At 38.3% G+C, this 143,973-nt stretch overlaps 1 protein-coding gene across 9 annotated transcripts; it reads left to right on the top strand.

The window, feature by feature from the left end:
• Positions 1–37,011: 37,011 nt before the first annotated feature.
• Positions 37,012–140,052, top strand: ENPP2 (ectonucleotide pyrophosphatase/phosphodiesterase 2). 9 transcript variants are annotated; one of them, XM_063080160.1, is made up of 27 exons: positions 37,012–37,152; positions 66,017–66,119; positions 75,555–75,710; positions 79,923–80,048; positions 82,086–82,146; positions 83,964–84,061; positions 84,288–84,367; positions 85,140–85,259; positions 92,944–92,999; positions 97,643–97,708; positions 98,357–98,429; positions 102,882–103,037; positions 105,060–105,168; positions 108,422–108,547; positions 111,758–111,789; positions 112,492–112,619; positions 115,510–115,597; positions 115,760–115,847; positions 116,962–117,146; positions 119,597–119,648; positions 126,228–126,302; positions 127,619–127,755; positions 128,910–129,045; positions 129,600–129,677; positions 132,926–133,058; positions 134,729–134,885; positions 139,457–140,052. In XM_063080160.1, exons 1-27 carry the CDS (start codon positions 37,132–37,134, stop codon positions 139,625–139,627), a joined length of 2,811 nt encoding a protein of 936 aa, XP_062936230.1. In that variant the 5' UTR covers positions 37,012–37,131; the 3' UTR covers positions 139,628–140,052. The 9 variants fall into 9 exon arrangements, with proteins under 9 accessions (XP_062936230.1, XP_062936234.1, XP_062936238.1 ...); XM_063080162.1 differs by lacking the exon at positions 37,012–37,152 and adding an exon at positions 65,711–65,793 and having other exon boundaries at positions 116,962–117,134; XM_063080159.1 differs by lacking the exon at positions 37,012–37,152 and adding an exon at positions 65,712–65,793.
• The last annotated feature ends 3,921 nt before the right edge of the window (positions 140,053–143,973 follow it).

Raw genomic sequence — 143,973 nt, 5'->3', positions numbered from 1 at the left:
TAACAATAATAGCAAAAAAGGAAGAAGAGGAAACAGATATGTATAGGATAATATTTCTATATGTCACTGAAATTAAGTTAGTATAAATCTAATCTAGATTTTGATAACTCGTAAAATATAGTGAAAAATTATTAAAGGAATTAAAGTGTGACACCAGAAAATATACATTTAATATAAAAGAAAACAGTAAAGGGAATAAAGAAAGAAAAAACACATGAGAAATATAGAAAACACAAAGTGAAATTGCAGATACAAAGGGTACTTCAAGAAGTTCATGGAAAGATCTGTATTATCTTTTAATTATATTTTTTTCATGAACTTTTTGAAGTACACTCATATATACAACTATATCAATAATAAAATTAAACATGAATGGATTAAACAATTCAATCAATAGGCAGAGATGTCAGACAGTATTAAAAAAAAAAGAACCAGCTATATGCTATCTACAGGAGACACAGTTTGGATTCAAAGATACAAATACAAGAACTAGTAGATTGAAAGTCAAAAGATGGAGAAAGATATAGGGTGCAAATAGCAATGATAAGAAAGCTGGAGTGGCTATACTAATTTAGGTAAAGATATTTAACATATATGTACCTAACAATAAACCTCCAAAATACATGAAGCAAAAATTGGCAGAATTGAAGAGACAATTCAGCAGTAACAGTTGGAGATATAAATAACCCACTTTCAATAATGGATAGACCCACTAGCCAGAAGATCAGTAAGTAAATAAAAGACTTGAACAACACTACAAACCATCTAGAGCTAAGAGACATTTTTAGAACACTCTACCCAACAAAAGCAGAATACGTATTCTTCTCAAGTGCACATGGAACATACTCCAGGACAGACCATATGTTAGATGGTAAAACAGGCTCACTGAACTTATGAGGACTGAAATCATACAAAGTTTGTTTTCTGAACACAATGAAGTAAAGTAGAATTCAATAACAGGACAAAATTTGGAAAATTCACTAATAGGTAGAAATTAAATAATATACACATAAATAACCAAAGGGTCAAAGAAGAAAGCACAAGAAAACATGAGAAGAAATAATGGTTGGAAACATCCCAAATTTTATGCAAATCAATACACATCCCAGAAGCTCAATTAGAAAATGCTATGAAATGAATAAAACTGAAGACTCACATACCAAAACTTATGAGATACAGCTAAACATTGCTTAGAGGAAAATTTGTATCTGTAAGTGTCTACATAAAAAAGAAGATCACAGATCATTAACCTAACCTTCCATCTAAGACACTGAAGAAAGAAGAGCAAACTAAATCCAAATCAAGCACAAGAAAGAAAATAATAAAGATTAGAGAAGAAATTAATGAAATGGAAAACAGAAAAACAATAGAAAAAAAAATCAACAAAATCAAAGGGTGGTTCTTTGAAATGATTAACAGAATTCTTAAACCTTAGGCTAGACTGACCAAGAAAAAGAAGTAAAGACTCAAATTATTAAAATAAAAAATGAGGACTTCTGGTCAAGATGGTGGGATAGACAGTCCCCAGTTTCACTCTCTCCCACAAATCAACAAATTTACAACTATAAAAATGTAATATCAGCCAAGCTGGGGCCGCTGGACCTCAGGTGAAGAGGAGAGACCTATGGAACTCATGAAGGTGGGAGAAACCATCAAGAGAGGAAGAAAAAACTGCTCTCAGCATTTTGGGCTGCAGCCACTTTAATGCTAGAGCACATGGAGCAGGAGCCAGCAGAAGCTGTACCTGTGCCCTTTTGATGGAATTACTTGGAGGTGGAAGGGGAGAAGAGGACTTTGATGGCCCCCAGGTAAGCAAGACCACTAACAGGGTTCCCATGGACCCACACAGGAGTGAGGAGCCAGAACAGCTGAAAAAGGGGAGCCATTCAGAGGCCAGTGAGTCAACTCAAAGGACCAGTGCAGGGCCCATCACATGGGAAGTGTTTGGAGCACAGGTGGTGGAGGAGACGGGCCCACCAGGAGAACACTGGGACACAGCAAGGACAGCCGATCCACCCACCAATCAGCTCAGGACCACTCAGAGGAGACTGGTCAGGAATGCAGAATTGCATGGGGTGCAGTTTGATGAAAAAACTCAGGCCCAGATCAGAGTTTCTACACAACCCAGGTGCACTGAGTATCTGGAGAGCTGGAAGTACCTATAAGGTCAACCATGAAACCCTAAGTTGCACAAAAATTCTTCCCAAGGGAAACAGCAGCAAAGCAGCAATTTAGCTCAACCACACAGCTCATGTACTGGTTCCCACAGGAAGTTCGCCCATGTTAGAAGTAAGCAAAGGACAAAAAATTAGTTCCGGCCCAGGCACACCATGAATGCCTTGGGGCCCACCAGGGGTCATGAGGTATAGAGCCAGGGGCAGAACCTCTACCCACAACCACTCACACCATCAGCACCTTCAGACCCCACCTAGGAACCCAAGGATTGGAGCCAAGGACCAGACCCCACTCCCACGTACATGTACCCCACCAATGCCTAGGGGCCCACCCAGGGACCCGGGACTAGCAGCCAGGGACTGGACCCCCTTCCCACAACAAAGTATACCACACCAGCATCTCAGGGCCTACCTGGGGACCCAAGGCATGGAGAAGGGACTGGAACCCCCTCCCACAACCAGGCACACTGTGCCAGTGCCTCAGGGACTGCCCAGAGACCCAAGGCATGGAGAATGGGACCAGACCCCCCTCCCACAACCTGGCTCACCACGCCAGCACCTTGGGGCCTGCCCAGGGACCCAGGATAAGGAGTTGGGACTGGACCCACCCTCCCACAATGAGGCATGCCAGAACAGCACATCAGGGACCACCCAGGGGCCCAAAGCATGGAGAAGGGGACCAAACCTCCCTCTCACAACCAGGCACACCTAGCCAGTGCCTTGGGTCCCGACCGGGGACCAGGGAATGTAGAAAGGAACTGGACTCCCCCCCACAACCAGGCACAATGCACCAGTGCCTTGGGTCCTGCACTGGGACCTGGGGCACGGAGAAGGGGACCGAACCCCCCTCCTGCAGCCAGGCACACTGTGCCAGCACTCTGGTGCCTGCCCTGGGAACCGGGTCATGGAGAAGGGGACCAGATCCCCTTCCTACCACCAGGCACACTGCACCAGTGCCTTGGGGCCTGCTGTGAACACAAGGCATGGAGAAGGGGACTAGACCCACCTCCCATAACTAGGCATCCCATACCAGTGCCTTGGGGCCCGCCCAGGGACCCGAGGCATGGAGAAGGGGGCCGGACCCTCCTCCCACAACCAGGCTTACCGTGCCAGCATCTCTGGCCTGCCCTGGGACCCTGGGCATGGAGGAGAGGACCAGATCCCCCTCCTACCATCAGGAACACCACACCAGTGCCTTGGGGCCTGCTGTGGACCTGAGGCTTGGAGAAGGGAACCAAAACCCCCTCCCACAACCAGGTATACTGCACCAGCGCCTCAGGCCCTGCCTAGGGACCCAGGGTAAGGAGCTGGGGACTGGATCCCCCTCCCACAACCAGGCATACCATGCCAGCACCTCGGGACCCACTCAGGAACCCGGGGCATGGAACCGGGGATCGGACACTCTCCACAACCAGGCACACTGCCAGCACCACAGAGCAGGCCAAAAACATTTCCTCCATGTGGGTGGCCCACCACAGCCACCGCAATAACCATGGATGCCGTGAAGGCAACTACATGCCACAACCACCATGCAGATGGTCCACCAGCCACTGGAGTGAGTTGACACAAGGAGAGTCACCAGCAGAGATAAAGAAAGGAGGAAGATGTCTGTCTCCACAAAACCCATTTCATAGTGATGGAAGAGACATCTGCTCTATGACAGTATTGGGGGACCTGATCACACCTCTCAGCATTGGACAGATCATTTGGGCAGCAAATCAACAGAGTAACCATTATTCTTTCAGAGGGAGAGAAGAAATCTAGGGTGATTAGAGGGGGGAGGGGGAGAAGAAAGGGGACAGGGTGGTATTGGACAAAGGGCATAGGGAATAATTACAATTTGTAACAATATATATGCTAGTAATATTGATTTGATCAACATATCTCAATGTTGAACCCTAAAAATATGTATTATCAATTTTGATTCAATAAAATAGAAAAATAAAATAAATAAAAAATAAAATAAATAAAATCAGAAATGAAAGAGGAGACATTACTACCAACATTACAGAAATAAAAAGGATTGTAAACATTATAAACAACTGTATGCCACCAAATTAGATAACCTAGAAGAAATGGAGAAATCCCTCAAAAGACACAAACTAGCAGGACTGACTCAAAAGAAAAAGACTATAAGTAAAGAGATTGAATTTGCAATCAAAACAATACACAGACACAGACACAGACCCACACACACACTCACAGCCCAAGCCCAGGTGAATTTTAGCAACATTTAAAGAGGAATTAATACCAATCTTCAAAAATTCTTCCGAAAAATAGAAAAGGAGGATATACTTCACAGTTTATTCTATGAGGCCAATATTTTCCTAACACACAAAGATATCACAAAACTACCAACCAATATCTCTTATAAATTGAGATGCAAAAACACTAGCAAACTGAATCCAACAACATTTAAAATGTATTCTACATCAAGACCAAGTGGGATTTATCTGAGAAATGCAAGGTTTGTTTAACATCTGAAGATCAGGGGTGGCCAGTTAGCTCAGTTAGAGTGCAGCCTTATAACACCAAGGTCATGTATTCAGATCCTTGCACTGGACAGCCACCAAAAAGAAAAAAAAAATCTGGAGATCAATTAATGTAACACACCACATGAACAGAATAAAGGACAAAAACCACATGGTCATCTTAATAGACATAGATAAAGCATTTGACAAAGTTTAACACCTCTTCATGATAAGACACTCAAGAAACCAGGAATAGAAGGGAATTGGTTGATCTTATAAAGTGTGTCTATGAAAATCCAATAGCTAACATCATACATAATGGTAAACACTAAAAGCTTTCTCCCATAAGATCCAGAAAAAGAAAAAAATGTCTACTTTCTCAACTTCTATTCAACATTTTGGTGGAAGTTCTATCCAGGATCATTAGGCAAGAAAATGAAATAAAAGACATATATTTTCAAAAGAAAGAAGTAAAGTGATCTCTGTTTGCAGAAGACATGATCTTTTATATAAGAAATCCAAATTCACTAAATAATACTGGAATTAGTAAACAGTATTGTATGATATAAGATCACATACAAAACTCAATTTTATTTGTATATGCATGCAAGGAACAATTGATATTATATTAAGAAAGTAATTCCATTTATAATATCATAAAAAATAAAATACTTAGGAATAAATTTCATAAAGTAAGTATAAAACTTATATCCTAAAAACTGTAATATATTGTTGAATGAAATTAAGTTGAAGATAGTATTGTTAAGATGGCAATATTCTCCAAATTGATCTACAGATTCAGTACAATTCCTATTAAAATTTCAGCTGACATCTTTGAAGAAATTGACAAACAGATTCAAAATTCATATTGAAATTCAGGGCTTTCAGAATATACAAAAATATATTGAAAAAGAAAAACAAAATTGGAGGACTCATACTTTCCAATTTCAAATCATACTACACAGCTATAATAAGGCGATGTGGTACTAGCATAAGAATAGACATATAGTTCAGTGGAATAGAATCAAAAGTCCAGAAATAAATCCTCACATTTACAAGCAATTAATTTTCAGCAGGGGTGGAAAGACAATTCAATGAGAAAATAATAGTCTTTTCAACACACGATTCTGGGATAACTGGATAACCACATGCAAAGCAATGACGTTGGACCCCTGCCTCCTCCCATATACAAAAATTAACTCAAACTGGATCAAAGGCTTAGATGTAAGAGCTACAACTATAAAACTGTTGAAAGAAAAAGTAAGGTTATATCTTCATGATCTTGGATTTGACAATGAAACAACAACAAAAGCACAGGAAACAAAAGGAAAAAATAAACTTGAATTGGTCAAAATTAAAAACTTGTGTTCTTCAAAGAACACCACCGAGAAAATGAAAAGACAACCTACAGAATGGGAGAAAATTTTTGCAAAAGAGATTGTATCTAGAATGTATAGAGAATCCTTATAACTCCATAATAGAAAGACAAATAATCCAAATATAACATGGAGAAAGGATCTGAATAGTTATTTCCATAGAGAAGATATACAATGGCCAATAAGCCCATGAAAAGATGCTCAACCCCATGAACCATCAGGAAATATAAATCATAACCACAATGAGACAGCACTTCCCAACCCCTAAGATGGCTAAAATTAAAAAACCCCAGAAAATAACAAGTGTAGACGAGGATGTGGAGAAATCAGAACCCTCATACACGGCTGATGGAAATGTAAAATGGTGCAGCCACTTTGGAAAACAGTTTGTCACTTCATCAAAAGATTGAACATAGACTGACCATATGACCCAACAATTACAATCCTCCATAATATATCTAAGAGAAATGAAAATCTATTACTCAAAAATGTGTACAAAAATGTGCATAACAGCTTTATTTATAACAAGCAAAAGGTGGACACAATCCAAATGTTTAACAACTGATGAATGGATAAATGCAATGTGGTATATATCAATATAGTGGAATATTATTCGAGAATAGAAATAAAATACTGATAGGTGCTACAACATGGATAAACTTTGAAAATATTATGCCAAGAGAAAGAGGCCATTTACAAAAGACCACAGATTGTGTGATTCCATTTAAGTTAAATGTCCAGAAGAGGCAAATATAGATATAACGTTGATTAGTGGTTACCTAGGGCTGTGTGGAAAAGGGGGTTGGAGATAAAGAGTCACTGCTAGTGGGTACAAGGCTTATTTCTGGGGTAATGTAAATTTTCAAAATAGATTGTGAGGGTTGCACAATTCTGTGAATATATGCACTTTAAATGATTGAATTGTATGGTATGTGAATATATCTCAATGAAGCCATTATTAAAAGAGAGGGTGCTAAGAGACACGTGCTGGTCAGATGGCAGAGGCAGTTATGGGGAAGAGCTAGGGAAGCCTTCATCAAGAGGTGGGATCCTAATCTAGGGATGGAAGAAGTTTAGTAATATGGAGGGTGGGAAGGATTTGTTAGAGAAGCAATAGGATTAGGAATTTCATAAATATCCAAAGAGAGTTGAGTGATGACGGGGGAATGATGGATGTTAGGGATCTGAGGAAATGCAAAATATCTGCATACAATGCTTGCAAATATTCACCTGCTTGCAATGATTTTAATTGCGGGTTTTCCTCTTTGCAAAGTGGAAAATTTCATATTTGATTTAATATCTGCTTGTGTCCTGGAAGACAGACATTTTTTGGACACTGAAATACGGCCAGTTGGAATCATTGGCTGCTTAGGATTTGTGATTGCACCAGACCTTGCTTTTCACCTCAAGGAGAGAAATGACTGGAAATTTGCTGACCTCAAACCATTTTTATACAAAAATGAAACAGATTTTAAGAGTCCTTTCATGCAACATAACAAAATTTCACAACTATAAATCAAGTTTGTCCGTTAAAATATGTTCCTGTAACTTGACCTTTCTTGAGATTTATTTAAAATTAATGGCATTGGGTAATGCTGAACATGCTAATAAAATCGATTTGATCATCACATACTGTACTGTACACAAACACTGACAGTAAACTCTTTATCCCATAAATATGTATAATCATGTTTCAATTTAAAAAATAAATAAAATGTAAAATAAAATAAAATTAATGGCATTAGTCTGCTATTTAAGGATGGTTTTGACTTAGAAACCTTTCAGAAATTCCACTTTGGGAATTTTATTCTAGTTTAGTCAGCTGAACAGTGCTCTTGCTATTTATCACTTTAGTTTTGTAGTTTCCACTTCTAAGGAGACTTGATCTATTTGACTGATATATTCCAAGGAAAATGGAAGAGTAATTTAGATCCTCTACCACAAGGGGTTGATAAAAAGTTGTGGGTGTGTATTTGCAGCACTAGATTTAATATACTCATTATTATACACCCAGCATTGAGGTAAGTACTGGAGACATGAAGGTGTGTAGTTAAGACAAGGAAGGTGTTCTGTGGCTGAAAAGATTTCATGAATCAATCCTAGTATTCTTCTATGCTTTGTCAAGGTGCAGTCTCAGAATCCTTCTCAACATATTATTCCATCCATCTACTAAAAATTGACCAGAATTGGCACGTTGGATAAATATTTGCTATTCCTCATGTAAGCCCAAACTTGGTATCATATCACATAGCCATCAGTTAATTTCGATGTCTCTCACTGTGACTTTACTAGCTTCTACTTTACACCTAGCCTTGATTTCATGGCTATATAATTTTTAGCCATGTAAAGATTATAGATGGTCAAGCTAAAGAAATATTTATAGAGTGTTAAGGGGTTGAAAATTCAAATGCCTTCAGAGGAAAAGCAGGCAGCAGGCAAAGAGTAGAGCCTAAGGTGCCTAAAGAGCCTAAAGGGCACATGGATGGATGAGCAGGAATGTGGATGTTCCAACTAAAGGCATTCAAGTTCAAACTTAAAAAAAGAAATCTGGTAAACAATTACAGTAACTCAAAGAAACAAAAACATTCCACAATGCCTATGGGCTTTTCTGACCTTCCAAAATCTCAAACTGTTCTAACACACCATTTTACAGATGAGTTTCATCGAGTGTCATGACTTAGGAGGCTGTCCAGTTTGGGAATATACAGGTTGGATTTTAGAGTCAGACTGACCTGGTTTGTATCCTAGGACCACCCTTGGCTAGATGTATGATTTTGGAAATAATGACTTCTGTAAACTCTCCATTACCTCATATACACATCTATAGGGAGCACTTGGCCCAGGGCCTGGTACATTAAGCGCTGCTTCTGAGCAGGGCCATATACAAATTGTTGGTTACAAATTTGGAAGATTCCCCATCAACTTGTGATTTTTACGTTGAGGAACTCTACCACCTGACTTCTGGTCACTGTGTGTACAGCACCCAGGTGCTGCTTCTAAGCTACAAAGAAGAGGATCGGAAAAAGAGGAGACATGATCAAGGAGATGTTTTAAATTTTGGGATGGTTTGTAGCACAGCACAAGGCTCCCTTTAGCCTGATGTTGTTTCTCAGGAGCATCTGTTTTGCCTTAAGCATGGGGTTCCTTTAGGGAATGTTTTTAAAGGAAGTTGACCTTTTCCTCAGGTTTCCCCCAACTCTGCCACGTGGTTCAGCAGAGGCCAGTGGCATTCAGAGCTTGTGCACAAGCAATTCTGCCTCCTGGGAGCACAAATTTACCAAGAACGAGCATGGACTGATGAATGGCTGTCAGGAGGGAACAATTTTCCATCAACTCAAATCTAGAACAGATTTGAACTAATGCCCTGGAATTAAAAAGCCATACTGTCTCTGGGTGAATAGCGAATGCAGTTTGCAAATGCAGTATTAAGCATATTGCCTGGATAGGTTTTATGTTACAGCATACACTTATCTAGAGTGTTAAACATTTTATGAATGTTTGTTGGCTGTTTGGGTACAATATGGCTTTTATTAAATTATATTCACAAGTCTGGGGAAATGTTGTCCCTGATATATTTATATAGTGTGGGCTTTCAGTACCATGCTTTTATAGAGCATCCACTCAATCAATTCAGGGTGGTGATACTTACAATTAATCACTTATAATTAAATAATTTTTAATGTGTTTAATGGAGAGAGGCAGTGTGCTATAATGGTAAGAGTACAGACATTGAAATCAGAGGGACAAATTTCAGCTGTTTGCCAGTTGTGTGACTTCCACAAGTCACTTAAATCTCTCTTTCTTTATCTGTTAAATGGTCATAATGACATTTCCCAGGGCAGGACTGTTAGGAGGTTTAAACTGCATAATGAGTGTTGAGGACCTAGCTCGGTGTCTGGACTCAGTAGGTGTTCTGAACACCATATCATCATCCTCTACTCTCTAATGCCTGGATGAACAAAAATACTGAATTGCACTTGTACAGTCAGGAACAGCAATGCATGCATTCGGTATCTTCAGTTCAGAGGAGCAATCTTCATCAGTTTTCCTATAACATTGCAAGTGCTGGGAAGCACAACCAACAGAGAACTGAGGAAATCATGTTTTTAACTTTCCAGGGCTTTCCAATGATCTGTGATATTGTGCACTGGAAAAGTGCAAAATTAAAAACAAAAATTATTTTTAAAATCTTCAAAGGGATTCAGTAACTGGTGATGACGAACACATCAGATTTGATTCACAACACGTAGTTAGAAATGCCAAAGGGCCAGGTGTGATGGCTTCCTTGGGGTAACTGGGACCCAGACTGCCCAGAAGGATCATTAGCCCTCAGATCCACTGAGAGACCCCGGTATGGGCTTTCCGTGTTCATCTATTCTGCTGAACGGGGCTGTGTCTGCAGTGATTTGAGAGCAGATGCCTTCCTAACTACTGAGCTCAGCCCCAAATTGTCTCCCTCCCTTACCTGCTGAAATACTCATAATTGCCTTGAGTTCCATCTTCCCTTTATGTGAAGGTATTTTTCTAACCCAGCTACAACTTTCTCTTTCCCTCATTAAAACAAAACATTTCTGAGAGAAAAGATTTCTAGTATTACCTCCTTTGCTATGTCAGATTTTTGGTTTCCAGTGAGACAGCTCGCTGAAGGTATGAGAACATGGGGCCGGTGAGTTCTGGAAGAGCAGGTGTCTGGTGCTGGACATACTATTCTGAGAATTCTTTCAATAAGTATGGTCTGAACACCTACATCAAAATCCCACCTAGATCACTTATTACAGATTCAAATTTCTGTGGTGGCCAAAACAAAAAATTGAAATTTGTGCGTATCACCTGTTTCCCTAATCAATCTCTCAGGGGCAAGATCTGGGAATGTGCATGTTTAATGAGCTCTCTGGGTGATCTGATCACAGGAACATTTGAGAGTCCCTACTGGTGGAGGGACCCTGGGGGTGAACCACGTGTAATTTTAGCAGCCAAATATGTGATACATTTGCTTACATGGTTGCCCTGAAGACAAAATCGATCGATCGTACTTTTTACCATTTTGCTAGAGACATCCTGGTACAACTTGTCTCCAGCATGTAAGGAGTTTCTGCACCAACTGACTGACATGGAAAAGCCAGACCAGAAGGGAGGATGCCCTTACTCATTCCCTCTACACCTGCTTCTTATTTGGCCTTAACAAAAGCATTAATTACTCCCAGGTAAAAATACACACGTCCTTTAATCCCAATTGTGTTCATAGAGTGCCACTGTGAAAAAACTGGATCATTTTGCTTGGAGATTCAAAGAGGAGAGAAAAGGCATTTAGCAGCTTCTCACAAGGTCGTCAGTACAGGGCAAAGAGATCTCCAGCAACATTGACTCAATTTGCTGTAGCTCAGAAACTCACTAAATCCCTTTCCAGTTTTGTGGGAATGGTTTGTGTATTCTGTAAGTTCTGTGGCGACCTTCTGTTTTGTTTTGTTTTGTTCTGTTTTGGCAGGGCTGAAGGAAAACTACAATGGGGGTAATTTTCCATACTTTTACCATAAATTTTTAATTACCCACCAGGAAAGAAAAAGAGAAGTAAATTGAATGTTCTGCCCTGAAGAGAGACACATGCAGAGAGGAAGGAAATTCACAAGGCCCTTAATGACATCATTGACAAAAAAAGTCCTTAGAAACCATCAGCGCTGCCAATCAGACTCAACAGGAGTAGGTATGTGAAGGAAATTAATTGATTCCTGTTTTTGTATGAGAGTGGAAAGGGGATTAGAAATAATGAATAGCTGCTTTTACCTTGACACACGTCCTCAAACTTGCAAACAGAAGTGCCCCGAAGTATTTTCTGAGAGAATTAGTTTAACTAAGTGATGAAGGGGCATCTCTGGTGGTTTTTGTTTTTAATTGGAAGGGAAGGGTTTTTGTATTTTTATTTTATTTTTTAGAAAAGTGGTAATATGTGAATGCTGAAGTTTGAATGATGTAACTGTATCCTAAGAATCTATATGACGCCTTTTATATGTTGTGACTTTTCTTACAATTTTTACCTCTACTTTTCATGTTAGTCAAATCAAGATTGTATCAAAAGTTGTGCATTTAATTTCATAATAGTGTAAATGTACTGAGCATTACTTTGTGGCAGGCCTTGTACTAACAAGTCTGATCTTATAAGAGATCAAAAGAGGTAGGTATTCTCATTTTTATTTTACAGATCAAGAAACTGAGGTTTGAAGATACGCAGAGTGGAAAAAAAAAAGGTTCCGTGGAATATTTGTGATTTGAACCCAGACCATCTGATTCCAAAGTCTGTGGAGTTAACACAACCCCAAACATGTAATATCCTTTGGAACAAAATACCGCTTTACTTTATTTTACAGGGACTAAGTTCAAGAGAGTGAGGCTGTTAGAGGAAGAAAACAAAAATACCAAAAAGATGTTGGCACTTGAAAAAATGAGTCAGGACCGTTGGCCTTCTGATACCTATTTTCAAATCATTTTAACTTTGCATTTTAGTTTTGTTCTTTCACTAATTCCATGACAATGTCCCTGACTTTGGATTTTCTCACCTGTAAAAGATGGAGTTGGATCAAATGACCCTTGAATTCCTTCAGTTTCTAACATTCTATAAATACACGTGGTTCCTGCCTTCAAGAAGCTTACCATTTCTAAGCAGGTATAAAGATACTAGCAATGAACAATGAAAATAGGAGTTCAAGTGAATAACTGAAGTATCTCTTAAGGTGGTCTTAGAGTCATTGCTAAACGAATGGTAAAAACTGTAAGGAAGGCGGAGAGAAGACATAACACTAGTGTCATCAGAAAAGATTTCCCCAAGGGGATAAACTTAACCTGGACTTTTTAAAAATTCAGCACAAGCGGACTTAAAAAAATTTACAAGATAGATACATACCCTCTGTAGTAAGTCAAATACCATAAGCGTGTATGAAATTGAAGGATACCCAGGATGGGGAGGGAAAAGATGGGAACAAAGTTTTGTGGCGAAAGCCTTTCCCTAGTACAGGATGGTTTTTCATTTTGCTGTGTTCCCATGAATATTTCACACATATTGTATCTGACGTATCTCCATACTTGGCACAGTGCCTGCACTGATGATGCATTTAATAAATATTTGGCTGAACAAACTTTGGCACAATTTTGAGGTATTTCTTCATTCATTAAAAAAAAAAAGACAACTTTATTGAGTACTTTGTGAGTTAAGTACTAAATGCAAAGATTAAAGTGATATCAGTCCTGCCTCTGTAGTCCTGTTCATAAATGTCTGAAATATAACGTAAGAAGGGAAGAATGTCACTAGAGACATTTTGTAATTGAGACTTTGTCCATTTGGATGGACGAGAATGAGGAGTAAAGATGAGGCAGAATGAGAAAAGACAACTCCAGATAACTAGGGTTTTTTTTTCCCTAATCTATTCCTCAGTTCTGAAGGTAGATCAGTTTCCTTAGGGCTTGCATGTTGATTCTTAAATTTCCTTCACTATTCCAGGATCTTGTAAAGCTGTATACAAGAGACTAAGATCACTTCCTGTCTTTTGGGTAGAGTTGTACCTAATTCTAGAAGAATGCAGAATATGTATGAAAGCAATGTGGTTATGAGCATTGGTTCACATCATAGACTGACTGAACAAGAACGTGGATGCAAATGCTGATCTGAGATTGAGGGAAAAAAGGAGAGAGAAGGCTGAAAGGAAATGGGGTGGTCTTTTTATTTCCGTTTATCACTTCATAAATAATTAAGCATAGGAAGTTTAGATGAGTGATGGTACCATTTTTAAATTAATCCCTTCACTTTTTTGAACAAACACAAATGGAGTGCTTACAGTGTCCAAGACACTGTGCTAAGCTCTAGACACTCCAGAGACTCACCATTTGTGTAAACCTTGAGACAGAATATGCAGTGTATAAATTTGCTAGTGCCGCCATAACAAAGTATTACAAGCTGGGCGGCTTAGACAACAGCAATTTATTTTCTCACAATTCTAAAGGCTAGAAGTTTGAGATCAAGAAGTTGGTAGGATTGGTTTCTTCTGGAACCGCTGTCTTTGGCTAGTATATGCCTGCTGTTTTCTGTCTTCACATACATTTACAGACAGTGTGCTTATCTCCTCTTTTTTTTTTTTTGTCTTTTTTTTTTTGTGTGACCGGTAAGGGGATCGCAACCCTTGGCTTGGTGTTGTCTGCACCACGCTCAGCCAGTGAGTGCACCGGCCATTCCTATATAGGATCCGAACCCACGGCGGGAGCGCCGCTGCGTTCCCAGCACCGCATTCTCCCGAGTGAGCCACGGGTCGGCCCTATCTCCTCTTCTTATAAGGATACCAGTCATCTCGGATTAGGGCCCACCCATATGATCTCATTTAACCTTAATTACCTCTTTAAAGTCTTTATTTCTAAATACAGTTACATTTTGAGGTACTGGGGATTAGGGCTTCAATATATGAATTTGGGGGGGGGGCTACAATTCAGCCCATAAAACAAAGCTTCAAGCTTCTAGCCTCGATTCCAGAAAGGGAGGAGTATGGAGGTGTTTATTTCATTCAATATATTTTTTCTAGCTTTAACAGGTAAGTAAATATACGTTCTCCTGACAAATTAGAAAGCAGCTCCCAAAATCCAAATCATTAAAATTTTCCATTCACTCAGGATGTTGTTATTTGATAACAATAGTGATTTTTCAATTTCATGGCACTAAGCTACATTAACTAGCCTTGACTGCTTTGTTTACTAAGTCCTTAGTTACAGCCTGGACTTGATGTAGAGTGCCTTGCTCTGGAAATGTGTACACATTGTACAAGCTCTAAAAGAGGAAAAAACACAATACTTTGCTGGCTTTAGGCTGAAATTTACTCTAAAGGAAGATTTTAACTGTTAAAAAGGGGAACAGGTGATGCTGAACAATTTTCTTCCAATGGACATAGATGAAATGTTTGGACATGGATAAGAGGAAATGTTCTGATTTGGCATTGAGAGGAACGAAGTGACATTAGGGTTGTTAGTTATGTTTATCAACAGGAACCTACATGCTTGTTACAGGCACTTCTGGACATTTTCATCTTTGACCTCAGTAATGACCTGTAGAGCCTGTGTGAAATGATGAAAGATTATGCAAAATTTCATTTCTGTGCCAATTTTGGTATTATAACAGAGTGGTAATTTTAATAAAAAACCATCTGTAATTTGTTCATGGAACACTAGATTGGAGTTATTTTAAATGGTACAACCTTTATATTTTAAATCTAATAGTGCTATTAACTTGATTTTTCCATCAGGAAAAAATGATTTTGCATAAAACATTCATAGGATAGTAGAAATCTATGAGATAGTGTAAGGCATAGTTTAACTCCCTTGTCTTACAGGTGAAAAACAGGCTAGCATATTTTCATCTCTCTCTCGAGGTAATCCTGTGAATTTGTGGAAGAACCAGATTCAGCCTGTCTTAGTTAGCTCAAGTTGCTATAACAAAAATACCATAAACTGGGTGACTTAAATAACAAAACTTTATTTCTCAAAGTTCTGGAGGCAGGAAGTCTAAGATCAGGGTGTCAGTATGATTAGATTCTGGTGAGGACTCTCTCCCTGGTTTGCAGATGGCCGTCTCCTTGCTGTGTCATCACATGTGGAGGAGCAGAGAGAGAAGAAACAAGATCTCTCCTGTCTCTTCTTATAAGGCACTAATCCCATAATGGGGTTCCCCCCTCATGAGCTAATTATCTCACAAAGGACCCATTTCCAAATACCATCACATTGGGGAATACGGTTTCAACATATTTTGGGGGGACATGAACATTCAGTCTTTAGCAGAACCCCAAGGTTTCCTCACTCCCTGTTTAGGGTTTACTCCAGCCATAGATTCACAGAGCATTTGTGCTAAACAAGACCTTGAAAGCCATGGAATTCAATCCTCTTGTTATAATTAATTAATTAATTGCTATTAATTAAGGACCTTGAGGGCCAGGAAGGTGAGAAAATCTGTTTGGGGTTACAGGGAATGAAGACAGAACTAGGAACTCGTGCCTGAGAATCCGCCTCCAGGATTTCTTACAGGTTGTCCTGAGTTCACATTGTGCCCAGAGCTAGTGGAAGAGGCTCCTGTGGTCTTTCTCTCACAGGGTAAGGGAGCATGGGGCTTGGGGTTCCTCTTCTTGGAATCTTTACCTTCCTTTCACACAAAGGGAAGAAGATAGGGCAGGGCTTAGAGATTCTACTGAGAAAGTAGCTAAGGTTGCAGTTTTAATTAAGTGCGATGGATCAATTGAGTAAGTGATCAATTGGTCAACTATTGAATACCTGCTGGTCAGACAGGATAAAAAGCAAACAAACAAACAAACAAACAAACAAACAAAAAAACACAGAAAAATTAACATCGTTTCTATGTTTTCTCTCTGTGACTATCAGGAAGATAGGTATAAACACTCCAAAACATACGTAGAACTTTTCAAAATGGCTAGTTAGGTGAGAGCACAGTGTTATAACATCTAGGTCAAGGGTTCAGGCCTACATGCTGGCCAGCTGCCAAAATAATAATAATAATAATAATACAATTAAAAAAACATACATAGAACTTTTCTACTCACATACCAGGTATTCACTTCACTGTAGTCTCATGGGTAGCCTCCACCTTCCCCCTTCTAAATTGAAACCTCCTTGCAGCAAGACTGTGTCTTAGTCATTCTCTCTGAAGTACTTAGCATGCCTAATACCAGTTCTTAATGAACTCACATTCAACAATAATACAAGATGTCATAATACACAAGATGCTATAAGGCTTCTATAAGTAGACACAAATGTGGGAAACAGGAAATAAAAGCAGTAGCTTAAACCAGTGGAAATGTATTTCTACCCCACATTTAAGAGGTTCATAAGCAATAGTTAGTGCTCCATGGGGCAAGGGGCTAGACACCTTCTTTCTCATTGCACCGCAGAGTATGGCTTCTATCCCAGAACGGCTGCTGGAGCTACAGCACTTACATGTAAACCCTAGCCAGCAGGAAGGAGGATGCGATGAAGAAATTGCATACATCACTTCTGCTTGCATCAGATTTGCTGAGATTTAGCCATGGGAAATGTTATCTTTTTTTTTTTTTTCTTTTTCAGGGAACCACAGGCCCACCTAAATATCAGCTGTTCAATGACTGATGAACAGGACAGAACAGGAAGAAAACTGGCAGGTTGACATCACAAGCTCCTGAAAGAAATGTTTCACTGTTGGTATTTCAGTATGTATTTTTTAATTAGAAGGAAGGTCACCAGTCTCTAGTGTTACTATTACAACTGTAGATTTTATAGTAAGTGTACCTGATTATACCCTGGCACTGCTGATTACTCTGTGTGTGAGTTTGTGTGAGTTTGGTTAAGGCACTTAACACACAGGACTGTTGGAAAAATTAAGCCACAGTCTCTGGCACATGTGCAGCCTGCAATAAGTGGTGAAGTTTATTGTTATTTTATTCTTACTAATTTTTCTGCTGAGAAACTGTGTACTCCAAAAGATGTCTGGTAAGAGATATACCATTCAATCAGCTGGAGGATGCATGCCTTACAACCTGCAGTCACTATGGTACCAAAACAAGGAGTTATACTTTGCTTTTCATCAGGTTGGTTTGGGGATCCATTGCTGTGAATATTCTGTATGTATGGATCTGGTCCTGTGGCCCAATGGGAAAGCCCACTCCTCACAGGATTCTCTGTGAAGGAGGGCTAGGTGTCCGTAATAGAAATAGCATGGAGGAATTCCAAAATCTTTAAATATCTTCCCACTGTAAGTTTGTCGATAAAACATATCTTTTCCCCCTATTCAGGAAAAATATAAAGTTTCTGGTACCCTTTTCCACCAATATCACTAGTTGATTGATTTTGAACCAGTTAAGCTATGAAATTGAGTGCCAGTTTTGTACCCCCTGCCTTGGCCTGTTTTTAGGCTCTTTTTTAGAGAGGCAAATTGATATCAATCCATCTGTGGTGACCTCAGCCTGGAAAAAACAGCTCAGTAGAACAAACAATCGCTGAGCACCCGCTATGTGGTGCTTTCATTGTATTGTATGGTATTGTATTGTATAGGCGTCATACTGAGCACTGAACATCACTGATGTCTTGTGGGAGAGACAGAATCATGACAAGTAATCCAAGAGATGACATGAAAACCTCAGAAAGAGTAATTATAGTGTTATTAGTCAGGTCAAGAAAGTCTGTATATTCATATCTCTACAATACAGTTGGAGATGAACAAGCGGAACGCAGTATGGAGAAATTTCTATTAAAGAATGTGCAGGAAAAGCATAAACAGATTTGTGTCGTTGCCCTTCTTTTGCCACTAGTTTTGTGACCTCTGTTCGTTTAGTTACCATTTATTGAGTACTTACCACTGCTGAGAATGAAGCCAGTGCAGTCTGGTTGATTCACAGGAGGGAGGCTGGTAAGCTGACATTACACCAACAGAGTCCTAGATGCAGTTCTTACCTGTTGCACAATGGCCAGAATTTGTAAAAGGAATCCAACAACAGTTTTCTAATAAGAGTCCCTAGGACACTGTGGTCTGAAAACATTACATGTTTTAGGCTATAGGCATTTATCAATTTAATACAATCTGACTTGAAAGTTAACATAGTGGGGATAGGATGATGCTTGGACTCCAGGACAGGTTTTCCCCCTTAGCTTCTGAGTGATCATGTGAGGGTTACTTAATAACTGTTAGCCCCTGTTTCCTCTTCTGGGAGATTTTTCTGAAAATGAAGTGGAATGATATATGCAAAACACTAGTATATTGCCTGGTATACTTGCTTAATATTAGTCATCTTTCTCTCCACTCTCCTTCCTTCCTCCCCAAATTGCTCTCATCAGTTGCCAAATTCAGTGGACAACTTTTAGTGCTTGTTTCATAACCCTTTCAACATTTGATCTTCCTGACTATAAATTTTTCCGGGTACTCTCTCTCCTATTGCCTTTCACAATGCTACTATCTCAGTGTTTTCTTCACCCCTTTACAATTCTATCCTTAGTGATCTCACTTTTCCCCACCAGTTCTTTAAAGACTGGGGTTCTTTAGGTTCTGTCTTTACCCTTCTCTTACTTTATATTGTTTCTCTCAGCAAATTAACCTATTTCATGGCTCCAGCCACCACAAGTTTCAATCTATCTGTGACTTCTAAATCCATACCTATTTCTCTGACTTTCCTGAATCCCAGTTCCAGATTTCTAACAGCCTGCTCTTCTTCCAAATGTCAACATATCTCAACCTGTTAACAAATGAATTCTCTCCCTCCCTTGTATTTCCTGTCTCAGTCAATGCATGGCCATATATCAAGCTACCCCTTCTTTTCCACTTACTTTAAACTTCCCTTTTAATCAGTCACAAAGTCCTGTCATTCTCCTGCAGAATATTCCCCAGACTTTTCTTCCTCCCATTTCTGCTACCACCACCTAGCCCAGTTTTGCTTCACTTCTGTTTCATTTTTGATGACTACAGTCGCCTCCTAATTGATCTCTTTTCCTCCATTCTATTCCCCCTCCAGTCTTTCTGTCAATAATCATTATTAAATTTATATCAATACATCCTCTCTTGCTTAACTATCTCAAATGGAGAAATGGTGGTTAATAACACGGAAGTAAAGCCATTTCTACCTCAACTCTATCTTCTGAAACCAACTGAAAAAAGAAAAGAAAATTTCATCTTCAAAGAACTTATAAAATATCTACAATCTCCAAACTCTGAAGAATAATCGCTAAACACAGTAAAATTAGGATCTAACTGGGGCAAGACACTTATAGTAAATCTGCATTTCCACAGACATCTCCAAAAAGTGTCAGCACATGGCTGAAGAGCCCATTATACCTAAAACAGCAATGTGTGGGGTTGTGGGTAGACCAGGAGGGCACCCATGTCCCTGTTCCATACTGCAGGGTGTCATGGGAAGTGGAGCCAAAAGAGAATCCTGCAACATGCCATCTCTACAGGTATTCTCAGATACTCTTGCAGAGGGTCAACTGATAAACACAGGCAGATGCATGCACACCAGACACTTGCAACATAAGAGGCTTCACTCATCTGTGTGCCAGAAAGAGTTCTTGTTTTTCTGTCAAATAATTCTCCATAAAGGAAAAAAACAATGTAGATAAATCAAAGAAGATGAAAACAGACCATGTGTCAAAAATTGGAAAACAGAGGAAACATTAAAAAGAAGAAAACATAAATAAAAGAAGAGAACTAAGAGCAAAAATATCTATCATAACAATAAATTTAAGTGGGGGCAAAATCACCTATTAAAAGAAAGACATAAAGAATGAATAATAAAATAAAATCCAGATCTCATATTCTGTAGCAAAATAAACTCTTGATTTGACAAAAACATCTACATGAAATAGGAAGTCATAAAAGTATGAAAGAGAACATGGATGGATTCTAAAATAACATTGGTGTGGAAAAGAACTTTCTAAGCTTTGGATAGAGCCCAGAAGCCATAAATGAAATAGTGGTCGATTTGCCTACTTTCTTAATATATAAAGAACTCTTGTAAATCAGCAAGAAAAGATCACAGACTTATAGAAAAATTGGCAAGGAAAATTAAAAAACTGTTTTCAGAGAAAGAAGTACAAATCGTTTATAAGCATATGAGCAATTGCTCATCTTCACTCTGTTAAGGAAATGTAAGTCAAAACAAGGAAATAAAAACTATTACTCATCAGATTGGGCAAGATTTAAAAGTTTGATAGATAGCACAGTGATATAAAGGGTATGTGGAAATAGATACAGTCGTATTCTAGTGGTGAGAGTATGAATAGTTACCCTTTTTAAAAATGGTCTAGTTAAAAACAACTCTCAGATTTTAAAAGCAAATACCCTTTGATCCAACAATTCTGCTTTTAGTAGTTTTTTTTTCTTCTTTCTACTTGATTAATACTCTCACATATTTGCAAAGCCATAAATACAAGGATGGCTTGAAGCCTTGTTTGTAATAAGTCACTGGGAACAACCTAAAAATCTACCAACCAGGGACTGCTAAAATAAAAGATGATGCAACAATCTGGGTGGAATACCATTCAAGTATTTAAAATAATAAAGTGAAATTATATATGGCAAAATGGAAATATCTCTATGATACATTGTAAAGTGGGAAAGAAACAAATGCAGTACAGGATATAAATATTCATTCACTGAAAGACTTATAAGAGTATTTTTACATGGACGTTTTCTCAATATTGGTATATTATTAGTAACTAAAACCTATTCTTTATACAGATGTGCTTAATTTTTTTTTGTTTTTTTTTTGTTTGTTTGTCTTTTTCGTGACCGGCACTCAGCCAGTGAGTGCACCGGCCATTCCCATATAGGATCCGAACCCGTGGTGGGAGCGTCACCGCGCTCCCAGCACTGCACTCTCCCAAGTGCGCCACGGGCTCGGCCCTACATGGACGTTTTCTGAAAGGAGAGAGAATAAAGATTTGACACTGGTTACTTCTGAGCAGTAGACTCTGTAGTCTGGGATAAAGTCAGGGATTAATTTTTTTGTTATATCGTTTTACAGTGTTTGAATATTTTCTTTTATTATGTGTATGGTTTTCATAATGAGGATAGAAAATGCTAAACGTAAAATACAAAAGAATGCAAAAGAGAGATGTTCAAATTTACTTAATGAGGCTGCTTTGTTTATAGGATTAAGTCTAGAAGCTCTGACTGAGCAAGCTCCTAGTAAACTAGCCGAGTAAACCTGGCCAGCCCCATCTCCCAGCTTCTCTCTCATTTGCCTCTTCTCTCACCACACTTAACCAGTTATTGTTTCTTGAGCTCGCCATGGTCTCATCTACCCATTTTGCTTGAAATGTCTCTTATTTCCTCCCAGAAAATGTTACTCATTCATTAAGGCCCAGTTCAAATGATGCCTCATCTGTGAGTTCTGACCTGACTATTCCAGAATATTTCATCCTCCTCTTGTAGAGGAGGACAAATTTTTTCTCATCTCACCCAGTCTGAGTCCAAGAAGAACTAGATGAACCTATGTCCTCTAGAGAGTACCCTGTCAGGCCACCAGTTGCTGGGCAAATTGGACCCACTTTCTTGGGACTTCTGTGAGTGGCGCCTGTGTTTGTTGACAGTTTGGGCTCCCAACATGTCCAGGCAAGTCATTTTACAGAAGGAATAGGGGGCAAGAAGGGTCCAAACACATGTTAACATCACATTCACGTATGTGTTTTATGTAAATTATCTCATTCGGTCTTCATAACATCTCTTCAAAGTAGGTCTTATCCTTGTTTTGCAAGTGAAGAAACCTCAAAGAGGTTAAGTGAATTACTCAGAGTTAATGGTGGAATTTGGTTTCAAATTTGGGACTTTCTGGCTCCAAAGCCTGTGCCTGTTCCATTCTCCAGAATTTGTGGTCTGCAGAGGGAGGGAGGGTGAGAATGAGGCAACAGTGCTCCCATGTGAGACACCACATTCCCAAACTCCCTCTTCTCTTCTGATATGGAGGTGAGTATGGGCTGGGCTGAGGGTGGGGGCATGGGCTGAGAGTGCAGTAGGGGAAGATGAATCTGTTAATTCTCTGTCTATGGAAGTCCTCGATTTGTTGGATACCCTCCTGACTTAGGCCCTGTCCTTCCACAGGCCAGCTGGGGTGATTCTGCTTTCTGGAGTATCTTAGGGCAGATGATGACTAATATTTGGCAAGCTTTGCAATAGGAAATGCGAAACACGTGCCTGTTTGGGGTTCCTTCACATGTTTCTAATCAACCAACCAGATTTTACTTGAATCTTTTATGGCTTCTCTGAAATTTGTAGTGAAATTGGAACCCAAAAGTAACTCTGGACCAATTTGTGGTTGCTATAATAACTATCCCTTTTCCTGGACTTTTTCAACCACTTAGTGAAAATTATTATTGCAATAAAATGTCTTAGTCATACTTTCCAGGGGGGTGAAATTTCTTAGCTTGTCATATAAATAAATATTATATTATGTTATATTAGAGAAATATGGTTGGATGGATCTTTGTGTAGAATTTTACAAAGGACACACCACCAGTCCCCACTACCCAGCAGAAGGCAGGAGCATACATGGGGTCCTAGGCAGGAGCTAAGGGCAGCCACCACCACCCAGCAGAAGGAAGGAGCATCTACAGAGTCCTAGGAAACAGCCAAGAGCAGCCCTCACCAACCACATGAAGCAAGAACACACACAGGGTCCTAGGCAGAGCCCTCCCTACTTGGCAGAAGGCAGGAGCATGCCAAAAATCCAACAGCCATGTGTGTGGCCTACCACAGCCATTGCCACAACCATGGCTGCCATAAGAGTGGCTAACTGCCATAGTTCAGCCACAGCCACCATGCAGGCAGTTCACCAGCCTCTCAACTGCACTGACACAAAAAGAGTCACCAGCAGAGACTGCAAAAAGAAGAGGAAGTCTCTCTCCTCAAGGCCCACTCCAAAGTAAGAGAAGAAGCAACTGCTCTACCAGATAACCAGACATCAATGTAGAGATACTAGAAATATGAAAATACAAGAAAATATGACTTCACCAAAAAAATACAGTAATTCTCAAATACCCGACCCTATAGAGCAGGAAACCCTTGAAATGACTGAGAAGGAGTTCCAAGAAACAATCTTAAGGCACTTGATGAAATATGAGAAGACTTAGACAATATAATGAAATGAGAAAAAAATGTAGGATATGAAGGAGGAAATTTACAAAAGGACTAATACCTTAAAAAAGAATGTAGCAGAACTCATGGAACTGAAGGAGTCATTCAACAAAGTAAAAAACACAACTGAGAGCTTAAGTAGCAGGCTAGAACAAGCAGAAGAAAGAATTTCTGATGTTGAAGATAGTCTTTTTGAAATAACCCAGGCAGACAAAAAAAGTAAAAAAGAATTTTAAAAAATTAAGGAAATCTAAGAGAGCTAGCTGACAATCTTAAGTGCACAAACATTCGAATCAAGGGTATTATAGAAGGGGAGGAAAAAGAAAAAGTCATTGAAAAACTATTAAGTGAAATAATAATGGAAAACTTCCCAGGTATATAGAGAGACATGGGCCTTTAGATCAAGGGGGCTTAAAGATCCCCAAACAGATTCAATTCAAAAAGATCTTTTCTTAGACACATTATAGTCAAACTGGCAAAGCTCAAAGACAAAGAGAGAATCCTAAAAGCAGCAAGAGAAAAGTATCATCACCTATAAGAGAGCCCCTATCAGACTAAGAGCAGAATTCCCAGCAGAAACTCTACAGGCCAGAAAAAAATGGGATAATATATTCAAAATACTAAAAGAAAAAAACTACCCACCAAGAATACTATACCCAGCAAGGCTATCCTTCAGAAATGAGGGAGAATTAGTGTATTTTCCAGACAAACAAAAGGCGTGGGAGTTCACCACCAAAAGCCCAGCCCCGCAAGAAAACCTCAAGGGAGTCCTGCATCTGAAATCTGAAAAATGACAATCAGTACCATAAATACACAAGAAAGAACAGAACCCACTGGAAAAACAAAAATGCAAATGAGAAAGATAAAGAAACTAATCTTACCACCTCACAAAATCAACAAACATCAAAGACAAACAATAAAAGGGGAAGAAAAGAACAAAAGATTTTTAAAACACCCGAATGAAAATTGATAAAACACCAGAAGACAATACCTTTCAGTAACAACCCATAATGGAAATGGGTTAAACTCCCTGCTCAAAAGTCATATGCTGACCCATTGTATTAAAAAGCCAGACCCAATGATATGCTGCCTTCAAGAGACTCACCTCACCTGTGAAGACACACACAGACTAATAGTGAAGGGATGGAAAGAGATATACCACACAAATGGAAGCCAAAAATGAAGAGTAGCTATTCTTGTATTGGATAAAACAGACTTTAAACCAAAATCCATCAAAAGAGACAAAGAAGGCCATTATATAGTAATAAAGGGGTCCATCCAGCAAGAAGATATAATGATAACAAATAGATATGCACCCAACATTGGACCACCCAGATATACAAAGCAAACATTATTAGGCCTAAAGAAAGAGATATACCCCAATATGATAATCATAGGGGACTTGAATACCCTACTCTTAGCACTAGACAGATCATCTAAGCAACAAATCAGCAGAGAAACACAGGATTTAAAATATACTTTAGACCTACTGTACTTGGCAGATATCTACAGAACATTTCATCCAACAACTATAGAATATACATTCTGTATAGAATAGAATAGACCATATGTTAGGTCACAAACCAAGTCTCAACAAATTTGAAAAAACTGAAATCATTTCAAGCATTTTTTAAGACCATAACAGATTAAAACTAGAAATCAATAACAAGTGAAATTCTGGAAACTATACCAACACATGGAAATTAAATAACAAGTTCCTGAATGACCTATGGGTCCAACAAGAAATTAAACAGAAAATCAAAAAAATTTCATGAAACTAATGAAAACAAAGACAAATTATACCAAAATCCCATGGGATACTGCAAAAACAGTACTAAGAGGGAAATTTATTACAATAATGCTCACATCAAAAAAATAAAAAGATTTCAAATTAATGACCTATGCTACACCTCAAAGAACTAGAAAAACAAGAGCAATCCAATCCAAATATTAGTAAGGTAAAGAAATAACTAAGATCAGAGCAGAACTAAATGAAATAGTGACCCAAGAAATGCTACAAAACATCAGTGAAACAAAAAGCTGTTTTTTTGTTTTAATGAGAGAAGCAAAATGGACAAGCCATTAGCTAGGCTAACTAAAAAAAGAAGAGAGAAGACCCAAAAAACAAAATTAGAACTGAAAAAGGAGACATTATGACCAATACAACACAAATACAAAGAATCATTACAGAGTATTATAAAAATCTATATACCAACAAATTCGAAAACCTGGAGGAAGTGGATAGTTTTTTGTACACCTACAAACTACCAAGACTGAACCAAGAAAAAATAGAAAATCTGAACAGAACAATATCAAACGAGATTGAAGCAGTAATGAGCAGTCTCCCAACAAAGAAAAGCCCAGGACTGGATGGCTTTACCCTGAATTCTGTCAGACATTTAAAGAGGAATTAATACCAATTCTCTTCAAACTATTCCCAAAAATTGAAACAGAAGCCATTATCCCAAACTTATTCTATGAGGCCAGCATCACCCTGATAACAAAACCACACAAAGATACAACAACAACAAAAAACTATAGGTCAATCTTTGATGAACATAGATGCAAAAACCCTCAACAAAATGTTAGTAAATAGAATACAGCAACACATCCAAAAAAAGTTATACACCGTGATCAAGTGGGATTCATCCTAGGGATGCAAGGATGGTTCAACATATTCAAGTCAATAAATGTGATACATCACATCAATAAAATCAAAGACAAAACCATATGATTATCTCAATAGATGCAGAAAAAGCATTTGACAAAATTCAACATCCTTTCCTGATGAAGACTCTAAGCAAATTAAGTATAGAAGGAAATTATCTCAACACAATAAAAGCTATATATGACAAACCTATCCTCAATACCATCCTGAATGGGGAAAAGCTAAGGACTTTCACTTAAGATCAGGGAAAAGACAAGGATGCCCACTCTCACCACTCCTATTTAACATAGTATTGGAAGTACTAGCCAGAGCAATCAGGCAAAAGAAAGAAATAAAGGGTATCCAGATTGGAAAAGTTGAAGTCAAACTGTTTCTGTTTGCAGATGACATGATCCTATATATAGAAAAGCCTAAAGACTCTACCAAAAAACTCTTAACAGTTGATAAATGATTTCAGTAAAGTTGCAGGATACAGAATCAACACACAAAAATCAATAGCTTTTTTATACTCCAATAACAAACTATCAGAAAAAGAAATCAAAAAAGCAAGCCCATTTAAGATAGTCACCAAACACATAAAATACCTAGGAATAAATTTAACCAAAGAGGTGAAAGATCTCCACAATCACAACAATAAATCACTGCTGAAAGAAATTAAGGAAGACACAAAGAGATGGAAAGACATTTCATGCTCTGGGATTGGAAGAATTAACATTTGAAAATGTCCATACTGCCCAAAGTGGTCTACAGATTCAATGCAATCTCCATCAAAATACCAATGACATTCTTCACAGACCAGAAAAAAAACAATCCTAACATTCATATGGAACGACAGAAGATCCCAAATAGCCAAAGTAATGCTGAGCAAAAAAAAATAAAGCTGGAGGCATTACACTACCTGACTTCAAATTATACAAAATGCTATAGTAACCAAAACAGCGTGGTACTGGCATAAAAACAGACACTCAGACCAATGGAACAGAATAGAGAACCCGGAAATCAACCCACATACTTATAGCCAACTAATATTTGACAAAGGCGCCAAGAGCATACATTTGCAAAAGGACAGCCTCATTGATAAGTGGTGCTAAAAAAATTGGACATCCATATGTAGAAAAATGAAACTAGACCCATACCTCTCACCATATATCAAAATCAACTCAAAATGGGTTAAAGACTTATATATAAGACCTGAAACTATAAAACTACTAAGAGAAAAAATAGGGGAAACACTTCAGGAAGTAGGACTGGGCAAAGGTTTTATGAACAAGACCCTAAAAGCACAGGCAACAAAAGAATAAATAAGCAGATGGGATTATATCAAACTAAAAAGCTTCTGCACAGCAAAAGAAACAATTAACAGAATGAAAAGACAATCTAGAGAATGGGAGAAAATAGTTACAAACTGTACATCTGACAAGGGATTAATATCCAGAATATACAAGGAACGCAAGCAACTTAACAGTGAAAAAACAAGAAACCCAATGAAGGAATGGGCATAGGAGCTGAATAGGCATTTCTCAAAGGAAGACATACAAATGGCCAAGGGACACAGGAAAAAATGCTCAGCATCACTCAGCATCAGGGAAATGCAAACTCAAATCACATCGTGATGTCATCTCATGCCAGTAAGACTGGCTATTATCAAAAAGACAGAGTATAACAAATGCTGGCAAGGATGTGGAGAAAGAGGAACCCTCCTGCACTGTTGGTGGGACTGTAAATTACTACAGCTTTTATGAAATACAGTATGGAGGTTCCTCAAACAACTACGGATAGAATTGACATACAATCCAGCAATCCCACTGCTGGGTATATACCCAAAGGAATGGAAATCATCTTGTTGAAGGGATACCTGCACTCCCATATTTATTGCAGCCCTACTTCCAATAGTCAAGAGATGGAACTAACCTAAACGTCCATCAATGGATGACTGGATCAGGAAAATGTGGTATATATACAGAATGAAATACTACTCTGCCATAAAAAATGAGATTCTGCCATTCGCAGCAGCATGGATGAACTTGGAGAGTGTTATGGTAAGTGAAATAAGCCAGGTACAGAAAGAGAAATACTGTATGTCCTCACTCATAAGCGGGACTGAAAGAAAAAAGAAAGAAAGAACAATCACAATAATTCCTTGAACCTTCAAAAGGACAGAATGGAACTGAGGTTACCAGAGGTGGAAAAGGGGGAGGGAGAGGGGGGTAGGAAGAAATTGGTAAAGGGCCACAAAGATGTTTACGTCGTGTAATGATTAAAAAAAAAAGATAAATAAAAAATAAAAATTCCTCCATTTGTTCTGAAAAAAAAAAAAAAGACACACCACTAACAGTGAAAATTAGAGAGACATCTATAACTGAGATGTATGGCACCTTCAGTTCAATTCAAGAAACATTTGAGCACTTACTATGCACAAGGCATGCTGAAGCTGTGTATACAGATGTGGTTACTCCCTTCATTTCTTATGACAGTCCACAATTTAAACTGAACACATCTTCAGGTGAGCTTGCTGTCTTTTCTATGGTCCTGAGCTCAGATGATAGCACCACCAGGGAACTAGAAACTCTGGAATCATCTCTGATTCTTCTCCCTCCATTACATCCATATTTAATCAAGTCCAGGAGACTTTTACCTCTTTAATGGTTCTTGATTCTTCCTTTTCATCTTCACTGATGACCCTATCTCTGGTCCAGGACTTTATTATCTCTTGCCTGGACTGTTCCAGTGTCTTTCTGATTTCCTTGGCCTCAGGCTCTCATATACCCTGCCAGAGAGATTACTCAAAACATAAATATGAACATGTTGCTCCCCTGTCTGAAATCCTTCATGGGTTCCCTATCACCCACGGGATGAATACTAAACACTAAAATCCAGCTAGACATTCAAAGCCTTCCACTGTGTTGCCTTGGGTGCCATGTTGGAGAGGATGGGTGGACTCATGAGTGAAGGCACCTTAGAAAGACCAGGATCTTTTCATTGGGAAACATCAAGACTTAAAGGAAAGGAGCTTGATATATTTCATCCAGAAAACTGAAAGCCATGGTTTTGGATAAGCTAAGATGAATTCCCAATTCCTAGAACTCCACCGCATCAAGTGCATTCTGTGAAGACAAGGAAAAAAAAAAAAAAAAACCCACTTAAGACGAATTCAGGACAGTATGCAATAAGAAGCATGAGTTCAACATTTTTAACATATTAATGCATCCATCCATTTATTCATTCATTTCTTTGATCAATAGTTATCTATCGAATATCTAGACAAAGTAATGTGATACAATACCTGCTTTCAAGCGGAGACAGATAAATAGGTAATTATAAGACTCTAGGATGAGAGCTCAGTTATGAAAAACACACGGTGCTTTGGGAGCACATGTTGGGGGCACCTAACCCTGTCCAACAGGATCAGGGAAGGGGATGTTTAAGTGGAGAGCAGGAAGAAGAACGTGACTCACCCAGGCGAAGAGAGGAAGGAAGAGACGTTCAAGCAAAGAGAACATGGGCAAAGGGTGGAAGGAACAGAGAGGAATTTTGAGAAGCTAATATGGTGGCATTTAACGCTGAGGTTAGGATGGAAGCTGGTGTAGGGGTGATTAGCTATAAGTGCATTGTGCAAAGGCAGGGGGAAAAAACATGTAAATACAGGACAGCAGGTAATAAGAAACATAAGCTCAACATTTTGCACCAAGTAATAGACCCTCCAGAGGACACCACTAGCCCTCCCTGGGTCTTAGGCAAAAGTGGGCCATTGCCAGGGTTCAAGGCTTGGCATGTGGAATACAAACTGGGTTCCAGCCTCACTTAACCCCTTAGCTAGAGGCTCTTGTCTATATGCAGCAGACTTGTTGCTAACCTGTTATTAAAGAGCTGATGCTTTATCTTCAGGACAATGGAAAATCTGCAGGGTATTAAGCAGAAGCATTTGGTGGTCAGATTAGTATTTTAGGATGATCTCTCTGGCTGTAGCATAAAAGGTTTGTTAGAAGAATTCAGATTGGAGTCAAGGAGAATGGTTAGGAGACCTACTCAGTGGTCCACATGAGAGATGATGCTGGCCTGACCTAACTTAGCGGCATTTTTGGAGTTAGTGCCATCATGACTAATCAAGAGAAACAGCAGCAGCCTTCAAGGAGCGAGGCAGGAATTACAGTCTTGCTCTTTCTCACCACAAGTCTGCCTTGGTGAGAGACACCCAACACTGGATTTGCTAGACCATGATCTTGACTCAATGAGAAAATAAACCTTTTATAAAAAACAAAACAAAACAGCTTTATTGAGTTCTAGTTTATATACAAAAAAACTGCAAATATTTAATGTATACAATTTGATGTATTTGGACATATGCAAATACCCACAAAACCATCACTTATCATTACAATGAAGAACATATCCATCACCTCCAAAAGGGAACTTGATTCTTACCAATAGAAATTCCACAGAAGAGTAAGAAGAGAAATAGAAGATTCTGTCTGTCCCCCCAGGCTGGCCCAAATGAGTGTCACCCACTTCCATCAGTTGTGTAATAACCTCACCTGGCCTGATGAAGACACTTAAGTTTGTGACAACTTGTTCTTTTTTTCCTCCCACTGGAAACATTTCCATGAGGCTATTGAAGAATCTCATTCATTACTTCAAAAAGCAATTTGAACTCCCCAGATTGTGCAATCTCACCAAGTTAAATTTTTACAGGCTCCTGCTTGGCCTGGAGTGAATGAGCCGTGGGCAGCAGGGTGGGGGTGTGAGACAGGCAGAGAGTCAGACAGGAGCAGAATTAGCCATATCGGGAAATTGTACTGGTCTGTGTGAATATCCTCAACCACCAGCCTGGGGGTGCTTTGAGGCCTAGTCCTTGGGTTGGAAAAACCATTAACAAACAAAATAATCATTCAGATTTTCTCTAGTTTTTGAACTGAGCAAAAAAAAAAAAAAAAAAAACCAATCTGTTATTTTACTCCTGCCCTGGTCTATCCCCAGAGTTTTCTCTACCCAGGCATTGGGATACTTGATAAGACACTACCTTCTCTGAGCCCTTCTTCTTCCTCTCAAAATTCCTTTCAGAGTTAAAATTCCATGCTTCTAGGAAATGTTTGCATTTTTGAAGTGTCAGCACACAGTAAGTCCTCAGTAAATATCTGTCACATGGAAGGATGAGCATTTTTATGTTAGACTCACGGCTAGAATGAGAGACACAAAGACAGTTGGAAAAAGTCCTTACTTTTCAGCTCTTCACAGTGTGGCAGTGGAGACGGTCATAGACAAAGGTGATAACCGGACAACTCACTGGGCTCTCTCCCAGCTGCAGTATCACAGAGGAGAGGAAGGCGAGAGGGACGGCGAAACTAAATCTGAACAGAGGTTTGCCAGATGTGCAGGAAAGACCATTTATAGCAGTAGAAACCAGACGAAGGTCCACTAATTACCCTCCATAATTCAAAATAGACACATGATGTTTACATGCAAGAACAGCTCTTCTGGAGCTTGCATGATCAGTGTCTGACCAGTTGGTGGCAAAATTGGTATATCCAGCGGCCACTTGCTAGTGTCTGATGCAGACAAATGGTTGTGTCTGACCACTGGATTGAGGGTCAGCCACTCCCAAATGCTGATTTCAGGTGTATTTAAGAGACACACCAGAAGGGCTTAGTAGAGGATGCCACATTCAGGTCTGGCACATAAGAACAGTACAAGGAAACTGAAGTTGCAGGGGAGGAGTGCAGGTAAACAGGCATGACCCAAGATTAATGAAGCCAACACCGTACACATGCTGGTGGCACTGATGATCATTTGGTGGGAAGAACTAGGTTCTTTCCATCAACTTGTTATCCTAGGAATAGATCTAACCCACCTCCCCTCTCACTTTCTATTAACAATTATTCTTCAGCTTCAGCTAAATCTTGCCACTGTCCTGGCTTTCAGCAATTAGAATGCAGACGACCATCTGGCAGTAGATACCTGCGTGGTGTGCGAGGTTTTCTTAGAATAATGGTTTGCAATATTTTTTAAAAGCACCAGACCCCTTTTTCATATTCAATTTAACTTATAAAAACAATGTACAAACAGCTTGGTCAAACAGCAACAAGAAGCATAAACAGGCACCAGGCATTTACAACATGCCAGAAGCTGTGCTATGTACTGTATACCCACCCTTGTTTGATCTTCATGACAGTTCTAGGATGTGGTGCCTATGAGGTAGGAATTATTTTAATATTCTCTTTAGGGATGAGGAGGGGAGCATGAAGAGTCACAGCTAGTATGTAGCAGAGCTAGAGTTTGACCCAGGAAGTTTGTCCTCACTCAATGTGGGGTCCTGATAGTGTGGGAGGTCCTGCCCAAAGGGCCCAGCTAGGACAGGGCAGGTGAGGCAGAGCTGAGCCATCTTGAATCCATCTCCTCCTTCCCTTCCTGCTGTGGTAACAGGTGTAGCTAAGCTTCTCCATCCTCCTTCCCCCTTATCCTCTCTCTCACTTTGGAGCTCAGGAATTTGGATAATTTACCAGGCTGCTGTGTGATATGGTCTAAGAAATACTGCCTTGGTTTGTTCTCCAAGATCTCTACCAGAGTCCATATTCTGTCATATACACTCAACATAAAAAGGCTGCTTATGGCCAAATGGGTCTTCAAAAGTGGACATAGATGACAATCTCAAGAGATGAGGTACTGTGTGATTTCATTTGTATGAAATGACCAGAATAAGCAAATCTATAGAGACAGGATCTAGATTAGTGGTTACATAGGATTGGGAGGCTGGGCGGACATGAGGAATGACTATTAATGGGCATGGGACTTCTTTTTGGAGTGATGAAATGTTCCAAAATTGATTGTAGTGATGATCATATGCCTCTGTGAATATCCTAAAAACCACTGGGTTGCAAACTTTAAATTGGTGAATTGTACATTATGTGTCTATGTCTCATTAAAGCTGTTAAATAAACAACAACAACAAAGTAGAGCCTCTCTTTAAAAATTTGTTCAGCCACTCCTTTAACTTATTAATTCATTGCACAGTATCTGTGGAATGCCCTCGCAAGATATGCAGTCTGCTACACATGGGGATACAGAGAGAAAAGAGCCCTTGATCAAGAACAATCCTGACGCAGAAGTAAGAAGCAGCCATGACTGCTCTAATAGAATGACATGTGCAAGCAGAAGAGAGGCCCAGAGCTTGGCAAAGGAGAGTATGCTGAGCCCAAACCCAGATTTTACTGGGAGTCCGGCAAGAAAAACTTTTAGGTAGCAAAGATGGGGTGTGGGCATTTTTGGTAGAGCTAGCAGTATGTGAAACCTTGGAGCAATGAGAGGGAAGGACTTGTTTGGGAGATTTGCATGCCTAGATAATGGATCTTGTGTCCAAGGACCAAGGAGAAGAGGAATGAAAAAGAAGCAGGAGCTAAATGGCTCCATTCCTTGAATCATTTATTCATCCATTCATTCACTTATTGAGCATTGCCTGAGTGCCACACAGAGGGCAGGTCAGTGGTTCTCAAGCTTTGCTTTTGGAGCTACCTGGCTCTTACCCCAGAAAGAACTGGTCTGAGTGTGCTTTGGGCATCAGGATTTTTCAAAGCTCTTTGGAAGATTCTAAACTGTATTCAGTGTTGAAAACCAGAAGGCTGTATGATGGAGATGAAGAAAACAAAACAAAACAAAACCCTCCCCCCCCAAAAAAAGAGATTAAGGCAGATGATCCTGGCTCTTGGGAATGTACAATCAGCAAATGTTTTCTAAGAGCCTACGAGGTACATCCTGGGTACCAGAGATACAGCACTGAATAAAAGACAAGAGTCCCAGCCCTCACGAAGATTCAGACTAGTGGAAGCAACAAAAAATAAGAAAATAAGCAGTTAGAGGAGCTTCTCCTTACAATGTAGGATAAGTGATGTGAAGGAAACAAAGAAGGTTAATAGATAGCTAGCAATGAAGGAGGAGGGGACGGCTCCCTAGAGTGGCTGGTCAGGGAAAGTCTCTTTGAGAAAGTGGCATTAGGCCAGGACCTAAGACATGAGTAGGAACCAACCTTGGAAAATCCATGGGAAGAATGTTCCTGGCAGTGGGCACATGTGGGGTGTGTATGTGTGTGTGTGTGTTGCTGTTGCTGTTGTTGCAAGGAACAGACACATATTCAGGTGACAATAGGAAAAATGAAGTTCACTGTCATGAGAGAGACTCTAATGTACTTATAGGCTGTAGTGTTTTATTTATCCTTGTATGCCAGGAATCAAGGATGCTGACTGGCAATATAATAGTTGTTTTATAAATGCCTAATGGATAAGTGAACTAATAAAAGCAGTGGAGAAGAGATGGAAAGGAACAGGATGGTTGACAAAAGAATGTTCCAGAGGAAATGAGAAAAGAGAGAATCCAAGGCACATAGAACATAGGCACCTCTGAGGTGGGAGGGAAAGAGCTGAGAATAGAGATAAATTTTCTGGTACCGGAAATAGATTTCCCTCCTGATAGCTGTGTTCTTTGTTTGGGGAGAGGAGGCTGTTTGCTGAAAGAAAGCCAGGTGGGACTAGGATCAGAGTTCTAAAGAGGTGTGAATAGTGACTTTGCATCATCAGAGAGGTGGGCTGGCTGGGGACACTGTAAGGATTGCAGTGCTGCTGAGCACCTCGCCGAGGCTGCAGACCACACATCATGGACTGGTTGTGGGAAGACGTCCACCTCTGGCAGATAACCACTTCTCGGGTGGAGCTTTTGCAGATGGCTATGACAGTGTAGGACAAGGAAATGGACAAACTGAGGTGGAAGGAGAGAAGGATTGAAATTGATGTTACATTGCACACTGGGACATAAAGGAAGTAATGTCAAGAAGGAGCTGAAAGAAAAGAAGTGGAAGGAAAAAGGGACAAACCTCTAATGAGTCTAAAGCCAGAAGAATGATGGGAAGACAGGAGTGAGGGGACTGGAAAAGGGAGCTCCTTGTTACTCCATGGTAGGCACTGCACACGGTAAAGTACACGAAAATGTGACAGCAGCTCCTTTTCGTTGCTCATGACTATGGCTGAAAAAAGGCTAAGGGTTTTATCTCTAAATTTCATTTAATCCTCACAACACATACCACAAGCCCTACTTTACAGATGAGAAAACTGAGGCTCAGTGAGGGTAAATATATTGCTCACATTGTTGTAACTAGAAAGAAGAAACTGCATCTGGCTGATGAAGCTAATGCCCATAACATCCAAGCCGTGATGATATATATATTTTTCTGGTTGTAGAACAACCCATGACTCGTGCATCCTTTTCTTGTGAGCTGATAACCCAGGGGCAGTTATATTAACCCATTCAGCACTGCAGGATGAAGTCCAAATTCCCTAGATTGACACAGGAGGCTGGTCAGAGTCCAAACCCACACCTTCTCTAGATGCCGCCTCCCACATCCTCGGCTCCTGCCCGCCCTAACTATTTTCATTTCGCTGAAGGCACCAAGACAGCTATTGTACATGGTGTCGTCCTGGTAGCGGTGTCCTTCTGCCTCTTCTGCTCCTGGCTGACTCCTCCTAGTTCTTCAAAGCTGAGAGTGAGTAACACCCCTTTTCCTCTTTTCTAAGCTAAAAAAACAAACAAACAACAAAAAAAAACATGACAGTGGCACTACCCTTCACACGAGGCTGTCTATGGCTTCTCTGCAGGCCTTCATCACAGATGTACTCAATGCTTAAAATTCTGCTTCTCCAGACTCCTTTCACAATCCCACATCCTCTTCCCCTTTGATTTAGCATTTCACTATCTGGAAGGACCTAGAAAAAGGAGAGAAAAAGGTGCTGATAGTGGTTAGTCATGGACTCTGGTAGCAGCCTCAGGTGACTCAAGCTTGTACCTCTGAGTGGCCAGTCTGGTTCCCAAAGCATCATTTTAGCAGCTGGTAAAGAGATGAATGTAGACAATTTTAAAAATGTAGTCAAATTCAAACTATCTGTGGATATCAATGACCAAAACATCTATATAGTAAAACAATTTCTAACACTTACTTTTATAATTCCAAAAAATTAAAATAATTATCAGTACTGTTGCTTTGGATTAATTGCGACATCATCAAGTTAGTGGGGATCCCCAGCAGGGAAGTGGGTGCCTTAGTTAATGTGGACTGGACGAGGATCAAGAGGACCTGGATTTCACTTTCTGGTTGGGTGATTGGGCAAATATTTTTTCTGGAGCTTCTATTTCTTTATGTGTAAAAGGCAGTAATAGAAGAGCCTCCCAGGCATTGTTTGGAAGGCCAAATAACAGCATGATTGTGAAAAGCCCTTTGTAAACTGCAGCATGTTCTAGAAAAAAAAAAAAAAATGTGGTGGTGATATTCCTGAGGAATTTATACAATGTACCCCTGCCCCTGTTTAACCTGAAATGGCTCATTTCAGGGAACATGTCAACAACACAGCAGAAAACTTCTGCAGCTATATCCTTTTGGAAACAGGGAATGAATCCTACAGAATCAAGGAGAAATGGCAAACCTCACAGAGACACTCCTTGAAAGATGAAAAATTAACTAGGCACTGCTGGGGGTGGGAATGCAGATGGCTGCGCTGGACGCCCCGTCTTCAGTCCCCGGACACTTTCCTTCCCCAAAGCCATTTTAGTCAAAGGTCATGTGTGTGTCTTGTCAAAGGCCAGCTTCCAATGGAATCATTTTCCCCCGGGACAGCGGCCCCCAGCCTACATCTGCATTGGAGAAATCCCAAAAGCAAACGGCCCAGTGCAAACAAGAGCAGTCGGGAGCAGCAGTCCCGGGCACAGCTCCCAGGTCCCCGGCCCGCAGCGGAGGCCGCGTCCGCAGCGCCCGGGCCAGAGCAGGCACCCAGCCTCCCGCAGCATGACCCGCCACGGCGATCGGGTACGGTAGGCGCCTCTCTCTCTCCCCGTCCTCCATTGCTTGGGCTCCCGGGTCAAAGCTGCTGTTCTGTCAAGCAGAGAAACCTTGCAAAGGGCCTCCAGATTTGCCGGAAAACGGTCCCTGTTGGGCTGAGCTCCCGTGCACTCAGCTGGAGCAATTTCCAGGCGCGCAAATGCGGAGTTTGACTAATTTCGAGTTTTCGTTGCCAGAGAATGTTTGGGTTTGTAAATCTGGACCTCGTTTCTGGAGAACGAGCCGGGAGAGCTTGCAGGGAGGGGCGGTGGACGAGTCTCGGTTCCCCACCGCTCGAGTCCCCGCAGCCATGCCCGCCGCGGGGTCCTGCAGCGCTGCCCTCCTGGGGCAGCGGGACCGCTCGGCTTCTTGTTGGACAAGGGCCGGGCGAGGAGGATGGGAGTTTTAAAAGCCATCTGTTGCAGTAATGTTCTCTGGGCTCCTACACTTGTCTCCAGGAAATAGAATCCTTTCCCTGATGGCAGGAGCCCCTTCCCCACGGCCGACCCCCTCGCAGGATCCACAAAGGAAAGATGTTGATTGACGTGCACAGATCCAGCGCAGCCGGTCTCTCGGCCCTTTGTACTTTTTTATTTGAACAAGCCTTTCAAATGGATCTGGCTAATTTGGGATAAGAATAGAGGGAGCCTGGGGTCTCAGCTGGTTCTGGGTGCTTTTGATCTGGACTTGGCAGTCTCCGAGGCACACAGAGCAGGTGGGGAGCGTCGCAGGGGCAGCGGGGACGGCCGGTCTTCAGGTGCGCCGGGGTGGTGGTGGTGGTGGTGGTGGGGGTGGGGGTGGTGGTGGTGGTGGTGGTGGTGGTCAAAGGGTTTCGTGATTGTTGGGCTTCCACACTCGGTTTCATTTTAACAGGTTAAGAGCAGAGCCACTTCTCACTGATAAAGGCAATGAAAACAGAAGGCTTTCTAGTGCTCAGCAGGACGGACAGGGACCCCTGGTCTGGTATTTATTTTTGTATTTATCACATAGCCAGTTCCGCAGAGGATAGGAGGCTTTCTACACATCCCTTCATCAAGTATTTATGGAGCTTCCCCTCTTCCCCTCCAGAGGCCACCTCGGTTTTCTCTTCGTCTTTCCCAGCAAACTTCTTGAAAGAGTGGGTGACATTCACTATCTCAGTGTCCTCGCTATGGGTTTGCTGCTCCTTCGCACCCAGTCAACTGGCATCTGCCTCCACCTCTGAAGACCAACCTTTGTCAGGGCCACCAAAGACCTCTTTGTAGCTGAACTGTAGGGCATTTAAAACCCTTTTTCACTAGTTTTGCGTGTGCCATTTGGAACCGTTGGTCATTACGTCTCTACTGTTTTGACTGTCCTGGATTCTGTGATACCATGCTTCCCTCGTCCCCTTCTGACCTTTTGAGTTACTATTTAAAGGGCTTCATGTCATAAATATTACTGTGCCCTGCTATTTATTCTTTCCTTTACGCTCTTCCTTTGTCATCTTGCAGTCTTCCTAGACAATGTCATCCACTCCAATGACTCCAACCACCACTTACATATGGTGTCTCCAAAATCTATAGCCTGTCTTGATCTTTCTCTGAAAATACCAGACTTTTATAGTGAACATCTCCACTTGGATGTCCCATAGAGCACCTTAAGATCAACATGCTCAAAACTGAATTTGGCTTCTTCTTTCTCCCAGGTCTGCTCTTTCTCTCCTTTTTTCCACAGCTCAAATATCATTCCCGGGTATCCAAGCCACACACAAGAGAGTCGCCCTAGGTGACTTCCTCTCTTTCATTCATGACCATCTGATCCCCAAGCCCTTTCTACTTTACCTGCTGAGTGTGTCTCCATCTTTCCCGCCCCTGTTTCAGTTTAGGTCAGCACTACCTCAAATTCCATTCTGCTCACAACTTCCCATTAGTCTCCCTTGGGGCGAGTGCTGCCCACCCCGTGCCCTCATCTTGTCTCCATACTGTGTCAGATGGTCTTTCTAACATGCAGTATGATCATGGAGATTGTTTTTGAAAAGTCCTCAGTATTTTCTTTAATAATGATGGTGTACACACATTCTCCATGACTTATCTTCTCCCTTCCTCTTTGGTCTCATGTCTTACCTCTCACTCTCTCTCCACATGTTATGCTCCATTGTTTGCACATTGTATACACATTTCACACAAATTATATGTACATTTAGGCCTATTAAATTATTTACTAAATGTGATATTGTTTCTTTTACTCATCTTAGGTCTGTGTCTAACCTGTATGTGTCTTTAAAGGCTCAGCTGAAAGTCACTTTCTCTTGGAAACCACCCAGACCATCTGCTCCCCATCCTCCAGAATGGGTCAGGTAGTGCTCACATATTCTTCCAGAGCTTTCTTTATTCCTGTGATCAGAACACTTACCATTCTTTACTGCAACTATCTGTCTTGTCTGCTTCTCATTGGCCTGTAAACTCCTCCAGGGCAGGTATCAACTCATTTTGTCTTGGTATCTTTAGAGCCTAGTGCCCAGACCCAGCTGGGATGTTCAGTAAATTCTTGTGCAATTCTTGTCAATGACTATTAAGTTCAAGCATTGAATTAGATGACAGAGATACAAAAGCATATCAGGAAATTATTATCTATAATATAACACTATAAAGAATAAAGATTAACCATGATTAAAAGTGACATCACAAAAATGGTGGTGTAGAAGCAAACTGGCTTCACCCCCGTCCACAGAAAACCAAAAATAACTATCCAGTGTGAAGATTATCAATAGGAATATCGCAGAACTCAGCACCAAGGCTGTGACAATCCCTGGGGCCAAAGAGAAGTGAAAGACCACGAGCAAACAGTAAAAGAAAGGAATCTTTTTAACCACAACACCCCTCCCTCAAGCTGCCAAACACTGTGGGAAAAACTCTCCCCCGACTCATAATTTCTATACTCAAAAAGTAAGTTATAGGCCAACAGCCAGCTTCCCCACCATTGTGGGTTCCTTCCCTGGAAACTGTTCCTGCCTCAAGCCACGGGAAGCTGGGGTAACTGCATTTCATCTCAGCCAAAGAGGCACCAAATCAGAAAGGCTGTTCAGGCTACAGGAGGTGCACCTCATGGGTCCTCTGGGCACAAACCCCTAGCCACCCACCCATGCACCTGGAGGACCCCCTGTGGGACCCCACCCCCATCCAGAAACATCAATGCTCCAACCTCTGTGGCAAGAGCCCTGGCAAATATGGGCTTAGGGTACCATTTAATGCCAAAAAAAAGGGCCAGGATCTCCAGCTAAGGAAAATCAACAGAAAGACCCCACAGACATACACTTGAAAAAGCAAACTAAGACAGACTGTGAAATCTGGACTAAATAAGATTAACCATGATTATCAGGAAAAGGCATGGTCTTCCGCTTATTTAAAAAAGGAAGGGTTTAGACTTTCTGGGTGTCTGTGATAATGTGCAAAATCTCTGGGCCTACCATCTCCCTCTCTAATCCACATCTTAGCTGGTGGGCTTCTTCTATTGCTATCTATCTTAACCTTGCTTGAGGCCAGGAATTGCTGCATGAAAGGTCTTCTGCAATTTTGCCTCTGTTGATTTTATGAAGGCAAAGGAATCCTCTTTAGGCTGGAGCTTGGCACAGGACAACGGTACTAAAGGCCCAGATAGGTAGGCTTCTAAGAGTCTTTTGAAAACGTGGCCCTAGAGACAGCATCCAGGGCCTCAGAATGGACTGGCAAGAAAGATCTCTAAGGGAGAGTGATGTAGGCTTTGGGAGGCTAGAGATGAGAAAATACACTTCTGATTTTTTAAAGAGAGAAATATGTGTGTCCTGAAACTCTAGGCAGAGAAGTAAATAATGATAAATTCTATAGGGAGTGATTTAAACCTCAAGTTGTTCATAAACTGTTTTCATCACGTCCTAATCTAATCAAACACTGAGTCCTTCAGCAAGCTTTTTAAAAAAAAAATTCTTAAATTAAGCCTTTTTATAAGGCTGAATACATAATCATTTTTTTTTTTTTTTTTACCTATTTGAACTCCTTTCCTAAGTTATCATCTTCTTGATGTCCAGAAGTAAGATCTGTGAAAAATACAGTAACCTGTGGAATGAATGGTGCTTTGTCTAAGGCAATAGCCTTTTAGAAGGAAATTTTCACTTATTAAAAATGTCATATGTTCATTATATAAATGATACATGTGTTTTGTAGAAAAAATTAAATAAAAGAAAGTAGAAAGAAGAAACAAAAAATTGCCTACAATCTCACTACCTAGAGATAAACATATTAACAAATTGGTGAATATCCCTTCTATATTTTTTTATGCACATGTAATTTAAAAATGGGACTCATACGTACATATCCTTCTTAACCTACTTTTCATTTAACAACATATCAAAAGTGCCCCATGCCATTATATATTTTCTGAAAACATGGTCTTCAGTGGGTGTATTGTTTTCCATTCTGTAGTTGCCTCAGAATTTGTTTAGCAGATTCCTGTTGGTGGACATCAGGCTATTTCCACTTTTTTGATGTTACAAATAGCACTATGATGACCCACGTTTATGCATCCATGCATCCATTCTGTGTAAGATATTTATATTTTCTAAAATGGCAAGATAGTTAAAGACTGAAATAATGAGTTTCTAAGAAAGCATGAGTTAAAAAACTGCTAATTTTACTTTAAAAACTTTATGTTATATATAACTAATGCATATAAGATTTTATATGTGTGTATATGTTTATTAGTCTTATAATTTAATGAAGGTGTCTGATTTGGAAATGTGTCAACAATATGTAGGCTTGGTCACAGAAGTGATTGATAAACGATAAGTACATTTCCTTAACAAAGAGTTGAGTTTTAAATCTAAAAACTTCAGTATATCTGTGAGTATCAATGTGAGACAAATTTTTGTTTGCATGCTAAATATAAGGGAAAGTGATGACATGTTTGTTACAGAATAAAGATAATTCCCTGCAAAGAGGGACATTGCCTAGTGTTTTGGTGTTTGGAGAATGAATGAGGCCACTGACTTGGATTCTTAATTCTTATTCTAAAGTAAATAATTTATCATCTTAGACACACAACAAGCAGGAAGGTCTCCATTGTACAGTGGAATGTTTTTATCTGAGGAGAAGCAGGCTTTGATTGGGAAATACTGTGAATCCATTTGGTTACTTTTAAATACAATAAATGAAAGATGTTATGGATTGAATCGTTTCTCCCCCAAATTCAAATGTTAAAGTCATAACCCCCAATACCTCAGAATGTGACCTTATTTGGAGATAGGATCTTCTCAGAGGTAAAAAAATTAAAGTAGGTCATTAGGTTGGGTCCAAACCCAATATGATTGGTGTCCTGATACAAGGGGGAAATTTGGACCCAGAGATGCACATGGAAAGTTGTTATGAAGAGACAAAGGGAAATGCCAAGGGTAGAGGCCTCAGAAGAAACCTACCCTGCCGATTGACACCTAGATCTTGGTCTTCTAGCCTCCAGAATGTGAGCCAATAAATTTCTATTGTTTAAGCCACCCAGTCCATGGTACTTTGTTATGGCAGTGTGAGCTGACAAATACACATTTCTTGACAACATTAAATCCTTAGCATGGTTTTAGCTGGTAACACTCAATACAACATTATTTTGCTTCCTAGTCACCGGAGATTCTCATAGGAATGATAGGTGACAGTGCTTTGCAGTTTCACAGTTTGCAAAGCATTTTCATATCTATTATCTCTTTTAACCCTGACCAAAGCATGTGAGATGGGAATTATTACCATCTCTGTTTTACAGAGAGGATACAGGTTCAGAGAGACTAGAAGAATTGTTCAAGGTTGCACAGCTTGGAAGTGGTAGAGGTGAAACTCAAACATGGGTCTTCTGATGCTAAATACCGTGCTCTGTTAATTAAAACATGTTGCTTTCATCTTCCTGGACATGTCAAAGATCATCTTCCTTCTTCAAAGTTTGCAAAGACATGGATCGTGGCAAGCTGAGCCAAATTTTCCCTTATTATAACTTTCCTAAGAATGATTTTATAAGCCCACTTGTTGGAATATATCTGAAGCCTGAAGGCACCTACTCCACCCATGTCTTCGTTATCAAATATTTACCATGAATCCTTGATTTGGGCCCCCATGTTTATATGCACAGAATATTTCTTCTCCACTCAGAAGCTTTGTTTACTGACGAAATAGGCTTTCTCAGTACACAGTTTGATTACGGACAAATCCAACTGTAAAACTTTGGATATGTTGGATATAATTGAGTTTTTCCATCATTAATACTGTTCAGATATTAATTCAAAATAGTGACATGAGGGGTGCCTAACATTTTCCTGGAAGCTGCTTGGCTTTAATCAGCAGGAACAAATGCAAGATTATTGCACTTTTTCCTTGGGTGACCTAAGCTTGTTCTTGGCACTGTGAGTGCAGAGCGCTGGGTTGTCTCAGAGTGTTTCAGTGGCTTCTACCCAGGGGATTTATTAGTTTTGAACCTTGGGGATAATTCCATAAGAATGCAATTCTTTTCCTCCCTGAAAGAACAAAATGTTGCTTGTGTTGGGTTATCTTGAACGATAAAACCTGTGCTTCCCACAGTGTGGAACCATAGGAGATATATAGGCAGGGTTGTCAGCTTTAGTATGAACAAACAAATAAACAAAATAAAATAGACACTACCACCACCCACCGAAGACGTCCCTGTTAAGTTTCAATTTCAGATAACAATGAATACTTTGTAGTATAACTATGTCCCCAATGTTGAAAATACTAAAACACTATTGTAACTGACATCCCTATTTATCTATAAGGTAATATTAAGGGTAGGGTATTTATAATTTTTCAATATTTCAAATGTCTATGAAAATTATGCATTTACCCAAGTATGGTGTTAGAGGTTATAGACAATGTTAAATTTCCTTGATTTTGGTTTGGATTTTTTTTGACCCAACTTGAAAGTACTGGTCATCTCATACTGGAACCACAGAAATTATGCCACCATTTTTGATGACTTGTGTCTAGGGATTATGGGAGGCCCATAAATTATCTCATGCATTCCTTTAAACCAGGAGTGGGCCTGTAGGCCAAATCCGGGTCCCGACTGTTTTTTTTTTTTTTTTTCTTAAGCACGTGTCAAAATTTTATTTCACACTTGCAGGACAAAAGACAGCAAAAGAAAAAAGCCGATTTACGAAAACAACTTCTGGAAAGGGCTCCTTTAGAAACAGAAAGGAATGTCTGGATCAGTGGGTCTCAAACTTTAGGTGCATCAGAATCACCTGGAGGGTTGGTTTAAAGACCTCCCACTGGGCCCTGCCCTCAGTTTCGATTCAGTAGGTCGGGGGTGGGGCTGCAAATTTGCATCTTTAACTAGTTCCCAAGAGATGCTGATGGTGCTGGTCTTTTGAGACCCACTGGTCTAGACTCTAAATAAAGATGTTTGTTTATCTCTCTAGCTATCTATCTATGCAATTTATTTTATTACTCATTTATTTAACTGAAAAATGAAAAATTGCATATGTTTATGATGTACAACATGATGTTGGGATCTATGTATAGATCGAGGAATAATTAAAACAAGCTAATTAACATATCCATAACTTCACATCCTTATCATTTGTGATGGAAACACATTTGAAATCTACTCTCTTCGCAATTTTCAAGTATACAATACATTATTAACTAGTCACCATGCTGTGCAGTAGATCTCCAGACCTAATTCTCCTGTCTAACTGAAACTTTGTACCCTTTGACCAACATCTCCCATCTCCCCATCTCCCTTACTACCATTGCCAAGTCCTGGTAACCACCATTCTACTCTCTGCTTCTATGAGTTCAATTTTTTTAGATTCCACATGTTAGTGAGATCGTATAGTATTTGTTTTTCTGTGCCTGGCATGTTTTACTAAGCATAATGTCCTCCAGGCTTGTCCATGTTTTGTAAATGACAGGATTTTCTTCTTTTCTAAGGCTGAATAGTATTCCACTGTGTATAGATACCACATTTTCTTTATCCAGTCATCCACTGATGGACCCTTAAGTTGATTCCTTATCTTGATTTTTGTGAATAATGCTGCAATGAATATGGGAGTGCAGATATCTCTTCCACATGGTTTTATTTTATTGTAGTATATGCCCAGTGGTGGCATTGCTGGATCAGATGGTAATTCTATGCTTAATTTTTTGAGGAATGCCCACACTGTTTTCCATAATGGTTATGTCAATTTACATTCCCACCAAAAGTATCCTCAACAACACTTGTTGTTTTTCCTCTTTTTGATAATAGCTTTTCTAACAGGTGTGAGGTGTATCTCACTGGCTTTAATTTGCATTTCTCTGATGGTCACTGATGTTGAGTATCTTTTCCTGTACCTGTTGGCCTTCAGTATCTCTTCCTTTGAGATATGTTTGTTCAGGTTTTTTACCCATTTTTAATCAGGTTATTTTTTTGCTATTGATGGTTTGAGATTCTTGTATATTTTGGATATTAGCCCTGTATCAGATGTATGGTTTGCAAATATTTTCCGTGAATATTTCCATAGGTTGTCTCTTCCCTCTGTTGACTATTTATTTATTTTTTGCTGTGCAGCCATTGCCTGTTTTTTTGTAAATAAAATTTTATCGGAATATAGCTATACCCATTTGTTTTCTTATAATATGTGACTGCTCTCACAATGCAACAGCAAGTTGAGTCGTTGTGATAGATATCCTTGTATGGCTCACAAGACCTCAAATATTTTCTGGCTCTTTACAGAAAGTTTGCCTACATCTGCTCAAAACCACTTTCTTTTTTTTTTTTTTTGGTAATGGATGGTGGGTTAAGAGGGTGGATGGCATACAGAAATGGATTCTAGACACAGCTCTGCCACTCCCTATATAAGGAACATGAATTAGAATCTAGTTCAACACCATTTTTCTACAGAAGAGGAAACTGAGGCTCATATACTTTTCATAATTTGTCCTCTTCAATCTGATAGTGGCATAGCTCTGCCTATAATCTGTGTTTCTTGGGACATAGTACATTGTTTTTTCCCCAAACCACTCTTTGAGTTACTGCTATTCCCAATTTTAGAATGAAAAAAACAGAGGTCTGAAGAGGTTAAGTGACTTGCAAAAGGTCTCACAGATCTACAAATTCAAAGGTCTGTTGAATTCCAAAGCCTTTACTCATACTACAGCTGATTCAAGAGGGTGATTGTTAATTACATTTGTCTTAAATGGATTTAACAATGGGGAAATGGATTTGTGATTTCTCATTAACCTCCATCCACCTCAAAGACAAGACTGATGCTGTGGTGTCATGGTGATGTGCCCAGGGCCAGCAGATACACTGTTCAAGTCCCAGCTCTACCTCTTAATTTCCCCCATACGTTACAGGTAATAGTAGCACCAACTTGCATGATTGTTGCTAGGGTTAAATGAAGGCATGTCTAAAAAGAAATTACAAGAGCATTAGACATGTGCTCCACAAGACACTTGTTATTTTTATTTCAAATAACTATTATTTCAAAGTAGGGAGTCTGTGGAAATAAAAATGGAGCCTGGCAAGGTTACAAACCAAAGCATCTCCCCTGGTGGGCTGTCAGAACACCTCAGCCAGGAAGCGCGCAGAACACAGTGGTCCTACTTGTCAGATAATAACCAGGAAAGGGGCTTGCCCAGCTTCTTTAGAAGAGTTGACTTTGGCCTGACTATGTCTGTTAGTCCCTTGGCTGGCTACATCTGCCTTGGAAAGGCCAACTGTGAGATGTTACAAGATGTCGATCCAATACTTGCTGACCTGAAGCTCTTATTACTGTTACCCCTGATATTGTAGTCCCAGCATTCACTCCCAGTGGCTCCAGACTGACTAAAAGTATAGTCAGGGCTGCCAGAGAATGACCTTCCTAAATAGCACAAGACAAAACAATTTCCTCAGAAACAACTCAATCTGTTATTTAATCTTTAGGCTAAACTAAGAAAAACAATCAGTTTTTACCAGTGTTTCTCACCCTCCCAGGCATATTTTACATATGGAATCACTAGGAATAAAATCTGTATATAGTGTGTACTAAGCATGTTAGAATGGCCTTGATCTTGTGAGGAGATTAGGAGATAAGGTTGTTTCCTGAGAGGGATGGGAATGGAAGGCTTGAGGCATTGTCTATGAGCCATAGAATTGGTTTTCAACATGACGTAACTAACCAAAGTCACGGCCAAGGCTTTGCTGAAGTGCAGCAGTGTGACTGTGCGTGAATGTCATCAGCAGGGTTTTGCAAAATGGCATCACTTTTCTAGGGTTGGGGCTTAGCACTCCTCTAGGATCTAGAAAATTTTTGAGAACTCTGGTCTTGGGGACCCAGGCTGGGGAAGGACGGAGGGAGAAAACTTCAGCAACTCTGCTGCCATTTCACAGTGAGTAAAGCTGCAGAGCGTGTGCCTGATCTCTCATCTCCTCTGCTGCAACTTTCCACCCTCTGCTTACATTTTTCTTCCTTCTTCAACATACTCTTCCTTGGTTAATTTAGTCAGCCAGTGTTAATTGAATGTCCCTGTGTGCCAGGCACAGTGCTAGGCTCTGGAGACTCAAGGGGAGGGACATAGACTTGGTCTCTACCCTGGAGCTTATAGTCCATAGGGGGTGGGACAGATGCCAGGAGGTGGGTAAGTCCTGCAAGGTATAAACAAAAGGGGGAGAAAGCAAAGAACAATGGGAGGCAGGGGACGATGTGGTCAGGGAAGGCTTTTCTCTGAGCTGAGAACAGGACTCAGTGAGCAGGAGTTGAGATGCCAAAGGAATGACATTTTCCAAACTCACCCAGCTGGTAGTGGCAACACTGAAATTTGAACCTTGGTTTGCCTGACTCTAAGAATTGTCTACTTTTCGCTAAATCGTAACAACAACAACAACAACAACAACAAAAACTTGCTCACAAAACAGTGATATTTAGCTATGTTGTATCCCCATGAAGTGAGTTGAGTAACAATAAGAAAAAAAAATCATCCATTCATTCCCCTGTTCTGATCATTTACTGTGAGTTAGCCATGATGTGCATGAAAATGCAAAATGCAAAATTCTCTTGTGCAGCTGTGAGCACCAATGCTGAGGAGTGCAGAGCAAAACATTGTTAGCCTGAAGTTGGGGTCATCCAACAAGAGTCCCCACGCTCTTGAAATTCATCACAATAGCCATCCTTTACTCCATAGGATATGGCTCTCATTAAAATGCAGGGCATGTACATCCCACTTGTTGATTCCTTTCATTCCTAGACAAACATAAATCCAACAAAGAGGCAAACATGTCTGTCCAGGTCACAGGTTTGGTAGGGAATGTGGGTATTTCAGGAAGGTTAGGCTGCTGCTAGCAAGTTGCCACCATATTGTGAACTGGGAAATCATTCAGGAATTTGGTGTTCGAGAGCAGTATAGACTGCAGTACTAATTACAGGTTGCAGCCCACTGCCAAGCAATGAGAAGATCTGAAAATTAGAATTGATGGCCATTTTCTTGTGTAGTTGGATTTCTGTCTGCCTGCAGAATGCAGCTGGTCCTCACACAGAAAGTTCAACACTTTCTATAGCATATATTACAGAACTTTCAGGAGATAATAAATTTGCAATCCCTGCCTTCAAAGAACTTTCAATTTAGTAAGAGGAATTTCCAACATAAAGTCAACGGAGGAGGAATGATGTGGTGGAAAGATCATGGTCTTTGAGCCATTGACTGGGTTTAAATCCTTACTTGACCACTGATTCTGTGACTTTGATCAAATTATACCATCTTTCTGAGTCTGGGTTTCTTCACTCATAAAACAGGATTATTTAACTACTTCATGCAATTCTATAACTACTTAATAGATGGTAGCTCTTATAATCATTGTTGCTGTGGTTACTATTGTTATTTTCAGAATACAGCATATTTCTGTTCTGCTTAGGTGATTTGGGGCAAATTACTCAAACTCTTCATTTATAAAATGGGATAATTCTAACTGCCTTATTTGTATGATTCAAGAGCTAACTGCATTCTCTTGTTGCTCTCACCACCCTGTTTTATTTTATTTATATGAATAAAGATTCATACCTTCTGCCAGCAGTTGATATATTTATGTATTTTATATCTTTTTTCCATCCAATAAAAATGTAAGCTCCATAAGTAGGTATTCGGGCTCTTTTGTTAGTTGCTGGTGTCTTTTGTGCCTAGAACAAGTCCTATGTGAAATGTTTAGCAAGGCGGTTGTCATTGCTCTTGGTGTTGTTATTATGGTAAGAACATGATGAATGCCGTGAGAGGAACCAATACAAAGAGATCACTCCCAGCTCTGTCAGCCAGTGATCCTTGTTCTTAGCACTGGCATCTCATCAACTGTGTTGTAGCTGAGTGAAACAACTGGGTCATTGTCAATAGTAAGGTCACAAGATTAATTGCAAAAGTAAGGGTTTCAGACTTTTTATCAATTCTCAGGAAGAAAGGGAAACATCTGCACAAAAGGGAGGGAAGACTGGAAAAAAGAGGAAAAACAGCATTTTTTGCAAAATATTTTGTCACATGAGGCCATAGGCTACAAGACTGTGACCGAAATTTACCCAGCCCCAGACTTAGAAGGCACGCAAACCCTGCTGCATTAGTCAGATGACACAAAAAGAGTATGTTGGTATAATGGCTCCAACCTGCAATTGAAACTGTCCTTTATGAAATCTGTTCTATTTCTGAGCTGTTAAAGGCACTAAAGAAAAAAAAAAAAAAAAAAAAACCCTCAACTGCCTTCCAGATGAGAAACTGGAGGAATTTCTTTTAAAAGTAATAATAAAAAAAATGTACAGTGCATGTGAGCTATCACAAGAAATACTTAGAAGCTGTATCCTGGTTAGGCAGACCTGAGTTTGAATGACAGCTCTGTCCCTTGCTGGATATGTAAACTTGGCCAAGTTACTTAAACTTCTGTGAACCTCTGTAAAAAAGAGAAACGAATATGTACTTTGCAAGATCATTGAGAGAACTCAATGAGATAATTTCTGTACAATGTCTGGCACATTCTAGGTGCTTGATAGAAGCTAGCCACTGTTATTAACAATTTACACTACATGGATCATTTTACTCAATCCCCACAACAACACTATGAGGAAGGTTCTATGATTATTCCCATTTTACATGGAGGTCTAGAGAGGTTTTCTAACTCAGTCAAGGCCATACAGCTAGCGAGCATCCAAGTAATGATTCTAACCAAGCCCGAGAGGCCAAGATCTTAGTAATCAACATGTTGTACGACACCCCTCATAAGAGCAGCAGAAGCTTAGTGGAACAAAGTAAGGTGCAGAACTTCTGTATTCTCTTGCATAAAACTCTGGCGGCAATCTGAGGTTACTGGATTTCAAGTATGCAGTGGCTCTTTGTTTACAGAGGATTATGAGAGACCTACAGGCTCTGAGAGGCAATGTAAGGTCTGCTTGTCTTATGACTGTTTTTTGGAGCAACCCAGGTATACTATATATTGCTTTACCTCTTGTTTAAGTCCATCAAAGGATTTCATGAGATGTGTTTCTTTCTCCTTTTCATAGCCTCGTCTTGACAAGTGTTCCCTTTAATTGTCATAAATTAAATTGCACGTGCCACTTATGCATCTATCTGTACCTATCTCTCTCTCTTTATATATTTCCTTCAGGAGATAAAATAATAAGAACAAGGCGTGTACAAGGATCCTTACCTTTTCTTTTATTTATCCAGAAAAATAAACCCCAACCGAATTATGGTTATTTAATTTCATTTGAATAGCTCTTTGCTGGTCATTACAGAGAGAGAACTCAGCTCCCTAAGAGAGTTTTAAGAAGAAAGGAAAATAGTAGATATCTAGAGTTGGAAAGGAAAACTTCCTCTGATTTTTAGGTACTGTGTAAGAATTCCTGACTAACATCACCCAGCCTTTGCTTGAATCGTGACTATGAGTTCATTTTTTGTAAGAGAACTCATTTCAGTATCTGGCACACTGATTGTGAGAAAATTCACCTTATTATGAAAGAAAACATGCTTCTCTGTAACTTCTAGTTTTGCCTGAGGAAGCACACGAAATAAACTTGTCTGTCTTGCATTACTCTTTGAATATTCGAGGAAGACAATCACATCCATTCTGTCTAATATCACAAGGCTGCACAGTCACAGGGGTGCTTATTGAATATCCATTCCCTGAACAGCAGTCAGAGGGAGCCTTCTTAAATGTAAGTGGGATCATGTCATTGCCTGACTCAATCCCTCCAGTGGCTTCTCATCACATCCAAATGAAACAGGAAGCCTCTAGTCCGGCCTGTGAGGTCCTGTGTGAACCAGTTTCCTTATCCTCTCTCGTGCTCCCTGCATCTCTCCCTCCACTCCAGCCACACTGGCCTCCCCAAACACACCAGGCTGCTCCTACATCAGGGCCTTTGCACTTGGTATTCTTGCGAAGAAACACCTGGCTCCCTCACTTCATCCAGGTTTCTGTTCAAATGTCATCTCTTTGGAGAGACCTTCGTTGATACCTAATTAGAAATAATAGCCCCTACCAATACTCCTCCGTTCTCTTGCTCTGCTCCAATATCCTTATCATTTATCAGCTACCTGACATTATATTTCTTCTCCCACTAAAACATAGGACCCATTAGTCAGAGGCTGCATCCCCAATGCCTGACACATACCAGGTGCTCAATAAAAGTTTGTGGAATAAATAAAAAAGGAATGAGTAAATTAATGAATGGATTGAATGATAATACTCCTTAATATCCTAGTCATGCCTCTCTCAACACCGTCTAGTTTCATAGAGACCTCCTAAAATGAGATATCCAGAGGTGAACACAATCTAGATAAAGTCTGAGCAGTGCCAGCTCAGTGTAACTTTTTTCTCTAAATTTGGGCAGTAATTATTTATTAAAGGAGATGAAGATAAAATGAGGTCGTTTAGAGTTGTGGTCACACATGGGCTCCTGTAGAGCTTACAGGTGACAAAAACTATCTGGTTTCTTTTATAAGAAATGTTGTTAATTCTGGTCTCTCCTAGGGTGAAGTTGTATAACTGAATTTTGTATTCTATTTCAAGGATGTTATCCTAGATAAATTGATATGGTTGTCTCTCTCTCTTTTTTAAAATCTTGGTTTCAGCCAGTCAAGATATTTTGTATTTTGATTAGGTCATAGTACATAGCACATGACAGCTAACTGTCACTGGAATATTGAGCTCGAGAACATACCTTATATCTGTGATTCAGGAATCAGGCAGCTACCATCTCTGTCACCTCCACAAGTGTCTACTGATGCTTAGGAAGCTGGAGAATGGATACTAAAGTAATGTTGCAGAGAACCTACCATTTCCATGATCTTGTTTGCACAGAGAAGCAGCTAAAAGAGACAGGAAGATGGATCTCAATTCTGCTTTCCAAATCTCATGTGCACAGTGACAATCTATGGTGTATAGTTGGCAGAGTCTACAAAGTGTATCTATAACTCATCCCACCAAAAATCTGCAGGACAGGAGGGCACCTGGGAAGTAGGGTGGAATAGAGGTTGAGGGAGCCCACACTCAGTACCCTCTACATTTTCCTGTTTGTATACCTCTATGACAGTGTGTTTCAACAAACTGTTGACTTCCTGCTATGGTCTGAATGTTTATGTCCTCCCCAAATTCATACACTGAATTCCCACTCCTAAGATGATGATATTAGGAGGTGAGACCTTTGGGAGGTGATTAGGTCATGATGGTGGAGCCCTCAGGAATGGATTAGCACCCTTATAAAAAAGACCCCAGAGAGACCCTTGCCCCTGCCATAATGTGAAATTACAGTGAGAAGACAGCTGTCTATGAGGAAATGGGGCCCTTACTAGACATGGAATCAACTGACACCTTGATCTTGGACTTCCCAGCCTCCAGAACTATGAAATAAATATCTATTATATATAAGCCATCCAGGTTATGGTATTTTGTTATAGCAGCCTGAGTGGACTAAGACAGTTCCCCATCTCCCAATTAAACAGGACTTTTATCTCATTATCCCTGATGTCAAGTAGTACTTGGCACAGAGTAAGCTTTCAATAAGCATAATATTGTAGTGGGTTCTTGTTAAAGCACTTTGTGTTGAACCACTATGGTATGAATTTGTAAAACTCTGGTTTTCCATAGTTTAGGACAATGAACAATGACCAGCATTCTCTCTGAGCTCTTAGGAACTTTGAAATGACATGGCTATGATGTCCGGGGTTCTAGTCACTTTTTCACCACCAACTGACTCTTCTTTTTTAGGATTACAATGAGGTCATCTTAGAATAGAGGTTAATCTGTGGCTTCCATTAACTTCTGAATTAGAAAACATAAGCAAGTATTAAGACTCATCAAACATTTATCAGATTCTCTGCTTTTAATAGACAGGTTTCTTCCAGCAGATAGTTGAAATTCCACTCCTTTTAGATCTTGCCAGTTTTCTAAGCCTCATTGGGAAATCACAGAAATCATAGAGAAAAGATGACTCTTTTCCTTAATAGGTACTTGAACTTGGCAAGTTGTTTGATATATTTGAGGTTGTGTTTTCATATATTGGTAATGATAATACTGTAAAGGCTTTATGAATACCAAATGAGGCAGTATATGTGATTGTCCCTAGCACGCTACCCAGCAAAGAGCAAGCATTTACTAAAATACTGGTTACCACTTATGGAGTGTCTGCTCCATGCCAGGTATGGAACCATATACATGTACTAAGTTTTCCCTTTTTCTTTATCCTTTCTGAAATTTTTGAGTCTTTGGTCCTAGAGTTTCTTCTGCCTACATATCTTTCCCTTCTTTATCTATTTAAAAAAGTGTATCTATAATTCAACCACTGTATCAAATGTCTGTTTGCCATGTGAGCTATCCTGATCTCCCTATAAGGAGTCCTTTAGGTCTGTGACTCTCCCTATAGACAGCCTTTCAGTTTTATTGATTGCAAAGTCAGAAGAGTAAGCAAGCCTTGCTCTTTCTAAATCATAGGGCTTTTTTTAAAAAAAAAAAATGGAATTGTTCTCTAAATGCAAGACATTATAGTTCTTAAATTTCCACAACTGTCCAACAAACCCTGTTTACAGTTTGTTGCTGTTAAGATTCAAAACCCTTGAGACTGTAGGCAAGAACTGGGTTCTCTTCTAGGCTGTTTTATTTGAATGTAAAATGAAACAGGAAACCTGATGAAAGTGGTATGGCAGAGGGCCCAAACTGCTCTGGCAGAGTTCCAGAAGATCTTCCTATTTTTAGGCATGCAGAGGGTTTCATTACACACAGGATCTGGTTAAAAGAGGTCCACACCATGACTCAAATGCTTCAGTCCTCCTGTTAATTGTCAAGTTCAGAGCATAACTGGGGTGACTCTGGAGACCACTTTGGATGCACAGAACTGAGAACTGAAGATCAGAGTCAATGTTCCTTTTCTGGGGATCCCCCATGCTTTATAATTTACTTCTCTGCAGGCATAATCTCACTAGTTTTTTTTTTTAATGGCCGCTTTTAAAAAATATAATTTATATATCATAAAATTTACTCTTTTACACTGTACATTTCAGTGGTTTTTGATATATTCACAGAGATGTGTAAATGTCACCATTATATAACTTTAGAACATTTCATAAATCCAAAATAAAAACTCATACTCAATAGCAGTCACTCCCCTATCACCACAAATCTACTTTATTTCTCTGTGGGTTTGCCCATTCTAGATGTTTCATGCAAATGGAATCATACACTATATGGCTCTTCTGTCTGGCTTCTTTCACTCAGCGTGATATTTTTAAGGTTTGTCCATGTTGTGGCACGTAGCAGGGCTTTATTCCTTCTTACAGCTGTGTAATATTCCATTGTATGAATATACCTCATTTTCTTCATCCATTCATCAGTTGGTGATTAATTCATTTATCAGTTGCTATGAAGATCTGTGTGGGAGTTTTTGTGTGGAAGTTTGTTTAATTTCTCTTGTGCAAACCACATAGATGTGGAATTGCTGGGTCATATGAGTAATCCTATGTTTAATATTTTGAGGAACTGCCAAACTGTTTTCCAAAGTGGCCGTACCATTTTATTTATTTATTTATTTACTGTGACAAAAGGGGAAAATGTGGCCACTGTGACCCCCTTCCTCTACTCTTTCTTTCTTTTCTTTTTTTAAAAATTTTATTTTGTCAATATACAATGTGGTCGATTATTGTGGCCCATTACTGAAACCTCCCTCCCTCCTCCCTATCCCCCCTCCCTCCCAACAATGTCCTTTCTGTTCACTTGCCATATCAACTTCAAGGAATTGTAATTGTTGTGTCTTCTTCCCTCTCCACCCCGCGTTGTTTGTGTATTTATTTATTTATTTTTAGCTCCCACAAATAATTGAGAACATGTGATATTTCTCTTTTTGTGCCTGACTTGTTTCACTTAATATAATTCTCTCTAGGTCCATCCATGTTGTTGCAAATGGCAGTATTTCATTCGTTTTTATAGCAGAGCAGTACTCCATTGTGTAGATGTACCACATTTTCCGTATCCACTCATCTGATGATGGACATTTGGGCTGGTTCCAACTCTTAGCTATTGTAAATAGTGCTGCAGTGAACACTGGAGAACAGGTATACCTTCGACTTGATGATTTCCATTCCTCTGGGTATATTCCCAGCAGTGGGATAGCTGGGTCATATGGTAGATCTATCTGTAGTTGTTTGAGGAACCTCCATACCATTTCCCATAGAGGCTGTACCATTTTGCAGTCCCACCAACAATATATGAGAGTTCCTTCTTCTCTACAACCTCGCCAGCATTTGTCATTCACGGTCTTTTGGATATTAGCCATCCTAACTGGGGTGAGATGGTATCTCAGTGTGGTTTTGATTTGCATTTCCCGAATACCGAGTGATGTTGAGCATTTTTTCATATATCTGTTGGCCATTCGTATATCTTCCTTTGAGAAATGCCTATTTAGCTCTTTTGCCCATTTTTTAATTGGGTTACTTGTTTTTTTCTTGTAAAGTTGTTTGAGTTCTTTGTATATTCTGGATATCAATCCTTTGTCAGATGTATATTTTGCAAATATTCTCTCCCACTCTGTTGGTTTTTTTGATTATATTAATTGTTTCTTTTGCTGTGCAGAAGTTTTTAGTTTGATATAATCCCATTTGCTTATTTTTCCTTTGGTTGCCCATGCTTTTGGGGTCATATTCATGAAGTCTGTGTCCAGTCCTACTTCCTGAAGTGTTTCTCCTATGTTTTGTGGCCGTACCATTTTACAATCCTACCAGCAATGCATGAGTGTTCCAGTTTTTTCATATCCTTTTAAACACTTATTATTGCCTATCTTTTTAATTTTAGACATTCTAATGGGTATGAAGTGGTCTCATGGTTTTGATTTGCATTTCCCCAATGGCTAATGATATTGAACAATCTTTTATGTGCTTATTGGCAATTTGTACATCTTCTTTGGAGAACTGTTTATTCCAGTCCTTTGAACATTTTTAAAAACTTGGTTATGCATCTTTTCATTGCTGAGTTATAAGAGTTCTTTATATGTTCTGGATACTAGACCACTTATCAGATATACTTTTTGTAAATATTTCCTCCCATTCTGTAAGTTATCTCTTTGCTTTCTTGCTGTCTTAACTATAATGTCTTTCAATTCATGAACATGGATGTCTTCCCATTTATTTAGGTCTTCTTTAATATATTTTGATAATGCTCTCTAGTTTTCAATATACAAATCTTACACTTCTTTTGTTAAATTGATTCCTAAGTATTTTAGACTTTTTGATACAATTGTAGATACAATTTTTTCTTTATTTCATTATATATTGCTCATTGCTAATGTATAGAAACATGACTGATTTTTGTATATTTGTCTTGTATCATGTAACCTTCCTGAACTCATTTATTAGTTTCTATAGTTTCTTTTCTTTCTTTCTTTCTTTCTTTCTTTCTTTCTTTCTTTCTTTCTTTCTTTCTTTCTTTCTTTCTTTCTTTCTTTCTTTCTTTCTTTCTTTCTTTCTTTCTTTCTTTCTTTCTTGTGTGGATTCATTAGGATTTTCTGTATGCAAGTTTATGTCATCTGTGAGTAGAGACAGTTCTATTTATTCCTTTCCAATTTGGATGATTTTTATTTATTTATTTATTTATTTGCTTAGTTGCTCTGGCTAGAAGTATGGTGTTGTATAGAAGTGGTGAGAGCAGACATCCTTGCCTTGTTACTGATCTAAGGGGGAAGTCATTCAGTCTTTTATCATTAAGTATGGTGACGTTAGCTGTGAATTTTTTTGTAGAATCCTTTTTTCAAGCAAAGGAAGCTCCCTTCTATTCCTAGTTTGTTGAATATCATAGCTGTTTGGTTGCAAGGAAAATCACAGAAATGGCAGTTTTGCTTCCTCTTTGAGAGAGTTCCATTGTGCTGGTAAGCATGTGATGATGCTTTTCCAGTAGTAAGCATAAACTTCCTTTTAGGTTTGAGTTCAAATGCATTTCTTGAGTTGAAGTTCAACTGCTCAGGGCTTTCCAATCCACAGGATCTTTATTATTGTGATTGAAACCCGTGTCTTCAAAGCTGTCTCCAGAATCACCCTACCCTTTGCAAATAGGGCTGCTCATTTTCTCTTGAGGTTAGAAAGAATGTGAAAAGCATGGTTTATAACATTATTAACTTTAGTCTACATATAATCCTTACATAAGTAAAGAAAATTTCCCAGAACCTATGTCACTGCTAAGCACCTATTATATGCACAGCACTTTGTAAGAAGCTGAGAACATGACAGTGGATGATGTAGGCCTTATTCTCCTATACAAATGAATGGATACTATTTTTGTGTTTTCTGTGTTTCATGCACTGTGCTACTTGCTTAACATGCCTCACAGTCTTCCCTCAGTATTTACAGGGGATTGGTTCCAGGACCTCCCACGGATACCAAAATCCTAGTCCTTGCTATAAAATGGAGTAGCATTTGCACATAACCTATGCACATCCTCCGTATACTTTAAATTGTCTTTAGATTACTTATAACACCTAATACAGTATAAATACTATGTAAATAGTTGATATACTGTATTGTTTTAAAATCTGCATTATTTTTATTATTGTATTTCTTTTTTCTTTTTTCCCCCCCAGAATGTTTTTGATCTGTGATTGGTTGAATCCATGCATGCAGAACTGTGAATATGGAGGGCTGACTGTATGTGATTTGGTCTTCTTATAAACCTTGCGTGATAAGAACTATGACTATTATTTCAAAGAAACCTGGGGTTTAGAGAAGTTAAGCAAGGTCTCATGCTTGGAAGTGGCAGATGCATGTCTGTTGTACTCCAGAATCCACGCTCTTAGCCTCTCTACCATGTTATTTTTTTTTCTCCTTTTTTTCTGGGAAGTTACACTCTTATTGCTGAGACAAGGAATACTTGAATGAAACAGGAAATTCTAGAGAGACAAGAGAAATATCTTGTGTGGAATCTCTCGGTCCTTTAAAGGAGGGTGGTGCAGTGAGTGCTGCAGTTGTTGGGTGGGTTCTTGTGAAGTTGCAGAGCTTTGGAAAAGACTCTGGTTCGATTAAGATTTGGGTGAGCACAATGGAAAGAGGATGACTTCAGGGCTGGGAAACATTATGAGCGGAGGTGTGGATGCAGGAATGAGCTTGGGCTCCTTGCAGAAAGGACTTGCCTGGAATGAGAGTTTCTGTCACTCATCAATGAAAGATCTGGCCTGGGTGGGCAGATTTTGTTGTGCGTGTGTGCATGTGTGCACATGTGGAGGGGGGTATCTGAATATAATAAAAGGTAGATCTAGAACAGTATTTAAATAATGGAACTAACTTAATTTTTGATTTTTGTTTGTTTTCACAAATTATACTCCTTGCATTTCCGGGTTTCTGAGAATGTGCCAAAGGGAGAGGAAGGGTTAGAAAGGATTCTGGCTTCCCAATCCCATTCATTTCAATTAGAGCAGCTCCAAATTTAGATGCTGATATTCATTTTGAAATTTTATTTGAAAAGAAAATCTCGATGTTTCAAAAAAGCATTAAAAACCACTGAGTTAGCCCAATGACCCTGCTTTACCTTTGAAGAAACATGGGTTTGAAGTGACACAGCCAGCTAGTAACAGAGCAAGGACTACAAGTTTCTTGGTGCCAAGCAGTCCGTTCAACAAACATTATTTGTCTTCCTATTAATCTCAGGGAGGGTGCAAAACTCTGAGGAGTGCAAGGATGACTTGTCTCTGCATTCCAAGAGATCACAAGGAATAGAGCTGCCTAAAAAGAGATTACAGACACTGTGGGAACAGAGCAAAGGGAGCCTATTGCTCTACATAGGGAAGGCAGAATCAGGGGAGGTTTCACAGCAGAGTGAAACCTGACTCAAATTTCCGTAAATATGTTGGGGTTTGCCAGGAAGATTAGGTGGAGAAAGGCATTCTAGGCCAAAGCAACAATGTATAGTAAAGAACGGAGGTGTGAAAGAGCAGAACTTAATCAAGGAACAGCAAATATTTCTCTGATTAAGAAAACTTACCATTTATTAAGCATTATTCTGTGCCAGGCATTATGCTAGGTGATTTACATGGATTATTTCATGTAATACTCTCAAAAATCCTGTGAGATGGATACAGATGAGAAAACTGACTTTTTGGATAAAGAAATAATTTTCCTAAGGGTCAGGTAAGTTCTTACAGTTAAATGGTGGTACAGCTGGGATTTGAATCCAGGGAGTTTAGTTTTGGATTTAGGGTCCTATGTGTCTTGCTAAGCAGTTTGAATTTCGGTCAGGGTTCTGACCCGGCATCAGAATCACCCGGTGAGGTTAAAACAGATTTTGGGTCTCATCCCCAGAGTTTCTGTCTGAGGATTTGCTCTGAGAATTTGCATTTCTAAAAGGCTTCCAGGTGACTTTGACCCTGATGGTCCAGGGATCACAGTTTGAGAACTGCCTTGATAGGGAGCCACTGAAAGATTTTAAGTTTGGGAGGAAAATCATCAGATTTGTGTTTTATTTAGGGCTCTCCAAGTAATGAATGGGTAAAAGAGGATTCAATGAAATGGTATTTTGAGGTTGACAGAGACTGCAAACAGGAAGAGCAGTTTCGAGAGGACTTACTAATGTGTGTCCAGGAAATAATGTTAAAGAGATGAACCTAAAAGTAATCACACAGGAAGGTAATTTGGGTACTATAACACTCACCGCAAGCTCTGGTAAATGATAAGAAGTGTAGTAATTAATAACGAAATATGTTGACATGGTGTCTGATGAGAAACAAGAGATGAAAGGATTGTGACTTTAAGGTTTTCATGAAAATAAATGAAGTTGGGAGGGTGACCTGGTTGTTTGGGTAGCTGCGTTTTGGATGTGTTGAGTTGAGATCTTCCTGTGGTGTAATAGGAGGACATCATGCTATCATGGAAAGAGGATTAAGATGGTATTTAAACCTGGCTCAGTCACTTATTCTACCATTTTAGAGATGTCACATATTCTTTGAAGCTCCTTTTCTTTATCTGCAAGTGGAGTTCACAACAGTTTCTCAGCCTGCCTATGTGAGACTGGAGGGTAAAGGGTGGAAGTCTTCTCTAGTTACCTACCCACCCACTCGTGCTCATATATTACACATCACATGACAAAGCGGCCTCAAGGATGAAAACCTTCATGAGGTTTACACACATGCTGGTGACCATCCCTCCAAACCGTCCCAACCTTTCTCTGTTCTCCTGAACATTTAGCATGTAGGTTTCAGAGTAGCTAGAAAGAAATAAATTGAATTTTGTGTTTAAAATGTTTTGTTATAAGCTAGAGTTTGAAACAAAGCTGAGTTATTTCCTGGGGGTAATGCTTTTAAAAGCTTAATTATGAATAAGTGTATTTTATAGTGTTTAAAGTTCAATATACTTGTAACATTACTCTAAATCTGCCTTAGATGATTTTTAAAAGCTATTGACAAACATTTTAAAGTTATTAGCCATGTCCCTTAACTTAGATATGTAATCCTAGGGTGTTAGCAAATGGGTACATATCTCTATATCTTTCTTATAATCCAAGTACAACTTAAGAAGTGACTTTTTACTGAGTATGTATTATTCATCATGATTGTTAAGTATTCATTAGCTCAGGAATCATGCTTAACACCTTCCTGCCCTCAACTCCCATACCCAGTTCATGAAAAAGTCTTTGTCCTAACTCTTCTACTTTTCTTTCTCTCCTCCACCATAGGCTCCTTAGTGCAAGCTATCATTATCTTTTGCCTGGATTAGTGCTATAGTTTTCAAACTTATCTAACTGTTCTACTGTATCCATTCTTGATTCCCTCTAGTTCACAGCCACGTTATACAGAGATTAATGCTTCAAAATCCAATTAAACCCCCAATTCCATAAAACTTCCAAGGGCTTTCCATTGCTTTTAGGATAAAGGCAATACTACCTGACATGACCTGTGAGCCCACATGAATGGTCTCTACTAACCTCTTTAATCTTACTTCACTCTATACCCACTTTTGCTTTCTCTACACCAGTGAAACTGGCTGTCTTTTCATCTCGTGGATGTGCCCTGCTTCCATCCTACACAGAATCTTTGCACATTCTGTCCCCTCTGTCTAGAATTCTTCTTTCCTCTCTTAATAGAGTCCCTCCCACCCACTTTTCAAATCATAGCTCAACTGATGCTTATTCCACAAAGTCTTCTGTGACCCCCCTACCCCTGACTGAATTATATGCTCTCTGCATTTACCAGAGTTGCAATTTACATTTATCTCTGTGTCTGTGGAGGGCAGGGACTATGTCTGATTCAGCTTCCTATGCAGTGACCAGAACGGTGCTTGGTACATAGTAGGAGGTAATGAATATTTGTGCAATGAATGAATATTTGTAGAGGGCAGAGATTGTTCTGGTGTGCGGGGCTCATGCTTAGATTCCACTGGGAGTATGAGTAATGCATGAAAGTTTATGATGTAAGTTAAAGTCATTGAAAGGTGTGACAGTGTTGATTTCAGCTTTCAATTGTATAATAACTAATAGCACAAGTTCTGTTTGCATTTGAACAGGCATATGCTGTTCCTCTGCTGGAGAACCCCCTGGGACCATAGATTACCCATAAAACTTTGTTTCTGTGTTTTAGAATCATAAGTGGGATCTACTTTACACACATCTGCAGTCCTGGATTGTAACAGCAATCGAGCCAGCTTGTTCTTCTATTAGCTGTCAAAATTTTCTGCTCAATTTAGATTGGTAAATCCCTTTCACAAATATTGTTGTCCAGTTTTTATTCTGAATTTTATAGTAGTCCTTGGCCACAGCAGAATTTAAAAACGAGAACTAACTCAAAGAGCTTAAAAATAGAATAGAAAGAATATATGTGGGTGCTGCTTTCTTACTTTTGTAGTGTATGTGCTGTAGTTGCTGCTAAATGATGCTACTGAAAGTCATGTGGCCAATAATCACCTAACACCATACATCATCTTAGAATTATTCTGGGAAAAATGTAAGTCAAGTCATGTCAGTTCTGCATAATGAGAAAACTGGACATAGATAAAGTTGCGATCAGTTCATGACAATTTCATAATTACTGCAGGAAGCAAGAATGGCAACCTCAATATCTTTCAGATCTCACTGTTAACCTCAAGCCATCTTATCTTGATCAGGGCTCGGGAACAAGGATGCATAGAATCATTTCATGAAAAGACAGACTGTGCATTTGTATAAATGCAACTACTGTATTGCAATTAAGCAATACACACACTGCTGCTTTGTACCACCAGCAAAGTAAATAAAATACTGCTCTGCTGCTTACAGTTTGGAGATGATTCCCCTGGAGGAATCAGCCATAGTTTATCATTAAGAGATCTAAACTTTAATGTTCAATTAATAGTGAATGCTATTAATAACATATTAAGATGACATTATGAATTAGGCCAAGCAATTCAACATGCAGATCATAAACAAATTAATTCATAGTAATTTATTCTAATGCTCTGTTTCTCTAACTGTGGTCCTTACATGACTTGCATCAGAATAGCCTATTCAGCTAGTTCTTGTCTGGTCCCTAAACTCCCCTTCCTTCTCCACACCACCTCGACTTAATGAATCAGAATCTTGGGGAGTAGGACATAAACACCAGCATTTTCAACAAGCCCCCAGAGTGATTCTTATGCCCAATAAAGTTCAAGAACCATGGAATGATTTCTAGGGGCTGAGACTGTTGAAAGATTTGTTTATAGTTCTAGGTTTTCTTCTGCCAGGGGGCAGTGTTCTCTGAAATATGGCTTGGTTAATAAACCATGCTGGAAGTTAACTTTTCAGTCTTTCTCATGTGCTTTCTTTTTACCAAGCTAGCCATGTGTGACCTTATACCCAAATCGTAAACACCATAGCAAGTGAACTTTCTTAATGTGGTTTTCTTATAGAAGGTTTTAGACTATATTCCGGTCATTTTAGTTGAATTTCTTGACCTACTTTATGCATTATCAGGCTTTTTGGTTTTCCCAGTTTTAGATAATGAGGGGTAATTGTATTTTGCAGTTGATTTGATGCCTAAGGTAGGGATTTTGGTTCTCCTCCTGACAGTTAATTTGTAATAATTATCTTGTAGGAAAATTCTGTTTAACTATGGCTAGATGATATGTGTGTGCACGTGTGTGCTCATGTGTATATGTGTGTGTGTGTGTGTTTGTTAATAAGTTCCTTATGCACAATGATCTGGTAGAAGACAAAGTTCTTTGGCAGAACAGTTAACAGAAATAGTGGCTGAGCTCAATCCTTTTGGATAATGGGTAACAAGTGCTGTACAGAAGCCAATTATGGATCAACTTGACTTATAGCTTTCCCCCACTACACAGCTAGTCTGTGTGTCGAAAAAAATTTGTGGGTGATATTGAGCTTCTGAATTCTAATTTTTTTTTCAAGGGGAGCCTTCATTGTCCTCAAGCTGCATGTCTATAGTCAAATGTCAAAGCCGAGAATTGGTGGGCTCTGGCAAGGCCTGGGGAGGTTGAAGAGAAGACGAGGCTGCTTTTGTAGAACATTTGGAGCACTGTGACATACAATAAAATAGCAGGATTGCCTAGACATTTTCCCTATTGGCTTCTAGTTTTCCTCTATAATTGGCAGGCTTGCATCTTGCAATTTAACCTCAATAGAAAAATTTACATGTGCTTAACAACTTTTATAAGCCTTGCTAAATACCCAACTCCAAATCAGTTCAGTATGCATACGGACTAACACAAGAGTCTTATATAGAAAAATTCATAAGCCTGTCATCTCTATAACAGCACAAAACGAAATGGATTTCAGAAAGGTAACTTAAAGTTTGGCAGTATATTTTCTTTCTCTTTTTTTTTTCAATTAGCTGTTACTAAATTCTAGAATATATAATGAAACCCAGGCCTACCGTACAATCCACTATAAACAAGTCCTTGCTTTTGTGCTCTCATGTTTTATTGGAGCAGAGCCTCTGCTCCGTTAGTCATTTGTTGCATGCATGGTAAGGCTCGTATTTGTTTACATACGAACATATGCACAGTGCGAGAATGATGGTCACCGGGCCTGGCCAGGGAAAACCAAAAACAAACCTCCCTTCATTTGAATCCTCAAGGCATACAATATTTAAACAACTTTCAGATTTAGAGCCCTTGATTTCTTCTTTTAAAAGCATCCTGCTTGCCAAATTGCTTAGTAAAGAAACTTGAACACTCGCTATAGCTTCAAAAGACACAGTGTTTGGTGGCTAGATGATCATTTAACTGGGAAGTAACAAGGGAAACAATTTTTTAAATTTAAATTCTTGCTGCCATTGAAATTTTCTTCCTAAATTTAATTGCTAATAAAGCTTTCCAGTACCATTCCCTACCCCCCTAACCCATCCCATCCCCCAAACCCCCCAAAATAAACTGACAGTGTTTTCGGGAAGAAGAGGCAAAAACTTATGTTATGTTGTCTTTCTTCATAGGACAGAAGGACTTTATGCTGCTTAGCTGGCATTCCCAGTATTTTGATAAAAGTTACTTCTCTAAACTTTAACAACAGCATGGGGAAAATAATGCTATCTCTTCTGTTTGTTACAATTTTGGGAGATTTCATCGTGAGAAACATTTGAGGAGTCAGAAGTGGCTGAGAATGTAGTAATAGAGACAGAGTTGTTCAAACTGCCAGAAAAATAAATAAATGGGAAGGACAGGGAAAGTTATTAGGTTTATAAATTACAAAACTTTCTATGTTAAAAAAAATCAAGTCGAGGGGTTAATGACATTGAATAACTACACTGTAAACCCTTAAAAGCTGAAAGCTGGTGGAAACGCTGTACAGCTCTGTTTCACTTTTATCGGATAAAAGACATTTGGTTTCTTTTTGACAAACCATGTTTTTGTGAGGGAAGGAAAATGAACATGCACTGTTATTGGCCACAGCAACATCAGAAACCCTCATGTTGCCAGAGGATACCACATGAAAGTGCCTGGGTTAGGGGAGGGACCGATAAGGGGGCGGGGAAAGGAAGGACGACGCCTTAAGCCTCTCATGCTCAGGGCTGCGATTTGTGAACAGACTGTGATGAAATCAAGCTCTGGACAAATCACATGAGCCTGTCAACCTCCCAGGTGGGATTGCTTATAGTTAACAGACTGAACCGGGAGCCCCCAAAGCAGTGCATTCAGTGGAGGCAAAGAGAATACACTGAAAAAGCCTTTCCAAGGATCCTCTGACATGGCAAAAGGAAGCTCGTTCCAGATGTACCAGGTAGGAGAGGGTGGGATGACTGGGGAACTGTTTGATCGTCAGAATCAGTTATTGATTTTGAATGTTCTTTTTTTGTTGTCAAAATGAAGATAGCACCTGATGATGCATTTTAGAAGTTGTAGGATTGGGTGGTGATGTTGAAGTCGTTTGAGTTGCCTTTGTGTAATTTTTTTTTTTAGTTCTGTGTAGCTTATTTGACAGCGTGGTCTCTTTATTTCCTTAGATAATATCCCTGTTCACTTTTGCCGTCGGAGTCAATGTCTGCTTAGGATTCACAGCAGGTCGAATCAAGAGGGCAGAAGAGTGGGATGAAGGTCCTCCTACAGGTAAGTGTAACAACCATTTGTATTTCCAGTCTTTTGAAAATATTCTGCACTAGGTACTCAAGAAGCCCGTTAAGAAATTCGTCTTTAAGATAATCTTGCAGTATAACTAAGCTAGTCCTAGATTTCTCTGGGATAAAACCAGCTATGTGTATGATTCAGGTGAGAGACTATGGTTTTAACGAGAGAACATTTATGATTGCTTCCTGATAACTGGCTATTTAAGTCCTCATACTCTGAAATTTATAAGTGTTAAGATAAAATTGTAACTCTTATTCATAGACAAGGCGAAAGCAAAAGTGATGAGAACAGGTGTTGGTTTAATATTGGAGGAGATACACGAATCTGATTTGCTGTCACGTGTTACAGGATATAGTATTTGCCAGCAGCAAGTTCTGACCTAGGAAGAAAGAGGAACGGAAGTAAAAAAGGCAGTGAACTGACTTAATGAAACTTCAGAAATTTAGGACTTTAAGGTTAAGATTTACCTTAAGTAGGAAGAACATACAAGAGAGGAGGTGCTTAAAAGAGCTTACAGAATTGATTCATACTCATTGTGTTTTCTTTCGGCATAAGGAAAGGTACGTTTTAATAGTGTACCTTGACTTAACTAATAGAACCGAAGTGAAAGAGTTTCCTTTTACAATATGCTGCACCATATCCAGTGTGGGGATTCTCATAAAGGAGCTCCTTGTGTAGATGGAGGGGGCTTAGCTGACCAGGTCTTAAGCAATGAGTTGGTTAATTTCCTGGAAATTGGAGCTGCTGATGGTTTTAGAAATAAAAATTACATTTTAAGTAGTGGGTACTCTAGGGGGCAATATTTTCTTGACTTTCCCTGATATCCAAGCATGTTTGTCTGTCTTCCTCTGAATTTTGTGTTTCTTTATATTTCTTGATCTGACTACTATAAAGACCATCACCTGTCTATGTTAAGCCAGCACAAACTTTTACTATTTACCAAACTATGAGACATAAATTGATGGAATACTAAATCTTTCTTACATCAGGTAAGTTACTTTTGAATCATGCCAGAAGGTTGGAAGAATAAATATTCAAAGTGGGTTAGTGAGTTGAAGTGGGGTGTGGTTGGTGTAAAAAGTGAGAAAATAGGTTAAAGTTATTGCAGCCCCAGGGAGCCAGATGGACAAAATGAATTGTCTTCTTTTGGAGAGGGAGAGGAGAGTGGATTGCTGGGCCAGAGAATGCTGTGTTTTGTCTTTTTTTATTGGTAGAAAATGCTCTCTTCAAAGGCTTCTTTTTCACTCCCATTAATGCTGACTATGAATGACAAGACAGGGGAATCGATCCTTAGTATGGTCATGTGGGTAAGCTGGCAACTTGAGAGCCAGCTACAGGTTTTTCCAATGTACCCTAAGAAAGAACATCATTCTGTTTCATCTTAATATATTACTTTGGCTAAAATAGATATTGAAAAATTGAATGCTGTTTCTTTAACGAAAGCATAAAATCGAGTTACTCATTATTTTCAGAGCTGACTTTTTTTGGAAAACAGTCATGAAAGTTCTTGCACTGTGGTTCCATTTAACTTGCTGTGTGACCTGGGGCAAGTCACTTGAGAGGTCTGTTTTCTTAGGTGTACATTGAGGAGCAGGCATAAATGATTTCTAATTTTCATTCTGAACTAAAAAAAAGCCCATGATTCTATCCATTCTGTTTTATTGCCTCTTGCATTTTACGTGCTCTCTACTGGAAAACTTGGAAAATATAGATCAGATTTATTAATCCTTGAAAATACTTTGTGTATAATAAATTATTTCCATATGTTATAAGAACAGCTATAAGAACTGATGAATCAATGCTGCTTCTGGAAAAATAGCATAGTCTATGTTATAATCTATAAATCTAAATAACCTTGGATATACTAAAAAATGTTTGCTTTCTGAATTGTTTAATTAAATCTTTGATTACTTTACCCCTTTATGATACCATCTAAAATAATTCATTAGTTAAACTACCTAAATGAAGCTTAGGCTTAGGGTACAATGCAATTTAAATCTGAGTTTTAGGGTTTTGATATGTCTGAATATATTTTCTTTTTCTTTTTATGTAGCTCACCTTCTGTTTTAGTCACTGTGGTTCATTTCTCCTGAATAAAGACCAAAGATAAACTTTGGAAATTGAGTGAAAGCATACTGCTGAGAATTTAAGCATTTCTATCTTTTTAAATGCTACATGTGCCTAGAAAGAACCTTTCTCCAATAATACAGGTGATTAGGTATTCTGACTGTTAGCAAACCCTTCACATCAGAAAACACTGAATGCATTTTTATATATGTATTAGAATAGACACTAGGGGGGAAGACAGCCATGCCTATTTTCAACAACACTTTCAGGATCCAAAGAAATCTTGGGAAGCTCAGTGTTTCAAAGGTATTTCAATAAAAAGAAGGAACACAAAGGATATTAATATATGGCCAGCTTCAGACTTATCAGAGCAAGATCCACCATTCAAAAGCATGCAGTTTCTTCTTTAGTAACTGTAGCGCCTCAGAGTCCTCAGCAATAGCTGAGAATGTTCTGCACACACACATGCATACCCTCACTGCTGCCCTATGGACTGGAGTGTTAGTTTCAAGGTTGTGGCAGTGCAAACAAACTGTTATAATTAATTAACTAGCACACTTGTTAGCTGGATTTATTGTTAAGGACTAGAGATCTATTGGAAGTAATGATGGAGTAGGATTTCTTATACCAGATCATAAAAGATCTATAGGTTTATTAAGAAATATAAAGTGAGTGGAGCTAATTATAATTTTGTATGGTAAATATAATGGGCACTCGGATAATGGAGATAGCTGAAATAAATTTTCAAAGAAAAAGTAAGTAACAAGTACAATTCAGTTTGACATCTTTGTCCTATACAGCTGATGTGGACTACTTGATTTGCCTTTTAGACTGCAAGAAAATTTATGTGTATACAGGTGTGCATGCACTCATGTACACGTATGTTATATGTTTGTGGGGTTATGGAGGAGTCTACTTAAATGAACCTTGTGATTTAGATACTCTTTCAGTCTCTGGGTGGAAAAGGAATATCCTCTATGAAGTATAAGCAATTTGGTTCTTGAAAGACAAAGAAAAATTTGTGAGCTTGTGAATAGCTGGCTAATAAAGACTTGAAAGCTCAGTCCAATTCATCATCATTTTTGGTTGCTTGAAAGGAAAATTGAAAAGTATATGAATGAAATTCATGGGTAAATATGAACTAGAGAGTGTCACTGACAACTTTATGGGTAAAGCTTTCCTTTGAGAATCATAGGGAAAACAAAATGGTACTGGGAACAGGAAGGTTCATGTTCATTTGATAACTTTAGGAATCTCATTCTATAATGAAAGCTATTTAAATATTGGCATGCAGAATGTAGAAAACTGTAAAGCTGACAGGTAAACCAGCCATTACTCTGTGAATAAAACTATCTCATGAGGAATATCATGTCATGTGACTTTATGTTAAATCTAAAGTAGAAATCAGAGCATTGAAGTCAATAGAATGAAATGATCTGAATTAGAATCTCAGGAAGGCACAGATTTTTCAGTTTTTTGTTAGTGGGGCTTTGGTGTAGTGATTCTTCATTTATCTTAAAACTGTAAAGAATCTTCTATTTTGTTTCCCCCCAGAAATCTTAGTCTTTGATGGAGTTCAACATAGACAGTTGATTCAATAAAAATCAACAAATCTTTCAAAATTATGTTTTGAAAAGAACTTTTAAAATTTGGAATCTATGCACAAAATTTGAAAAATCTTTTGTAAATGAAAAAAAATTATAGTTATAGTGAGATGATCTAAAATTTTATCCAGGCCTTTGCTAGCTCAAATGAGGCCTAGAGTTCTGATCTTCCAACCAGGAAAATAGGGTTAATGTCACATCTATTTATCTGAAAAAGTTTTTGAAAACAAATGTCTTATTAAGGCTGATGAGAATAATAAGATGTTAAGTATACTATGTTACATTTAATTTGTCTTCGATTATGTTTGAAGGCCACTGTCCAAATTTGTAACTTATTGAGTTAACAATACTTGTGGTTTAAAATGTCAGTGTTTCATTGTTTGGTGACAAATTTGCAAATCACTCAGATTTATACTATTGATTATCATTAAATGCTATTCAGTGGTTTAGATGTTGAATTAAACTTTCTGACTTTTAACTTAAAGTACATAGAAATCTGTTTGTGAGGTCTTTCTACATGAGGACATTGTATTTATAAATACAGGTGTTTGAAAACTTCCCAGGGGGACCTATTTATAAAAAAAGAAAAAAAATGCCTATGAAATCTGGCCCAGCAGTGTGAAGAGGAGGCAGGAACGGCGATGCCACAATTATAGGTACTGACAGAAAGTGATGTGTTTAGGAGATACTGACATGCGTGCCTGTAAGTCCTGCTTGTGAAGGGATGAGGTCAGAAGCATGAAGAAACAATGGTAACTTCCATACGAGAATGTAAGACCAGAGAGAATGAATCATATCCTCCAAGAGGCATAATACAGTATTAAATTCCAGAGTTGGGCTGCGTCTTGAATGTCACCCACACTGTCCTCTGGTTTCCCCTGCGGGTTATACTTCAAACAGGGCAGAGGACACAGGGGGACCCATCCTGTTTTAAAGTTCTTGAGGAAAGGAGGCAGCATAACCACAGTCTATGACACCTTCAAGGCTTCACTCTCACTTTCTGGAACCACGTGGGCTGAGAAAGAAAGCAAAGTGGGGAAGGACACGGATAGATAGCAGTATCCCAAACCCTGAAAACAGGACCAAGCAAAACTTAGAAGAAGGAACCTTCCAACTTTAGGCTGAGCTAAATGTTTTCAAACTTAAATACTGCCACCCTTGTTGGCCATCAGCCAGATTTGAAAATTTTCATTTTGCAGAGGGATTTAGAGGGAAATATGATTGGGAGCCCAATGAAGCAGTGTTTCAGTCACAACTTTTGTCATCAATGAGACTCTTTCTGATAGTCTAATTAAATTATCAGTACTTTTTCCTCATATCATGGAAGAAATGGCATCAGAATTCTACAACTCCACCACTGTATATGTATGTTGTGATGGAATATTTTAGAAATCAGGTTTTACTTAACTAAGTAAAGAAAATTTTGCCTGTTTCTATCAGAATTATGAATTTGAATGAAATAAATCATTTTACATTGATTTTTTTTAAATCAGGAAATTATGGTTCTGTGAAAAATAAGAAGCATATAGCATTGTTATGTGAATCACATGTGCATGCTTGTATATACATGTGTGTATATATACATACACCCATACGTACACACACAAACATTTTAAAATTTGAAGTCCTGATTTTTAAAAACATGTATCTGTGTTGACCTGTAGCATTTGTTTTTCAAGATTCTGGACCTGATTTGTATCTTTGAAGTTAAATAACTTCATTTAAATATGGAATTAAAAAGGCAGCCAAAGAATTTGAATTTCATAAAAGTATTGGTAAATTACTCATAAAAAATTCCAAGCTGCCATCATACTGACATATTTCTGAGTACTTTTTGTTTGTTTTTTAGTTTTGTCTTCCTTCTTAGTCTGAGCTTTTTATGAGGATCTCAGTAATGATGGTAATTATATAATACCGTAAGTGTATTGATCCTTCAGTTTTCATCACCACTCTCAATAAGTTATGGAACCAAAGTGCTCACATCAATGTTCTCTTGATTTAGGTTCAGTAAAGGAAGACTTAACAGATTTTAAAACTCAGAGTTATAATAAATCAAGGAATCCTGATTATGAGTCCTGAGAATCTGTTCTTAGGCTGGATGTGGGGAGAAGCACAGAGAACCCGGATAAGGAATAAAAAGCCAGAACATGAAGGATGAATTACAGAACTCCTAGGAAAAGAATAGGGACAAGTGCTTGTCATGGAAGAAGATGGCTGGGGTGGGACAGGCCCTGGAAAGGCAAAGTAAATATTATACTCTGTCACTCTATTTTACTTAAAAGGGGTTGGCAGCTCAGATTTTGGGGGGTTATTGGATGAGAAGAGGTCCTACATGACTCAAACTATCTTCCCATTTCTTCTTGAATTCAAATCAGTCACGAATGAATTTTGGCACAGGTATCCCTAATCCACACATACACAGGAATTTACTCTTATTTGAAGCTGTTTATAACTCAATCTTGAGTATAGTACTTTTTATGAGATTTATCTTTGCATTATGAGTAGAAGTTCAATTCTTTCTAACAAAGCTGTCTTCAGTTTAAGTCTTGGCAAGGAGTATAACTGATAGGGCCAAGCTATTGAGTGAGATTCAGTTATTTTTTTTGAAAAAGCAAGGGACAAACTTAAGACTAAGTAATGATGTCATAAGAAAATAGTAACAATCATCTTGATAGAATAGATGAAGAAAAATTAAAAAATGGCAAATATTCATACGAATATTTTGAAAGTAAAGAAAGAAATAGGAAAGAAATTATGATGAGGGGAAAGCAAAGGGCATGGATGAAGGAAAATTTTAAATGCTTGCTGGGACATTATGAAGAAGAGGAGACAGGATAAGTAAATATCTGTAAGCAGTGTGCCTTTAGATCTCTTCTTATCTCAGCTGTAAGTATAGCTTAGCATATTAATGTGCACAGCTCATAGGTATGAATACTACTCAGAATTTATTAGATAGCTGTTGGAATGATTCTATCTAAGAATACCTTTAAAAAAAAGGAATATTCACTTATAAGTGTTTTCCTTATCTTTATTGTTACTACAGAACTTTCTCTATTTTTCCTTTTTTCACTTCTTAACCCCACCTCCCTTGTAGTTTCTTCTGGATCAGCATGCACTGTTGATAGGTTGGCCAAAGTCAATAGAAAAATGTGGTTTATGGACCAGAGGTGAGGCACTGCATTGGAAACTGACATTATTTCCTAAAGTTAACTGGTGTGGTTTGTATGTATTTCAACATCCCAGAATCAACCATGCAAAAGCTTTTCATGTCTCATGGTCTAGTGAATCTGTTTGCTTTACTTGAACCCATCTGTTGCTTTAAAGGCTAGGATTGGCTGATTCGGACTTTAAAGAGGACAAAGGACTAAGGGATAAACAGGATGTTCAAGTAAATGGTTTGGGTGAACCCAGAAATGTCATTTAACATCTGTTCTCCTGCTTCTTGTTTTTCCTTGATTTTAAAAGTAATACATATAAATTATAAAAAAAGAAGATTCATAAACATCTAAATAAGGAAATAAAATGACAAACATAACATTTGTTAGGATATTTACGTGTAATATATATGATATATATTTTATATACATGTATATGTATACACACATGCACAGACACATGTATACACATGAGGGTGCTTCAAGAAGATGGTGGAAAAATAGAATTCAAAGATAATATGAATCTTTACATGAACATTTTGAAGTACCCTTGTGTGTCTCATATATGTATGTGTGTATATACATATATATATGAGAGAGAAAGGACGCAAGACAACTATCTGTAAATTTGTAAAATGTTAGAGATTTCAAACTACAAAAAAGTAAAGTCTCTTCCTCTCTTTTTCTCAGTTATCTTCCCCAAATGTAATTCCTGTAAACAGTTTCTTATAGGGGGAAATGTTTATTTACACCTGCACTTTAAAAAAGTTAGGTACACTTGCACATTTTCTCAATTCCTGCGCCATCCTCTCTCTGTGTTCTCTAGCTCGGGCTCTGTTTTTATTGTTGTTTTTATCTTTGTTGCTCTCTTTATCTCGATTTTTAACACAAAATCTAATATAGAATATCTAATGCCATAATGCTGTTCTGTACTTTGCTCTTCAAGAAAACTTATTTATGTATCTTGTAGATCTTTCCATATTAGCCAACACAGATCTGACTCCTTTTTTTAAGGAGTAGGCAATATCCCACTTATGGGTGTAATGATTCTTTCTTTCTTGATGGAGCCAATAACTTTGGCTGATTTTAGGGTTCCCCCCCATAATTACAAAAAGACCACCATGAGCAATGGACATTTTTTTGCACATATATCTTGGCAAACTTCTGCAAATATATAAAAGAGATAAATTCCTAGTAATGAAATTTCTGAGTAAGAGAGTAGGCACTTAAAAGTGTTGATAGATATTTCTAAATTGTATTATATTTTATAAAATTTTGCATTCTCAGAAACAGGTATGATATGGCTTATATTTCTCATTTATCAGAAATTATTTTGCATACTAGGATGAGGATCTGGCTTAATTTTTTCTAGTCACTACTTACTAATTCATCCTTTCTTCATCTGACTTGAAATGTTTCTTTTATTATAAGATAAATTCTTATATATTTTGTCTTATTTCAGAACCCCATCCACAACATGGACCTGCTTATTTTCTAGTACCTAATTATTTTAATTATTTAACTTCAGAATATGTTTTACTATCTAGCTTCTACCAAATTACCTTTCCTTTTTAATGTTTATTATTTTTATATATTTATTTTTAAATAAACTTTTAATATCCTGTCAAGTTTCATGAACTCTAGATTTTTTTTTATTGTGATTGCATTGGATATTTAGTTTATTTGGGAAGAATTAATATTTTTACCTCTGAGATGGTATGTCTTTCCACTTAGTTCGATCTTCTCAACATTTTTTTTTTTTTCGGTTTTTTATTTTGTTAGAGTTTTAGTATGTTATTCATGTAGTTTCTACACACATATTATTAAATTTATACCTAGATATTTTATCTTTTGGGTACTATTGGAAATGGAACTTCCTTTTAATTTTTGAACCTATATTGCTTGTATATTAAAAATTTTCATGTCACTGAATTCTTTTTTTTTTCAAATATTTTGTTGACTCTTGGGATTTCCAGACACACAAGTATGTCACATGAAAATAATAATTGCAGATTTCTTTTTGACAAGCTGAGACTGTGGAGTTTGTGTTTGTGTAACATTAGCTCGGATTGTAAATGTCTTCTGTTCTAATCACGTATGTTCAAACTGTTCTCAGAACACTTGGGATCTACTTTTGCTTACAAAAAGCTATGAATTTTTTAATGGGGCAATGAACTCTTGTTTCTAAGTATAGGTCAAAGTACTGTTCTCTGTTGGCATCATTAGCATACACAGCGGCATTAACCATCATAGATTTGTAGTGATAATGATTATAAATCAAACCAGTAGCCAACATCTGTTACTCTTTCTGTATGCCTGACACCCTACTGAGTGTGTTACTTGGGTGGTTTGGTTTAATTCTCATTTCAGCGTTGAGTTCCTTTTATGAATTCCCCCACCTTACAGATGAGGAAACTGTGGCACAAGAAAGTTCAGCAACCCACCCAGTGTGCATGGGTAGCAAGTGATGGAGCTGGGCCTCTTAAGCAGGGTCTGACCACAGCACCGCCCAGTGTGGCTTTCCAGTGCCACCCCTCCATGGTGACACTACCCACTCCCTAATCTATTGCCTTTGCTCTTGTTCTTTGCAGTGTTATCAGATTCTTCCTGGACCAACACCTCTGGATCTTGTAAGAGCAGATGCTTTGAACTTCATGATGTCGGACCTCCTCCTTGTCGATGTGACAACTTGTGTAAGAGCTACAGCAGTTGCTGCCATGACTTTGACGAGCTCTGTTTGAAGACAGGTATGTAACTTTTGAGTTCTCTCTAGCCTCAAGTAAATGGCTTAAAGACTCCCTGCTGTTGTACACTGTGGAGTTGCCACCCTGCTTTGGTCTATTCAAATTATGGGTTTTAGTTTTATTTCTTGAATGATTACTGATTGTATGATAGGCACACCCTGTGTGGATGACTGTTGCTTCTACACAAGGCCCAGCCAAAGATAGTTCTTTGCAGCTTCAGTCATTATATGCTGGTTTGGGGAGTGTTTGTCGTTTTTTTTTTTTTTTTTTATCTTTTCCAGGCTTTTTTTCACTTTCATCATTTTCGGGCTGGTCGGTTAGCTCACTTGGGAGAGTGTGGTGCTGGTAACACCAAGGTCAAGGGTTTGGATCCCCTTACTGGCCAGTTGAAAACAACCCCCCCCCCCATATTCATCATTTCTGTCTCTTCCTACCAATTCCTACATTTACTACTAGGATAGGAAGTCTAAAATTGTGCATATTCTTAAAGTGTTGGGTTTAAAAAAAATGTATTTTTGCTTATTTTCCCAGTTTCTAGCAGTTGTTTTATTTCGTCTTGTCACATAGTGACTGTTGATCTACCCTGATGTCATTCCCTGTTCTCTGTGCAAGTAGAAAATTGTTACAGAATTCTATTCGGGGTCTTGTGCACTGAGTAACTCTAAAATCTTCCTCTAAAGTCTTCTTGATTATCTTTACATTTCTTCTGCACTAGGACAGTTAATAGAACATACAGGCTTCCAAATGAATGCACATGAGTTGAGAAAAAGCAACTTTGAAGACATTTTCCATTCCACCTGTTCTGTTTTCAAAGCCCAACATTTCAGATAGGACTTTGGAGGTACTGCGTAGGCTACCATGCTTTTGGGCAAAACCACAGTCAGACTACCTAAGGAAGACAACAATTGACTCTGTTCTTAACACCATTAGAAGCAGATTCCACATCTCCCTTTACAAGTTATTACTTGTTTTTGGACTTTTATGAGTAGATGATTCTTTCAAAAACCTTACTCTTATTATCATTAAAGTTAGTAATTACTTTCTAATGATATTATTAGAAACAGAGACATTATTCTCTTTTACCTAAACAATGTCCCCTTAGTTTATATGAAAACGAACCATCAACTCCTTTACTAGTTCTGAATTGTTAGCCAACCCGCATAAGAGGAGCTTTATCGGGCTTTTTTTTTTTTTTTTTTTTTGCGTAACACATTTTCCAAACATTTAGGTACTTTTTTTGTTGATTTCCCTTGGAACTTCTCCCAGGTTCCTTTAGTTGTGGTTCTGCAAACTTAATTGCTAAGACCATTGTAAACTGAATATAGGGATGGAATAGACGTTTCAGCAGAGGTCTTTGGCTCTAAAACGTTATCTCAAACTAGCAGTCTGTGTTTGCTTGGCACTGAGGAATTTGCTGAAATTTTATGTTTCCTCCTTACTTTGAGTATCTTGTCCCTGACACATCATCTCAACATTCCGGATTTGTGGTCTTGGAGTTCCTTGCAAAGTTTAACGGGTCCCCTGACTCTAGCTTTGCCCTCTCTGAATGTAGCTTATGCCTTTCTTCCCAGCTTTAATACAGATGGAATATAATAACATTTTATTAAGTCGTTTATTTCCCTGTGCACAAAGACAACATATGCTGAATGTGGAAGAATCAAATATAAAATAATAAAAGGTTGAGGGAGAAAACAAAAGTCTCAGGTTCCACTATGCTGACATGAGCACTCTCTAGAAATGAGCACAATGTTTCAGTGTAAACTCTGACTACTACCTGTGTGTGTGTTTAGTATGTATGTATGTGTGTATGTATATTTATATAAGCATGTATATACCTATGCATGTGTGGTAGAGTACTTGTATTTGCAAACCTTTATGCACATCATCCTTTCGAATGGCTACATTGTATTTCATTGAACAGTTGTAACCTAATTCACTGAGTAACTAATCAACATGTATGTTTCCCCAAGTTTTGCTATTATTTATTTATTTATTTTGGCAGCTGGCTGGTATGGGGATCCAAACCCTTGACCTTGGTCTTATAACACTGAGCTCTAACCAACTGAGCTAACCAGCCAGCCCCAATTTTGCTCTTATGAATGATGTATCAATGAGTGTTGTTCATGCATATTCATACTTTTGTTATTTTCCTTAAGTTAAATTTCCAGGAATGGGATTTTGGGATCAAAATGTATATGCATTTTTAAAATTTAAGTGTATATTACAAAATTATACTTCTGAAAGCTTATTTTTCTATTAAAGGGCATAAGAGCTTTTCACCACTTCCTTTTGAGCATTGGATATTCTCATTTTTAAAAATCTTTTTTTCTGATTTGCTGGGTGACTCTCATTTTTCAATAAAGTTAATTATTTTTTTTTTTATGTTTATTGCTATGCTTGCCTTGAAAATTACACGGCTGACTGATTGTACTTTGCTTGCAGTTCACTCTGAACCTTGAATTTCTTTTTACTACATTCTTACACAAAGTAGTGCCTTAATAAAGTAGCTTGTTAACAGTGATGCTCTTTTGTAAGCGAAGGGATTTTCTAATGTGAGTAGAGGAGGAATAAAAGTACATTGGTGGATAGAATAATCCTTGAATTGGAACCCCTCTCCCCCACAATCTCTATTAGTCAAAGCAACCTTAGAAAATTGCTAACTATTGGGAATAAAAAGCTCAGTTATAAGCAATTCCAAGCACTTAATCTGTTTGGGAAGAGACGGGAGTGGAAACAGGGGGTTTTAAAAATTTGAGAATGTTACCAGGATGCAAAGGTAATTCTGAAAGAATGGGAATTGAACAGTAGTTGCATGGATTTCTGATGAGTGACCTGCTAAAAGAGGCAGGGACAGCATATTTGCATGACAACTAATATTTCTTTATTCATTTATTCCCCTAACAATAGTGTCTCTTGGTAGAATATTACTAAGGAGCAGCATTGCTTTTAAAATTATTGCTTTTCACTCATGACGTATTTTAAGAGATGGAGACCTGAAGTATGCATATGTCCTTTAGCTCAGTGACACCTTTTTTGACCAGTCTATCTCCAGGATTACCCCCATTTTACCCTGTCACTCTCCACCAATGCCATCTGTTATTTCCTTCACAACACTTAGCACAAACTAAGCTGATGTTTATTGGTTTACTTGCTTATAATCTGTCTTTTCCAATTGAAGTATCAGCTCCATGAAGACAGGGATTTTTGTCTCTTGTTCCTCACTACATCCCCAGCACTTGGAGCATGAAAAACATCATATAAAGATTTATTGAATGAATGAATAAACTGTGAAAGTTCTCAATATGGCAGTCCTGAATTTAAAGAATCATATTTTATTTTCTTGGTCATTTCCAATTAGATTTAAGAAATACTTGTTGAACACTTAGCATGTGCTAGGCATAGTCTCAAAGTCTTACACTCTGCACCTGCAAATATAATGGTGAAAAGAGAGATGTGATTTTTCCTGCCATATAGCTCATAGTCCAGAAGATGAAAAAGTCAAACAAAAAACTATAGCACTCACTTTAAAATGAAAAGATTACTTTTCTGAGTGTATCTTGGTAGAGTTGTGCTATGAGCTCTCAATTAAGTACGTGCAGAGGGAAATCTGTAACCCATCTGCTGACCTCCTGTAGGGACTCTGACCTGTCACTATAGGTAGGGCCACATTTTGGTCAATGGTTGGAATCATGAGTGTTTTAATGCCCCTTTATACTCTTTATATCTGTTTAGGACTTTAACCTCCAGGTGCATCTTATAGCAAGTGGAGACAATTTAGTTGCACTGTCATTTGTATTTAAATCAAACTAATTAAACTTAAGTAAAGCTACTTTTGAAAATAAAAGAGCTGAACTTTAGGGATTATCCCTACAATGACAGATACTCCTATCACAAATCTTAGATACCATGCATTTTTGGGGGGTCTTTTAGGACACTTTGAGATTGGTAGGAATACTTGTTTGCCTTTCAGGCTTCCATTTTTCTGAAGGAGCCCAAGTGCATTTTGACTTTGCCTTCTAATTTGAAAAATTAGAAATTCATCTTATCTGTAAATCCTCCAATGATCATCTAGGCCTCAGGCCAACTCATATTTCATAGGCAGATTAACTGATGTGGGATTTTAGCTCTTTTGGTTGGAAACCCTTGTAAACAATTGTGGCCTCTTTCATCTGGTTTATGTGTAACAGTGAAAATGTTTTATTGTGATAATTTCAGCTCGTGGCTGGGAGTGTACTAAGGACAGATGTGGAGAAGTTAGAAATGAAGAAAATGCCTGTCACTGCTCAGAGGACTGCTTGGCCAGGGGAGACTGCTGTACTAATTACCATGTGATTTGCAAAGGTACATGTTTTTGCATTGGCTTGATATTTAAAAGAATAAAAACTGTAAATGCTCCAAGAGACCCTGGATGTTATGAACATAACACCTTGGATATAGGTTTGGGAGGAGGGAAGAAGTTGCACTTTTTAATGTCTAATGTTTCTCTCCTAGTTTTGCCACCCTGCATTTCATTGATCTGAAGTAACAAGGAAATAAACCAGAATTCTAGAGTTAGAATCATAACAATGAAGAGATTTCTAAACTTCCTGTCTTGGTTTTAGGTCAGGTTTCCTAGAAGCAGAGCCGGAGACAGGAATTTGTATGTGTAGTTTGAAGGAATGCTCTGCAGGAAAATCATGCAAGGGAGCAGGGGAAGCAGGATAGGGAAGTGGGGGTGGGCGAGGCAAGCAAGGACTACTGCGGGCTCTGAAAAGTACATCCACGTTGCTGCTCTTGAGGCAAGGGAGGATGACTTTCATACCCCTTGGATGTAAGTGGCTCATTGAGGCCCTGGTAGCAGCCTGGGGGTGGGGGTGGTTGCTGGTAAAGGGAATCAAGGCACCCACAGCTCCTGTAGTACCCCAAAGTCATACATGCACGTGTGTTGACTTTGTATGGTTGATTGTGGAATATGATGCCTTTATTCTAATAATTAATAATAATCAATGGACTACAAAAAATATAAGAGATGCGGTTCCTGTCTTTAAGGAGTTTAAGGCTCCATGTCACCCTCTTATAGAAGTTAATGGAGAAGACCCAAGAATCTTTATCTGTAGTTTGTAAGTCACTTTTTAGTTTCAAATTGTCCTTTTTCCTATCTGCGGATATTTCATTCAATTTTTTGGCATGAAACATTTAAGAAGACTTTATGTTAAAAGATTTCAGGGAAAAAAGTCAGTTCTGAAGTAAGTGAGGTGTTTAGTTGTGGCAAAAAGATATCATATTAATGAATTTGGAAAATTTCCCTCACCCAACTATTGGTATTATTGATAAAGCATAAAACTAATTGAGAATATAATTTTCTTTCCTTTTTAATTATACTACGTAATAAGTGTACCAAGAAACCACAAAGGCTATTAGATGAAAAAATAAAGGAAAAGAAGAAAAGTCCCAGGTATTATTGGTCATTGAATCATCAAACATTGGCTTTTGCTGGTTTAAAAATTCTAGCTCCACTACTTTTGTAGGGCCCATGTGTATGCCCTGGGTTACTACACGTGTGGTAAAATTTCCCTATTTTAAGGAGCATAGCACTTACTTACCCGTCAGTAGTTAGAGTCTTACTGACCAGGGGAGATTTCCAATGCTCTTTCCATGGGAGCAGCTTCTTCAAAGTGTTCATCCCAAATTGTATTCTGCTCAAGACGTGTGATTTTTTTCTTTGTCTTAGAACAATTTAAGGCAAATGTTTTTTGATAACTTTCCTTTTCTCCAAAGGAAGCCTTATTTTTATCTGAGCCTCTTCTGTCTCCATTCTTAGTATTTATCCAGGAAAGACTTAGGTTAGGGCTCTCAGATCTCGGTGGAAGATAGGAGTAAAAGATAGCATTGCTTTTTTATTTCTAAAGACAAGGACTGTACTCAGATCCATTGACAAATAATTTCTCTATTGCAGTCTTCCACCTATCATCCCTGTATATTCTAAGCCTTTTCCCCCATGTAAAGAGAAGTTGTGTCATGCTTTCTATGGCTTTGAGATTTTAGTGGTGGAGAAAAGAATGTTCCATCTAATGACCAAACAGTTTATTTCTGGATGGATACAAACATAAAATTTTGTTCACTGACGCCACTGTTTTTTTTTTTTTATCTACAAACCATTTAGACTCGGAAGGCTCGAATAAACACCACTTGCGGTTATTAAATCTTAGCTTTCCCACCATGTATGGGTGTACTTTATAAGCCAAACCAGACACTAGACTTTAATTCAGAATTTCTTTTTAGATGATGTCCCCAAAGCAAATATCAAACAGAACACACGTCCTGGAATTGTGTGCTTCAAGGCTCTGGATGGCATTTATAATTAATTTCAACAAGAAATTTACCTGTTTTTCCTTACAGGAGAGTCGCATTGGGTAGATGATGACTGCGAGGAAATAAAGGTCCCAGAATGCCCTGCAGGGTAAGTGTATTTTATGAATATTATAACCTTTTATATATTAGTTGATAATATATCACAGAAAATGGATGGGCAGAAACAATGTAAAACTGAAATCCTTTTACACAGGTAAACTTATAAATACTTACATGTAATTCACCAGTTGAAAGCTGTAAAGTACATATTGAAATAGCAATAGATTTTTTTTTTTCTCAAATGTCCTCCTATCACCCCTGCACATATTGGAGTCTGAAAAACACCTATGTTCCACCTTAGCTGAGGATTTCATAAAGTGCATCTGAATGTCACTGAAGAAGGAAACATTTCTAGCAGTGACTTTTATTTTCTCGGTATTCTTCCCTGGAGTTCTGCTTTTGCATTTTTTGGGGGAGGTGGGGGGTGGGGTGGAAGAGGAAGACTATAGAACTTCTAAAACTGTCATCCCAAATGGTAACTCCTACCAGATGCTATAGAACTTGATGAACCACTGAGCCCTGCTTTGTTGGGGTCCAGCCAAACTCAAGTGGCACCCTACAGCTCGAGTGTGACTAGCATAAGGCACTTATTACACCTTCCAGGAAACTGTTGAAAATTCACAGATCCTTAAAATGCTTGACAGAAAACACATTTTCAACAAATGTGTTTTCATTGATGTGTTTGTTCTTTAAATGTATTTTTGTTTTAGGCAGCACAGCCTGAGACACAAAATCCAAGTATTTAGATGTTACCTTTATTTTTTCCTCTTTTTTAACCTTAGTGAGCCATTTGAACTTCTTTGGGCTTGTAGAATGAGATAGGAATGGTTTAAGACTGTTTAAAATGTGTTCAGTTGTTTTTAAGGAGAAAGTAGTCTGTATGGTAGAAGCCCTGTTAAATCATAATAGTAAAAATATAGTGAAACCTTGTACAGTATTATTCTAAGTGCTTTATATGTGACCAATTTAAAATGAGTGGCTACAAATAAACTCAAGCCTATACTTGCTCAATAAGCTTCAAACTATTAAAAATAATTTTGTACCTATTTTAGTATTAAGTTTGATTAAACAACTGTATCTTTAGAATATAATAAAGGGCTATTTCATTAGATTCTGCCCTGAGTAGATGGATAGTCTAGGTCTTTAGTGATGTATATTTTAGAGGTCTTCAATAATTTAAATTGGCTTTAAAATTATTTTATAATTAAACTTAAAGGGATGTTTTTATAAGTGCTTAGATCTAGTGGTAGGAGTGCTACTGCTATTAATTTCATAATCATTCATTCATTAATGTATTTGATAAACATTTATTGAAGCCCTACTATGGATCCACAAAATAGATAAATAATCTACAAACTGTGCTTTGAAACTAGCGAGGAAAAGAAACATGTTAACAGATCATTACAATGTAATGTAAAATGTTTATATGAATGATGAAAAAGGTATGAATGAATATCTTAAAGGAATTATGAAGCGTGAACTACTAACATTTTAGAAGAGGAATCTTTGAGCTGAGTTTTAAAGAATGAATAGGAGGTGACAAGTGGGAGAATACATATTCTTGGTAAATATAACCAATTCTTTACATTGTGTATAACCTTGTTTGGAAGGTGAAAGGCAGCAGTAGAGGACGTATGTTAGGGGAAATCTGGAGTCAAGTCCCCTCCCTGGCCCCTTTGTGACCTTGGTCATTTAACTCTGGACTTTAGTCACCTCAAATGTTATGTGAATGGAAGCCCAGGCTTGTCCAGAGAGCCTCGCTTGAAGTTTCTTGGAAATTATTGGTCCCAATGATTGAGAATGACTAGTCATAATGGAAACTCTGTGACAATAATTTTTCTAAAGCTTGATGTGTTACTGTTTAAGGTTTGCTCGCCCTCCATTAATCATCTTTTCTGTGGACGGTTTCCGCGCATCATACATGAAGAAAGGCAGCAAGGTCATGCCTAACATTGAAAAACTAAGTAAGTCATTCCCTACTCTCTGTCTGCCACTGTAATCCAGTATTTCCACAGGACCCGTGCTGTGATGGGCTTCCAGATCTGCAGACACATTGTTTTAAATGTACTTTATTATTTGAAATACAAAAGTGAAGGTAGCAATGCCTTCCATTGTTTGTAAAATGGATTTTTGTACATGAAGTGATTCCTATTGGTTCTTCTGTTGTAATATCTGAAGTTCTCTTTCCAGGGTCCTGTGGCACACATTCTCCCTACATGAGGCCGGTGTACCCGACAAAAACCTTCCCTAACTTATACACTTTGGCCACTGTAAGTATTTTTTTTTCAAATGATATATATTTAAAGGGCTGATTTCATCCTGGAATGACTTAAAAGGGAGACTTTTAAAACATGTTTCTTAGTGTTCAAAGTAAATCCTTCTGTTTTTCATCTTATCTCCGTCAGTTGTTCACAATAAATGTCTTTTACAACTTTGTGGGTGACTGACTTCATTGCAACGTTAAAACTGAAACCTTTTTTCAGGTGCACTTCTGTCTGAACATGTCCATTAAACTTCTCTCAGAGACCAAAGGATTTATTTTCTGAATGTGCAAATAAAAATGTTGACTTCAGGGCTGCTATGTTTTTATTTTCAGGGACTCCAAATTCCACGTCTCTTTCTTCCTTAAAACATAATTTATTATTTTATTATTATTTCTTATTGTTGTTTTGGGGGAGACATAGAACTTAGGAGGAAATTTCTATTTAGAAATAGAGGTATCTTTCAAGGGACATGTGCAAATTTAAAACTAAAGATAATTTATCATAATAAAATTATCTTTCTTATTAAAATGCAACAGTTAAAAATCCAAATATTAAATTTCTTATAATCCTGTTAATTTTTTCAGATGGCTTGTTATTAGTCTCATAGCTATCATTAATGTTTGCTTAGACAGACACACAGTAAAGGTTACTATATCATATAATTTTGGGAGTTAAAATATTGCTATAAAACCTTCTGTGATAAGAAAATTGATAATGGAAGTAATATATGTGGATTATTTCTTTCTTATTTTAACAATACATTTGCTTTTACACATAGGGGCTGTATCCAGAATCACATGGAATTGTTGGTAATTCAATGTATGATCCTGTATTTGATGCCAACTTCCATCTTCGAGGGCGAGAGAAATTTAGTCATAGATGGTGGGGAGGTCAACCGGTAAGTTTTGCATTTGTCAGCACCGCACTCTCCCGAGTGAGCCACAGGCCGGCCCTAAGTTTTGCATTTGTGAGTGTGTGTGTGTGTGGGCATCGAAACATTTCATCCCAGCATTTGTTACTGTGAAAAAAATACATAAAATTTCCTTATACTTGACAATGTTTCTGTCTTTTGATATTACATATATACACACATGCATATAAAATATATGCATATGTGCATAATATACATGTCTACATGTTTGTATATAATATTCATGTATATCGTATCTAAATATGTGCATATATCATATATTTATATATGCACGTGCATATGTATATACATGTGCACTTATAACGTGCACATATACGTGTGTGTATGTGACTATGTATGTACATATGTATGTGCGCATGTGTGTAAGGTGATGGTAATAAAAGTGTGAGATGATGAGTGTCTTCACTAGGATAATAATAGTAGAAATGGTGACACGGGGTGAACCTCAGAAACATTTTGAAGAAGAAATAGTTAGATTTTATTGATTTACCAGATTTGGGTTACAATGAAAAAGAGAAGTGAATGACTATGACTTCCCCAATATTTTAGCTCTGGTGCCATAATAAATTGAAACAGGGAATTGCTGAAAAAAGGGAACTCACTGTAACCCGCAGTAAATTCATAAATTCCTTTATTTAATCCATTTAAAATTAAATTAAATTAATTTATTTTTATTGAAACATGGTTGATTGTACATATCTGTGGGGTACAGAGTTGAATATCAATAATTGTGTGCAATATGTGATGCTCAAATCAAGATAATTAGAGTATTCAACATTATACAATGTAATTGTTTTTCGTGGCCCTTTGCCAATTCCTTTTTTATCCCCCCTTCCCTTCCTCCTTTCCCACCTCTGGTAACCTCAGTTCTGTTCTCTTCTTTTGAAAGTTCAACATATTATTATGATTACTGTATCTTTCTTTTTCTCTCTTTTTAAATTTTGTTTATTTTTTTTTTTAGCTTCCACTTATGAGTGAGGACATATGGTATTTCTCTTTCTGTGTCTGGCTTATTTCATTTAATACAATTTTCTCCAAGCTCATCCATATTGCTGCAAGTGGCCAAATTTCATTCTTTTTTTATGGCTGAGTAGTGTTCCATTGTGTGAATATATCACTTTTCTTATCCAGTTGTCAGGTGATGGACATCTAAGTTGGTTCCAACTCTTGGCTATTGTAAATAGAGCTGCAATAAACATGGGGTGCAGGTGTCCCTTCAACACGATGATTTCCATTTAATCCATTCTTTTGAATCATGGAGGTTAAATATAGTAAGTGAAATCCTACCTTGATACTGAAGCAGCAAACTAATACTTTGAAGGAATTTATCCTGTTTACTTCAGATCAAATTTTATTTTCTGGGAAGAAAATAAAAAGGTCGTGGGTGGCTTTCTACCTCATGTTTTCCCCGTGACTGTGTGTATGGTTAGGCAACTTGCTTTGGTCAGACCGGAGCAAAGCAGCAGCATAAAGCCATGGTTGTTGAATGTGCAGAGCTGGACTCAAGCGTACAAGCTCCTGGCCAGAGGATCAGAATCACCACAGGAACATACCCTAGTGCAGACAGTCAATAGAAACATGTAGAAGAAGGGTGGCAGATGGTTCTGTCTTATGCCAGCTCTGACTGGGGGCAGCAGCACTGGTTAGAGAAGAGAGCTAGGAGACATTTGTGCAGTCTGCCATGGCATGAGAGGTGGGCAGTGTGTGTGCACACATATGTATATTCACCAAAATGATCTTGTACCTGGAAATACTTGCTGCAATCTGTAGGCAAAATAGGGACTATAAATAGGAATTTTTTCTTAAAGTATCATTTTTTGAGAAAAGGTCATTTGTGATCAAAATATTTGTGTTGCATAATAGATAAATCAGTATACAAGGATAAAAACAGACTTTCATCTAAAAAAAAAAAAACCAACATTGAAAGACTTCTTGTATGTCTACAGAAAAACTTCTTTATAATAGTTGTTCTAATTCTGCTGTCTTTATTCAGGCTGGACTCCCAGAAGTCTATGATGACCTAGGTTATGATCATAGTGAAATTTGTTGACAGGGTGGATTTCACAAACAAAGTTTATGATAGAGGAATAATTTATGAGTGAATAAAATGATTGAAATTACAGTTTTGTCAAGCTGTTGCTGGTTGGTCTTTTATATTAATTTTATCATGGAAGCAAACTTCCCTGAAGAACCACAAAGAATGTAGAGATAAATAGTAATTTTATCAAATTGGATCGCCTTACACCAAATGTTGACATTAGGTTTCCTCTGGGTTAGCGTGACTCAGAAGATGAGTCCACAGGGTCATTAACTTCTGCAGAAACAGAGCAGAGGAAATGCTATTAACCTGACCCGTGAAGTGAAGTCTCTGTGTGAACTGTTTACCTGTTTTCTTACTAATGCTCAAAGTTGACACATTTGACCAAGTTGAGTACTCTTTTAATACTGACCACGATTTGCGATAAAACTAATTTGTGTTTTTATCTATCATCTTGAAGAAGATGGACACCATAAGAATTCCAAGGAGCATAATAGGTATAATTTATAAACACATTTTATCGAAATTTGGTCTATAGGCAGAGCATATGGACAGGAACTGTAAGAAACTGTAGCTGAAGCATAAGAATGTAAGAAACTATAAGTACTATAGAAATAAAGATTAATAAAAATTCCTCAAGTATTTATACAATTCTCTCAGAGGCTTGTACATTTTACAGAGTTCCCAGTGGAAAAGCTAATTGGAGTAGAGAACATATTTTCAAAAATCTTAGACTGGTAATTAAATTAAACTCAACTTATTTTTACTGAATGATTAAACCATGCAAGACATTAGGCTAAATGATAGAGAGGCCAGATTAAATGGTGAGTAAGAGCTACTTTTTATCCTAGCTTAAAATCTGGTAGGTGGGATGAAGCCTTCTGAAAATTTGGATCTCACCCTTGGGCTTCCAAAAATAATTTCTATAGTTTATTTCATTTTAAAAAATGCTGATATAGCCACTTTTGCCAAGTCTAGTCTGCTTTTAATTTGCTAATCTTCACAATGCACTATTAGAAATTGTCATTTGCTGTATGCCCCTACATTTCTCATACATGTTTTAATGGAGTTCCTTAAATGTGTTTGTTTCTTTGGAAATACTCTCTGCTACAATCCTGCAATTTCTTATATGGAGATACCTCAGTGGAGTATTCCCTGTTCAGTTTAAATCTGGACTCTCAGCAATGTGGACAATGAATGGGACCCTAAGGGGCTAACTAAATGTGGAGACTTGAGAAATGAGTCCAACATCCCATCATGATTCAAGTCCTCTAAATTCGGAGTTTCTGGAGTAAGGTGTTTCTAAGAGTAGCAGATGCATTCTGTCACTTCTCAAGTTGCTTGGCCTGGAATTGCTTTCTGCGGGCATTGGTGGTGCAGTGAGTTGCTACAGAGACCATCCTAGTGAATTACTCCAGTGTAGAAATGCAATGCTCCAGAAAGAGACAGCCAAGGGAAGAAGAATGGAGTCAGAACAGGGGTGAAATTCCACGTCAAAAGGACCTGGATGTATAAGTTACTGCTCAGCTTTCTTTTTGTCTGTTTTATATCCTGGTAGGAGGAAGCTTTTCTTTCTTTTCGGGAAAATTTTACTTTTATTTTCTTTTTTCCTTCCCATATACTATAGATATAGTTTTTTTTTCTCTTTGTACTGTAAGTTGTACCTAAATAAAATGGGCTCTGCTCACCTGGCTCCTTTGCCTACCTGTTTATTTATCTTTCAAATTTCAGTTGAAGTGTCTGTCCCCAGAAGACCTTCTATAAGCTCTTCTGGCCCTGACTCTCCTTTGGGCTTTTTTTTTTTTTTCCTATTTAATTTAATTCAATTTTTTTTCACGTAGTGCATTCTTTATTTTTACTTTTTTAGATAATTTATTGTACATACATGTGGGTAGAACATTGATTTTCAATAATTGTGTACAATGTGTGATGGTTAGATCAGGATCTTGGGGCTTTCATATTATTTTTGTCATAAATTTGACCACTTCCTTTTGAAATTGATTATTTACAAGTGTGCTTTAGACTGTGGGTCCTATTGGGGCAGGGACTTGGCTTATTAATCTCTTTATTCTGAAGACCTGGTCCAGAGCCGGGCACAGTTAAGTGCTTCACTGCTGTGTTTTGGATTGAACTAGTCTGCACGTCCTTTGGTGGCATGATTTGCCTTTGCTTCCTCTAGGGTACGTCATCCTCAAGGACAGGACTCCATCTTTGTAGTCCGGACAGCTCTAAGGCCACATGTCAACAGCTTCATCACTCCCCTCCTTCTGTCCCCACCACCTGGAAAGCAGCCACACCGGTCCACATTCGATTCTACTGCATCCCCCAACACTACCCACTCCCCCATTCTCAGTGTGTTCTGATTCTCAGCAATTGATCTACTTCAGCTGAAGCAGTGGCGCCACCCATTCCTCTGGTCTCCCAGAATTCTATTTATCCTAGCTTGGTGCTTTTGAATGCAAAGGAATAATTTTCCTTCAAAGAACTGCTAGAAAATAGTTTATGTTTTTAAAAAGTGTTTTTGGCTTATTTTCTTTTTCAAAACTTCTCTTCTCTCATAGCTATGCACTTTATTTAATTTGAGGAAGTGTCCAGTTTCACATTTAACACACCCCATTCTAGTGGGAAAGCTTTTTTAAAATTCCTGATAACATATCAAGAAGATACAATATTACTCCCATTTGTCCCCTTTTTGAAATGTAGCATCAGGACACAATTGTTGAAAGCTGGGTCTCTGGATAAAGTAGACAAAGGAAGAAGTATTGGGATTAAAGGCAGGAAGCCCAAACCCAGTGCCTTCTTAGCTTGTATTTTTTAGCTGTGTGTATGTGTGTATGTGTTTTACCAACTTCTGAGAAAATTTGTATTGCTTTCAAATTTAGGGAAACCATTAACTCCCATGTCTCGGAATTAACAAGGAACCAGGAATCTTCTCTCTCTCTCTTTTTTATAGCAGTAGAGGCTTATTTTCCCTTTTCTTCTTTTGAACCAACGTTTTAGTGCCTTTTAATCTTGGTAATTATTAGATTTAACTTCTGAGCCTTGAAATATAATATACCTGTCTACTTATGACCTGGAAAGGAACTTTATAGCAGCTTATGCTATGCCTTAACTTTCTTTATGCTTCAATCTTGGGCCGTTTGCTCAACTTTGACAGATCGGGTTCATTAGTGCTACGATTCTTTTGTTTGAGTCTTTAAAATATGCTTTTTGTTTCAGGTATTCTCTCTTATTTGTTCACTTTTTTGCACTTTATTGGCCACGCTACCAATTTTCTTTTAGAAAATATGCTCAATGTAATTTTTACCAAGAAGCAGGGAGTATCTTTCTGCTTCTTTTTTTCAGAAGAGAAATAATATTTTACCTTTAAATTGTCTTTGTAGTTAACGTCACTTTTTAAAATTCATCAGTATTTTTTTCTGATTACAAATGTTAATTGTCACTGTAAAAATTTCAAAAAGTACATTAAAGTAGAAAGAACAAATGATCCTGATTTTTGCCATCAGAATACTTGTAGCACACTTACCAGTGTCATCTGCAATCTGCCTGCTTTTTCCTTTTATCACTGCAAAGACCCCTTTTGGGGACTTTTTTTTTCCCCAGAGGATTACTGTAATAGAAGGTACTCACAGGGTTTCCTGTTGCCTGGATAATGCCCACATCAGTATGTATTCTACAATATAATTTTTGAAAGTACAGGGTCATCATTTGACAAATTTGTATTTTACAGACCTTTTCTTTAGGAAATCCCAGATTGAAATTATATTTTGTATATGCCAAATATTTCCTAGTATCATTCCCTTGGAAATAGAAAGGCACTAAATTTTCTAGAAAGTTGTGTGGATATGAATACGCTAAACTTGTGTCTGTGAAGTTAAAATAATTATAAAAATAGATCACTAAATTAAGAAACTGGTCTCTCCAGCACAGTTTTGAGAAATGCACAAGGTGTCCAGTACTTGGTTTGAGGTCGTCTTCTTGCTGATGGGAGCTCTGAAACAAGAATGAATGAAAGTTCGGGACACATTTTGAACCCTGGTTGGGCTGGGGACATCTGGCATACCAGAGCTTGTTCATAAAGCAAAAGGATGCTCTGGACCAAACAGAGTGGAGGACATTCAGAGCAACCTGAGATCCTTATCTCTGAACCATGCAGAGAACCCAAGGTCTCGGCCAACCAGGTCTACTCCCCCAGAGCCGTGTGAACAGGCTGAGGACACCATCTCTCCCATGCTGATGAAATCCACTAGTAGCTCAGCACTCCATGGACCTGAGAGGACACTCTAAGCTCTCCAATCTCATCCTTCACTTGCCAGCTCCAGTGGCTGCGATTTTGGGGGCTGGAGATTTCTAGATGCTCCAAGGGGCCTGGAATCCTTTTAGAGTTTTCCCGGGCCAGGTTCCCAGGCCCGTTTGAAACCATGGCCAAGCTCCTGGATGCCCTACACCCCAATTACTCATTTCTTCAAAAGATAAAGGTTTTCACTCTTCAAAGACACTCTCAAAGTCTGGATATAAGGAAAACAGAAAAAGGGCTGGCTATAATTCCTAGATCATTTTTGCTTTGGTCTCAGACAAACCACCGTTCTCCCTTCTATTTTCCTCCATTCTCTTCCCTTAAGTGAGGGGGTTTCTTCTCAGACTTCTGTTCAGTGGGACACTTGCCACCCTAAGCTGTTTTTAATGTTCCTAGTATAACTGGATTACATTATTTCCATTATTGCATAATAATAAAGACTGTAATTGAATGAGTGTTTACGAAATGCTAAGACACTGGTTTAAGGACTTTAAATGTATTAACTCATTAAAGCTTAGAATAATCCTGTGTGTTAGATAATATTTTCTATATTGTAAAGGAAATTGAAGCACAGAGAGGTTAAGTAACTAGATGAAGGACCACGTGGCTGGTAAGTGACAGAAGCAAGGCTTAAAATCCAGTCTATCTATTTGCAGGATCTGGATTCTGAGCTCCTGTTTCTTCCGCCTCCCAACAGAATGGGCTTTAAAAAATATTTTAAAAGCCTAATGAAATGCTTAGTTCACCTAACTTATTCCAGGAACTTTTCCCTAAAATTCCATTTACTAAAAGGTGAGGGAAAGACATTTTTGGGAAAGACCAGATTAAAAATTAGCCTTCCCCCCACCCCCCATTCATCTAGTTTAAAATAAAACAAAACAAGCTGGGTTCCAAGATTCTGACATCTGGGTACCAAATTGGTACTCTCCTCTGTAAGGCTTTCAATAGTAAAGGAAACATCTGGTTTACTCTTAGGTCCTTTGATGAGCAGAGTAATGCCACATAAGTGAAATGTTCGGAATAATTATCAGAAAAGACAGGTACAGAGGAGACTTTTCAGACGAAATAAGAGTTAAAAAAAAATGTTATTAGAATCATAGCAAGGCTTTTGAGAGCTTTTGCAGAGAATGGATTGAATAACATTTGTGGAAATAATCATTCTGATTTCCAGATGTGAAAAATAAGTGGTTGCAAATAATTTGAAATTTATGTTGGGGTGTGAGTAGAGTATAAGATATCTGATATATTTTAAAACCTTTTTCTTCTTTGACCAACACTCAAAACATGTTATAAGCTTCTTATATTTTCCTCATTAGCTATGGATTACAGCCACCAAGCAAGGGGTGAAAGCTGGAACATTCTTTTGGTCTGTGTAAGTTACCTTTATTTTGTCCATGTTTGTAAGATTATAATTATAATTCAATTTGTGAAACATAATGCAATTTTTATTTTATTTCAGTAAAATGTAAAAGTATCAAACCTTTGAATATTTGCTAATTCAGAAATAACCTTCCCGGTATTTTTTTTCTAAGTTCTCCCTCTAGCCTTCTTCCCAGCCTCTTTTCTTTCTCCGTCTGTCTTTTTTTTTTTCATCCTTTCTCAATGAATGTCAGTAAGGAAAATTTTCTTTTCTTTTTCTGGTCATCCTTTAGATTTTTCTATCCTTATTAATAGGTTTTTGGTAACTTGCCAACTAGGGAATGTATATTTCTCTTACACTATTTATTGCTGTGGTTTGCATTATCATTTTCTATAAATATATTACAAGGTGCTATATTTATTTTGGTTCACAACTTTAAGAATCTACTGTGATCTCAGGCATCTGGAGAGCTGATGGAATGGTCTGGAGATTAGGAAGTTCCAGACAGGAGAGCACGGGAAGCCTCTGTTTTCACCCCGTTTTCCTACCGAACTCCAGGATTTCCCTAAGAAAAAAGCGAGACTTATCCCCACAGAGATGATGAGGGGATTAGTAGTTAATGTTCCTAAGCCTTAAGATGAAACTTACCTAATAAAAGTGTCAACATGTTGATTATTTTTAAGGCTCCTTACTAAGAAAAGGAATCTGTTTCAACTTTCATGGGGATTTTGTTCCCACTGAGATGTTCTTTCCATATTTTTTTTTTCTTTAACCACCTAAAGCTGTTTCCATATTTGCCTCTTATGCCTTAACAAAAATCTGACTATTCTATAATAGTAGTGTGCTTAGAGCAATCACAGGTTCAAATTAACCCAGAATGGTCCTGTCTATAATCTCCACATTCAAGAATAAAAGTAGCATTTTCAGATTTGAAGGGCTAAATGAAAATTGGGTTTGGTGATTTGAAGCTAAGACAGAGTGTCCCATTAAAAATTTCTTTTTTCTTTTCTTTTTTTTTTTTTTTAAAGAGAGGTTTCTGAGTTGAGAAATAAGTGTGGGAATGTTAGAAATGACACTGCGTTACATTTTTTTTTTAACCCTTGACTGTCACAGATGCTTATAGAAGAGATTTCTTCTGCTCCACAATTTACTTGCCTGGCAGAATGGAGAGGAGCCAACAGCATAATTAATACTTAGTCCCCACCCTTATCCCCCTAAAACGGCTGCAAAGCTTCATTGAAAAGGCCCAGTGTTCTGGTTTTGAATGGCAATTTTCTCCACCCATTGGAAACCCCTTATAAGAAGGTGGCTTTTGTGTGTCCAAAGAAGTCTGTAGTTTTGCTTTGCTTCTCAGACTATTCTTTTATTTCTATATTCTGGAAGTGTCTTGGATTGACTTTTTTCTTTCCCTTTTTTGAAGCTTTTTATAACTTTAAAAAATATGATCTTACTTTCAGTTATTTAAGGGTATATAGGTCGAGAAAATCTACACATAGTACATTCTGAAAAATTTAAAATTTAAAATCAGATTGCAACCACAGACTTAGACTTCGAAGCCCATCTTTTCAACTTGATTCTGTATTGCAACCTAGAATTATTCTTGCTTTTTAAATGATAGTATCTCATTACAAGATCATACTGAGCTGATGCTCCGTTACATTCTTTTATGTCAATTCATTTTCAAAGGCAGTAATTCCCATTATGTGTGAATATTTAGACCGATTCTAATCCCAGTTTTGATGCTTATTAGATTGCTGATCTTGGGCAAGTGATTTAATCTCTCAGCAAATTAATGTCCTCATCTTTAAATGAAAGTTATTGTACCTTTGGCATGGGATGTTGTGAAGACAGAATGAGTTAACTTATTTGAAGTGCTTATTAGGGTACTTATTACATAGAGAGCAACTAACAAATGGTATTTGTTTTCTTATTCACATTTTCTCTTTCAACATTGACTAAACAATGTCTGTTAGAGGGTATTTCAAAAAATTTGTGGAAAAATAGAATTAAAAGATAATACAAATATTTCTTTAACTTTTTGAAGTACCCTTGTATATGTTCTAAGGTAATTGGTTTCCCATTACCACTAAATACTTCATCTAATCCTTTATTTTCCATATTTCCTCTGTTTTCTTTTTCTGACCATGTGTAATGTACTTGGTCTCATGAGAAATTCTACACCAATTAAATAATGCTGAAGACAGCGATGTGTACCCCACTTCCTTTTCTGCTTGGATAAATGCTCTTCCTTGGTCAAATTTATCCGGGCTATCTCTGCGTTGTGTTTGAAACACTAATGACTAAAGGCCATGTCTTTTTGGTCTCTGAGGTTATTTTATAAAGATAATGTAGAACTCCTAGGAAATTTAGGGACCACCTTGTACAACTCCTAATTTAAGAAATTAGAACACTAAAACCTAGAGATACTAAACGTTATGCCCAAGGTCACACTTAGGGTGGAAGCTCAGACCTCCAGAGTTCTCATCTAATGTTCTTACCACATGCATACATCAGCTCCTGCCCAGAAAATGATAATTACCTGCTTCTTTTCCCTAAGAAGAAGATGGTGATTCCTCCATAATAGTCTTTTTGGTAGGAGTATCTTGTTTCTTTATATATGTTTACACAAATGCCTTGAACAAACATTTAATGAATGAATGTATCATCTCTGTGGACTTTTAAATCCTGTACATACTAATAAAAGCTATCATTTTACTAAACCCTTTCTATGTGCCAGGCATTATTCTAAGTGCATTATGTGTTTTACCTCTATTAATCCTTATGACAATTTTATGGGACAGGTGGATTGTTATTATCCTCATTTTACAGAGGCACTGAAAGATTAGGTAATGTGCCATAGTCTCATCACCAGTATTTGTTGGAGTCAGGATTTAAATCCAAGTATTCTGGCCTGAGAGCCAAAATTTTTCATTACCTACCTGCTACTGTTCAAGTACCCCATCCCAGCAAGGGCATTCAAGGGTGAGCATTCTGAGCTTGACACAAACTCTGTTACCTTGCATTTTTCCATTAGCATTAGAAGTGGGTTCGTCAGAGTCCATTTTTGTGGCTTAACACCAATTACATCAAATAAATCAGCTTTTAAAGGTAGTGAAATAAGATAAGATGAAAAGGCTACATAACGGCATTTGCTTTTTTTTTTTTTTTTTCCAGTTAGGAAAGAATTCAAAATATGCAATTATTTTGCTCAGATACAAAAGATTTCTAAGTCTGAAAAATTAAATTCCTTAAGCGATTAACTTGGCTTTGCTCTGGCTATTTCTAATTCAATTATAGGATATAATAAACAGGGTCACATTTATTCACTTAGCATTGGAATATGTTTAAATTAGGACTCATTTTATGGTAACCATGATTTTCTGGTCTTGTATGATACTCTTAGAGAGGATGCCAGAAAAATGACAAATCCTCGAGAGGTGGGTGGTGTGGTGGGGAGAGGGGATGATTAGAGCCCCTGCCAAGTCTACCATCTACACGGCTCTGAGAATTTATCTTTCCGCTATTCTCTCTCTTGCTCATGTCCACTAAGAGTAAAAGTTTAAATGGCTCGCCCAATGTCCCACAATAATCTTTCCTAAGCACAATTAAATGTGTACTTTCGTTGAATTCATCATGAACATGCCTCTGTTGCCTGATCTTGGATGGGGGAGTGGAAAAGTGTTTTGTACTCCTTGCTAGGAAAGACTAAGCAAATTTCCCCATAAGTAAAACCATCACTCAGCTTGAGAACATCTTAATGTAACTCAGACCAAGCTACAGTACTATCATGTTAGCTGGGAGCTCTTAAAACTAGTGCCAGACTTAGGGTAATTATATTTCAACAGAGGAATGAGACTTAAACACAAAAGTCAATGTGGATGAAGATTATACCCTTTTTGTCAGTCTCATAATTATATGTGCCTGTTCTTGACAGATTTTTGTAGAATTGGAAGAGAATTTCAACAATACCTTCTCTAACTCATTACTTTATAAAGGAGAAACTTAAAGTTCCAGGTTAGGTAAAGTTTCTAGAGCTATATAGCTATTTAGAAGAATGATGACTCCGTGATTATTAATAAAAATTGAAAGTTTTTTTTAGCACTTACCATGTGCTATATACACTGTATGTGCCATTTCCTTGCTTGGTTTCATTTCATCCTTAAAACCAAGCTGTGCAGTGTGCTTTGCTGTTATCTTTATTTTACTGATGAATAAACTGAGGCAGAGAGAGGTCAAGATGCCTAGAGGTCAGGAGAGCTTACACAGCCAGCGAGAGGCACATTGGAGATGTAAGTGCTACTCCCTCTGTGTCCATAGCTGGTGGCTCGACCCACTAAACTGCAATGATTCTGAAGTCAGAGTCATTTCTGCCTGCAGCAGAGTTTCTGATCAGCAAGACAGGTTCCTCCCTTTGACCGTGAATCAGAGTTTCCAGTCTAGTCTTCTGTGGAAGAGGTTGGGCAACGTAATATGTTGCAAATGGAAATAGAAATTTACACGGTAATTCGAAAGAGGGGGCCTTTTACTATAATGAAGTGAAAACAGATGGTGGTAAATAGAGGGCATTTGCCCTGGGTGCCAGAGCAAGCACTCATCAGGCTGGAGTTTGTGGGAATGTAACCTCACAGCATGTTTTGCCTGTTATTCCTCTGCAGCGTCATCCCTCACGAGCGGAGGATATTAACAATCCTGCAGTGGCTCGCCCTACCAGACAACGAGAGGTACTTGTTTTCCTCCAACTGTCTTTCTCTCTTCAGTACATTTGCATCTTAGGTGAGAAGTGGGTGAAACACCAGATGCACTGTGAAACAGAAGCACAGCCAAGGTTTGGAGTTATGAAAAGCTTTATGGTTCTTACCTTACTTAGGTCCTACTTCCCTAAGAAGGATACAATGGACTGTGGCTATTGGGGACCACTTAATTACATGAGTTACTACAACTATTAATCCTGGCTACTACAGCAGAGCTGAAGGGAGTTTCTAGCTTTGATAAATGAACTAGCAGCATCCCAAGGACCGGGGAAACTGATTTTTCACTGTAGTAGAGTAAGTTGTTCTTTCAGGCTTCAGATAGCATGACCTGTGTAAATTGTCATCGGGCTCCATTATCTCCAGGATCAAAGACCTGAATACATGTTCAGATTTTCCTTTGTGACTTTTGATTCTTGAAGATAGTACCAGGCAATTACCATGGTGGGGGTGGTGAAGAGGGTGCTGGGTGTGATGGGGAAGAGTTTTCCATGGTAATTCTAACAGTAGTTGGGAGATTAATTTGAGAGGATTTTTTGTTTGTTTAATGTGTAGGGATATTTGATATTCTTTGTTATGTGTGGTTTGGGGGAGATTTTAAACCTTCCAATTTTCCCGTAGGCCTTCAGTTTATGCCTTCTATTCTGAACAACCTGATTTCTCTGGACACAAATATGGTCCTTTTGGCCCTGAGGTTAGTAGTTTCTCATCTGCCTAAGAGGAACTTGTACTGCTGGGCTAGCTGATCTACTGCCCTTATTTCAGGATTTGTGCAAAGTCTTTGGGGGTGTTTGTATTTGTAAGGTTTACATATAGCCAAATGATTACCAGACTAAAAACATTTAAAAAGATATTTTAAAAACAACCTGTTTCTTTTACAGGAACTTCATTGCAGATTACTTTATTATTCAAACAGTTTAAACTCGGTGAAGGGGAAATGGGGTGTATTCCAGTCCTGAGAGCATCAGTCATAAGGTGAAGAATAGGGAAGAATCGGCATTTGCCACTACTGGAATAGGAGTAGAAAGGAATCCGGAGACATAACCTACAGGACAAAACATTGCAACTGAATTTTTTCACCCTTAAAATGATTATGCAGTTCAGGGAGGGTAGGTCAGGTCAACAGCTCCAATAGCCTTAGCAGGTGCGATCAACCTGGCATGTATTATATAGTATTGGACACTTTTTATTTGATAAAGTTTGGCATAGGTATATATACTGTGAAACCATCACAGTGTTCAAGAGTATGAACATATTCAGCACCCCAAGAAGTGAGTTCTTAATTGAAAGAAACATATTGCTGAATGAATCTGTTTAGTAGACCAGTGTGACACCCTTCTTATGAAACCCTCAGCCATCACAGTAGAAGAAAACTTGTTTGTGAGGTAGTATTCAGTACAACTTCAAATTCAGAAGGAGGGAAAGGGAAGTTGTGTTTTATTATGTTCCTATTTCAGCGAGGATGCAAATCTCCCTGACGTTTCAGCATAGGTTATTTTAAAATGTGGCGGAGTTCACAGATCTAAACTTTGTAATATTTTAGATGTTTTCTACCTTTCTTTCTTAATAGGATGGTGAGGCCTGCATTAACATAAAACCTGATTTTGGCTGAGGAAATATTTTTAAAAAATCATTGTTGATGGAAACTGCCTTCAATTCTCTTATAACCTGTGACAATGCTGTTGACTTTAATGAAGTTCACTGTGTTTAGTATAAGGATGAATTGGAGATACAGATATGTGTAATTTGGTTTAAGTATTCTTGAACAAATTGCAGCATGTCTAAATATTAAGGAGCCATAAGTATTTCTTAATGTTTTAATATCAGTTCACTTCAGTGATGATTTTTTTAAGTATTGGAAACTAATAACTACATGACACCATTCTAAGTTTGTCTTAAATCACTGGAGTCATATGAGTCCAATGCTCTTTTTCTATCCCTTTTATGTTTAACCGGTATTGCATGATTATGAAACACAAATGATAAAATGTGATAGACATCTGCATACATGAAATACAAATCTTATTTTGACAAGAAAGAAAACCAAAGCAAGAATGGCTGTTTTATATTTAGGATGACTTTCTTTGAGACGAATCTAAAGTGAACAAAAGGAATCACATTTTATTAAAATGTTAGAAAAAGACAACAACATCTAAGCAGTTGCATATGCTGTATTTAAAGGTTTGACGGTGTTTGGACAATAATATCCCCTAAAGGACTCTGTAGTGTAGGCAAAACAGGGGTTTTAAAAGCAGGAGCCTGGTACTTAAAGAGTTCTGGGGCTGCTCAAGTTGCTTGACTATTAAGTGTAGAACTTGGAGATAGAACCTTAGAACTTCTGACTCCCAGACCATGGTCCTTCTCAAGGAACCATTCAACCCTCCTTCAGTCCAGAAGATAAGCAAAGTGGTTAGTTAAAAACTATGTTCAAATCATACAGAACATTTTCTTTATGATAAATGTTGACTTTTAACAACACAGATGAGGTACAACTCATCTTACCTTAAAAGTTATATGGCTTAACAATAAATGTTCTTTATCCATGAACATACTTAGATTTCTGATGTGTAGTTTAGTTATAATTACCCACTTTAAAGGGTATGTATATGTGTTTTAATTAAGAAACAAACAAGAGTTTTTAAAGTACTGAGCAATGAATAATGGAGCATTACATAGGATGCTTTAATTTGTTGTACTGATGGTTTCTATGCCCAGGGATACTCAGAAATATACAATTAGATTTTGTCTACAATACTTTTGAATTAAGAATTGGAAGTATTCATATTATGTTCTTCATATTATGTTGCATTACTGCTTCTTGGAACTGGGGTATTCTCATGTATTTACTGGTTAAACACTCTCAATTGGATACCTTGGAGTATATCTTCAGTTATGGTAACCTGATAACTTGGTGACTTTCTTCTCATAAGGCAAAGGATATTTTCCGATTTAAACTATTTCTAATCTGGTTTTAGGAATCTTATTTTAACTGAAAGAAAAAAAATAGTTTATACTTTTTAAACAGGACACCAAAGCAAGTCAGCAAACCTCTCTTCTATCATAGGCTAATTGGTTTATATACCTATATATGATATGTATATATACCTATATATCATCATACACATTTATTGTACATGAAAATATTATGCACACTAGCTGAAAGATTATATTTAAAATCAGTACGTTATCTTTTACATATAGTAAGAAAATGACTTGCACTTGAAATTTAATTGAAATGATTCTATCAAAATTCTGTATGCTACCATAAGATTAATTCAGTTGAAATTTGTGCTTTATTTACTTAATAAAGTACACTTTTTCCAGGATGATTCTCAAAACCAAACATTGAGCTAATTACTTCAAGAAGTGGTGTATTGCTCCTGGTTTCATAGTGTAATGGTGAATGTTCAGAAATATGCTTGCTTTTGATTATTGGCACAATCTTTTTCTCTTTGACCTTTTGTGCTTTCTCTGTGACTCCTTATTCGGCTGCTTTTCCAGGCCTAGAGGCAGAGCTTTGGCTGGCTAGTCCCTACCTTCGATGGCAAAGTATCCTTCTGACAAGTGGGGAAATTTGCCCCTCCCCCTCCAACCTCTAAATAACCTCAGGCTAAAACTTCTAAATTCAGGCTAAAGTATGGCTGGTCAGTGAAAACTTAGCTTTCATCTACCTCTAACATTTGAAGAAGGAATACATGCAATATAATCACTGGATGAAAACCCAGTTTGGCTAAACCCTGTTTCTCCCTCTGCTCCTCTAACCTGCTGCAATCGGAAGGGCTTGCCTATGGAGCGTTTGGAATGTTGAGGTCTCTTGCAATGGCTTAGAGTTTGATGGGCAGACTTGAGTGCTAGCAGAATGTATTCGGTGACCATGAAATGAAAAACCCTCTTTTACTTTTGCTGCTCTTCTCATGGAAATTTGCTTAAAACTAGAAGCATTAAAAAAGCCAAACCAAACCAAACCAGTCTATGGGGCTGTGTCTTTTGCTCTGCCGGAGTGAGAGGATGAGACAGAAAGAGCAGTGCCTTTGCAATCGCTTGCCCTGGAAACAGTGACATCGCATGACAGATGTTCTCCTTGTATACACTAACATTGTTTCTCCTCCTGTCACTTCCTGCATCTGAATGGCTCTCAGAACAGTACTGAGAGAGAGAGAGAGGAGTCAGTTAGACAGCAGAGCTTGCTGCTTTAATTCACCTTTGCACCATCAGCAAATCAGGGGCCAGTTTCTCTCTAGCATTTGGAAGTTCCAAAAGGTTATCTTCCTTGCTCAGTTTATCTGTCAACCTTTACTACTCTTTGGATATTCAAAACAAAACGCAAATGCACTGCTACTCCCTACAAGAAGGGGTTTCTGACCGCAAGAGCATAAGTAGACACTTTCTTGATCTGCATACCAAGATGAAGAGATCATGATGACATTTTGCATTTTATCTAATTTTGAAAGAAAATGTGGCTTAGAGTTCTTTTGTACTAGAAACCTCAATTGTCATTGAGAAGTTATCTCTCCTGCTGAAAGTCCTGATTTTTGGATGTATACCTATGGCTAATGAGGATTGCTTATTATCTATGCTTCATTCCGTCCTTTGTTTTAAATTTTTTTTCCTGATCCTTGCCAGTGAAGGTGGCAGTTGTTCTGATATATCTGATGGATGTGAACAGATAGATACTCATCAGATTCTGAATTAGAATGACTTACATGAGACTCAATGCCATTTTGAAATGACCAAGTGACTAATATTCTGTTTAAGCTAGTACTTTATAAATGGAGAGCTTTTCATAACCAAACACCAGTCTCTCCTTAATGCAGGAGTTATGGATGCAAAACTTCTCTAATGCCACCTTCAGATATATCCACAAGTAGGCTTCCCAGCCAACAGAAACCCACATGACTGGATTCTCTTAAATTCTATTCTTATTCTCAGTGGAGAAGCTGCCACCGCAACATCAAGATCAATTTAGGAGCCTCCTCTCTAGAGAGTTCCCCGAATCATCCCTCACACCATTTTTTTTCTCCCTTAAGGAGCCTTAGTTTTTCCAGCTAAGACTTTGCTGACCCTAGGTGGGAAAGTGTGAGCTTTATTATCTTACCCAGAGGGACAGACGACTTCTGAGTCCAGACATCTCTATCCGCCAGTACAGGAGAGTAGTTATGGCTCACCTCTTACTCCGGCTAAGAGACCTAAGAGGAAGGTTGCCCCTAAGAGGAGACAGGAAAGACCAGTTGCTCCTCCAAAGAAAAGAAGAAGAAAATTACATAGGATGGATCATTATGCTGCGGAAACTCGTCAGGACAAAGTAAGTTTATCTATTGTTCCAAAGCTTTGTGGCGGGCAGGTCTGAGTTGAAGGTTTCCTTCAGTGCCTTGGTTTGAATATCAGCAGAATATGTTTTAGAAAAACTCTGGTGCATCATCCTTGGCTTTGAGTCCAGAAAAATCTGGTACTTCAGAGGTTAACACTGAGGTGAAGACTTCCTGAACTTTCAGCATGAAAGTTTTTTCATTTTTCAGGAAGAAAAGGAGAGTTTTTTAAACTTTCTTTGGAGATAGTTGTCCTAAAACTAGTACTAACATTTATGCTGGAGTGACTGTTAAGGAGGCTTATTGGTTTTGCTTGTACTTGTTCACAGAATTAGTCACAATGGTTTGCAGCTCTGGTGCTTGAGAACAACCCTGCAAGGTATCAGGGAGAGTTGTTAAAGACAATGTAGACTAGAATTCGATAGAATGCTGGTTTAGATTAATGATATGTACCTTCAGAGATCAAAAAAGGTCTTAGGTTCTAGACAAGGGAATAGCTAGGATAGAAAGAAAGAGAAAACAATGGGCAGATAAGAGTTGTGTGTGTTTTCTCATAGTGATGTGAGTAACATCTATTCCTTCCAGTATTTTCAGAAGAGCCTGTGGGTTGTTGGTTTTCTCGAAAACTTCATGTACTTCTCAGGCAATATCTTAGTTATGATTGTCTGAACTGATCACTAAGATGAAGGTTTTGGATTTTACCTGAGTTATCCTGCTGAGTAAAGGAAAATAAGTCATTGCCAAGGATTGACATAGATTGTGCATTTAGCATTTCTTTGTCTAGACAAAGATCTTAGAGGAGAGCATGGTTTGCTCAGAAGAAAATACCACTCAGTCCCACATCTGTTGGATCCTTCAGATTATACCGTATACTTCATTCTGAAACTTTCAATTGTGACTTAATCCTTGGGACAGGATTTGAAATGCTGATTCCTGACATAAAAAAAGTTTACACCTGATTTCACTGATGAAATGAAATGAAGAAAGGTATTGGTTCATCTAAGAAGATGCTAATGAAAGATATATGTCTGAGTAAAAATGATGCTCAGATCCTTTCTGTTCTTATCTTAGTCATTTTGGGTGTATGTGTGTGATTGGTAGCTAAGCTGCAAAATTTCCCTAAAGTACTGTCAAGTATTTGTCTGATGAGAATTTTCTTTAACATCTTTCCATTGCACAGTTAGAGATGAGACTGAAAAGGGAAGCTTCTAGTACCGGGGAGAATTCATGCTGTTAGAAACTTCTATTTGAAACAAGAAAATGAGAGGTGGATTATGTTTCTTAGGCTTTGGAAATGTTCTTCAGAGAAGAATTGAGTTTTTGTATTTTGTTAGACTAAATAAGAAATCTTCTAGAACAATCTCAGTGGTTCACTTCTGTTTAAGTTAGGACTCTTGAAGATTCTTCTTTTGCTCAAAATTAGCTTGGAAGAAACTAAATTGAGAAACAGTAGCTTGTTTCTTAGAATAGGTTCTTCCATTAAGAAACTATTGCTCTCAGAAATTGACAGTTAAGTTCAGAATATGAGATGGATCCCATTGTGTTAATGATGTTCTAATTATTATCCAGTGGGAAGGTTATGAGTTTAACCTCAGAACTGCTTCTGATTCACTTAGACTCTATCTTCTTGCCACACTTCAAACCTAATGGGATTTCACTTAGGGAACAAGAGGCTTGAACTATCCGTCCAACTTTCTGTTCACTCTCAAAACTCTTAGATTTAGAGGACATTGTTACATTTTAAAAAGGCCACTTATCTTTAACAAAAGAATTTCCCTTAATAATAGTTCTAATATTTTTATATTAACAAATCTTGAAAAAGATGAAGAGAAGTTTTAATTCTCCTGAAAAAATACAGATATAAAGTGTTTCCCTTAAGAATGGCAGGCAAATCTCCCCTTGACAAAGCTCTGTCTCTGGGCCTGAAGTTTTCTTTCCAGAATGTTCTAGTGTAGAAGATCTATGAGAAACGGAAAGACAAAAAAAACCTGCAGGGACTAACTTGCTGCTTTTTCCAGATGACAAATCCTCTGAGGGAAATTGACAAGATTGTGGGGCAATTAATGGATGGACTGAAACAACAAAAGCTGCATCGGTGTGTAAATGTCATCTTTGTCGGAGACCATGGTAAAGCTTTGTTTTTTCTTTGCTAATAGGATAGATAAATAAATAATGTGGAAGAAAAGGACTCTTGCTTTCAGAATCCAAGGTTCTATTCTTAACCTCCTTCCCCCTTTTTTCAAGATGGGGAAACAAATTGGGCCACGATTCAAAAGTATGAGATGACCTGAGACGACCTTGGGTTTATTTTGATCAAAAGCAGAGACTTCCTGTATCTTCCTCTCTTTTGGGTGAAAGGCCTTTCTGCAGAAATCTGTCTCTTATTAAAGTGTTGCAGACAATTTGCTTGTGACATTATCAGCTTCCTCTGTGAATGTGACATATCAGGTGATAGTCCTCCATTCCTGCCAGCCACATCCCCAATAGAAGCCCACGGAGTTTATGTGGTTAAAAAAATCTAAATATGACGAGGAGGCAGAGACATAAGATTCTTGTCACAGAAGTGGCGTGTGAGTGAAATGCTTTCCCAGAATTCACCAGGGGAATTCAAGGCCAAAACCAGAGGGCCCTGCTGCAAAACAGCAGACTGTTAAAGAAAGGAAGTAGCAGTTCAGGAAGCAGTTTTTTCGAAATCACTTTAAAAAGTAGAAAAATGCATGACCACTTTTTTGAGGTGATCAAAAGCATCATAAATGTGATATGTTTATAGATCTAGGTGGGGGCATTCTTATTTCACAGATGTGCTGAGTTGTAGAGAGTGCCTCCCGAATCCCAGAAATATCACACTGAAATAGTGGCCTTAAAATTTAGGGTTGTTCGCTTTTTGGATGAGAAAAATTGGTGACTCTTTGGCAGTTCTGTAAAAAGTGGCAGACAATTCTCCCTAGTTAAAGCTCTGCCCTGGGTATGAAGTTCTTTCCAGAATGTTCTAGAAGAACCATGAGAAATGGGAAAAAAAATGTGGGGACTAACTTGCTCCCCTGAGGGGACTAAATGATACCCTCTGCAAAATCATGCTCCCGGAGTTTGGCTTGGTGGAGAGCTACAGAGAGGACAGAGAATTTGGAGCATGGGACAAAGCTGATGTAATTTAAGTTGCCCAAAGGTGTCAAGAGCGTTTGCTCACTTGCTGGAGCCAGATGTCACACGCGGAAGTAGATGGGTCACACGCGGAAGCATTGTCAAGGTCATGGTTAGATTAAAACCTTGTCGTGTCAGTGTGTGGGCTTCCGAGATGAGTAGATCCATTTGATTTTGGGAAGCCACAGCATCTGTTTCTTAAAAGGTAGTGTGGTCTAGTGTTTCAGGACATGGTGTTTGGAGTAAAAATGATTTTCAATGGAGCTCAATTCCACTATGCCACTTAAGAGCCATGTGACACTGTACATGTTATGTGGCCTCTTCAGGTCTCAGCTTTCTCAGCTGTAGAACGAGAACACTAACGCCACCTATGCAAAGTTGGTCAGGAGGGTGAATGGTTAGGATGCTTGACAAGCACTGAGCACAGTTCTGATGGTCTTTGAAAGCAAGGGAGATTATTCACCATTGAGGTGGCATCAGTGACTTCCTAGAAATGTAGCAAATAAAAGATCTTTTCAGTCTTCCATTAATATGTATTTGGAGACTTTCCCTTACTGGGCTAACATTGAACTAGAACATAGTAGCTGTTTATTGTTTTTATTTTTCTTCCTGAGAGTTTAAATGTTGAAAGGTAAGATATATAACCCTTGTGCTATGTTGGTATATGTTGTTTTTCTCTCTTTTCATTCCAATTTGTATTGGGGGAAAAAAAAAGAGAGATCTGGATCTGGGATCCCAGGAGGTGATAAAAATTTGAATGTTACCAGGTCCAGGCCACTCTGGGTTATACTTCTTTATTCTAAAACCTCAGGGTATCCTTTACAGAATCACTTCCTTTTCCTCTTAAGGAATATTCTTATATTGGATTGTGCAAAGCAATATATTAAGCTTCCATAGTTCCATGTCATCTCATAAATTCCAAAAATGACAGTAAAGATTTCTACTAGCCTCCATAGTCTATGATTCTAAGATTTGTTTGTTTTTGTTTTTATTCTTTAAAATATTGACCAAGAAATTTTCCTTGACATACACAATGGAATATTACTCAGCCATACAAAACAATGAAATTCTGCCCTTTACAGCAACACGGATGAGCTTGGAGAAAATTATGTTAAGTGAAAACAGCCAGGCACAGAAAGAGAAATACTGCATGTCTTCACTCATAAGTGGGAACTAAAAAATAAATAAAAGGAAAGAAAGAAAGTAAGAAAGAAAGATCACGGTAATACATTGAACTTTCAGAAGGAGAGAACAGAACTGAGGTTATTAGAGGTGAGACAGGAGGAAGGGAGTTAGCGAGAAATTGGTTAATGGACACAAAGAATGATTATGTTTTGTAATGATGAATTTGCTAATTATCCTGATTCGATCATCACATATTGTACCCAAGTACTGATAGTTAACTCTGTACCCCCCAAGTATGTATAACCAATTACGTTTCAATAAAAAAGAAAAAGACCCCTTGGTGGGGTCAGAAAATAAGTCTTGGGGTGAGGGAGGAATATTCGTTGGTTAAAAAAATTCCCTACCTAGACCCTTTCTTCGTAGTTGCTAGCTTTCAGTTCTGACTAATTACATTGTTTATAACTTGTTTTCAGCATTATTTTGTTTTTCAGTTTGGGTGGTCATTGGAGTTGACATTTTTCTTTCTCATCTCTTGTAGCCAGTATTGTTTTGTCAGTAACATCCAAGGCCACCAGAGGAGACAGAGTTAGGACTGGTGATTATGCACTCAAGACAGGAGATATGTTAGAGAGTTGGCAAATGACATTTTATAAAAGAGACAGAATTGTATATTCCGGTTTTTATACCACCCCCAGCTGGGAAGAGTTTTGAAGCAATCTAGCATTTCTTCTTCTTCTTCTTTTTTTTTTTAAAGAATAGATCTTTTTCATAAGCACTGTGTAAATTTTTTTTTTTTTAATCATGGTTATGGTACTTCCTTTGTCTTGCTGTTCTGGCTGAATGACTTGAAATGATAATTGAAATGATGTATTTTCAACCTTCTATTGCTTGCTAGATGATATGGATAAATCAAAGTCTACTGAAAAGATTACATTAGGAAACATTAAAAAATTTAAAATCAGGTTAGGAAATCTCAGAAGCGAGGGCTCCTCCCACTAAGTTGTTAAAAACTAATTAAAGAGATGCCTGGATGTTATCTTTAGTGTCTGTTTAAGATTTTAATTTTAATATTGCCTGAAAATATTTGCGTTTTTTTTTTCTCCTCTCCCCATAGGAATGGAAGATGTCACATGTGATAGAACTGAATTCTTGAGCAATTACCTGACTAATGTGGATGATATTACCTTAGTGCCTGGAACTCTAGGAAGAATTCGACCCAAATTTAGCAATAATGCTAAATGTGAGTTGATCCTTTAAATACTAAGTTGTTAGAATGAGAATACAGTGGAGTAGGTAAGGGCTTGTTCTCTGAAGCTAAAATACTTGGGTAAAAATCTTAGCTCTGCTACTGCTTAGCTGAGTGACCTTGAATAAGTCATTTAAACTCTAAGCCTCAGTTTTTTTGTGTGTGTGTGAAAAATGTGGTTGATAAATGACAGTTGCTATCTCATAGGGTTATTGTGAAAATTAATCTATGTATATTACTTAGAGTGGTTCCTGGCACATAGTACCATTATATAAATATTTGCTCTTGTTTTTATTATGTGGAAATTGCACTTAATTTGAGACGTGTTTATAACCAAAACTTCTGTTTACAAGAGAAGGACTTTTCGATAAGAAGTTCAGACTGGCTCTTTAGCTGATACTAGAGAGTCTGTGGCATGGTTGGCAGAACCACATTCAGACAATGAAGATTCCTAGGAGCCTTGCTGAAGGGGGCTCTTTCCCTTTGTAAAAGTAATTGGCAGAATCCAGGAGGAAACAGTATTAAGCCTTCTGGAAGTGACAGCTGTTCTGAAAGATGAGAAATAAAATAAGCATAAATCATCTTGTCACATGTTTTACTCGTACATATTCAGGTTATGATATGCCACTGATAAAAACTTTAATTTGTGGACTAAAATTTTTAGATGCTGCTCACCTAACTTTTGAGAAGTCCATAGTTCTATTGGAGACATGCTGCATTTTGGAAAAAAAAGTCATTTAGAGTTTTTAGCCTTGGGAATAAGAAACCATTGATGCCAAGCTTAAAGCTTTGGAAAATTAAGTTTTTTTCCAAATTACGTTCATGAGTCAACACAAATGGGAAACATTCCAAGGTCAGCTCCAGGCAATGTTGTGAAATAAACAACACTTCAGTGTTTCTGCCTTCTCTTTTCCATGACCTCTCCTGTCTTCTGTGTCCTCCCATCTCTGCTCGCTTGAGATAGGAAGGCCCTCACCACAGACTGCATGCAAGTCATTACGGTACCTCTTCATTTTAGAGTTTTCGTTTTAGGGCTTAGGCAAGAAAGATTTTGTCTATTTTGAGAAGTATTTCTGGCATTAGTAAATGTAATGAGGAGGTCGTCTTAGGGGCAAAAAAGCTTTCCTGGGGACCAATGAAATAATAGGTACTAATAATTAAATAGCTGCTTTACAAAGCACTTTCACAGAGACAGTAGAGGGGATGATGAAGAACACAGACACTGGTGGCAGTTTGTCTGGGTTCAATCCTAGGACTCAGGTACTTACTGTGTGACATTGGCCAAGCTACTTAATCACTCTGTACCTCGGCTTCCTTAGTGGTAAAGTAAGGTTTGCTGGGGAGATGAAATGAGAGGTTATGTATATGTAGCTTAGAGTAGTGTTTAGCACTTAGCTATACAAATATTAGTTATGACAATGATGTCTTGGTCCCATCACTATTTCAGCTGGATATATACACAATCTTAGTTAATTCTTCCAATAGCCCTGTGCCAAAGTGTTACCATCCTCTTTACAGACAGGCAGGGAGGGATGAAGGAACTGGCTTGGAAAATGACTGTTAGGAAGTGGCAGAGCTGGGATTTGAACCCAGATTTTCTGATTCTTCACCACCACTCTTTCCACACAACAAGTGGGAACTGTTAGCATGGAAGGACTGAGTACTTCAGAATGGAAGGATTGGTGTCCCAAACATGAACTCAGGCATTTATTTCCTACCAAAACTCTGGCGTTTATCTGAGTGCAAGATTGTCCCATGCTATTTCTTTCTGTTTGTTATCAAAGAAGATAAACTTACTGTGTTTGGTCCCTTTGAGGTCTATGGTCAATGAGGGCAAAGAGTGTAGAGGTTCAAGGCATGGCTTGTTCAGTCAGATTGCTTGAGTCCCAGTGTGTAGGCTCCTCCACCTTCTAGCATTGACCTCCCCCAGGGTTGTTGTAAATGACCAGAGAGAAAGTGCTTGCAAAGCTCTTATAGAGAAACAGGCACATCGTATGGACTCCGCTTGTGTTAACTAGTATTGTTACCATTATTTCTCATTTTCTTTCCACAAAAAGATGCAAATAAAATTTAACCCAATTTAAATAGAATGAAATCCACATTCTAGCTTTGCATTGCATAGCTTTAGAACTAAGATTCTGGAAATAGTCTTGGAAGTGTGAATAGTTATACCCCAAGGCAAGCTTATTCATGTGTTTTCAACAAATATGAACAAGAATCTTTTAATATTTATTAATAAATATTTATTAGGTGCCTACTCTGCCCCAAGCCCTGGGGATATAGCAGCAAATGATACAGATAAGGCCTGTTCCACTGGCTTTTCTGTTCCAGGGAGGGCTGCATCATGACAGTTGGTATCTCTTCAGAACACGGCTTTCCTTTTCTGCTGATTCTATAATGACATCCTTAAGCAAATCTTTTGAAAAGAAAACAAAATCCAAACAACCTACAATCTCCTTTCTCTCCCTACATCCCCTCAAAATGGGACCTTCAGATAATATAATCCTGTCCACAGTTTGTGCATAGCCATCATTTACATAGTTTTGCTTTTAGCTAATTCAGAGTACTGACTAAAATATCCTTTGTTTGCTGGTAGTGAAAATAGAGAAGTTATATACATGTGAGTGTCTATGGCTGGAGGGAGCAGCTCTCTGTGTAATTAGACCCATGATACTACTAAAGAAACAAAACTCCCCTTAAAAAAATAACTCAATGGATTAGAAGATTCGTCTTAAAGTGGATGATGACTTGTTTCAAAGATCTACAGATAAACAGAAAGTTACATTAATAGCTCCAAATGCCCAGTTTTGTTCCTGATATTACATTGCAAATAAACTAAGTCCATGCTCCAGAGCAATCATTTGGGGGAACTCGAAGAAGGAATTTACCTAGCAGTATCCTGGTGCCATGGGAGGAGAAATTGCCTTCCGGAAGAGGAGTCCTGGACTTAGCAGGGCAGGTTGCTATAGGATTTGTACACTTGTTTACCTGCACTTCACTTACTGAAATATTAATTACCCACACACAATTATTTATCTTTTTAAAACAAGACACAATTATTTATCTTTTTAAAACAAAACACTCAAGTGATGTTCCTTCTAGGGGGTCAGGGGAGAAATAGTCGAGTTTTTTGCTGCAAAGATGATTTCTTTTGGTGATTACTGTCATCTCTTTTGAAATCTTTCTCCTTCTCTCTTTGAACAGATGACCCTAAAGCCATTATTGCTAATCTCACGGTAAGTGCTGCAAGTCGTAGGGTTTCTGCCCTTGGAGCAGCTTTCACAAGCTCCTCTCCTATGTTCGCCTCCTGGTGGGGCGGGAGGAACACGCTGCTCACTGCCTGCCATCCTGTCTATCTGTTTCCTGAGAGCTTTCAAAACTTCTGGCCTGTAGACAGCTGAACACTTGCTAATGTCTTGGCAATGATACAAACTGAGAATATTTGATTCTTTCATTAGAACTGAAAAGTATTCACTCATGATTTAACAAATCTTTACTTTCTCTGAAGCAGATCTGCCCACCAACCTGTTCCACTGTTCTCTGATCCAGGGTAGAGACCTTAAAAGCACGAGTGTAGAACCAGATAGGCCCAAACACGTGCATTCTTCCCTCCTGACTTTACCTCTCATCTTTTGAATGAAGCAATTGGAAAGGCCTTGGAAAATTGCTCCTAGTGATTTTCTCATGAGTCAGAAACATATCTTAGCAATTCCTAACTCCCTCTGATAGCCTGCCATATCATGTCTAAAGTTATCTCATGCCTTTTGACCCTACTCATTTTCAGCGTGTATTATTTGATAGGGGATGACAAATTCCATTTATTTCACTAATAAACCATTTGTTTGGCTTAAAACCTCCCTTAACGTTCTAGAGAGAGAATACCTAGGATTTTTTCTAGAAGACATTCCATTTAAAATTCGATTCCATTTATATTTCAGTGTAAAAAACCAGATCAGCACTTTAAGCCGTACATGAAACAGCACCTTCCCAAACGTTTGCACTACGCCAACAACAGAAGGATTGAGGATATCCATTTACTGGTGGACCGCAGATGGCATGTCGCAAGGTAGCTGTCCCTGTTTCTCCTCTTCACAACCACCTCTTTGGAAATTGGAAATACTTTAAAGTCCTTAGCCATCATTAAAAGCAATTTCAGTTAGAAGTCTCATTGTTTCCAAATACTGTATGTGCTACGTAAACAATAAGTGCTAAGACGATGCATCTCTGTTCCGAGTTTTAGCATCTCTGTATCTCTTTGTAGTCTCTCAGTGCATGTGTGTGTGTGTGTGTGTGTGTCTTTCATTTTTAAATTTATATTCTAACCTCTATTCATATCACTTGAGTAAATCAACAGTATCACTGGGGATTTGCCCTAGCATGCTGGGCTGATTTGGTCTTGGTAGATGAGACTTTCCCTGTAATAATGCTTATAGGGGACTTCAGAAAATGTTATTCTTAAAACCTCTGTTGTTGTGAACATGTTTTATGTTGCTTTAAATATTTCTGATGTTTGCCATTTTTTGAAGTACAAAAGACTCCAATACTGAAGAGACTTCCTTGCTTTTGAATCTGGTACAGAACGTGTTTGGAGGCTCTAACCACTTCCAAAGACTTAACCATTAGAGGTTTATCCGTTTTCACACAGACCTGGAAGCAGCCCCTTCCCGCTCACTCTTGCTCCAACTTTCTCCTTCAGAAAAGTGTCATGAATCAGTCTGTAGTGTAATTGAACAACTGCTACATGTGCTCTAGCTAGGTACTCTCATCAAGGGAGAGAATATGAGATGGTGTTGGTCCTTTAGGAGCTTGTATCAGTATGGAACACTTAGACATGTGTGAGAGATAAATAAATACAGTTGTCCCCCCCTTATCTGCGGTTTTACTTTTCACAGTTTCAGGTACCCACAGTCAACTGCAGTCCAAAAACATTAAGATATTTTGAGAGAGAGGGACAGAGAGAGGGCACATTCACCTAACTTTTATTACAGTATATTGTTTTGTCTTTTTTTTTGGTGGCTGGCTGGTACTGGGAACCAAACCCTTGACCTTGGTGTTACGAGGCCATGCTCTAACCAACTGAGCTAACCAGCCAGCCTGATTACAGTATGTTGTTAGTAATTATTTTATTTTATGATTAGCTATTATTGTTAATCTCTTAATGTGCTCACCTTATAAATTAAACTTTATCATAGGTATGTGTATTAGTTCATTTTCTGTTGCTTATAATGGAATATCTGAAACTGGATAATTTATAAAGAAATGAAATTCATTTCTTACAGTTTTGGAGGCTGGGAAAGCCAAAGAATAGGGAATACATCTGCTGAGGGCCTTCCTCTTGGTGGGAACTCTACAGAGTCCTGTGGCAACCAGAATATCACACAGCGAGAACGTCATGAACAAGAGAGTTAATCTGCTCACTTGCTCCCATTATAAAGCCATCAGAACCACTCCCTTATAACCTGCTAAGCCATTAACCCCTGACTCCATGAATGGATTAATCCATTTATGAGGTGCCAGTTCTCCCAATACTTCTTAAAGGCACCGCCTTTTAAATATCATAATTGGATTTTCCATCCTCTTAACACTGTTCCAATGGGGATCAAGCTTCAATGAATTTTTTGGGGGGCATTCAGTCCATAGCAATATTTATGTATAGGAAAAGCATAGAAAATATAGGGTTCAGTACTATTCGTGGTTTTAGTTGTTCACTAGGGGTCTTGGAATGTATGCTCTGTAGATAAGCGGGGACTACTCTATCATACTGTAAGTGTTAGGGGCATAGATAGAGTTCAATATGTTGGATTAAGAAGATAGATGTATAAAGAACAGAAATTATTGAAATCATGTAGAATAGACACGGGGAATCCTTATGGAAGTGTTACAGAGATGTGGCTAAAATGGCTTGGCTGAGTATGTTCTTTGCAGGACCTTTTCTGTATGGGCAGCTTGGAAGAGAGTGCATACTTGGTGCAGTTGGTAGGTTTATATGAAGAAAACATGGGAGGTGAGTAGAAGTTAAGTGAGAGATGAGGACAGTTGAGCAAATTAGTGCAGAACAAAGCCAAGTATTTTAATTAGCAGTAAATATTTTAAATTTAACTCTTGCATTATTGGGTTTTTATATGCACATATGTTACTATCCCAAGGCCAAAGTACTTTTCCTAAGGTGGAGACCCACATGTTAGATTTCTTTGTTTCCTCCAAGCACTTTACTTCAGTGCTATGTACTCTGTAGGTACTTAGGAAATATTTTTATTAATACACCTGAAATTTTGTGGAAAAGGGCCACATGACACTTATGCAAAAAGTGTCTTCCTGCCACAAAAGGGAAGTTCAAATAGAATTAATGTTTAGAGAGCAATGTTTTTATTTTCTATTTCTAAATGGAGAAACCGTCCAGGTGAGGCCAAGCTTTGTTAGATATGCCACTATTACTGTAAATTGACCACTCAGTGTACTCTAGTTGTACTATACTTACAGGTAAATTTGTATGCAAACATTTGTATGGAATATAGATCTCCATTTATTGATTAAACATCACATATTGAAAAAGTGCCTACTGCGTCTTGGCACTGAGCCTAGTGAGGGGTATATAGAAGTGAACCAGACAAACACGGTCTTAGAGTCAAGAATCTGACAGTCTCAGAGCTAATGATACACACAGACAGATAGAACATCACCTGTGACAAGTGCCCTGCTCAGTGTAGGCTCAAGGTACGACGAAGGCACCAGGACTTGTGTTCATAAGTCCCCATTTATTCTGGGGTGACTGTCAAAGCAAAAGCACTTGGAGAAATGAACAAAATAATCTATCCATCACTACAGGGATGATGCAATTAAGAGACAAATAGGCTTCATAAGCCCCTTCTTGGAGATTCTTTGTACCCTGAAATTGACTTTTTATCAGAGTGATTTTGTGAGAAATTTTGGCTGATCGTAAATTTGTTTCAATGTAGGAAACCTTTGGATGTTTATAAGAAACCATCAGGAAAATGTTTTTTCCAGGGAGACCATGGATTTGATAACAAGGTCAACAGCATGCAGGTATGATCACAGAGCTGTGAAGTGAGGTTGTGTTTTAGTGATTCTTTAGAAGAGACGAGGACGAGGGAGTGAGGGAAGTTGCAAGGTCTTCATAAACAGAGGAAGGGTTGCTACCCAATAGCAGTGATGTCTAATTATGTTTGTTTTCTTTTCTTTTGGAAGACCGTGTTTGTAGGTTATGGCCCATCATTTAAGTACAAGACTAAAGTGCCTCCATTTGAAAATATTGAGCTTTATAATGTTATGTGTGGTAAGTCACTTCTTAATCAAAACTAATGAAACAATTTTAAGTTAACATAGGAGCTTCCCCAGTGTCAGAGAAAGAAATGAGGTGTCTATTTTCTGGGACCACCTCCTTCTTCATGCAAAAAAAAACATTGTAACTTACCCACTGGTTCAAAGGACAGAATATCATCCCCTTCTAAGGCTTCTTTGTCTTCCACAGTTGACTAATGGGGAGTTTTCATAGTGTTGCTGTTGGCAGCCTCTGGCTGATCCAACATAGCATTACAGTGTGACACCGCTGGTCAGGGACCCGATGAAGCAAGAGTTCCGCACAGAGCTTTCTCCCACCTCCATCTCTTGCACTGCAGCCCAGTTAAAATTTTGCCAGCTTGCATCCTGGCCAGCTATTTATATGCTCCTAATTATTTTTCTTCCTTGAGCGTCTAGTTGCCGAATGAGAACAACTTTTCCTATTTAGTAAGGGAGTGCCAGTCTGGTGGTTAGAGGGGGAGTCGGCGAGTCGGGTCTCCTGGGTTCTTTTCCCATCTTGGCTGCGAGCTCTCCCTGGTCCTGCCTCTCAGGTTAGGAGAGTCACTGTGTGCCTGCTTGGCAACCATTTGCTTGCTATGAAATCAGCCTGTTCAGCTCACAGTGGTGCTGCAAGGCACACGGCCAAAGCCTCCTCTTGTCCCCGCACTTCTGTGAAGTACATTAGAGGGCACACTTGTGGTTATTTATTGATTATAAGTCTCATTTCAAAATTTGGGATTACAAAGTTGCAGAGAAGTACAGAAATGCAGTGGTACTGACATTGATAATCCTTGGGTTGTAGCTATCGTAGACGCAGGCAATAGCTAAGTGAGGCCCCATTCCTTCACACTTTCTTTTTGGGAATATCTCTCTCTATTCATGGTCAAGCAATGAACATGGCTATTTCAGAAAGCTGTGGCAAGACATGGTCAGGCCAGGATGGTTCAGGAGGTAAGAAGGGGGTGCCTGACATCTAAATTGGGTTTTATCCAATTCCAATTTGTGTTCAGAGTTTTGAGACCCTTGGAAAGTGAAAAGTTTTGATTGTTACCACATCTCATCAAAAGACATTCAAGAAGCACCTGGCTCTTTTTCTTTCTTTTTATCAGATCTTCTGGGATTGAAGCCAGCTCCTAATAATGGGACTCATGGAAGTTTGAATCATCTCCTACGTACTATCACCTTTAGGCCAACCATGCCAGAGGAAGTTACCAGACCCAGTTACCCAGGGATTATGTACCTTCAGTCTGATTTTGACCTGGGCTGTACCTGTGATGATAAGGTAGAGCCAAAGGTAGAAATAATCTTTATTCTTATCATAGAGGAGCTTGTTGAGTATATAATAGTGCTGTCCAATAGAACTTTCTGTGATGATAGAAATGGTCTATAATCTGTGCTGTCCAAAATGGAAGCCAATGGCTTGAGTGACTGAAGAACTAAATTTTAAATTTAATTATTTTAACTGTAAAAAGCTATATGTGGCTCATGGCTACTATTCTGGATAACAAAGGTATAGAGAATGAAGGGCCAAAAGTAGAATTCATGATGCTATTCTGTGGAGTCACAATTCCCAACCAAAAGCTTTCTCTCTCTCTTTTTTGAAACCATGGATCACATGTTCATAAGGAATGGTTCCAACAGGAAACAAGTGGCCTTAGTTCTATTTAGTGAGAGAGCTATTTACAAAGGCTGGACAGAGTGAGTAGAGGTCAGTGAGGAATGGTGAGGTGCCCTGGGCTAGCAGGATACCCTCTAAGGCCTGAAGGTTGAGGAGCAAGTTGCTACAAGATGGAGAGAGAGTTGGATAGGAAGGAACTATCGTATTTGGTATATGAGTGCAGCTGATATGCTACAACCTGGTAGGGAGGGATCTGGGGAGTGGGGGTATTACGCTTGTCTCTCTCCTCTACTCCCCTGCAGGTGTCCCTTATTGGTGGAGCTCAGCAAGAAATCACAGGGCAAGTTTTCTCTCTGATGCAGTCCTTAGAGATTAGCCTCCCAGGACAAAGAGCAGGCTGGGGAGGGAAGGGTGCCACCTGGAGGGGTGGTGGTGCGGTGCACAGCCTGCCCAGCACACCATGTTTGGATGGTTATTGAATGCAAAACAGTCTACAGGTATTAAGCAATAATACAATTATTGAATGTTATACTGATCAAAGACCTTTATAGCTGCCAATCAATGCTGCTGATAGCAAGAAGTAATCAGTGCTACCACATGGAGCTGATGTGATGCCAGCCCAAGGATATCTGATATTTTTGCATGTGTGGTTTTATATGAGTAAATGTGTGATTTTTTAAAATTAGGCCTCAGAAAAATGGAAAATAATTTTCCTACAACCCTATCTGTTCCCCTACCACTTGCTACCTTCCAGGACTCCTAGGGGCCTGGGAGCCACCGTTTGGGAGGCTCACCACTGGAGGAATCCAGTTTGCTCTTCCTGTCCATTCCCCCGTTTTTTCCTCCTTCCCACTTTTGCTCCTGTTAAGAACGGAGGAGACAGGGGATGCTCAGACCTCGGCTGCAGGAGTTGACTTGCCAAAGTCCACAGGAAGTGGTCCTGGGAAGTGGATCCCAAATAGAGTTTTAGAGGAATCTATTAGTTGTATCTTTTTCTCTGAATTGCCACTCTTCTGGAGAGCAAGAAACCTTTGGGATATCTTATCTTAAGCTATTTAAGGGAAATTCTGGATTGCCTTTATTTTGTCTATGGATTTCTCCAAAAGAATACCTTCTTTTTGTTATAAAATAAGTTCCAGACATACTGAAAATGTATAGAGGTTTAAAAATGAATACCTCAGTAAACACATCATAAGAAAGAAAACATTTCAGATGCAATGAAAGCTCCAAGTATCCCCCCATCCTATTTCCTTACTATTCGAAGGTAACTAGTATCCTGAATACAATGTGCATACTTCCCATGTATGTCTCTGTGCTTTAACTCCATACATACCTAACTCTTATATATTAAGAAATCTTTACTATAGTTTCCTAAAATAACCTGTAGTATAGTTTTGCATATTATGATTTTTATCGATGTGCTATTATACTATATGTATACTGCAATTATTTTTGTTCATCATTATGATTTTGAGATTTATGTGTATTGATTCATGATATTTTAGCTAACTCATTTTTACTACTAGTAGTTAATGTTTAATTGTGTAAATATACCATAATTATTTTATTCACTTCTCTATTTGAGAATGTTCGGTAATTTTCAAATGTTAGCTCTTACAATTAGTGCTACAAATGTCTTCTTGTGTGCATATGCTAGAGTGTCTTTAGGATATGTAGGGAAGGGTAGAATTGCTGAACTATTACTTTTCAGAAGTGCTGAGTCATTGCTTTTTACTTTGGAAAAAATGATTTCATAAATTAATTTGGGAATCACTTTAGTGTATCTAGGGATTAATCTGAAATATTGAGGTACTATTCTAATTAATTCTAATATGTTCGCAAATAATCATCACTACCAACCAGGGTACCATGATTATCCACAGTTTAAAGAAAGGAAACTGAGTCATGGAAGGACTAAAGAATGTGCTTACAGCCATAGAACCACTTGGAAGTAGAGCCTGGAGTGTCAGTTTGAGATAAAATAGTAATTTCTCAAAAGAGTTTATGATATTGATGGAGTTTAAGATATTCTTTTGAATTTATTAGAGTGTTAAGTAGAGAGAAGGGTGCAGGAAAGAACATTCCTGATTTGCTCTCTTTTTCTTTTCTGGTTTTCATACATGAAGAACAAATTGGATGAACTCAACAAACGCCTTCATACAAAAGGTTCTATAGAAGGTAAGGGATTGATGAAAAAGACAATGAGATAAGTTTTGTTTCTAGTTTTCAAAAATTGAAGAGACTTCTTGTTTACAGTATAAGCCCAATATTTTTAAAAATTCAGATTTGTATTGCAACATGATTTTTACATCTATTTGGCAAAGGGTATTGGTTTATTCTATGTACACAAGATACTAGCTGTGTAACAGAAAAATCCCATTAGTTTTTTTTTTTCCCCCTCAGTAGTTCTTCAGCTCTCTGAAAAACAGGCAATCCATTGTGTATTTGATGCATCAGAAGTTAAGGTGCTAATGGGAGCTCCTATAAAAAGAATCATTGCCACAATTATAAATAATAGTTGCCGGTACCTATACTGAAGCTCACCCACCTGGAGAGTCAGTGTATATGTTGTGGTGGAGAGAGATACACAGAAGGAATCAAATCAAAACTTCCTCTTCATGTGAAGGATCATCTTGAGCCCTAAGTCATTTTCTTATTTTATGTACAATGATAATAAGCGTATTATATGACAAAAAAAAAAAGAAAAAAGAAAAAAAGAATCTCAGTGACTTGTGCCAAGAAAGAGGCCTTACTTGCTCACATTTCAGTGTGCTGACTGTAGGCCACGTGTGTCTTTATTCTGGAATCCAGGTGAAGGAGTAGCCCCTCCCTGGGACATGCCCAGCTCATGGCAGCAGGAAAGGAGGAATGGCGAAGTGCCTACTGCTTCTCAATGCTTCTGCTTGTGTGAGACATATGTCACTCCACTCCACTCACGGTTCACTGGCCAAAGCTGAGCACGTGATCCCAGTGCTGTAGGGAAGCACATTCTTTCCACAGGGACTCTATCCTGCAAGTCACATGGCAATGGGTGGGGGCGGGAAACAATTAGGAAGAGTAATAGTCTATCACACAAGTTCTTCCTTCTGATTGTGAAATTTCAGAAAATTAGGAGGAAGCAGAAGGGGATGGAAAGACTCTTATACTGATTACTACAGTAGATGAGATAGCATGTTATAACAGCACGGGAATGACTACAAGTGTATTAAAAGGCAGATAGGACTCAAGCACAGCAGCCCCAAGTGTGCAGTGAAGATGCACATGGTCAGATTCTCCTGAGAGCCTCACTTGAGTTGTTAGCTTACATATGGTTCTGTTTACCATAGGCAATGTTTCCAATCTGATTAAGTAGAGGGTGAAGAAGCCAGTAGAAGATTTTATTTACTTGACTTATTTTCCCCCTTTATAAAGATCTACATCTGCCTCTTCCTTCCTTTTCTGCATTCCCATCCTCCGCTTTCTCCCTTTGATCACAGAACACACAGAACCTTTGGCATTTAATTGGATGAACCCAGCTTTGAAGATAGAACTTTGTTGGTGGAAGGTACACAAATCCTTCACAAACTCTGCAAGTGATTCGAAATGTTTGACACACTTAACCTCTAGTGGAGGACTACAGTGTCATTCTAATTAGAAAAATTAGAACTTGCCAAGGTCAAGGGATGGGGAGTCTCATGATTCAAGTTTCTAAAATATTCAATCACCAAGCCAGAGAAATAGTACTGAAATGCTACTCTTCCAAAAGTCACTAATGAAATTATTAATTACGATAACTCTAATAGACTCCCATGTTTCTGCTGATTCAAACTCTGGCTATTCGTAGTACTAAAATATTTCTTTCTGAGAAAAACATCCCTGCATTTAGTTTGGTGGTGGTAGTGTGCTCATGTGACAAAACCAGACCCACGACTCAGCATAAAAAATAGCCTCAAACTTCCCAGCATGAAAATGAGAGGCATCTTCTCAGTGAACCACAGGCTGCCAGGGCTAGAAGGAGCTACAGTTAGTGATGTCACCTCCCCATTGCTCTGCTCAGAGTTAAACACAAGTATCTTATTTATGCCACTGACCTGTCTTTTTACACCACCGAAGCTTAAAGTTTATATATTTTCGTGGAAATGGGCCCTCGGGGATTCATTCAACAAGCATTTGTTGAGTGTTTACCCTGGTCTGGCTGTGGTTTCTCTGGGACCACTGTGCCACTGATAGTTTCTAACCCACAGCTTCAAAATGATGGCTTAAAGTGTGAGGGGAGAGTCACAGTAGCACATGCCATTGGTCTGCTCATGGCCCAGTGGGACTAGCCTTTAATGACTCAAGAGAGACATTAAAAGTATTACATGAAATAAAAATAATGATATATTGTTGCCATTTTATGTGCAAAGCATTTCCTTGTTTAGATTCTGGAATATGTAGAAACTCAATATTCTCTGTTCTGTCTCTCTCTGTCTCTTTGTCTTTGTCTCTTTATGGGCTTTATCCCAGTCATTTCTTTACTTGCAATGTGACGTTTTCTTGGTCTGAGTTCTTTCAGGCCTTTATGATGTCTCCTGTGTCATCAATCCAGTCTCTCATTTAAAATATTTAATGTCTGCTCCACTAGAGTAGAACCTTGTGATGCAAATCACTGTGTGTGTAAGTACATGTGTATGTTATGTCCAGAGTAATTGCTTTCCCTTTCTGGATATCTTCGAATTTGTTAAGCAGTTTGTAAACCTAAAGTTCTACACAAATGTAAAGTTATACTATTTTTATTATTAGTTTTTTAAAACAGAGACGTGGGTAGTTGATATTTTTCAGAATAAGCCGTGTGCTATTCACACCTCACCTGTAAAATTCATATGTGGCCATTTTATTTTATTTTATTTTATTTTATTTTATTTTTTTTTTTAAATTTTATTTTGTCAATATACATTGTAGCTGATTCATATGTGGCCATTTTAATGAAATATGTTGTAAAATCACTCATGCATTTGACCAAAACACATGTGTAAAAACTGTATATTCCAGTAGCTGAAGTGACCCAGGGGATATCTGAAGTAAAAAAAGAGAGGTATATTAAATTAATCTGAGGTAATATTGTGCTATAAATGTTTTAGCTGTTATAGAATCAAGTTCTTTACAAAAATGAAGAGGAAGAAAAATGTAATCTTCAAAAATAGCACTCTAAACTGCTTGCTGAAGACTTAATATTTCTAGATATGTGGTAAATTCTGGATCTTAATTGGATGACACTTGTTGTTTCTGGATCACATGTACCTAACATCCTGGCAGACTTACTGTGCAATGAAAACTCATTTCCTGTGACATTAAATCAATGGATGAATAAATGAACAAAATAGAAAAATTTAAATCTCTCATAGTAAGCAATTCTGGCACTGCAGTCAGGTATAATTTTCACTGTAAGAATAATTGCACTATTTATTTTCACCATAGTCTTTTTTCTATTTACATTGCTATAAAAATGTTTTATATTTTCTTAGTTTAGCACTCACTCTCATCTCCGTGAAAAAAGAAATTAAAAATCACTTTAACAACTTTATATATTTTTCTCCTTTTCACACGTGATAACTTAGTTTGGATAAAAAAATGACTTAAACGCTAGTGGTTCTTGTTGACTTTAAAGCAGAATCCTGAATATGGCTAGAGGAGGAATCTCTGCTGTAGCTCTTTTCAATTCTGAAATGTTTCTCATTTTTGTTATTTCTTTGGAGGTGTTAGTTGTGCTAAAGGAAGGAGATATACTCATGTTTCTATGTGTCTGTGTGTCTGTGTGTGTGTTTTGGGAAGACTTAGAAGAAATCAATACATAATATTATTGTTTATGATTTACAGTAGTATTCAAGATGAAGTTGATGGTAGACACTGAGTTTAATAACCTTTACCTGCCAATATTCTTTGCTGAAGTTGAAGTAGAGCATATACCCTTCTCTAAACCACTACATCTACCACCACTGCAATGACATCTACTTTGGGTCAAGACTGTGGTGCTTTACATATTTTCCCTGTAAGGCTTTGGGAGGTTAAGTTACAAAACTACACAGCTATAAAGAGCTGAGGTGAAATTTGATGACAGTTCTATATGACACTAGAGCCCATATGCTTTTGTCTGAAGATACTACACATTCTAAGAGTTGAAACAAGGAGAATATGTCCGGAGAGAATCTTAGTGCATATCAGGGTTTAGAAGTTGCTTCTGAAATACTAGATGCTTTGATACAAACTACCGTCCTCCTTAATATTTCAGCAGGCATTACTTGGGCAGAGCTAATACCCAGGAGTAACTGGATCTGTATTCTAACATGCCCTCCATTAGAATAACCCATCAGTCGGCATTTAACTGAAGGCTGCCCCAAAAGCTAAGGAGAATAATAATGGACCAGGAGGACTGAGGCCTGGATTCTGCGTGCTGCTATGCTGCTATGCTGCTATGTAGATGAAGTATCTGTACAAATCATAAATCTTCAGTACCTTCACCAATAAAATGGAGGTGACACTGATCTGCCCAGTCTATCTGTCAGGGCTGTACTAGGCAGGCCACGTGTAGAAAGCCAGTATTTAAAAAAAAAAATCACCTGTTGATCAACCTGTGTCTACCAAGTAGATATTAAGAGATGGTCATTGTTGGAAATGAAGGGTACAGTGGTAAGTAAAACAGATAAAGGTCCTGTCCTCATAAAGTTATTGTTCTATTGATGATTTAGCCAGTTAACGAATGACAGCATCATGTTTTAAGGGCTGAGGTAAGAAAGAACAGGACACTTCTAGAGGCATCGAATCGAATCCTAGAGGAGGTTGAAATGGCAGTAAATGAAAACAGGCACTTGGAAGGCATAGGAGGAGAAAGGATGCAGGAAAAGGAAAGAACTTTGGTAAAGATTTTGTGGTAAAATTTAAGAGCATATTATTGTGGGAGTGAATTAAAAAAAAAAAAAAAAACAGAAAAGAGGAGAGATTTTCATGTGGTTCTAAAGTCAGCCAGCTAATCTGTGGGAATATGAATCAGGAAGCTGAGGAGGGAAAAGAAACACAAAACTCAAGTCTGTGTGACCAAATTTTGGAAGACAAAAAGAATGAGTTCTGGGGAAGTCCACACCACTTAAAAAGAGTCGCCTCACAGTATTTTGCCAAATGTGGTAACTGGAGGAGAACCTTGTGTGTACCAAAAATGCTAGAGACACTCCTGTAAACAGGGAAGCGGGGCATGGAATGAAGGCTCTGTCTGAAAGTCCATCGAGTAGGAACCCAACGTGGGAAGACACGGGCTGTATTTGTTCCACGTCGAGAAATCCCAGCAACATGTTGCAAAAGCAAAAGCTTGCGGGCTGGGCTCCAGGATCTTGAGCTAAAGATCTTAACGTGTAAAAACTGAGATTCAGATACGTTCTGTGGCCTGAGTAGGGACTTGGTGCTAAACAGAAATGCAATAGGTTGCTTGTCCACGGTGTCATAAAGACTAGTGGAGTTAGGCTATGACCAAGAACCTGTGATTCTTCGATACTTTGATGAACTGAAAAGTAAAATGTGGATTTTGATTCTGGACCTTGAAATTTGTGTTTCTTACTGCAAAGATTATTCCTCTCTTTCTTTAATGAAACTATGAAGCTTCAGGAAGATGAAAGCAGATTCTTTGGGTCAGTTGGGGACCTTGGTTGGATTTTAGGAGGATGTTGAAACTACTGTATTTTTTTTTTCCTTCATGTCATTTTCCAGTAACAATTGAGAAAAAGTCAGCTGGGTAATGAAATATTCGGACTTCGGCTGTGTGCCCCAAACTGCAGCTGTGACAATAGTTTGGAAACTATGAAGCCCAAATTTCTGAAGCAGATTGAGTCTATATATGCAGAAGCAGAAGAGTGAATAGAGATGTAGCAGCTTAATTGCGGACTCTTTCAGGAGAAAGTGGATCTTAGGATGTCCCTCTTCCTCTTGTGCCCCTGTCCCTTTCCTCCTCATGGCTCCTCCATGGGGGCTGAACTATGTGACCACATTAGTTGTCCTTCATTTTTGAGTGTGAAAAGGGACACTAACAATTATGTGATAAGCACTAACTGGGACATGGAGACCTTCCTGGTTCATCTTCATATGCTCTGTATACTTTACTGAGGCCGTGTCAGCTCCATTTGCAGTATTCATCATCCTCTGTGTGCGCATCACACTCTGCAGATATTGCTGATATAGTGCAGACCACATTGTGTCTTAGTTATGTGTGCCACGTTTGTCTCGCCCATGGAACAGTGAGCTCTTTGAGGGTAAGAGCTCTATCTCAGTCTTCTTTGCCCAGTATCTCCTTTCTACAGCCCAAAGCCTGGCACAAAGAAAGCACTCAGTAAATGTTTAACATTAATGGATAAATTTGGAAGGAGATAAGGGTCAGGATTTGTGACAAGACTGGAGAAGTCATTGTCAGTAGAGGGAAAGGAAATAGCATGTATAATAGCATAGAGTTGCTAACAACGATCATTTGGAATGATCATTTGTGGCATGGAGTGTTATGCTGAGAAACAACAGGAAATGAGGAAGACTGGAAGAGCCAGGGTTGGTGGAGACTAGATTGTTCAAGACTATTGTTTGGTGGCTGCTTTAAGGAGGGATATTGCATGTAGAAACATGGCTGCTATTTTGTTGTCCCCTTAATGGAATAGATTGGATGCTAGGCTTGAATTTGGGTTTGGAGGAATGTGTTTGGTAAGCATTAAAACGTGAATGATAAAAAGAGAATAGCTTCTTAAAGAATTTTGATACTTCTGCTTCCAGCTGAAACCAGGAAATTCAGAGGCACCAGAAATGCAAACAAGGAAAACGTTAATGGAAATTTTGAACCTAGAAAAGGTTTGGTTTGAGTTTTGAAGGAAAGTCTGGGTTGGTTAATTGCCCCCCGATTTTACTGTGATAATTTGCTGGCTTTTTATTTGTTTATTACATTTCACTTATTTAATATTGTCATATTATGTTCTAATTCTTAGGGGTGAGCTGCCAAACTTGACAGCTTACCCAAGGCTGTCTGCACATTTACTGCAATGCCAAACTACCCAAAACAGGCTTGTGTTGTAATGGTGTGAGCCGCTTTGCCTCAAATCAGCAGTTCTACTTGGGAGGGTCTTGCAAAGTAGTCTGCAGAGGGTTTTCTCCATTACTCGCATAGAATGGTAACGCTTTAATTAAAGCAACATGTATATATAATTTAATAAGTGATTGCCAGAACTGATTTTGTCTAATAGCAATAATAGTAGAAAATTGTTTTCGATTATCACTTAGGAAATTGTGAATTGCTTAAGCCTCAATCTCTAAATATTTTGGTCTGTAGGAACCCCAATATTCTAGAATCTATGGAAAATTTGACTTTAGCCTATCCAAAGTGGGCAAATAAGCTCCAGGCATTTATTGTGGGTATGGAATGATGGTTTGCATGCTAAACTTCCACCTCTTCTTTCTCAAAGAGTAAAGTTTCAGACCATCTTTCCTAAGGAAATAACTTTCTCTTGGGGTCTGAATCTGCATTTGAGGGTCTTAACTGGGTTCTTTGGTAGCTGATGAACTTTCCTCTTCTGTATTTAAAGGACCCACTTCTTGAATGCCCACTTATTTTATCTATACATGTTCCTTTAAGTTCTTACCTAAAGAGTTTTCCTCCATGTGACAAAGCTACTTACTTTAAATGCTCATTACTATTCATTTTTTATGCTGAAATAATGCATATTTGAGTCGCGGTTTGCAAATAATTATCAAAGAGAACTTTCCTCTTAATTAAATCGTTGGTTAACTTAATAAGCCTCTTCTGGGTCAATTTAACTAATTCTTCAAAAATATAATCCTATTGACTTTCCAGTTAGCTGAATTATTTCAAAATTTACTATACACTACTTCCTTCCTATGCATGTTTTAAATTCTTTACAATTAGAAGAAACATTAACAGAAATTGGCATTTACATTATAGTTTTGATAATTGCAAGCCTTCACTCATGCTTAGAGGATCAGATAAACCACAGAAGTGTTAGGAAAACTAACGATTAAATTAAGGAGAAGGTGCTATATTATTAATAAGTAAGCTAGCAAATTTGACAGCTTGACTCTCCTCCAGTATTTCTTTAACATTTGATGGAAAGTTTAATATGCATTTAATACAGTTCGTTTTTTTTCTTTTCTAGAGAGACACCTCCTCTATGGACGACCCGCAGTGCTTTATCGGACTAGATATGATATCTTATATCATACTGACTTCGAAAGCGGTTATAGTGAAATATTCCTAATGCCACTCTGGACATCATATACTGTTTCCAAACAGGTCATTGAGAAAATTGGGTTTAATATTCTTCATTTCATTACATGCATTGCATTAATACAATGATTCTTTACTTAATAGAATTTTGTCTTAGAAAATATTTTAACTTTTCCTGATGAAAGAAATTTTTTTTAAAATTTATTTTTTATTTTTTTTAACTTCTCAATATACATTGTAGTTGATTTTCGTGTCCCTTCACCCATTCCTCCCCCCCCCCACACCATCATATCTGTTCACTTATCTTAACAAGTCTGATGAAAGAAATTCTTTGTTGGATCTATTGCAAGATATTTTCAACTAGTCTTTTTTCAGTTTTCTAATAATTTCATGGTAATATGTTACATATTGAAAGGAGCATACTAATTCTTTTGGTTTCTTTTACTCTGCTTAAGTCATGGCCCAATAGTTACAGAAGCCACCAAGTTTTGTTTATTTGTGTGCTTTAATAGACTTTATTTTTTAGAGCAGTTTTTGGTTTGCAGTGAGATGGAGTGGAAAATACAGTTTCCATATACTCCCTGCCCCCACACATGCACAGCTTCCCCCACTATCAACATCCTGTTTGTTTTTTAATGAAGGTTTTATATTAGGGTTTCAGTTTTAATGAAGATGAGATAGGTAGGTATCAGAAACATTTATTTGTCAGTTGAAGGTATGTGTTTAATTTCTGAATACAAATGAAGAGGATACTTCTATTGCCCCAAACACAGCTTCTTGTTAATTTGTTCTATGTGCACATTGTATGCTCTTGCACATACTATATGTATGTGTGTGTGTATATATACACATATATATTCTCTCTTTTTAAAGGTATTATGTCTATATTATTTCTCAGAGTGTTATTTTTAAGTTATCTTCCATGGGATCCTATTCCTTATTTCAACAGTGAGAATTCTGTTTTGTATTCTGCTTTACCTATTGTTGTTTTACTTCACACTTTGATACGAGAGTTCTGCTGCTAAAAAGTATGAGTTTGAAAATTACTGGCTTACTGCATTTAAAACTAAGGACTTTTTTTTTTTTTTTTTAAGGAGTGAAATGCTAGGCAGGTTTAGACTTTGGCCATTCATAACAGAGCAATGTGGCATCAGTATCTCCCTGTCGCTTTGGCAATGTCTTTGTGATGGGGTTACTGAGTGCCTCTGACTCCCATGCAGGCTGAGGTCTCTGGCATCCCTGAGCATCTGACCGGTTGCGTCCGGCCCGACGTCCGTGTTTCTCCAAGTTTCAGTCAGAACTGTTTGGCCTACAAAAATGATAAACAGATGTCCTATGGATTCCTCTTTCCTCCTTGTAAGTTACAGTGTATCAGGATCTGATGTCTCTAGCGGGATGTTATTTTGTGCATTCTGGAGTGTGAAACTTGGTATTAAGGATGTAAGTGGCTCAGGTTTTCTTCAAGAGGAGGCACTCAAGAGATTATAAACTTCTATGGGATCCATCTAAAATTGACCAAAAAGTGATCAGCTTTCAAAAATCTAATTCTCTAGGAGAATTCTAAAGTGCAAGTGAATCTTCTGTGCCTCACCCTCCATCATTAAATGAGAATCTGAAAGTAAAATAGTAAATCATTAAGACATTAGTCCTTTAGATAATACTATAGAGGTGATCTCTTAAGAATACGTAGTCTTTAATTATCTAGTTATCTTCATGACATATTTTAAAGTCTAAAAATTATACTAATGAAATCAAGGAATTATTTTACATAATGGTAGGCTCAACAGGTAGGAAGAAAAAGCGTAAACAATTTTTGAGAAAGCTATTGAGTAAAGATAACAGATTGAGTGGGAGGGTAGTTAGGGGATGCTGTGTAAATGATGTACACACTTTGTTTTCCTAATGTTTAGATCTGAGCTCTTCACCAGAAGCTAAATACGATGCATTCCTCGTAACCAATATGGTTCCAATGTATCCTGCTTTCAAACGTAAGTCCAATATTCACCTAATAAACTGTTATTTCTGAAAATAAATGTTTCTAAATTTACCACTTGCCTTTTCTAACTCTATATTGATTTCATAATAATAATACTTTTCATGTGTTTAGCCTTTGTACTTTTTGAAGGCCTTTCTTGTAAATTCTCTACTGTTGATTCAAAATATGAATCTGTAAGGGAAACTGGCAGGTAGTTTATCCCTTGTTTTTAATTAAGAAATTGACACCACAAGAAGTAACTCAGGTTGTGAATGGTAGAGGCTGAATAAACCAAGTTTGTGTTTTTCTTCTAATCTGGTGTTCTTTTTATTTCAGTGCTCATTATTTTGATGGCTAAAAAGTGTCTTTGCTGTATTTTAGACTCCACTTGACATTTAATAGCATCTATATTTATTTATTGGACATTATAGTAAAAGCCACTAGCACCTCTCTCCTTTAGGGTGACCATGTATTCTGAATGTTGACCCTGAAATGCAGCAGAAGCCTAAAGGGTCTTCACAATTCTCAGAATATTAATTTCAGATGGTTTTAGGGCTGAGTGAAATATTTTAGTTTCTTTGAACCCTTGTTATTTCTTTGTACATGACATAAGTATTTGTGGATAATAGTGATGCTATGAATTGTATAGACACAATAAGCCTGGTTCCAAAAAACCAATTTTTATTCCCTGGCGTATAAGCACTGGCTATGTGATCATAGAAATGTCATTTAACCTCTGATTTGTAAAATTAAGAGATTTGATTGCATGACTTCTAAGACTTATATGGATTTGTGACTTAATTGTCCAAAGGTTGGAACAATCCATTTTCTATTTCTGATAACAGAGAATTCATTCATTCATCTCCCCATCCGTCCATTCACGCATGCCTGCATCCATAGTCCTTTCACCCATCCATGTGTTCAAAGATAGGGAAGGAAGTACAGAGTAGCTTTTACCTCCCTCTAGTTTTTCATAGTGACAGACCTATATGCTTATGGGAAAGTTAGGAAAAGGAAACACCTCCACCTAATTTGACTTGGCAGAAGAGGATTGGGCTGTGTTACAGGACTGTCAGGGCTGAAATAGAGTCTCAAAGTAGGAGCAAGTGATTGTGGACTGTAATCTACAGAGGCAGCCCCCTGCCCCCTCACCCCCCACTACTTAACATTGGTGAAATGACCCACGTGGTTTAGAGAAAAAAATGTTTATTTGATGTCCTAGTTAGTAAGTGAAGGTTTATTCAAAGATAGAATCCATTACTTATGAATGAACAATTAAAGTCTGCTTTTAGAAGGTTTCCTGGTTCTGTTCTCAGACCCAACTGAGAAACATTTCAGAAACTCACTAGGTACATTTATCACAATATATTACCTGGAATGCAGCTTCATTTAATTTACACAAATCAGGGTTTCCTGGATTTCTTTATTGATGTGTTTTTTGACCTAATAGTAATAAAGGAAACACACGGTACCTCCCTGAGGCTGGGGTGGAAACGCTTCCACAGAGAGCTGGCTGTTCTTCACTAGGGGAATGGTTTGTTCACAGGCCACATTTCTGCGGCTTTGGCCTTTTGACTGTTCTCATCGATGTTTCTCTCTCTCTCTCTCTCTCTCCTTTTTTAATGCTTAAGTTCACATTTGAACTTCTTTCCCACTATCCTCCTTTCGTTACTGCAAATGATTATCCAGGGTATTTTGGCTCTGGTGGGCTGCTCTGTTGCTCTCATTCCAAGTACCGTATCAGAAGGTGTAAAGAGCAGTTGCATTGTGAGAAAAATGGCCACGTACTCTTTACTCAGAGGAGGGAAGAAGTGATAACAGCCCAAACCCCACCGCCCCATGTAGAATAGAGCACGGCGAGTTGGCTCTAATATTTCAGGATCAACTCGTTGCTCGCCTCTCCTGTCCTTCTGTTACTCCCTTCTCCTGCCTTTCTCCTTTTCCTTTCTGCTCCTCTTGTGGCCTCTGTTGGGCTATAATGTAAATTAGAGACAAGGAAGTCCTCTGCAGGAGGTGACATGGAAAGCGAGAAATGATAATAAAGGAGAAAGCAGACATGTGCAGATCAGGGAATGAGTTTTTCAGGCAAAAGGAAGAGCAAATGACAAAGGTTAGGCTGGGACAATTTTGATAAGACTAAGGGGGATGGGAAGAAAGTCTTGTGCCTGGAGGGAAAGGGGCAGGAAGTAAAAGTCTTGGAGGTAGGCAAAGGCCACAGTGGGGAGCTGGGGCTGTATTCTAATTACAATAAGAAATCATCTGGAGGGCTAAAACTGGGTGGGGTGTGTGTGTGTGTGTGTGTGTGTGTGTGTGTAAGAGAGACATACATATGATCTGATTTATGGTATAAAAGGATCCATCTGGCTATAGTATGGAGAATCCACTACAAGGGCAGTAAGTTTTTCCCAGGGAGCCCAGGAAGTAGTCTTTTATGCTAGTTTATTACAGAGATGTTGGTAACTTAGACCAGGGTAGAAGCAGTGAAAATGGTGAGAGGCAGTCAGATTTGGGATGTTTGGGATGAATTTTGGAGACGTCACTGACAGGACTTGTTCCCATGTATACAAAACAAGAAGAGAAATCAGGGATGACTCCTAGGATTTTGGCTTGAACGTCTGAGTGAATGCTGGTGCCATTAAGTATGATGGAGAAAGCGAGGGTTGGGGCAGGATTCAGAAGGAAAATCAAGAATTCTGTTTAGGTAATTTTTTTTGCTGGACAAGACTGTTAGGTATTCCAGTGGATTATAAAGTGGGTGGGTGGATAGCATATCTGGTGCTTTGTGAAAAGGTCAAATCTAAAGACATAAACTTGGGAACTAGAATATGGGTGAGATCTTGAAGGAAGAGAAAGTAGAGTAAGGCCTTGTTTTTAATTACCCAGAAGCATCATGCTTCCTCTTTCTGCTCATGCAGCTCCCTCTGCCTGGCGTTTTCTTCTCCCACCTCTTTACCTGTGAAACACTTACTCATCCGCCCTTGAGATCTTAGCTCAGTAACCACTTCATCTGGGAATTCTTCCTCGACTTACTGAACTATGTTAAACTCCCCTACAAAGGCTTCATAGCTCCACATCTTTCCTTTTGCTGGTTCATGAATGACACACAGGTAGATAATGTTCTAGAATGGAATCTTCTCATGAATATCACAACAGCTCTATTTCTCTCAGCTTGTGACATTTGGCTTATAAAATGCATCCTAGTGAGAATTTGGCTAAAGCAAGGAATTTTGTTCATGAAGAATGATTCTTGTCTTTGCACAGGGATCTGGAATTATTTCCAAAAAGTTTTAGTGAAGAAATATGCTTCAGAAAGAAATGGAATTAATGTGATAAGTGGACCGATTTTTGACTATGACTACGATGGCTTACATGACACGGAGGACAAAATCAAACAGTAAGCTTTTCATTTCCACTCAGTGTGTGATTCTTAAATTCCAAGATTGTACTCATGGCTATTTTTCAAATATTCATGTACTAGAGAAGAGCTGATACCCCTTAAATCTTTTTCTTTTTGGATCTTCTTCAGAATCCTTCTAATTCAAATGTCCAGTTCTTTTGGATCTTTGATTAAATGTGGCATTGGTGGTTGGAATGGAATTTTGGGTTTTGTGGTAAATAAATGCACTTTTCTATTTCATAAAAGAAAATGTATCAAAAGATTAAAAAAATTTGTCATTTATTCTTCAACAACCCTTCAATTAGAGGATGCCAATTTCTACTTATCTCTATTATTTGGGGGAACTTTTGGAGTCCCTTAGATGTTCTAAGTCAGTACATCTCAATAAGAAATTGCATATAGACTTTGGTTGAATCTAGTTGTCTCTATTCCTCTTTGGGGCTATTAGGTATATAAAAGGGTAAGGTATACTCTATGCTCACAAGGAACTCACAGTACAGTGGAGAAGTTCAAGAAAGTACAAAAACAACAAATTCAGAATAAGTTGTCATTTAATTGTATACATGCATGGAACAGTCAGAGACCAGCACAGGATATAAGAGAGGGTTTAATTGTGATTTACAGGTAATTAGAGAATAAAGTGCTATTTTTAGAATACAAATAACTAATGGGCTGGCCCTGTGGCTCACTTGGGAGAGTGCGGCGCTGGGAGCGCTGAGGCCGTGGGTTCAGATCCTATATAGGGATGGCCAGTGTGCTCACTGGCTGAGCGTGGTGCCGACAACACCGTGCTGGGGGCTGCGATCCCCTTACCGGTCAAAACAAACAAACAAACAAACAAAAAAAAACAAATAACTAATAAACTTGTCTTACTCCTTTCCAGTCATTCATAAGAGAAATTTCATCTTAATTGCACATTTATTTTACTGCTAATTATCATTATACTTTTTATCCAAAATTTAGTGATTAGTTCAATCGTAATTTCAATATTTAGAAAGTGATTAAAATTAAGATAATAGAAAATCAGTTAAGGAATTGTGAATTTCTGTGCTTTGCTGTACTGGAAAAGATTTTTTGTGTCTCTAGGCTCATCTCCAGTATTCTATCCTTAGTATTTCCTTTGGTAAATGAGTTGTTTGCACCAAGTTCAGAATCTCATTGTAGCCTGAATGGGCTATTCCTCTCCTAGCTCCAGTATCTCCTGCGTCTTGTCCTTTTTATACAACTCTATGAAAGCTATCTTCCTGGAATATGGATCTAATAATGACACTCTGTGGCACAAAAACTTTCCATGGAGCATTGCTGCCTAAACACTGATGCCCAAAGCTCCATACCATGGCACTCAGAACACACTGTAATTTGGCTTTTATTGGTTCTTCCAGCCTTTCATTTCTACCATATTGATCTATACACCACTTTCTGCCCCCAGCTCTTGGATGAAACCATTCTTTGTCTGGAATATCTTCCTCATTCTGCTGGGTTGAGGGAGAGGGTGGATTCTAGGCAGAGAAACATTTGGTTCAAAGTTATAAAAGTGGGCTAGAACTTAGAAGTAAAAAATGACTCAATTTAGTGGGAATTCATTTTAATGACTTAGGCAATGGGCCACCACTCAAAAAAGAAAGCTTCTATATCCATTGCAATTTTATTTGACCTTTCTATTTCAGGCATGTGGAAGGCAGTTCCATTCCCGTTCCGACTCACTACTACAGTGTCATCACCAGCTGCCTGGACTTCACTCAGCCTGCTGACAAGTGCGACGGTCCTCTCTCTGTGTCCGCCTTCATCCTTCCTCACCGGCCTGACAATGAGGAGAGCTGCAATGTGAGTCCAAAGAGCGGGTCTTTTAGGATTCGCATTCATAACTATTCTTTGTTTCTTAATTTATATTCCCATGATTGAACTAGAACACACTTATTCTAAAGCCTTTCAACTATATAACAAAGTGGAAGGAAGAGAAGACCTCAAATGAACTTTGCTTAATACTTAGAAGCTTTGTCTTCTAATGGCTTTTTATTTCTCAGGGTGTGTGTGTGTATGTGTGTGTGTATGCATTTAACATAGTTCTGTTTACGTGTTCATCTTTGACAAATGATAAAAGTGCCCAAATGTTTTTAGTTTCACAAAAAGCACATATATTTTGTAAAAAAAAAAAAAAAAAAAAAAAAAATAGAAAGCAAAATTTTGATGACTGTTGGAACTAGGTAAAAGTTCATGGGAATTCATTGTATTATTCTCTCTACTTTTGTGGCTGTTTGAAAATTGCCATAATAAACACTTTTTAAACACACCCCCCCCACTGCCACACTCACACCACACATGCGTATATACACAGAGTATGTGTGAGAAGGAGAGAGACGAGTGTATTCCTTACTAATCAGGTTTCCTTTGGCTGCTTGCTAGTTGAGGGAGGTGTACCAGTCACCCCATTCTGAAGTATCATCAGTGACTCCTGATTCACTTACTCCTATGTGGAGACAGCTAGAAGTGGGATGGCATCATGAAAAAGTGCTAGGCAGGAAGACAGGAGCCATGCTGTGCTCCCAGCTCTGTGCTAATTTGGCACTCAGGGCCAAATCATATAATCTCTTCAGGTCTCTTTAATGTAATAGAATGTCTATGCTCTGAGGTTGATTTTAGAAGTTACAGTCCCTATGCTTTTGTTTCATTTAATAGAAGGAGCAGGGATATAATTTGCAGAAGAGGACTTTTAGTCAACAAGTGCTACTTGAATTCCTAAATTGTATAACGTAGTCTAGGAGAAACAACAGTATGTTAGACATAGTCACTACTTCTGGGCATCCTGCAATGTGGGGTAAAAAAGAAAACAGACACGGAAATTGCTACACTAAAAGGCAAAGAGGTATAAGAATAGCTTCAACAGAGATTCTCAGCTTCATGGGCAAGGTAGCTTTTGGGCTATGGCTTCAATTATGGGTGAAGATTGGGGCTATGAATACTCAGAACAAAGTAAAGGATATAGGTAAAAGTAAAAATTTTGGAATATGGCCTAGAAAGATCATTAAGTTTGGCCAGAATATTGGCAATGAGGACAATAGTGGAAGATAAGATTTTAAAAGTAAAGGACTGGTCAGTTAGCTCACTTGGTTAGAGAGCAACCTTATAGCCCCAAGGTCATGGGTCAGGATCCTTATACCAGCCAGCTGCTAAAAAAAAAAAAAAAAATTAGTTGGGATCAAATTATTAAAAAAGTAGTACTAGTAGTAATAGAAATAGTAATAGTAGTACTAGTGGTCATAGTAGCAGTAGTAGTTAGTAATAGTAATTGCTACCATTTATTGAGTGCACATGATCCCAGTACTGTGCAGGTCCTCTCTGTCTCTGACTCCAAAAGCCCATCCTCTTTGCAATTTACCAGATTTCCATAGTAGAACCTTTGGACCTTAGGAATTTTTTTTTTTTTTAACTGCACAGGTATTACATAATCAAAGAAAATGTTTAATCAGAAGAGCAACATTTTAGGCTGTGCTTTAGAGAGATAGATTTGAATTGGAGGAGGCCAAGCATGGTGCTCCAAGGGCTTTGGCAAGATTCACAGGAGTGAGGTAACAGCACTTGAACTAGGGTTGCGGTCTTGGAAATTTAGAAAGGAGGATGAAAGGCAGCAGTATCGTATCAGAAAGATCAATGAAGTTTCATAAATGGTGGGATTGGAGGTGGAGGAGTGAGGAAACTGGAGGTGAGAGATGAGCTGTCATTCCCTCATCAGCTTGGCCTTCTCAGCTTTGGTTTTTCATAACCACGAGAGTAGCTAATGGAGTACCTGGGGTTGTAATGCCTCTGTATAACATGATACTCTTTTTCTGAGCTTCAGTTTTGCTGAAATTTTGTGGGGTGGTACATTTTTTGCAAAAAAGTGAACACATAGATTATGGAGTGAAATTTAAAATTGCCATATACTTTCAAGATTCAGCCAAAACTACAAAAAACATTTCTTATGTAGAGTAGGTCATTTAAGGTACACCTGGATTCCTGGGGAATACGTGTTCAAGTTGTTCTGTTAAGTTGTTAGGGAAATCTGGTGATAGGAGAGTTTGAAAAACACTGTTCCAAACTCAGTGCAAAGGTGGTTCTGTAGTCAACCCAAATATTACATCTAAAAAATGAAATCCACTGATGTCTTCTCCTTCCTACCGGTTCCTGACCCTGCACAAAGTTTAGCAGTATTTCTTGTAGAGTTAATGGCCAGCATGCTTATTATCCACATAGAAACTGTCCTTACTTTGAAGTTCACCTTGGCACAGCTGGGAAAAAGTCATGGAGAAAAGGCAGGTGAAGAATAAATGTCCATACCAAGGAAGACAATAAGCAAGTTCATGGATAATTTGTTTGCATTACTGTTCTATGTTATTTATTTTTAAAGTATTTCCTTTCCTCCACCTTGGTGTATGTGAGCTTTTATTTAAATTTTTTTAGTTTTGCATCTTGTACTACAGTCTCCATCAACAAATATATCTGTGGATTGCCAGCTATCCTCAAGGCAGGAAATATTTTCTTCATGTGCAGCGTAGCCAGTATTTTCTAATGACAAATTGGAGACCAGATCTTAGTGTGCAAGAACTAGAAGAGAATGCCTCTCCAATGAAATTGGCAAATCACTTCCCAAGGAAAGAAATAGCAAAAGACAGTTTTTTTTTTCCTGAATTCTTATAATCCTAGCTGGTCATTATTTAAATTAGGAAAAACCTTTCACCCCTGTCCATACATTCAAATGACCTCATTTACAAAGGAAAAATTGAACTGACTGACGATTAAAAATCAAACAAATGAGCTAAATATAAAAATTCTCCTAAAATACTGTCTCATTCTTACTCTGCTTACTCTGAGTGGGTCTTGACCCATCTAGAGACCTCCTACTTTGTTAATTATATGGTCACACTGAGGATTGGTCAGTACCGTTGTGGATAGAGTTATATTTAGGTCTTTCCTTTCCTGTGAATCTCAGAGATCTTGGTTAGGTTGGGTTAGGAGGGTGGGGCATAAAAGGTTAAAGTCCTTACTTCCCCAGCCTGCAAAGCAATTTCTTCCCATTTCTTCATTTTGCCTGGAATGGCCAGGCTTCAGTTTCCTGAACCAACACCCTAATGGTACATATTTAGCCCTGGCACAATCTGCTGTAGCTCTCTGTCCAGGTCTGTGTGGGTTGGAGTTTTCCGGGAAAACCCATTGCAGGTTCTTGGGCTTTGCTGGATAGTTCACTGAGATCACTAGTGGTAAAGAGTTGGATGAGAGCATGTCTGAACATCCTTGGCCCTGGGACACACAGCCACCCTTCAACTTGTAGAAAGACTCTTGGGAGTCATTGCAATTCCAGGGGCATTTGGAAATAAAATTGTTTGCGAAGACCCTCCTGCCCCAGGTCTACTAATGAAGGTAGGCACCTCTCCATAATTCACAGGGCTCTCAGATCACCTTCTTTTCCTCAATTTCCCATAAAGATGAAAGAAAATATTTATTAGATGCAAAGGAGTACTCTACCTGAATCACCTTGTAGTTTCAAGTTAGATGTGGAATAAATTGGTTGATGTGGGACATCTAAGTGTCTTTCATCTGGAATTTGTGCCAGTGAGGCAGTTTTTTGGCAAGGAGCTAAGATGGAGATCTTTTTCCTTTCTCCCATGAGGTTTCCTTTTTCTCCCCTTTTTCCTTCCTCTCCTTTTCCTACTATCTAGGGAACTGCTAGAGTGAGCATTATTGTTCTTGTAAATGGACAAAGAAACTGAGGCCTCAAGAAGTCAAGTAGCTCGACCAGGGTCTCAAAGTCAGGAAATGGGAGAACCACATTTCCAACTCAGGCCTCTTGGTCCCCAAAGTACCAGGTGTATCAACTGAGCATCAAGTCAAGCTCATTATTCAAATATCAATTCATCGCAGTCTAAGAGATGATGTAGTTGATGTAGTTGGTTCTTCTGAAAAATTAGGAATGCATGCACATAGTTTTGTACATTAGGCACTAGCTCGTCACTTTCCTTTGGAGGCAGAAGAGCATTCCAAAATACTTGTGCTCTCTACTTAACATTTGCAATTTGACAGCAGGGAAAAGAAACAAATTACTGAATTCTCCTGGGCCCTGGGTTTTCCTACTTTTGATTTATATTCTGAGAACTATTGAGTCAAACGCTGTCTTCTACCACATGTCTCGTTTATTTGGTACAGCTAATTGCTGTTGAAAATGTTTACAGCCAACGGCAGGTATTTGTGGCACATTACTGACAGGAATGCGGTAAATGGCCAGGAGGCCAGGCAGGAACAACACGTGGTGGCTCTGTGCGCAGGAGTGCATAGAGGTCATTTGTGGACTTGGAGCAAACTGAGCATTGCGAGAACCTCCTCTGGAAAATCCTGACTCTTATTTTGTTCTATTTCCACTGCAGAACTCAGAGGACGAGTCAAAATGGGTAGAAGAACTCATGAAGATGCACACAGCTCGGGTGCGGGACATTGAACAGCTTACCAGTCTGGATTTCTTCCGAAAGACCAGCCGCAGCTATCCAGAAATTCTGACGCTCAAGACATACCTGCATACATACGAGAGCGAGATTTAACTTTCTGACCAGCCGCAGTGCAGTCTTATCAACTGGTGTATATTTTTATATTGTTTTTGTATTTATTAATTTGAAACCAGGACATTAAAAAAGTTAGTATTTTAATCCTGTACCAAATCTGACATATTATGCCTGAATGACTCCACTGTTTTTCTCTAATGCTTGATTTAGGTAGTCTTGTGTTCTGAGTAGAGCTTGTAGGAAATACTGCAGCTTGAGTTTTTAGTGGAAGCTTCTAAATGGTGCTGCAGATTTGACATTTGCATTGAGGAAACATTAATTTTCCAATGCACAGTTGCCACATTTAGTCCTGTACTGTATTGAAATACTGATTTTGTAAAGTTGCATTCATTCGCTGTTAACTATGACAGACATATTTAAGCCTTATAGACTGATCTTAAATATAATAAATCACACATACAGTTTTTTTTTTCTGATTTTATTTGGGCTTAATTTCACTTAAAAATTAGAAGGTTTGCTTCAGATGTATTCATGCACTTGAGAACACATTTCTTGTACTGGGCCCTATTCCTAGTTGCTTTCATGAAATTTAACTACAGTGGCCTGGATGAGATGGTTTAGATATATGTCTATAGGAAATCAGAAGGGCAGAGGAAGGGGGAACCAGAACTCCTGAATATCCTCTCCCAACCTATCTCTTTTAAAGATGTTTTGAAGTTTGTAAGTATAGTCTCTTTTGATCAAGTTGGCTCAAAACTCTAAGTATTAGACTCAGCTAACCACATCAGCATATTATCTGTACAAGGTATCAACCTAAGAACCGTGGAGCATATAAAGAAAAATAAGACAGTGGAATGAAATCTAGACATAAACATGTAATTAACCAATCAAGATAGAGAATAATAAACGCCAAGAGAAAAGTGTTACTAACAATATAATATGACAGAAGGGTCTAGATGGCACATGAGGTGATTTTAGATGGACAGTTATGGCTTTAAAAAATATTGATGCAGGGAGTGAGAAAGCCATTCAAAATTTTTAGTCCCTCTGTACCATGGAGAAAGACTCACATTAGTGTTGCTGTATCTCTAACAGTCGCTGATCTCCCTTAAAAAAAAAGAAGAGAACAGCATATTGCTTTAATTTTATTATGTTAATTTTGACAATTTCTCCCTTTTATGGTAAGTGATATGGGTTTTTAATTTCTATAAAATTTTACTTAGAAATGCATTAGTTTAAGGTGAAAGACATTGTGCCAAATAAAAAATACACTACATCAAAATTAGGGGAGATGGTACTGGGGATATGCAAAAAATTGTGACGGTGGTAAGAGAAAAACTGGTGTTTGGGGAATACAGCTACAGGAATACACTGGGAGAAGTGATCATGTAATACTTATGATAGCTACACTTATTGAGTACCCAGTAGATTCCAGGCATATCTCTTTCTTGTCATATGTTTTGTCTCTAGATGCTAAAAAATAGGAAGCTCAAGGAAGGTTTTATGGAAGGCGGAAGAATGCTTGAATTGGGCTTTGGAGTTTGGGGTAGGGTGCAAGTATGGTAGAAATGAATTTAAAATAGTTCATTATTCATTTAATAGTCACAATGGTTTATTGAGCACCTATTATACACCAGTACCTAAACTTGCCATGGGAGATTACATAGTGAATAAGATGAACCTGGTTCCTGACCTCATAGAACTTACTTAATGAGAGAAAGATCCCCTTCCTGAAGGCTCCAGAGTTTAGTTATAATAAGTGCTGTGAAAGAATTAAACAGGCGGAGAGTGACAAGGGGGAGACAGGGAAGGGCCTTGTAGATGACATTCCAGCCAAGACCTGGGGAATGAGAAAAACCAGCCTTGTGAAGAATAGGGACAAGAAGAAGGAGCGTGGCCCAAAACGGGGGGCCGGGAAGATCTTGGGATGTATGAGGATTGGAAAGCAAACAGATGTGCCTGAACACAGTGGTGAGGTCGGTGAGGACCAGGTCTGGTCCCACTGAGGCCCAATAGGCCCCACTGAAGCATTTTGATTCCATTCGAAGTGCAATGAGAAATAACTGAAAAATCCCAAGCAGGGGTGTGACAGGATCTGACTTAAGATTTCAGTCTATTGACCTGGATATGTAGTAATTACATACTATGCTCCAAATATAATTCCACATAAAGATATGTCTGATAGAAGATCCACGTATTAAGTGCTGTAATTGTCTCCCAAAAGTAGCATTAAAAAGGAGAAGGGTTAAATCTATTTTTGTAAAATAGTTGTAAACTCCTTGCTAAGCTAGATTTTTATATCACCTCAGATTGAACTCTTCTCAAAATAAGTTATACCTGAGGCTCTTTGGGAACAGTTGCAAATTTAGTTGAGTACTGCTGCTCTATTTTTATCTTTAGGTCAAATCTTTCTTTCTCATAAATAAACTCCATACCCAAAGGGAACGTCAACAACTGTGTATTTCAGGTGAGTGGCTTTGCTGATAAACACATGTCATTAATTTGGGGTTTTTTTTTTGAAAGACCATGAATGGACAGGGACACTAATAAAATGAGGTGTAGAAGGCTATTTTAAGTTGGGATTTTTTTGTGTGTGTGTATGTGTATATTGAGATCTTGGTCCATTCATGCTTTCATTGAGCAAGTTGCAAACCACTTGCTAGCATGGTGGTCCTATTCTAGTGAATGGATTCAGAAACTTCCTCTTTAAAATGTGCTCATTGTAGTGAGGTAAACCAGGAAAGCAGCCACATAGTTTCCCAAGGGCAAAAACATTCTGAATTGTTTCTATGATGGTTGACTTTTTTTTGTTTTTAATCTTTAACAAAAGCAGTGTTGGTGCCATCTGGGTTTGCGTAACACTGCCCAAGAACCACAGCCCCCAACTTTCTGGGCCCAATATTCCTTGTGATGGTGGGAAGAGAGTCACTGTGGATGAGTCCAGATGATTTTTCCTGTTTGTATGTCTCTTACTTCAGCTGTCCCTCACTGTTTCTCTGCTGAGTTGGGACCGGGCTGCCTTGTGGTTGGGAAGTGGTAGAGGCAATAGAAATTCTCCCATGGCTTTGAAGAGAGGAACCATATAGGGCAAGAGTGAACAAGATTCAGATGTTCAAGTTTGTAACTGGGATAGAGTGCACTGCTGGAGGTCCAACCCAGAGTGGCAGTGGTCCCTGTTTGGACTGCGTTTCTAGGAAGCACATGTCCTTTACCCCTCCAGTTCTGGCTAGAATGTAGAAGTGGGAAAGATGAGCTCTGGCTTCTTTTTTAAAAAAGCAAATTTATTGAGGTAAAACTGACATAAGTTACCTGCACATATTTAAAGTATACAATTTGATACATTTCAACATACATGAGGAGTCTTCAAAAAGTTCATGGAAAGATTTGTATCATCTTTTAATTATATTTTTCCATGAACTTTTTGAAGTACTCTTGTATATACACTCACGAAATAATCACCATAATCAAGATAGTGAACATATCCATGACACCCAAATCACTCTCCCGTCCCCAAGTCCTGATCTGCTTTTTGTCGCAACATAAATTAGTTGGCATTTTGTAGAGTTTTATGAGGATGGAAAACTAATGCATGTGCTTTGTGTTCTTTCACTCAACTTGAATCGATCTCAGCATAATCTGAGATCGATTCAAGTTGTTGTGAGTATCAAGAGTTCTTTTTAATTGCTGAGTAGTATTTCATTGTATAGATATACCAACATTTGCTTATTCATCTGTTGATGGGCATGTGCATTATTTCCAGCTTTTAGCTCTTACAGACAAAAAGCTGCTAGGAACATGTATGTACAAGTCTTTGTATGAACATTTCTCTTTGGTAAATACCAGCATGTGAATGGCTTGATCATATGGTAGATAGGTATCTATATAACTTTCTAAGTAAGTGCCAAACTTTTCCAAGGAGGTGGTTGTATTTTACATTCCCACCAGCAGAGTATGTGAGTTACACTTCCTTTACATCTTTGTCAGTTCTTGGTATGGTAGCTTTAATTTTAGCTACTCTAATAGGTGAGTAGTGGTACTTCACTGTGGTTTTTATTTGCATTTATTTAATGACTACTAATGTTGAGAATATTTTCATGTGATTATTTGCCATCCATATATTTTCTTTGTGAAAGGTTTGCTCAAATATTTTGCTCATTAAAAAATTTGAGTTGTTTCTTTATGATTGGGTTTTAAGAGGTCTTTATGTATTTCAGATTCAAGTCCCTCATTTATATTTTGCAAAGATTTTCTCCTAGTCTGAGACTTGTCTTTTCATTCTTTACAATATCTTTTGAAGATTAAAGTTTAAAAATTTTTTGATGTTGTTCAGTTTATCAATTTGTTCTTTTATAGATTACACATTTGGGCTAATATCTTAAGGTCAT

The sequence above is a fragment of the Cynocephalus volans genome, chromosome 15 (genome assembly GCF_027409185.1).
Source record: "Cynocephalus volans isolate mCynVol1 chromosome 15, mCynVol1.pri, whole genome shotgun sequence".
NCBI classification, from domain to species: domain Eukaryota; kingdom Metazoa; phylum Chordata; class Mammalia; order Dermoptera; family Cynocephalidae; genus Cynocephalus; species Cynocephalus volans.
Note: the sequence above shows the minus strand (reverse complement) of the source record. Positions and strands in the feature narration are given on the sequence as shown.

Excerpts from the sequence above, each read along its gene's own strand:
- ENPP2 (XM_063080159.1), top strand. The coding sequence starts at position 65,761 with ATGGCAAAAGGAAGCTCGTTCCAGATGTACCAG. Across the intron at positions 80,049-82,085 it reads TTACCATGTGATTTGCAAAG|GAGAGTCGCATTGGGTAGAT; the intron begins GTACATGTTTTT and ends TTTTCCTTACAG. Across the intron at positions 119,649-126,227 it reads TACAAAAGGTTCTATAGAAG|CTGAAACCAGGAAATTCAGA; the intron begins GTAAGGGATTGA and ends TTCTGCTTCCAG.